The following is a 140,511-nucleotide window of genomic DNA, read 5'->3' on the forward strand; positions in this document are numbered from 1 at the left end:
AAGGAAGGGTCTTATGAAGAAGAAAGGCTGGATGGATGCGGTGGATGTAGTTTATCTGCAGGTATGAAACTAGCACAACGAAACCTGTAACTGGAGGAGGAGTGGAAGTCTCGAGAGTGATCAAGGAGGAGGAGGCTGATCCAGACAGATTGTGTGCATGGGTGGAAATGTCACAATGAAACTCTTCTGATATGCTCTAAGATATGCTAATCACCCAACCTAAACAAAACAAAACAAATGTCAGTGTAAGGAGAAAATAGCTCAGATACAGACAGGGGAGACTGGGGAATTTATGATGTGATGAAGTTGGCTCTGAGAATCAGAAGAAACTAGAAGCCTAGCTCTCGGGAGGCTGAGAACAGAGGGTTTTGGTTTGAGGCTAGCTCAGGTGGAAAAGAGCTTGAGTCCTCTTCCCCTATGGCTGGCTACAGTGAGTGACAGGTGTCTGTCATCTCAAGCTACAGGAGAGGCTGAGAGTGGGAGGCTGGAGGTGTCAAGCTAGTCAGGGTAGAAAAGTACACAAGACCCCATGAGTACGGAAGGAAGCAGGGCGAGGTGACACATGCCTGTCATTCCAGTCACAGGAGCCTAAAAGCAGCTGGATTCCTGCTCCGGTGCCTGCCAGGTGACCATCATGCCTCGACCCTAAAAAGAATCTGTGAAGTCAGGGCTGGAGGCATGGGTCAGTGATACCAAACCAGCTCCCGAGTTTGAGGCCTTGAGTTCAAACCCCAGTACTGGCTAAATGAATAAATGTAAAATACCTCACTTGACATTTCATGTTGAGATGTGTGTGTCTGTGTGTGTGTGTGTGTGTGTGTATGCGCACAAGTCTTGGGGTGTGAACACGGGGCCTGAGTGTTGTCCTTGAGCTTTGTTGTTGTTCAAGGCTGGTGCTCTACCATTTGAGCCACAGCTCTACTTCCAGCTTTTCGGTGCTTCATTGGAGATCAGAGCCTCATGGACTTTCCTGCCCAGGCTGGCTCTGAACCATGATCCACTGATCTCAGCCTCCTAGGTAGTTAGGATTGAAGGTGTGAGCTACTGGTGCCTGGCTAGAATTTTTAATTTTAATACCATTAGCACTGTTTTAGTGAATAATAAAAGTAGCTACTATTTGCTGAAGACTAATGATCAGCCAGGAAATCTTATATATACCTGCTAAGAATAGAAATTGTTTAAAAACCAAATATGGAGCTACCCTGTTCTATTCCTGGGCCCGTGTCATGAGGAGTGTAAGTCAGCATACAGTAGAACTACCTGCTCATGTTCACCACAGCATGCTTCCTGATAGCCAGGCAACAGAAACAGCATAGGTGACCAGCGATAGAAAATAGGATGTGTGTGCACTATGGAGTACTACTGAGCCACAAAGAATGAAATCACGTCCCTTGCAAGGAAAAAGAAAGAACTGAAGATAACCACGTGAAGAAAATTATCCAGACATAGACAACTATGTTTTTCCCTCAAATGCAGAATCTAGAACTATAAAGAAAGAAGAGAGAGAGAGAGAGAAAGGAAAAAGAAGGAAAAAAATGAGAGAGGAAGAAAGGAGGAAGGAAGAAGGAAGAAGGGAAGGAAGGAAACAGCATGAATATAAAAAGGGGTTTGTGGGGGGCAATTGGAGGGATGGGAGCAAAAGGAGAGAGTGGTAAGAGGTGGATGTGAACAGAGTGGATTAGATGAGATTATGAAAATACGATCATGAGAACTAGGCACTGGCGGCTCTCACCTATAACCTAACTACTCAAGATCACAGTTCAAAGCCAGGCTGATCAGGAAAGTCCATGAGATTCTTATCTCCAATTAATCACAGAAAAAAATATGCTAAAAGTGGAGCTGTTGCTCACGTGGTAGAGCAGTACCCTGGAGCACAAAATCTTAGGGACAGCACCCAGGCCCTGAGTTCAAGCCCCAGGATTGGCAAAAAAATAAATAAAAAGAGGAATCAGTCAATAAAAAATGTAATAAAGGGATGAATCTGATCACAGTACATTATAAGCATGAATGGAAATATCACAATGCAAACCTTATGTACAATTAATGTACACTAATGAAAGCACATACATTGTTATCATTTTTAGAAAGTATTTTAGAACAAATTATCAAAAAGTCTTACTTTTTCCCCCATAAATTTTTGACCCACCAGTTCCATTAGAGCAATTACAAAAAATCCTATAATTTAGGAATTATAGTCCAGTTATGATGATAATTGGGAATTAAGTACTATGGTTTAACAAGGTGGTTCTAGAAATAGTACAAAATGGTAGAGTTGTTTTTTTTTTTGGGGGGGGGGGAATGTTAGTGATAAATGTTCCCTAAGTACTTCATCACATATGTTGTTGTGATTCCAGTAGGAAACTCCTCTCACTGGAAGGGACTAAGGGCATGGCTCCTGGCTGGTGGGCTTTGGGGAAGGGCTAGAATCCCAGGGGCTCTGACATAATCAGTGGATTTGTCCCTTAGTGGACTGTTGACATGATGGCATTAGTGATGGTGATGAAAGTGTGAACTGGTGGCTCACGCCTTTAATGCTAGCTACTCAGGAGGCTGAGATGTGAGGATTGCGGTTCAAAGCCAGCTCAGACAGGAAAAGTCATGAGACTCTGATCTCCAATGAACCACCAGAAAACTGGAAGTGGAACTATGGCGTAAAGTGGTAGAGCACTAGCCTTGAGCACAAGAGCCTAGGGACAGTGCCCAAGACCCTAGGTTCAAGCCTCACTCAATCATAATAATAATAATAATGATGATGATGATGTAAGTATGTGCTGGGGTTACTGGAGGAAGGAGGCACTGTGGGTGTGTCTATGGGGGAGTACTTCCTTTTCCCACTCTGCTCTGCTTCCTGTCTGCCATGAGGTAAAGAAGTTTCTCCACCAATCCAGAGCCTTAGGCCTCCCTTAAGATCAGTCACTCCTTCCACTGGGCATGGCTAACATGGTAGATGGCCACCCTACAAAATGACAGGCCCAGTGTTCAAACCCCAGTAACCCTCTCAAAGAGAAAGAAAAAGAAACCCAGTATTTCAGCTCCTCATCTCCTGGCCCTAAGACCTTAGGGCTTTGTCACTGAGCGAGGAGTTTCAGAGGGCCTGGGGTTCCCCCCCCTCCTGTGTTCATTGCTCACATGGGCCTGTGGCAGGGATCTGGGCCTCCAGATCTCTGTCCACTAGTCAAATCACCGCCACGTGGGTGGTGGCTCCTGGATCTCAGTCCTCCCCGTTGCTCCAGGAAGCTTTTGAGGAAGAGTTTTGTCCTTCACAGGCTACAGATATGAAAGAAGCTGGTGCAGAAGGAACTTGAGCATAGTCCTGGGAGGGTCAGAGGAGAGAGTCATGGAAATCACCTGGCTGGAGCCTGGCTTTCCCAGGTGCTCATCCTTGTCTTCTGCCTGTGGTAAACATCTCACTGCAAGCTTCTCCTCCGCACTGCTTTCACCAACACGTTTCCCTAGAGGCACAGGTGTGTGCGCTTTCTAGAACAGTTTTCTAATTCTCTTGGCTTCTTCCACTTTCGCTCCCCTCCTTCCAACAGTTCCCACCCGAGTCATCTTAAAAAAGGAAAACCTAAGTGTGTTATCTATGATTGCCTTCCTTCTCAGAGAATCCTGATCTCTCCCAAACTTTTAGACATACCCTGCCTCTCTCTTTTCTTCCTCTCTTTCACACACACACACACACACACACACACACACACATTGAATATACATTTACAAGTGGTTTTGTTAATCTTGTCTTTTGGGGGGACAGGACTGGAGTTTGAACTCAGTTGATAGTCTGGTACTCTTAACACCTAAGCCATACCTCCATTCTGGCATTTTTGATGGCTAAATCTCACGGATTTTTCTTCCTAGGTTGCTTTTGAACCATGATTCTTCAGATCTCAGACTCCTGACTAGCTAAGATTACAGATGTGAGCCACTAGCACCCAGCTAATTCTTTCATTTTTATTATTATTATTTTTTTTTTTTTTGGTGCTGGTCCTGGGGCTTGAACTCCAGAGCTGGGTGCTGTCCTTGAGCTCTTTTGCACAAGGCTCTACCTTGAGTCATAACTCCATGTCCAGGTTTTTTTAGTATTTGATTGGAGATAAGTCTCATGGAATTTCCTGCCCAGGCTGGCTTAGAACTCTGATCCTCAGACCTGAGCCTCCTGAGTAGCTGGGATTATAGGCGTGAGCCATGGGCATCCAGTGTTCATTGTATTTTTATTCTTTCCGTAGTTGTACAAAGGACAAACAATGTCTTCCTCCCCTTCCATGCAGTCACCCCTGGGGCTCTGAGTTCCACAGCTGCTCTCTCCTGACCTTCCTGATTATTCTGAGCCCACTTGGTAATCCAGGAAAATCCCCCTTCCGTGATCCTTAGGTTCCATCTCATTGTGAAATCCTCTGTGTCAGGTAAGATGCATTCCCAGGCTCTAGGAATTCCGATGGGGCAATCGTTGGGGGAGGATGGTTACTCAGCCTCCTCCCAACACAAATCAGAGAAAGGATTGTCCCCCACCTGGCCAGTCCCACCCTCCCCTATCTCCCATTTCTGCTGTGTTCTCGTCTTAAAAAAAAAAAAAAAAAAAAAAGCCAAGCATGATGGCTTTTGCCTGTAATCCTAGCCATTCAAGAGGCTGAGTTCTAAGGATCACCATTCGAAGCCAGCCCAGGCTGTAAGACTCTCATCTCTAATTAACTACACACACACACACACACACACACACACACACACACACACACAAGCCAGAAGTGGAGCTGTGGCTCAAGTGGTAGAGTGCTAACCTAGAGCAAAAACAGTTCAGGGACAGCGCCCAGGTCCTGAGTTTGAGCCCCAGGACTGGCGCACACACCCATACACACAGAACAAGAGGAGGCCCAGCGGTGGGCCTGGAACATCCACATGGGAGGCGCAGGCTCGGGCACAGCGGGCAGCGTCGGGGATTATAACAGGTGTGTCAGGCCCAGGCCCAGGAGCCCAGCCGTATTAGGAATGTCGGGAGGCAGATCAGCTGCCGAACTGGTTCGCAGGCAGGACCTGGGTACAGGAGGAGAGGGCTGGCAAGAGGTAGGAGGAATTCTGTCCTGGGCAGGTTCCCAAAGCAGGCACTCACAAACAGAGTTCACTGACCACAGACACAATTCCACAAATATTGACTTAGTGGCTGCCCCAGACCAGGTGTGAGCTGAGTGCTGGCTTCCACCTGGGGCAGGGCAGGCCGGGCCAGATCCTCCCACCACCCCAGAGTGGGGTGCAGAGGCAGACAGCGAGGCCATGGCCTGGGGCCACCATGAGCAGCCGGGTGGGGGAGGGGAGAGCGAATGATCCACACCCATCAATCAGGATCAGCCAACTGCCATGACACCCCAGTCTCATGACTTAATGCAATTATACTTTATATATGTGAGTGTAAGAGAGAGAGAGAGAGAGAGAGAGAGAGAGAGAGAGAGAGCACACATTTGGCTCATACCTATAATCCTAGCTATTCAGGTGGTTAAGGTCTGAGGCTCAAGGTTCAAAGCCAGCCTGAGCAGGAAAGTCTGTGAGACTCTTACCTCCCATCTACCAACAAGAAGCTGGAAGTGGACCTGTGACTTAAGTGACAGAGCACCAGCTTTGAGTGAAAAGGCTAAGGGACAGCGCCCAGGCCCTGATCTAGCCAAAAAGCAAACAACAAAACAAAAAGAAACCTCAGCTGGGTGGCACCAATGGCTCACGCCTGTAATCCCAGCTACTCGGGAGGCTGAAATCTAAAAATCACAGCTCGAAGCCAGCCCAGGCAGAAAAGTCCATTTTACCACTAAAAAGCCAGAAGTAGAGCTATGGCTCCAGTGGTAGAGCCGCAGTCTTGAGTGAAAGAGCTAAGAGGCAGCATCATGTCCCTGAGTTCAAGCCTCAGTGCTAACACAAAAATAAAGACATAGATTAATGAATTCAATTTTGAAAACCCTGGTGGTTTGGGGGAGCAGTGACCTTCACTGTGGACTTGTGGGACACCCAGAGAGTTGGAAGGCGAGAAGAGCAGAAGAATTGGAGCCAAACGCAGTGGAGGCCAACATGGAAGATAGACAGCGGACGGAGACCTCACACGCACGTCCAGCCCTGTGCGTAAGGGTGTGACACAACAGTGAATGTCAGACAGAATGTCACAGAAGTGTGTGTCTTCATCCATGTGATGCTGCTATCACAAATTTCCTGAGACTGGGTGATGGATAGAGAACAAAGGTTGGTTTGGCTGGCAGAACTGGAGTGGGCCGCCCGGGGGCCTGGTGCTGGGTGGGGCTGGAGGAGGGTGTGACAGCAGACAGCAGAGGAGCCAGCTCCGTCCCACCCTCTTCTTCCGAAGCCACTAATGCTGAGCTGGGGGCCCACCCTCATGACCTCACCTAACCCCAATCGACCCTGGGCCCTACCCTCAACACCCCTGCGAGGGATACTCGCCCAGCCCCTGGCAGCATGAGGGCAGCACCGCCAGCGGGCAGAGAGCAAGGCTCCGGAGGCACACATGAGCTCAACGACCAAAAGCCATCATCTATACACAATACATGTTATACAGAAATATATACCACACAATATATGCCATATACACCATAACACAACATGGACCAGAATATCTAAAAGCTACTAAATCTAACATCTAACAGAGTGTATGTATTATGTAATATATACTACATATATTTTATTACATATTTTATATATAAGATACAATATATCTATTACATATATTGATTACATATTTGTTCTATAATACATTGTTAGCATTTCCCTAGCCTCAGGTCCTCAGCTCCTCCCATTAGCCCCCAGATCCACCCATACCTAATGAGGCACTCCTACTCACTACCTAACTACTTCCCCTTTACCCCCAGAGAGAGAAGCTGCCACCTGGATAAGGTGCAGACGCCATGTAGCTCCCTCTCCCGTGGGAACCCACTAATAAACCTCCTTATGAATCTTCTTCTCCTGCCTGTGATTATCTCCGCATGGTCCTCTGGGATGGCGGAGACCTATGCTTTCATATATAATGGGATGTTATAATATATTAGATAATATAGGATACATGTGATATATAGCATATATTATATGTATATATACTTATATATACATATATGTACATATTATATGTATTATGTACATATATTACATATTATACTATGAAATATAGTATATATTATACTATATGACACAGTATAATATAATGTATATTACATAATATATACTATATTGTATACTATATTATGTATTATAGAATATATTATGTATTGTATATATTATATATTACATATTATAATATATACTATTATATAGTATATTACAGTGTATATTAGAATATATATCACTATATATTGTATATCATAGTATATGTTATAATGTATAATATACTATATTTTATTATATATTACAATATATGTTATATATTACATGTTAGATATATGATGCATAATGTATTATACATTATATACTATATAGTATGATGTATATTATTTAATATGTTATATATCATAATATATTGTACATATTTACTATTACCTATGGTATATATTATAATGTATATTACTATAATATTTCTATAGTGTAAGATGTATTATATCAGGTACTAGTATAGGTGGTGCAATCTGCGGCAGGATCTCTCTCTGAATGTCCTAGGTGTGGGCTTGGAGGGAGTCAGTGGGGTGGCGTGGGTGGCAGAGGAGGCCGAGGCGAACGGAGCAGAGGCACAGCACCCTGGGGTAGTCCAGTCACGTGGCGCTGGCTGTGACAGGAGGAACAGGACTGAGCTGCAGGGGAGATCTGAAGTGTCCAGTTAAAGTAGGTGTTTTTGTTGGGGGGCGTGGGGTGTCTGTTTGGGGCTTTATTGTTTTGGCTTTTGAAACAAAGCCTCCTGTAGCCTGCATTGGTCTTGAACTCTGGGACTGCAGGCATGCACCACCAGGCGAGGACATGAAGGCGTTTGACACCTTCTCTAACACCTGGGTGTGGAGCAAGGCCTTCGGAAGTCAGTGTCTCTGGAGTGGAGAGCCCCAGGTCCACTGGGCTAATGTATACTGACAAAGGGCTTCCCAGGCAGGCCTCCTCCGCCCTCTCTCACCCTCCTCCTGACCAGCCTCTCGGGGTGGCGGGGAAACACACCTAACAAGGCTCATTAGATGGTGACAGACCTGAAGGGAACAAAGCACACTATTGAGCTATAGCTGGGGAGGAATAGTCCAGAAAGAACACAGGCATAAAGAATGTGAGGTAGGACAGACAGGGCCATGTGACAGCAGTGATGCCAGGAGATGATGGCAGAGATGAGGCTGGTGAGGGACAGGCGGCCAGAGGGGTACACCTCAACACCCCCTCTCTGACTGGGGGTGAGATGGGATAGGGCCCTGAGGAGACACCCAGAGTCCCTCCAGAGCCACTGTGCACTCCATGCAGAGGCCAGACTGGCACAGAGGGGCCAAGGTGCAACACACAACCTTCGAGGTGACAGGAGGTGGGGTGGGCCAGGTGACAGCAGGGGATGGGAAGCAGGGAATCCATTCTAGGAAGAATGGTGCAAGCTGAGAGCCCATGGCTCACGCTTGTCATCCCAGGTACTCAGGAGGCTGAGATCTGAGGATCGGGGTCCAAAGGCAGCCTGGGCGGGAAAGTCCAAGAGACCACCAGGAAACTGGAAGTGGCGCTGTGGCTCAACGTGGCAGAGCACCAGCCTTGAGTAAGAAAAGCTCAGGGGCAGCGCCCAGGCCCTGAGTTCAGGCCCCACCACAAGGAAAGATAAAGGAAAGAGGGGGCTGGAGAGGGGTGGAAGGGAAGGAGGGAGGGAGGGAGGGAGGGAAGGAGGGAGGGAGGGAGGGAGGGAGGGAGGGAGGGAGGGAGGGAGGGAGGGAGGGAGGGAGGGAGGGAGGGAGGGAGGGAGGACCGAGCTGCAGGCAGAGCCGGCTGGGTCAGTGGCGGTGGTCATGCGTGGGGCAGGCATGGCAGGTGTGGGAGGAGGCGAGGTGGAGCAGGTCCCAGCACGCCCGAACCTCAGCGTCCTGCCAGGCCGGAGAAGGCAGGAGACCACGGGCTGCAGGGTGGAAGAGAGGGCTGCCCGGGGCAGGAGAGGGCAGCCCGGGGCAGGAGAGGGCCCTGTGCCAGGGCTTCCCTGGAGGGAGGCGAGAGGGAGCCCCGCAGGCCATGCCACTCTGCAGGGGTTCCCTGCGCCTTCCATGTGTGCGTGTGTGTGTGTGTGTGTGTGTGTGCGTGTGTGTGACGGCCCTGGGTGCTGTCCCCTGGCTCGTTGCTCAAGCCTGGTGCTAGACCACCTGAGCCACACTTTCACTCCAGCTTTTGGCATCGGACACAGGGAATGGGTTCCACTCAGGAGGTCACTTAGGAAGACAAACCTGAGGCGGTGCAGCAAGCCAGGGCTCGGCCGCCGCCGCAGGATGAAGCAGGAGGAAGCAGCCGGGCCGGAGGGCGCGGGGAGGAGGTGGAGCCGCGGAGGCCCGGGCCCCCGGCCACACAGAAAGAATTTGAGGAGCTCAACCAGGTGCTGGGAGAGGCGGCTGGGACTGGCGGGTGCCTGGCTCCTCCTACTCCTCCATCATCCAATCGCCTCTAAGGGCAGACGGCAGCTCGAAGCCTATTGGTCAGCTGCAATGCAGCCTGGGAAATGTAGTTTGCAGAGCAAGAAACTCTGTGTGTGCGCGTGTGTGTCTGTGTCTGTGTATGTGAGTGTGTGTGTGAGAGACACACAGACAGACACAGACACAGACACACAGACACAGAGACAGAGACAGAGAGATACTGGGGCTTAAGCTCAGGGGCCTCAGACTCTCCCTTAGGTCTCTCTTGCTCAAGGCTGGCCCTCCACCACTTGAGCCACGGCTCCACTTCTGGTTTTTTTGGTGGTTCATTGGAGATCAGAGTCTCACAGACTTTCCTTTGAACCTCGATCCTCAGATCTCAGCCTCCTGTGCAGCTGGGATTACAGGCGTGAGCATCTGGTCTCAAATCTAGTTTTAAAGGTGAAGGGGTTCACCAAGATATTAGGAAAAGAAAGCATGACTTCGTGGGCCTCGAAGGAGCGACTTCAGTAAGCGGGGAGGCTCGGGGGTGCCGCCCTCCAGCCGCCCCAGCTCACCAGGGCTGGGGTTTTGCAAGCGGGGACGCGGGCTCTGAGTCAGGCCAGAGTCTGGGCGTTTATTGAGCCGCAGGTGAAAGGTTCAGGGGCGCCTGGAGCCTCACCTTTGGCACAGCCTCTGCCCGCAGAGAAAGTCCTGCACAATGGATGGCTCCGGCTGTCACCTCGGAGCCACCAATCCATCTTGGCTGTGTTCAGGAGGGGTGGGAGGCAGGCCCTGGCCTGCCCCGGGCCAGCAGCAGACCACAGGCGTAAGATTCCAGGCCACTCAGTATGAGGAAGTAATCAGAGAAACTGAGGACCCCCCAGCAAAAAAAAGCAGTTGACCTGCTTGCTTCAAGGGGACCTGGGACGGGAGATGGGTGGCTGAGGTTACAGCAAAGGCAGTTTGAACACACAAATTGGGGGCCCACTTTCAACCAATTTGGGGTGTTCAGGGGAGTGAGACTATGGGAGAATTAGACATGAACAAATACTGGAGACTTTTAACTGTTAGGAGCGTGGCTCAAACACCTGCCTAGCAAGTGTAAAATTCTGAGTTCAAATCTCAGTACTGCAAAACAAGAACTATATAAATGGTAGGTATTGTGATTTACTTGAGATATTCAGGGAGGATTCTCTAAAGGAGTGATATTTGAGTGGATTTAAAATATGAGAGGCATTGGAATGGCTGGTAGAGGAACATTCAGATTCAAGGTGGTGGGGTAACAGGACCCTGGGGTAGGAGCACCAATCAAGGAAACCCAATCACCACAAAGCCTTGAGTTCAAATTCTGATACACACACACACACACACACACACACACACACACACACACACACACACACCCTACCAATTCAAATACTCAGTTTTTTCAAAACAGTGTTCTGTACTTGAAAGTTTAAGAGCTTTATCTTTCAGCAGACCAAAGGAAGGTCTCTTGTTTTCCTGCCCAGTACACACCAGTGATTTCAGGTCGCTTACTTAGTAATTAAGTAGCTTCAAAAGCCAGTCTGAGTCATTACATGCTCATTGTCTCCATGGATTTGGTCTTAACTTCAGTCACACCCCTCCTGTTATTTTTAAAAGCATGAACACCATTTGTCAGGGTGGTTAGTTCCTTTCTTTCTTTTTCTTTTTCTTTTTTGCCAGTTTTAGGGCTTGAACTCTGGGCCTGGGCGCTGTCCCTGAGCTCTTTTTGCTCAAGGCTAGCGCCCTACCACTTGAGCCACAGCACCACTTCCGGCTTTTTCTGTGATTCATTGGCGATAAGAGTCTCACGGCCTTTCCTGCCCAGGCTGGCTTTGAACCATGACCCTCAGATCTCAGCCACAGGGACCTGGTATCCCTCCCCACCCTACTGCTTCTTTCCAGAGGTAAACCCCTGTAACAATGTAGCTCCATCTCTGCATTGATATAAACATGTCCATGCAGAGAGCTACTTGCGTAAAATTATATATTCCATGTTCTGCAGATTGGTTTTGTTTTTTAATAATAAAGAGCATTATATTATAGACATTGTTCTGCACCTTGTATTCCCTCTCCTAGCCCACATCTCATTTGTATTCCCCTTCTGGGAATGTGGCAAAACCCTTGAGACCGGGTGGTGATGTAAAAACAAGAGGTGTTCTGGACTCTCAGCTCTGGAATTTCAAGGGCATGACACAGGTCAGCTTGGCTCCAGGGAGGACCTCATGGAGAATGGAAGGGCAGCAACCACACTGGGAGAGGGACCACTTTAATCATGGCCCCAGGTCAGTCCCCAGCAACCTCTATCTGGGCTCCATCTCTTTTTTTTTTTTTTTTTTTTTTTTTGGCCAGTCCTGGGCCTTGAACTCAGGGCCTGAGCACTGTCCCTGGCTTCTTTTTGCTCAAGGCTAGCACTCTGCCACTTGAGCCACAGCGCCACTTCTGGCCATTTTCTGTATATGTGGTGCTGGGGAATCGAACCCAGGGCCTCGTGTACATGAGGCAAGCACTCTTGCCACTAGGCCATATCCCCAGCCCTGGGCTCCATCTCTTAAAGGTTCCCTCACCTGCACCACATTGAGGCCCAAGTTTCCACCACAGGACCCTCTCACTGACTCAAGCCACAGCCAAGACAAAGCCCAATCGCCCAGCAAGCATATCAGCTGTTCCTGAAACCACTTCTCACCAACCCCATGGCACCCACCTGGGCCTGCCCCATGGCCACGCTGTCCCCACAGAGTGAGTCTTTCAAACTCTTGGTGGGACACACCCCAAAGAATGGAAAGCAGAGAATCCACAGTCACACCCATGTTCGCCATGCAAGAAGGACAAACAACACAACCGCCTTAAGTCCCCCCAGAGCAGGAAAAGGACAAGCATGGTGCTCACCCCTGTAATCCAAGCAGCATTCTGGAGGCTGAGGCCATGAGACCCTAACTCAAAAAAACAACCACAAGAAGGAGGGATACAGCTCTGGATTGAGCACGGTGGCTCACTTCTGCAATCCCAGCCACTCAGAAGGTAGAGATGGAGAGGAATACTGTTCTTGGCAACATGTTAGACCCCATTGGGGAAAGCGAGGGCTTGCCTATGGTCCCAGCTGTACTAGCTGGCTAGAGATGACCAGTGTGGGGCTTCACCGAGCAACCTCTTTTCCTGGGCCTTAGCCCGGGAGCCAGGCCAGGGGGAAGAGGACAATGGGAAGTTCCCTGCTCCGTGGGCCAGGTGAGCACCGGGCGCTGGCCTGGCAGCATCCTGTGCCATCTGGAGCTGTGGCTGGAGTTCTGGGAACTGGGGGATGGGGTGGGTGAGTGGAGAGTACACTAGAGTGGCTGAGGCCCGGGCAGGCTGGCTGGCCAGATGGAGGGAGAAGTTGGAGGCCTGACTTGAGTGTACACAGGGCAGAGGCCTCACACTGGAGTCCACAGGGCAGAGACAGACACCAGCTGGGGCAGGGGTGGAGGGGGGGGGGCATGGGACCTGAGATCCTGTCCAGATACCTCGGCACAAGGCCACACAAGCCATGCTGGAGGCAGAACGCTGTACAGCTCTACTTCTTTCATAAAGATTGCTTATTTGAACAGAATCAGAAGTCTGCTTTTCTATCCCCTGATCTTTCAACATGGGTTCAAATCTGTAAGGAACAAGGTGGCTCACACCTGTAATCCCAGCTACTAAGAGGGCTGAGATCTGAGGGTGGCAGTTTGAAGCCAGCCCAGGCAGGAAAACCAGTGAGACTCTTTTCTCCAATTAACCACCAAAAAGCCAAAGGGGATCTGTGGTTCAAGTGGTAGAGCATAAGCTTTGAAGGAATAAGCTAAGGAACAGCATCCAGGCCCTGAGTTCAAGCCTCAGAACTGGCACAAAAGAAGGAGAAAGAGAAGTGGAAGGAGGAGGAGGAGGAGGAGGAGGAGGAGGAGGAGGAGGAGGAGGAGGAGGAGGAGGAGGAGGAGGAGGAGGAGGAGGAGAAAAATTGGGAGAGGGTGAGGGAAGGAGTGGCATTGTCCAAAGAGAAACTTACTATTTACCTGAATTAGGTAACTGTCACTCCTCTGTACATCACCTTTACAATAACAATTAAAACAATTTAATGTCAAAAAGAAGAAGGAAGAAATAGCCTAAAAGCCAGTGGGTTAGACCTATAATCCTAGCTACTCAGAAAGCTGAGATCTGGAGGATCACAATTTGAGGCCAAGCCAGGCAGAAAAGTCCATGATCCCCCATCTCCAAAATAGCCAGCAAAAAAGCCAGGCTGGAGGCATGGCTCAAGTAGTAGAGTACCAGCTGTGAACAAGAAGAAAACTGAGTAAGCATGGGGCTCTGAGATCAAACCCCAGTGCCGGCAGACAGACAGACAGATAGACAGCATTTATTTGAATGAGTTCTTGATCCTTCAAGTCTGTGTCTTTATCTATAACATGGAGCAACCGCCCCCCCCCCAAAAATGGTTCCTTCCATATAAAATGTCCTGGAGATTTGGCAAATGGAAGTAGATATAATGGGGGAGCCACCCCCAAGGAGTCCTGAAGGAGGAAGGGGGATATGAGTAGTCCTGCATTGCATCAACAGATGAGATATGCGGGCGGGGGGAGGATGACGGGGGGGGGGGAATGATGGGGTGGGGAGGAGGGGACCCACCATGCATCAGCCAGCTATGGGAGACAAACATTCCTCAGCCAAGCTGGGACCTCCAGGCCTGCAGGTGGCGCTGCAGCCCCAGGACTGCCACCACTCACCCAAGACGCAGGCACAGCTCCTAAGCAGGAGAGGCCTCTCCCTGTGCCCACACACTGGTGGGTTTGAGTCCAGCCTCTTGTATTGTCAGTCTCTCTTCTTTTCTCAGGGCTAGACATTCCAGTCTGCCAAGATTCTCAGAGTAGATGCTCAAGCTACTTGGGGTAGCTTTCCTCTTTTGCCATGTCCATACAACTGCCAGTGGCAGTGTGTACAAAATCAGGAGACATTTGTCCCATCCTTTCACATATCCTCATAGGAATCCTGAGGATTTCAGGGCCTGGGCCACATCAGCCCTGGGGGAAGTGGAGGTGAGATGCATACCTTCAAGATGGGACACATAGGATAGAGCTCAGTCAGGAACCATTTCCTCAACTTGAACAGGTGGACACTTGATTTCTCCTGCAAAGGGACACTTGTCCTGCCTCTGCGCCAAGCACTATGCAATGCAAGCTAGTGGGGAACTTCAACATCCAACACCCTATCCATTACGAGGCTGGCATGGTCCAGCATGTGCCTCCTTCCCTTTTCTCAGTCATCTATAAAAATTGCAACTTTCAGGGCTGGGTTCCATTCCTCAGTACCACATACACAGAAAAAGCTGGAAGTGACCCAAGCGGTAGAGTGCTAGCCTTGAACAAAAAAGAAGCCAAGGGACAGTAGCCAGGCCCTGAGTTCAAGCCCCAGGACTGGCAAAAAAAAAAAAAAAAGAATTGCAACTTTCAGCTGGATACCAATGGCTCACGCCTGTAATCCTAGCTATTTAGGAGGTTGAGATCTGAGCATTGTGGTTCAAGGCTAGCCTGGGTAGGCAAGTCCATGGGACTCTTATCTCCAATGGATTATTCAGAAAAAGCTAGAAGTGGCGCTGCGGCTCAAGCGGTTACAGCACTAGCTTTGATCAAAAAGACGCTCAGGGACAGCACCCAAGCCCTGAGCTCCAAGCCCAGTACTGTCCCCCCCACACACACCCAAAAAAAGGAAAGACTTGCAATCTTTACACCTGTAATCCTAGCTACTCAGAAGGTTAAGATCTGAGGATTGTGGTTTGAAGCCAGCTGGGACAGGAAAGGCTGTGAAACTCTTATCCAATTAACCACCAGAAAACTGGAAGTGACACTGTGGTAGAGCCCCAGCTTTGATCTGAAGAGCTCAGGGACAGTGCCCAGGCCCTGCGATCAAACTCCACAACTGACAAAAATAAATAAATAGTTGTGCTTTTGTTGTTGTTTTTTAAAGATGTTGTTGGGGAGAAGGAGAGAAGGGGTGAAATTGACTTGGTGCATGCTGTTTATAAACTGAATTTTAAAAAGAAATTAAAACATTATTTGTCTTTTTCACTTGGTTGCAGTTTGCAGGCAAAGTTAAGAAAGGACAACTGTGATCTTAGTGCATGTTTCTGTGACTGTGCCACAGACTGTGGTAAGTTATACAGAAAAGAGGCCTTATTCAGGTCCACATTAGGTGATGGCCTTCTCGATGGTGGGGGTCCCAAGGTGATTTGGGGGTGTCGCATACTGAGTCAGAGGAAGTGTGTGTGTGTGTGTGTTCTGGCCTCTCTCCTTCTTACAAAGCCACCAGATCTGTGGTGGGGGCTCCGCCCTGGTGACTTTATCTGATCCTAATCACCTGGCAGGGCCCCACCTGTCAGCACCACAGACGGATTAGCAGGGTGGGACAGCACCCTAGTAAAGCGACAATAGGGATTAAACTCCACGAGGGGACAAATGGTACTCAACTCTCCACTGTGAGTCAAGATCTATAAACTTGGGGCAACTTCACTAACTTGGGCTAAACAGCATATTGCAACAGAGTGGGAGCAGTAGCGCCCTTTCTTTCTTTCTTTCTTTCTTTCTTTCTTTCTTTCTTTCTTTCTTTCTTTCTTTCTTTCCTTCTTTCTTTCTTTCTTTCTTTTGGTCAGTCCTGGGTGCTGTCCCTGAGCTTTTGTGCTCAAGGCTAGTGCTCTACCACTTTGAGCCACAGGGCTACTGCCGGTTTCTGGTGGTTCATTAGCGATAAGAGTCTCACAGACTTTCCTGCCTCGGCTGCCTTTGAACTGGGATCCTCAGATCTCAGCCTCCTGAATGGCTAGACTTACAGGCATGAGCCACCGGTGCCTAGCGAGTAGCACCTTTTAAACCAGGAGTTCAAGACATTTTTTACAAGGATACTAAACAGCGCTTTCATTGGGTGTTTGATTTTGTTCTGGGAAATACTATTCATAAAAGTATTTTTCTTGGAAGTGGAGAGCATTAGCCTGGAGAAAAAAGCTCAAGGAAAGTGCCCAGGTCCTGAGTTCAAGCCCCAGGACCAGCACAAAAACAATAAATAAATAATAAAATAAAACTTTTTTTTTACATCAACATGTATGGGTTTGTTATTATTTATTCAGAAATACTTTTAAATGATCAGAGTTCGCCTGTTTTTTTAGAGGGAGGATCTCATAGCTTAGGCTGGCTTTGAACTTGCTATGTAACCCAGGCTGGCCTCCAGCTCTCCATCCTTGTCCCTCAGCCTTCTGAGTGCTGGGCTTGCAGGTTGTACCACCACACTTAGCCGTGGATTAATCTCTTATACTGAAAAATAGCAGTAAATATAACCCCCCCCCCTCAACAAAATCTAGGCTCTTCCCTAATTGCTTTTTGTTTTCTTTTGCTTGCTTTTTCAGGACTGGAAATCAAGGCTTTGAACTCTTGTTCTGCTGATACTCTACTACAGCCACACCTCTAGTACAGCTTTTTTCTTGTTATTTGGGAGATGTAGTGTGTGTGTGTGTGTGTGTGTGTGTGTGTGTTGTGTATGTGTGTTTGGTCCTGGGGCTTGAGCTCAGGGCCTGGGTGCTGTCCCTGAGCTTTTCTGCTCAAGGCGAGCAGCCTACCATTTCAGCTATAGCTCCACTTCTGGCTTTTTTGGAAGTAAGAGTCTCATGGACTTTCCTGCTTGTACTGGCTTTGAACTGCCATCCTCAGATCTCAGCCTCCTGAGTAGCTAGGATTACAGGTGTGAGCCACCAGTGTCTGGCTCTTTGTGATTTTTTTTTTTAAGTATTATTCTTCAGTTCTCTGTTTGGTGATGCTGAAGTTTGAGCTCATGGTCTTACTCATCTTTGATCATTTTTCAAAGTACAAAAGATTCCTGAGATCAGACACTTCAGTGAATTTCTGTGTTAGGACCACACATGGAGAACTCTCCATGAAGTGTTTAAGACCCCTGAAATGAAGGCAGGAGAGCCAGGTGCTGGTGGCTGTAATCCTAGCATCCCAGGAGGCAGAGATCTGAAGATTCTGTTCGAAGCCAGCCTGGGAAAGGAAAGTCTGTGAGACTCTTCTTTCCAATTAACCACTCAAAAAGCCAGAAGTGGAGCTGTGACTCAAGTGTAAAACACAGGACTTGAGCAAAAGTGCTCAGGGAGCACACAGGTCCTAAGTTCAAGCCCCCAGAATGGCACAGGCACACACAGACAGACCAGACACACGCACACACACACACGGAAAAGAAGGGGTAAAGGAAGCAGGAGAAATCCTACTGTGAGCTTGGGGTGCTGGGGAGCGACAGGGGAGGAGGGAGAGGAAGCCTGGGTCTGCGTCTGAGGGTACACCCCACAGACTGAAGCCCAGAGTGTTGGGCTCCCTCTGCTCCGGGCCAAGGTCAACACCCTGACTCCATGGCTGCCTCTTGCTGGCAGCGTCCCCGAGGCGCTGGCCAGGGCCCCCGCACAGGCAGCTCCTGCCCCGCCCGGCCCAGCTCCCTTTGACAGCAGACTCAGTAGTGGTGACCCCTGAAACCCACCAATCCACCCCACAACGGGGATGACAGCATCCCAGCCGAGTCCCGGTCGCCGCTTTCAGGTGGCGCCGCCCCTGCTCTGAACTCCCGCTCCCAGTCCCCCAAAGCCCCGGCCTTGCCCAGGGCCCCGGGCGCCTGCTGGAGCGGCTGCGCGGCGCGGCTGTGGGCGCTTCGCCCGGGCCGGTGCAGGCTGGGGTGGAGGGGAGGCCAGCAGAGCGGCGTGGGCGCCTGGGACACACGTGTGGGGCCGGCCTGCCCGCAGCGGCCTCCGTGGGGGATATTTCGGGGCCACGTGCACTGTGAGTTCTCCGTGCTCACAGTTGGGGGTCTCTGGGAAGTGTCTTGGGGGCCTTGTGCTCGCTGGGAACCTGTGTATATATTTGGGTCTGCGAGGACACGTGTGTCTGTGTGCTGGGGCGGGGCGGTTCAGGGGGCGGGGCGGTTCAGGGGGCGGGGCGGTTCAGGGGGCGGGGCGGTTCAGAGGGCGGGAGACCCGGGGGCGGGGCTAGGCAGGGGCGGGACGATGTGGGCGGGATCACGGGCGGGCGAGCCCGGGGTGAGCGGGGAGCGAGCGTGCCGCGAGGCGGAACGACCTAGGGGCGGGCTGGAGGGGGCGGGGCGATCTAGGTGGCGGGGAGGAGCCAGGGCGGGACCAGTCAGGAGACAGAACGGGAGGGGGCGGGGCGAGAGGGGCGGGGCTATCCCGGGACGGGCAAGATAGGGGCGTGGTATATTCAGGCCCCGCCCCTTTCCCGTTCCCGCCCTCCTCCCCGCCGGGCCTCCCCGGTGTCGCAGTGATTCTGGCCGCTGTCAGCCGTGCCGCCGCTGGAGCAGGTAGGACAGCGCCCGGATCTTCGCGGAGTTCCCGCGCCGCGCGCTTCCGGAGCCCAGCCTCAGTTGCTCCCGAGGCCTGTGGCCGCACTCGGCGGGGCGGGGACCCGGACTGGGAGGAGGCGCTGGGGACGAGCTGGGGCCGGGGGGGGGGGGGGGAAACTGAGGCTGGGGCGGGATATGGGGAGGGAACCGCGTCCTCGCGGAAGGGACGGGGCGACCCCCGCGAAGCCTGGGAGTGGAGGTGCGGGCGGAATGCGGCGTCCTCTCAATGCTTTACAGAGAGGGAAACTGAGGCTAGGGTAGGGGGTAGTGACGGCTGCGGAGCGCAGCCCGGATCCGGGCCCTCAGCGCCGTCGGGGAAGCGGCTCCGTCCTCAGGGTCGGTGTCAGGGTCCGGGTCGGCTTCAGAGCGCCGCTGAGAGACGGCCCCCACCACTGTCCTCTGCCGCCTGGTGCCGCGGGGGAAACTGAGGCAGGGGGCATCGGGAGGAAGCAGCCAAGCCTGCACCAGCACCAGAGAAAAAAATCACTGCACTAAGGAAAAATAGAGACAGACAGACCGACAGAGACCGAGGGACAGGCATGGTAGCTCATGCCTGCAATCCCAGCCCTATGGAGGCTGAAGTCCTGAGGTGGTGTGTGTGTGTGTGTGTGTGTGTGTGTGTGTGTGTGTGTGTTTGGTGGTGGTTGTGCTTTTCGTTTTCTATTTTCTTGGCTTATACATGGAACCGGCTGGGTGAGGCTCAGCATCCAGTTTTTTGTCGTAAGCTCCGTTCATGGGATCCAAATTTGGGAGTGAGGTCCCTGTGTGTGTGCACTTGTGTACGTGCAGACAGGTGTGTTCACAAGTGTGTGGGGCATGAACACGCGTGTCTATGCCTCTGTTTCCATCTGTGGCTAAAGACAAGCGCCCACCACACCTCCGGTGCCTGCAGCCGCTGTGAGGGCCAAGTCCCCACTGGCAGAGACCCCAACACCGGCCCACCCAGCCTCAATCCATAACTGCCCTGCCACGGGGACCAAAGGCGACAGGGCTAGGCGGTGGCGGCCGGGGGTATTGGCCAGGAATGTGGACTACAACCAACAAAAATTGCCTGGAACGCTTGGAAAAGCCAGCTAGCCGCGGCCCGAGGCTCGGAGCCAAGCGGGCGTGGCTCACCCCGGAACTCCTAGCTCCGCTGGAGACTGAGATCCACGGAGTTACAGCTCAAGGCCTGCTCAGGCAGAAAAGTTCATGAGACTCCAGCTCCAATTGATCAGAAAGCAAAAGCCTGGGCTGGAAGCATGGTATAAATGGCATAGTGCCTGCTGTCAACAAGGAAGCCAACAGAGCAGGTCCCGAGTTCAAATTCCAGTACTGCCGGACAAGAAAGAAAAGAACTAGAGACACCTTATGGTCATCTCGCTTTCCAGGTGATAGGCAGGATGCCACCACTAAGCACAGTGTTGTCCTGCACAAGGGGACCCCCCAGACAGCCCTGCAGGGGACACGGTACCCCCGTGCAGCCAGAGCCCTGGGCCAGGCCAGGATGGGGTTCTGGTTGCTGGTACCCAAGCTGGGTTCACAGTGGAGTCTCACTGTTGCCCTGGCACTTACAAAGAGCCTAAAGAGTGCCTGCCCAGCCCTGAGGTGCAGAAATGAATTGGGATAAGGTGCCACCCACCTTTAGAAAAAACATATTTGTTGCCGGGCACTAGTGGCTCACACCTATAATCCTGGCAGCTCAAGAGGCTGAGATCTAAGGATTGAGGTTCAAAGCCAGCCAGGGCAGAAAAGTCCATGAGACTCCATTAAACGATTGAGAAATGGGGCTGTGGTTTCAAGTAGTAGAGCACTAGCCTTGAGCACAAAAAGCTCAGGGACAGAGCCCAGGCCCTGAGTTCAAGCCCTAACGTTGGCTCAGAGAATAAACAACAACAAAAAGCTTTGTTGTATAGTAATATCATTTATTTAGCATTTTTGTGTCCGTTTTCTTAGGTGTAGAGCAAGGAGGATAAATAGCACTGGCCTGTAAAGGGTTATGTAAATGAGTTGATCTATACACGCTTTGAACAAATACTATCTAAATATATAAATGGCAAATACTACCTAAAGATCACTGCTAATACTGACATTAGCTGCCTATTCCCTAAAACAAGACCCTTCTGCTCGCACCTGCACTAAATGTAAAAGGTTGTGACCTTCAAATAAGATGCTGCAACCCCACTAAGAACAGGAGGAAGGGACCACAATTCTAGGAAAACAACAGAGGAGGAAAGTTCCAGGTGGGTTTTGAAGGATGAATGGGAGTTCTTCCGAGGCAGAAGGTGGGGGGAGACCCCCACCCAGTGAGGTGGGACAGGAAGATACGGAGGAGGCAGGCTTCAGGGTGGTGGTGGGGGGCATATTTTCTGAGCACCTACTGTGTGCTCCTGCTCTTGCCATCAGGGCCCTAAAAGCCTCACAGCATCGCCTGGGGGAACAGGTTTGGGGGGCAGGGTCCGGGAAGAGAGGGAAGCTGTGTGCAGCAGCCCAGAGGCCTCCCCTTAGCCTTAGCGTGCGGGCCACAGAGGCCCAGGTGTGAGCTGGAAGGGATGGAGTCCTGGGCTGCCATTGGCCTGTCTGCTGACCCCCGCGCGAATTGGAGGAAAGCAGGAAGGCCCCGCCCCTGGGCGTGGCCTCCATAGCATCACCAGAACTTCTTAGTGCTGAGGACCATGCACACGTCCTGCATGGCAGGAGTGATGGACAAGCACAGAGGAGCATTAGGAGAGGCCCAGGCCGGGCGCTGGTGGTGCACGCCTGTAATCCTAGCTGCTCGAGAGACATAGATCTGGAGGTTCAATATTTGAGGCCAACCTAGACCCCCCCCCCAAAAAATGTTCATGAGATCTCATCTCAAATCAAAGGAAATTAGCATGGTGGTGTACCCCTGTCATCCCAGCGACTAGGAAAGTGTAGATAGGAGATTCACAGTCCAGGCCAATAACAGGAACAAAAAGGACTGGAGGCGGCCTCTGGAGCAGCCCCTGGAGGACCCCACGCGCTCCACGCTTCCCCGGCCTGGCCTGGCGCCCAGCTGCGGTCCCGGACAGCAGGAGGCCGCGCCTAGTCCCGGTGCGGGGAGGGGCAGCGTCCCCACGTGGGCCCCGATCTGTGTCCCCCCTCCCCCCCGCAGGCCCCGGAGTGGCCCTGTGTAACTCCCCGCAGGACCGGCCCTCCCGCCCCCGCTGTGGCTGAGCGCTGAGGAACCAGGTTCGAAGCCAGGCTGCGCAGGAAAGGCCCCGGAGACGCCCGTGTCCAGTGAATCAGCGAGAAGCCAGGGTGGGGCTGCGGCTCCCGGGGAGGAGCCGGCCTGGATGGGACAGCGCAGGGCAGCGCCCGGCTGCCTCTGCAGACAGCTCCGGCCGGGCCGGGGCCTGCCATGCTGAGCCTGGAGGCCGGAGTCCGAGGTCAAGGAACCGGCGGGTTCCTCGGCCAGGCCGCCTCCCTCCGGCCTTCTCCAGCGGGAGCCCCCCCGGGGCCCCTCTGTGTGCCTCCGTTTCTTTCTTGTGAGGACTCCACTCAGTACCTCGTGGCCTACTGAGCCATGGCCTCAGGACCCAGGGGTCAGAGCGGGGTTCAGTACAGCACCGCTGCAGGGTGTGTGTGGGTGTGTGTGTGTGTGTGTGTCACACGGGGTGGGTGTACGGAGAACCCACTCCCTCCTGCTGGAAGGGCTCAGTCCAGAACAGCCCCGAAGCTAGACACATGGATTGAGCGCCTACTGTTTGCGAGGCTCCAAGCTCAAGAAAGACGGGCTCTTCCCGAGGAAGGGTGAGTGAGGAAGCAGGAAGCTACAAGCCGGGCACCCTGGCTCACGCCTGTCACCCTAGTTTCTCAGGAGGCTGAGATCTGAGGAGCATGGTTCAAAGCCAGCCTGGACAGGAAAGTCCATGGGACTTTTATCTCCAATGAACCACCAGAAAACTGGAAGTGGAGCTGTGGCTCAGGTGGTAGAGCACCAGCCTTGAGCGATGCGCTCAGGGACGGCAGACCCTAGCGGAAGGGCCACACCTAATCCGGTGAGGGGACCGTGCCGGAGGGGTTGTGTCCAGTGCCTGTGGCCTACGCTGAGTTCACAATCAAACGTGGCTAGAAGCGTCCACGGGGTCATCTCCCATTGCCTTCTCAGCTGGGGCTGCGGGTGAAGCTGGTGTTTGGGTGAACACAGGAGTGAGTCACAGGTCACACACACGTGGGTGCTTGGTACCCAGAGGCAGGTCACACCAGGGTGCGGGGCTCTGCAGCCCTCCTGGGACACCACTGCTGCGCTCTGGTCTCCAGAGCTTCCCAGAGCTCATCTGCACTCCAGAACCTTCTGCTCTATGCAGGTGTCACAAGGGATTCTTGGAACCTTGAAATGGGTGGGGTTGAATTGGAACCCAGAACTCCAGTCCCGCCACTCATGGCGGATGCTTGATGGGACACTGAGGGGAAGCTTTCCCCCACTAGCTCCAGGGCTTCTTCATTTGTTTCTTTTCCATTTCTTTTCTTTTTTCCCGGTATTTTTCATTGTGACAGGCACAGTTTCCTGCTTTGTGCATTTCAGATTTCTCATACTGGATTTTTCCACACCGGCTCTTGTACTGCGCTCGCGCCCACAACCCCCCAATCCCACAGCTCTGAGAACCTGGCACGCACGTCTGACTCATTCAGTTTTGTTTGCCAGTAGTCAGGCTTGAGCTCAAGGCCTCAGGCTCACTCATCTGCTGAGGTGGCCCTCCACCACTTGGGCCATGCCTCCAGTCTAGCATTTTGCTGGTTATGTGAACATGGAGTCTCATGGACTTTTTTGCTCCAGCAACCAGTGCTGGATCCTCTGGATTGCAGCCTCCTGAGTAGCTAGGATTCTAGACAGGAGCTTCCATCACCTAGCTCTTCTTTCCTCCTCCTCCTCCTCCTCCTCCTCCTCCTCCTCCTCCTCCTCCTCCTCCTCCTCCTCCTCCTCCCCCTACCTCCTCCTCCTCCTACTACTACTCCTCCTCCTTCTCTTCCTTCTCCTCCTTCTCCTTCTCCTCCTCCTTCTCCTTCTCCTTCTCCTTCTTCTGTTTTTAAGCTCTCAACTCAGAAAGCAGGTGATACAATGCCCCTAGAGTGAATCTAGCTTCCTGTGTCCCAGCACCCCCATGATGCCCTAAGGTTCCTTGTATGGGGTCATTTTATGACCTTCACTATTAAGAAAAGGAGTTTCGGGCCAGGCATTGGTGGCTCACACCTGTGATACTAGCTACCCAGGAGGCTGAGATCTGAGAATCACAGTTCAAAACCAGAGACTCATCTCCAAAGAAAACACTAGAAAACCAGAAGTGGCACTGTGACTCTTAAGTGGTAGAGCACTAGCCTTGAGCCAAAAAAAAATCAGGGACAGAGCCCCAACTCTGAGCCCAAGCCCCATGACTGGCAAAAGAAAGAGAGAGAGAGAGAGAGAGAGAGACAGACAGACAGACAGACAGACAGACAGACAGACAGAGAGACAGAGAGAGACAGGGAGACAGAGAGAAACAGAGACAGAGAGACAGAGAGACAGAGAGAGAGAGGAAGCTAGAGCTTCTTAAGCATTATTCTTGAGCATTGTCTGGTGCTCTGGTGTGGAGGTAAACCAGGAAGGCCTGCCCTTCGCTTTCAGCTACCTATAGATGAACACCGTGAATTAACGTGACGAGATGCAAGGAAATAGCTTTGGAGGGAGAGGGGGAGGGAAGAGGTGGGAGGAGGAAAACAGGGAAAGAAAGAAGGAGAAGATGGCTGGGGAAATGTAGATGGGAGTGGTGACGGGAGATGCGTAGATGTTAATATATGCCAGGCTGGGAATACTTGTACAATAAAAGATTACCTTTTTTTTAAGTTTCCCATTATTCACCATTGGCCATGGATGAAAAGTGTGTAAAATGTGTGTATGTGTGTGTGTGTGTGTGTGTGCTGGTACTGGGGCTTGAACTCAGGACCCAGACACTGTCCTTTAGCTTTGTTGATCAAAGCTGGTACTCTACCACTTGAGCCACAGCTCCACTTCCAGCTTTTTGGTGGTTCATTGAGGAGGCTCATGGACTTTCCTGCCCGGGGTGGCTTCGAACTATGATTGTCAGATCTCAGCTTCCTGAGTAGCTAGTATGACAGGCATGAGCCACCTGCACCCCGCCCGTCATCTCCATTTGCACAGGGAAAACAGGAGAGGAGTAACTCATCCATGGGGGACAGAAAGTAAATTGTGACTCCTCATGGAGCCCCACAGGGCCGACTCAGTGCTGGGTAAGCAGTGGACCTCAGGAATTTTTAACCATCAGAGTAACCATTCAATATTTATGGAAAAAGATAGATGCCCCCCACCCTGAGTAGACGGTAGGGAGGGCAGGAACCAGCTCTGTTCAGCGCAGTTCCCCGGTGCCTAGAACAGTGTCCAGCACCTAGCAGGTCCTCAAGGCACATAACAGGTCCACAGGGAACACAATAGGTTTTAGGAGCACATGGTAGGTATTTGGGGGCACATAGCAGGTGTTTGGGGTCACTTGGTAGGTTTGGGGGCACAAAGTAGGTTTTCAGAGCACATAGTAAGTCCTCAGGACAAACAGTGGGTATTTGGGCATTTAGTAGGTCTTTGGGGCACATAGTAGGTCCTCAGGGCACACAGCAAGTTTGGGAAGCACACAGCAGGTCCTCGGCACACAGCAAGTTTGGGGGCACACAGTAGGTCCTCAGGACACATAGTGGGTAGTTGTGGCAATTAGTGGGTTTGGGGGCACATAGTAGGTCCTCGGGGTATGTAGTAGGTAGTTGGGCACACAGTAGGCCCTTGGTGCACACAGTAAATTTGGGGGCACACAGTAGGTCCTCAGGGAACACAGCAAGTTTGGGGGCACAAAGCGGGTCCTCAGCACACACAGTAGGCCCTTGGTGCACACAGTAAATTTGGGGGCACACAGTAGGACCTCAGGGAACACAGCAAGTTTCGGGGCACACAGCAGGTCCTCAGCATACACAGTAGGCCCTTGGTGCACACAGTAGGCCCTCCGGGCACAGGGTAGACACACGCTTGGGCTGACACGCAATCCCGCAGGTGCAGCATGCGGGTGAGGAAGTTCCTGCGCAAGGGCCTGCACCGGCTGCAGAAGGGCCCGGGCTACACGTACAAGGAGCTGCTGGTATGGTACTGCAGCAACACCAACACACACGGCCCCAAGCGCATCATCTGCGAGGGGCCCAAGAAGAAGGCCATGTGGTTCCTCATCACCCTGCTCTTCGCCTGCCTGGTGTGCTGGCAGTGGGGCGTCTTCATCAACACCTACCTCAGCTGGGACGTCAGCGTCTCGCTCTCCATGGGCTTCAAGACCATGGACTTCCCAGCCGTCACCGTGTGCAACGCCAGCCCCTTCCGGTGCGTGACTATGCGGAGCTGCCTGCTCCTCCCTTCCCCACTCCCTTCCTACCTTGTCCTGCCCCACTCAGCCTCTCCCCTCCTGCCTCCTTCTCTTCCTCTTCCTTTTCTCTTCCTCCTCCTTTTTGGTGCCAGGACTGGGACTTGAACTCAGGACCTCACCTGAGACTCTCACTTGACTTTCTCTCTACTATTTTAAGCCACAGCTCTACTTGTTGGCTGGCTCACTGGAGCTAAGAATCCCACTGATTGCTTTTCCACCCAGGCTGGCTTTGAACCTTCCTCCTCAGATCCCAGCCTCCTGAGCAACTGGGGTTACCGATATGAGTCACCAGAAGCTAGCTCCCCCCCCCCCATCTTTGCTTCTTTCTCCTTTGATCCTTTTGCAATGCAATTAAAAAACTGCAAGTTCCTTAAGCTTTCTAAAGAGAACCTCAAAAAATATAAAAGCCTAGCACAGCAAGTGGTTCTCACCTGCAATCCTGGCACGCAGGAGATTGAGGCAGGAGGATCTGAGTTCCAGGCCAGCCTGGGCCTGTATATGGTACCCTGTCTTCTTCAGCAGGGCCTGTGCCTTATCTGTGGGCCTTCCAGGTTTAGTGAGCAACTACTAGGTCCCCTGAAGCCTTGCTAGGCTCTGGACACTGTTCTAGGCACCAGAAACAGAGCAGCCAACAGAACCAAATTCCTTCCCTCTGTACCAAAGGGAAGAGGGAAAGACATCCATATTTTTCCATAAATAATGAATTCATTGTTACTCTGATGATTAAAAATATACCATGTGGCTGGGCACCAGCACCTCACGCCTGGAATCCTAGTTACTCAGGAGGCCGAGATCTGAGGATTGTAGATCAAAGCCAGCCAGGGCAGCAAAAAAGTTGGGGAGAATTTTATATCCAATTAACCAGCCAAGAGCCAGAAGTGGAGCTATGGCTTAAGTGGTAGAACACTAGGCTTGACCATCAAAGCTCAGGAACAGTGTCCAGGTCCTGAGTTCAAGACCCAGGAACAGAAAAAAAAAAGCCCACCTCATTATGGTGGATTCTGTCTGCACATCCTCAGAACTGGTAGCATTCTGCCTCGCTTGTGGGTGGGCATGGAGAGAGGAAGTTGTGCAAGGCGAGAGGAAGTTGTGCAAGGAGTGGGCCAGGGGTCTGTGGGTCCCGTATGCTAGGTCCAGGTCTGCAGGGACCCGCGTCCTGGGCCTGCTTCCTGTGCCCGGAGCCTGAGCCTAGACCTCCTCCCCACGCTCTGGGCCTCCTCCATGCGCAGGTACTCCAAGGTCAAGGCACTCCTGGGGGACCTGGACAAGCTGATGGAGGCCGTCCTGCAGCGCATCCTGGCGCCCGACCCCAGCCGCCTCAACATCTCCCAGACCCTGAACTTCACCATCTGGAACCACACGCCCCTCGTCTTCATTGATGAGCGGGATCCCCAACACCCCGTGACCCTTGACCTCCTGGGGAGCAGCCCCAACAGCTCCGCCAGCTCCTGCAACGCCCAGGAGTGCAAGGTGGCCATGAGATTCGTAAGTGATGCCCCATACAGCCTGGGGCCTTTCCTTTTCTTACTCCATTTGTGCTAGGAGGTTGCAAACCTGCTTTACAAATAGAAATAGCAAAGCCAGGCACTGGTGGCTCATGCCTGTAATCCTAGCTACTCAGGAGGCTGAGATCTCAGGATCATGGTTCAAAGCCAGCCAGGGTAGGAAAGTCTTTGAGACTGATCTCCTATTAAGTACTTTTTTTTTTTTTTGCCAGTCCTGGGCCTTGAACTCAGGGCCTGAGCACTGTCCCTGGCTTCTCTTTGCTCAAGGCTAGCACTCTGTCACTTGAGCCACAGCGCCACTTCTGGCTTCTTCTATATATGTGGTGCTGGGGAATCGAACCCAGGGCTTCATGTATATGAGGCAAGCACTCTACCACTAGGCCATATTCCCAGCTCCTCCTATTAACTACTTAAACACACACACACACACACACACACACACACACACACACACACCCCTGGAATTGGGGCTGTGGCCCAAGTAGTAGAGGACTAGCCTTGAGCACAAAAGCTCAGGGACTGCACCGAGACCTCAAATTCGGGCCCCATGATTGGCACACACACACACACACACACACACGGAAATAGCTGGCATGTTACTGAGACTCGGATGCAACTAACCCACTTCAGAGTAACGTATGCCAAACAGGAGATCTACCAGGGCACAAAATTGAGAAGTCCCAGGGTTCTTTGGCATTCAGGTGTGGTTGGCTCCAGGGGCTCAGAGGTGGCTCGGCTTTTCCTGAGGCTAACTGCCCTGTCCTCTGCGGGAGGCCCGGTCAGTGCTGGTTTACCCCCTCTAGCTCAGCCAAAGGAGCCCCTTTGCCTTTCCCAAGACCGTAGCACAAGGCCTGGACAGACTGGCCAGGTCACGTGCACATCTTTAAGCCAATCGCTGCGGGTCGTTCACCATCCTGGGTCACCCTGTGCTTGTCGGTGCGCTCCCGGGACCCCGTGTGCGGATCTGGCCCTGAGGGGTGGGGCTGGCGGTGGGCGCATGGCTCCTGGGAGGCAGGTCAGCCCCCAACACTGAGGAAGACTGTGGGCCCCGCAGTGCAGTCTCAACAGGACGGTGTGCACGCTCCGAAACTTCACCAGCGCCACGCGGGCGGTGACCGAATGGTACGCGCTGCAGGCCACCAACATCTTCGCCCGGGTGCCGCGGCCCGAGCTGGTGGCCATGGGCTACCCGGCCGAGAGCCTGGTGCTGGCCTGCCTGTTTGGGACCCAGCCCTGCAGCCACCGGTGAGCGTGGGGCGCTGGGCGTGGCCCGGGAGAGTGGGCGTGGTCGTTGAATGGGCGTGGTCTGAGGAGTGGGCGTGGCCCTTGGAAGTGGGTAGGGTGATCCGGAGGAAGGGGCGGAGCCTTGGGGGATGTGAGAGCCCTAGGGGAGTGGGCGTGGCCCTGTGGTGATGGGAGGGGCTGGGGACGTGGGCAGTGCCTTCGTTAATTGGGTGTGGGCTGGGGGAATGGGCGTGACCCTGTGGTGAGCAGGGCTGCGGGTGGGTTGGCCCTGGAAAGTGGGCGGGGCTTGTTGGAGATTGGGACTGGAAAGCAAGGATGCCATCTCAGGTGAGGCCTGTAGGGATCCGACCTTCCTCCTCTTCCCCTCCCTCCCTCACCCCTCCCCCCATCCCCGTCTCCCTCGGTCTCTGTCTCTGTCTCTCAGGCGGGCCTGGCCATGCTGTCTGGGCTACCTCTCCAGGCCCGAGCCCGTGTCCTGCTTCCTCCCGGCTGTGCCCGGCCGCTGCTGAGGGCCTGGAGGGAACCATGGCTGTGGGGCAGCATTGCTGATGCGGCCACAAGTTGGCATGGGAGATAAAACTGAGAAAGTCGGGGACTGGGGATCCTGCGTTCCACAGCTGGGCGGGCGGCTCTCTTCCCCCTCCACAGCGCGGCCTCAGCCCTGATCTCAGGCTCCGCTCGCGCCAGCTCCCTCCCCGGCCCTGCTCATCTGCTTCTCTTTTTTATTTTCTTGTGTGCCAATCCTGGGGCTTGACCTCAGGGCCTGGGCTCTGTGCTTGACCTTTTCCACTCAAGGCTAATGCTCTACTACTTGAAACACAGCTCCACTCGTGGCTTTTTGCTGGTTCCAAGTCTCTTAGGGACTTGCTGCCGGAACTGGCTTTGAATTGGGATCCTCAGATCTCAGCCTCCTGAGCAGCAAGGACACTGGGCCCATCCCTCATCCTCTCTCTCCACTCAGACCTCTCACCCAGCCTGACACCTCCCCTGAGCCATTCCCAGTCCCTCTGGGACTTCAGTGTCACCCGGGCTTATCTCAGCCCAAGGCTTTATCACAAATGACAGTTAATTCAACAAATATTTACCAAGTGTCTTGGCCTGGCACCAGGTCTGTGCCTGGAGGGCAAGTGGCGATATGTCTGAGTGTTACAGTGCACTGGGCATCAGGCCCTCACCTGTCCTGCAGAGTAGGGTAGCTGCCCGAGAAGGAGAGACAGACAGAGACAGAGACCAGTGAGTGAGCACTTCCAGAACAGATAGTCCTGGAGGAAGACAAGGCACAGGGGAGCTGCTTAGAGAATGTTCCAGACACAAGAGCAAGTACCAGGCTCTTGAGCCTGGAATCATCTGGAGAGTTGCAGAAATGGCTCATCAAGAGGACCAAGGCAGGGTGGTGGGGAGTTTTTCTCTGGGAGCAGTGAGTGCCTTGGGGTTTGGTGGGGGGGGGGGGAACTTAAGCATGGCTGGACCTTGTGCACCCACAGATGCAGGTGACAGCCTGGGCCCCGTGCAGCAACGTCAAAGGGAGCAAGGGTGAGGACAGGAATCCTGCAGGGACCAGGCTGATTGTTATGATTTTGGAGCATGTGAGGTACAGTCCCCCCCTTCCTGTTTCACTAAATATGAAAAAAAAAAAAGGATATGAATCCATAGAAAGATTGACTGCCTCTGAGCTGCTGAGGTAAGCTGCCATGGCCAGGTGATGTCAGCACAGGAGCCTTGTTTACAAGTGTAAGGGTCCTTTGTCCAAATGAGGTTATAGCCATGGGTCCTTGGCTGTTTCTTTGGGGAGCTATGGGTGAGACAGGTAAACTTCTAAGAAAGTTCTTTCCCAGCCTGGCACTGGTGGCTCACACTTGTAATCCTGCGTACTAGAGAAGCTGAGATCTGAGGATCAAGGATCAAAGCCAGCCTAGTCAGCCTAGTAAGACTCTCATCTCCAATGACTAACCAAAAAGCCAGAAGTAGAGTTTTGGCTTAAGTGGTAAACTGCCAGCCTTGAGTGGAAAAGCTAAGTGATAGCACTCAGGCCCTGAGTTCAAGCCCCACTACCAGCAAAAATGCTAAACTCTGAGGATCTAAATTCAAAGACAGCCTAGGCAGAAAAATTCATGAGACTCTTATCTTCAATTAACCAGCAAAAACCCAGAGGTGGAGCTGTGGCTCAAGTGGTAGAGTGCCAGCCTTGAGTGAAATATCTTTCTTGGGACTCATGGCTAGAGCAGAGAGACTGGGCCCCAAGGGGTCTGGGATCCCCTCTGTGGCTTCTGAAGAGGGACCCTGGGTGGCCTGTGGTTTCTCTCTCTCCCTCTGCTTCTAAGCAGTGGCTGGAGAGCTGGCAGCAGTTACCTCTGTTCTGTAACCAGCCAGGACGGCAGACACTCATGGGAGGCCTGGCTGGGGTGTGCCTACCCTCTAGCCCATGATTTTTAAATTTTTTTTAGGAACTTCACATCCATCTTCTACCCATATTATGGCAACTGCTACATCTTTAACTGGGGCATGACGGAGCAGGCCCTTCCTTCTGCCAACCCTGGAACTGAGTTTGGTGAGTATTATTCATGGACGCCCACACCTGTAATTCCAGCTACTCAGGAGACCAAGATCAAGAGAATCACAATTCAAAGAGGCCAGCCTGGGCACTAAGTTAGCAAGAGCCCATCTCAGTAGATAAACTGGGTATAGTGGTGCAGTCTGTGATCCGAGCTATGCAGGAAGCACAGGAAAAGAGGATCGAGATCCCAGGACAGCCAGGTGCTGCACGTCTGTAATCCTAGCACTTCAGCAGGCTGAGATCTGAGGGTGGAGGTTCGAAGCTAGCCTGGGCAGGAAAGTCTGTGAGACTGTTATCTCCAATTAACCACCAAAAAGTGGAAGTGGAGCTATGGCTTAAGTAGCAGAGTGCTAGCCTTGCAAGTGTGATGCCCTGAGTTCAAACCCTGGTGTTGAGAGAAAAATAAACAAGAACAACAACAACAAAAAAAAACCCGTAAGTATATTGGATATTCTTCAAAGTTTTAAAATAACCTATCCCACAATTTCCAATTACTATGTGGCATTTGCTAAGCCTCTCTGCTACCCATTTTATTTATTTTTTATTGTGATTAAGTAACTAGATAAATTTCACAGCCCACATTTTAACCTTCACAATGACAAGCACCACCATTTTAATCTACAAACCTTATGAACTCTACGAACATTAACAATGAAACTATTTCTTCCAGATGGGGTGATATGTACATTTTCCTTTTGTTTAGTATCATCCGTTCCCTATTTCTCTCCCATTCCCTCCCACCCATCACCGCCCTTGAGATGCTTAGTTCCTGCGACACATTTTTTTTAATTTTGTTTTTTTGAGCAGGGGTCTTCTACTTAGCATAGGCTGGCCTGGAAGTCTCCATCCTCATTCCTTCTCCAGAGTGGGGATTATAGGCGTGGGCCACCACACTCACCTTGCTTATACAGTTCTTGAAGAGGGAACATCCCAGAGACAGAGGATGACGGATCAGGAAACAGTGGGGGGTGGTTGGTGGCCCAAGACCCTTCTTTTCAGGCGAAAGTTTTCATCTGTCCCCTGGGGAAGGGCTGGCAAGAGCCTGGTGTGCACACCTGTAATCCCAGCAGTGGAGAGGCCGAGGCAGAAGTGCAAGTTTGAGGCCAGCCTGTCTTAAAATAAACACACACAGGGGCTGGGGATGTGGCCTAGTGGCAAGAGTGCTTGCCTCATATACATGAGGCCCTGGGTTCAATTCCCCAGCACATATACAGAAAACGGCCAGAAGTGGCGCTGTGGCTCAAGTGGCAAAGTGCTAACCTTGAGCAAAAAGAAGCCAGGGACAGTGCTCAGGCCCTGAGTCCAAGCCCCAGGACTGGCCAATCAATCAATAAACACACAGTTCAAGGCAGCACTCCGCATGTATGGGGTACTCAGCGATCGCCAGCCCTGTTGCCCTAAGCACGGCCTTAGCTTCAGCGCCCGCGGCACAAGGCCCAGGGTGGGCATCTGCGCCCTGCCCTCGCCAGGGGAGGGGCTGGGGGAAAGGAGACCCCGAGAGAGAGGAAAGTGGGGAAAGTGGGGGCAAGGAAAGTTCCAGAGCTTCCAAGGAGGTGACACTGGGCTGTCATCTAAGGAAGAGCAGAAGGTCCCAGGTGAAGGATGCAGGTGGGGACCGAGTTCTGGGCGGAGGGAACAGCCCTGCACAGGCTCTCCAGGAGGAAGGCGTGGCCTGCGGAGGGGCTGGGGCTGCGTGGAGAGGGCGGCATGGTGAGCAGGCGGACTGTGTGGAGTAGGCAGGGTGATGTGATTGGGCAGAGCTGTGCGGAGTGGGCGGGGCTAAATGAGCGGTGGGGGTGCTTGGAGGGGGTAAGGGCTTGCAGGGTGGGCGGGGCTTGCTGACGGCATGGCTGTAGACTGGTCCAGGTGGTGCGGGGGGCGTGGCCTGCGAGTGGGCGGGGCTGCGGAGTGGGCAGGCCGTGCGCTGTGTGGCATGGGTCAGGTAATGAGGCCCCCTGCTATGAGGAGAAAAGGTTATGGAGCCCGGGGCCAGAAGTCCCCGGAAGGAAATCGAGGGTGCTTGGGGTCCTGGTGTTCGCCAGCTGGGCCAGCCTCCTTGGCAGACCCTAAGGGAGCCCTCGGCTGGATGAAGGATCTGGGTGAGGGCGGCGGGGGTGGGGTGGGGCGGGTCCCCCTCCACCCAGGCCCTCGAGGATTCTGCCCAGCGGCCCCAGTTCGCCCTCCCCACAGGTTTGAAGTTGATCCTGGACATCGGCCAGGAGGACTATGTCCCCTTTCTGGCATCCACGGCTGGGGCCCGGCTGATGCTGCACGAGCAGCGGGCGTTCCCCTTCATCCGGGAAGAGGGCATCTACGCCATGTCGGGGACCGAGACGTCCATCGGGGTGCTGGTGGTACGACTGGGGCCCGGAGGCCGCCCGGGGGGCCAAGGGTGGAGGTGCACCTGTCCAAGCCCAGGGCCCAACCACAGCGGGCTTCCCAGGGGTGGCCCGGAGTTCCATGAGCGCCTCTCCACCCAGGACAAGCTGCAGCGCAAGGGCGAGCCCTACAGCCCGTGCACCATGAACGGCTCCGACGTGGCCATCCAGAACCTCTACCGCAGCTTCAACACCACCTACTCCATCCAGGTAGGACTCGGGGCCCCAGGCCTCCCCAGGCCAGGGGCAGCCCTGCCCTACTGACCCTGAGAGAGTGTGTGCATGTGCGTGTGTACGCACGTGTGTCCAGGCTTGAATGCAGGGCCTGGCCATTATCCCTTAGTACCCTCCCCTCCCTTTTATTTTTTGCTGGTCCTGGGGCTTGAACTCAGGGCCTGAGCACTGACCCTGAGCTTATTTGTGTCCAAGGCTAGCACTTGGGCCACAGCGCCACTTCCAGCCTTTTCTGAGTAGTTTATTGGAGATAAGAGTCTCCCAGACTTTCCTGCCCAGGCTGGCTTTGAACCACAATCCTCAGATCTCAGTCTCCTGAGTCACTGGCTGGGATGACAGGCATGAGCCATGAGCTCCCGGTCCTGCTGGACTTTTGAAGGTGGAACAGGGCACCCTGGAACAGCACTGGCCACCGTTCTTCCCCCTGGAGACAGCTGGGATGTCACTCTGGCGTGTCCCAAGAAGGACACAGAAGAGACAATAGCTATCATCCTCATGGGTAGCACGCTGGCTAAATGCATGGGTGCATTGTGTCATCTTTGACCCCATTGCTCCCATGAGGCAACACACACTATGGGAACACTCCATGACAGCCGCTCACCTGGTGCTTGGGTGGGCGCTACTTCCATGTCAGTGCACGGATTACGTCATATAATCCTCACAACACCCAAATGATAGGCATGCTCTTTTCAGTCCCTATTTCGGAACAATGAAATAGATTGACAGTCCTCAATCTACCTGCCTCATCAGTTCCCCTTCGTATCTACCCTCAACCTCCCTTGCTGTAGCTGGGAGCGTTCTTCTTGTTCAGGTTTCTGGGGTTGGCCCAGAACTACCCATCCCCAGCCTCCGCCTGACTAGAGAGGGCAAGACTGACAAATGACCTTTTGCTGGTATTCTGTGCTCAGTCCAGCACTTGGGGAGCAGCCAGGGGAAGAAAGATGAGTACAAGCTACTCACTGGGTGTGGGTGTCACCTTTGTCACCCAGAGTAAACTGAGGCTCACAGGTTAGTAACCTGCTCCAGCACACATGGCTGGCCCCTGAAAAGACTGAAACCAGGCCACAATGACCTGGACACCCAGCAGGGGCACGCCGTTCCCCTCATGTCCTTCCCTGCCACTCAGCAAGCAAAAGTCATCCTTGGCTTTCCCACTCCCTCCAGGAGGCGGGAGCTGCTTGGGGTGGGCTGACCCTGGGTAGGCGCATGCGCAGATCAGAAGACTGGCTGTTCTCAGGAAGAGCTTAGCAGGCTCAGTGTGGGCTCAGCATGGGCTCAGTATGGGCCATAGAGGTTGGGGCAAGCCGCCCTGCCCGCAGCATCTATGGGGCCCCGGCTGCTGGGGTCAGGCCTGGGCCTCTGCTGGATGCAGGACGGTACCCAGTTCAGAAGCTCAGCCACCCAGACTGCAAGGGCCTGCATCTGACTCTAGGGTCATCTCACTCGCCAAAGGGGGCCACTTCCCACCCCTCAGCGACCCGGGCCTGACCTTTAACTCCTCTGGAGGGGGAGGGAGGTTTTTTTTTCCCTTCCTTCTGTCTTTCCTTCCCTCCTTCCTTTCTTCCAGCTTCCCCCTCCTCTCTCTGTCTCCCTCTCTCCCTTTTCCCTTAGCTTTCCCACTCAAGGCTGGCACTCTACCACTTAAGCCACACCAGATATTTTTTGGCTAATTGGAGATGATAGGCCTGCTTCAGCCTCCTGAGGAGCTAGGGCCACAGGCATGAGCTACAGTACCCACTGGGCTCCTTTCTCTGGAGTGAGGACCCCACAGACTGCCTCTGTGTTCCTCCCTTCCCCAGGCCTGCCTCCACTCCTGCTTCCAAGACCACATGGTCCACAACTGTAGCTGTGGCCACTACTTGTACCCGCTGCCGCCCGGGGAGCGGTACTGCAACGACCAGGACTTCCCGGACTGGGGTGAGCAGAGGGCCCTGGTGAGGGGGGCCGGGATCAGCGCCTGAGTCAGGCCCAGGGCAGGCCCTCCCTGACACGCAGGAAACGAGAGTTAGTGCTGTGGGCGAGTGTGTGTGTGTCCACACGTCTGCAAATGCACGAGTGGAAGTCATACTTGTGATTCAGAGGCCGGGCGCTCGGGAGGATGGGACACATGTGTGCACAATAATGACGCCTCTGTCCGCATCTGCATGCACACCCCAGCCAGGGCGCGCGCTTGTGTGTGCGCACGGGGCCTCGCATCCACGGTGATGGGATGCCGGCCTGGGGACCCGACACAGGCCTGGACCTGAGGTCATGCTGGACGGCGCCGAGCTGGAGTCTGGGCCTGGGAGCCGGGATGGCCCAGAGTGCCCGGATGTGGTCGGCGGCGAAGGGTCCCGGATTGCCCGGATGGTGTCCCAGACCACTCCAGTGCCACACTCCCCTGCTTCATGGCCCCAGAGCCCCGTGCTCTAGCGGGGATAGGGCAAGGGGAGCGGCTCTGCCGTGCAGAGCTGTGTCTAGGACGTCTGCGGGGAATGCACCCCAGCCTGGCTGCGGGGTGGGCCGGGGCCGGGGCCGGGGGCCGATGCTTCCCCATGGCAGAAGAGCTTGGACTGGGACTCGCATAGAGGCCCAGGGCAAGGAGAGTGGAGACCGGCCTGGAGGAGGCTCCTGACCCTGGCCCTTCTCCGCCCCAGCCTACTGCTACCTGGGTCTGCAGATGAGCGTGGCTCAGAGAGAGACATGCATTAGCATGTGCCAGGAGTCCTGCAAGTGAGTGTGGCTCCGGGGCGGGACACGGGCGAGTGGGCAGGGTGTGGGCGTGGCTCTGGGTGGGGCATGGACGAGTGGGCGTGGCTCCAGGGCGGGGCATGTGGAGTGGGCAGGGCTCAGGGTGGGGCACAGGCGAGTGGGCAGGGTGTGAAGTGTGAGCGGGGCTCTGAGTGGGGGCATGGCGAGTGGGTGAGGTGTGGGCAGGACTCTGGTGCAGGGCACAGGCAAGTGGGCGGGGTGTGGGAGGGGATCCGGGGTGGGGCATGCAGAGTAGGCGTGGTGCGAGGTGTGGGCGGGGCTCTGGTGGTGCATGGGGAGTGGGTAGGATGTGGGCTTGGGTTCTGGTGGTGCATGGCGAGTGGGTGGGGTGTGGGCGGGGCTCGGGTGGGGCACAGGTGAGTGGGTGTGGTGGGGTGGGGCTTTGGGGTGGGGCATGTGGAGTGGGTATGGTGGGTGTGGGCGGGGCTCTGGGCGGGGCATGATGAGTGGGCAGGGCTCCTGGGTGGGGCATGGAGAGTGGGTGAAGTGTGGGCGGGGCTTCGGGGCGGGGCACAGGTGAGTGGGAGGGGCGTAAAGTGTAGGCGGGCGGTCTGGGGTGGGGCCTGGGGGACTGGGCAGAGCTCCGGGGCGGGGCATTTGGAATAAGCGAGGTGTGAGGTGTGGGCAGGCGCTCTGGGCGGGGCATGCAGAATAGGCAGTGGACAGGGTGTATGTTGTGGGTAGGGCACTCGGAGTGGGGCATGGATGAGTGGGTGGGGTGTGGGTGGGGCAGTATGGGGGCAGGGCGGGGTCTGAGGTATGGGTGGGGCATTCCATGGGCGGGGCATGAGCAGGCGGGGCGTGAATGGGGTGGGGCTGGGTGGCACCTTGCCAGCAGAACCACAGTATCACTGGCCTCTCTCACAGTGACACCCAGTACAAGATGACCATCTCCATGGCTGACTGGCCTTCCGAGGCCTCCGAGGTGAATAAGCTCCTGGCCCCCACCTTTGAGCTGAGGATATGTATAGAAATTGGGGGTGCCATTCCTCTCTCCCACTCTTCCAGTTCCCCACTATGCAGGGATGCGTGGTGACACATAGCTCCCTCCCCATGGAGATCACAGGGAGGGAGACACATAAAAATGAGATCGCAGTGAGGACTGGTGGCTTATGTCTCTAATCCCACTACGAAGGCTGAGATCTGATGGTCACGGTTCAAAGCTAGCCCTGTCAGAAAAGACCAATTAACCAGCAGTAAGCCAGAAGTGGTGCTGTGGCTTAAGTGGTAGAGCACTAGCTAGCCTTGAGTGAAGAAAGCTAATAGACAGCACCCAGGCCCGAGTTCAAGCCCCAGTACCACACACACAAAAAGCAGGGCTAAAGCCATAAGCAAGAAAACAGACTGCGAGGCCCTGAGTTCAAATGTGTGTGTGTATGTGTGTATGTGTGTGTGTGTGTGTGTGTGTGTGTGTGTGTGTAGGGGGGTCGTGGTGCCATCAAGGTTCTGAATCCAAGACACAGACTAAGGGATAAACAAGGTCAGGGAAGACCTCTCTTTAAAATATGACATCTGAGCTGAGCCCTGGAGGCAGAGCCAGGGAGGATTCTGGGTAGAGGGAGCAGCAAATGCTAATAAAGGCCAGAGACAGAGATGGGGGGAACTCCTCCCCTCACAGCAGCCAGGCTCCCCCCCCAGTTTTGCCCCCATGGTGAGTGGTGAGGGAGTGGCGCTCTGGGGCCACGTTTTCAGCTGTGTTTTGGGTTTCCAGGACTGGATTTTTCATGTCCTGTCTCAGGAGCGGGACCAGAGCCCCAATATCACCATGAGCAGGTGAGGCGGAAGCCTGGGCAGAGCTGGGAGGGCACACAGGGAGGAGCCAGAGCCTTGGGTGGGGTTTGGACCACAGCCTCTCACACTGGTCAGACCCAGGTACAAGTGCAGGGGAGGGAGGGGGAAGGCCGCCAGGCTGCTCAGGGTCTGCCAGCCCCCAAAGCCACGGTCCGTCTACCACTGGAACATCTGCCCTCCATCCATCACCCACCCATTCATCCCCCTACTCAGCCCTGCAGGCATTCACCCATGCACCCTCCACTCAGCACAAAAGACATATACCCCTGTGGCTCACGCCTACAATCCTAGCTACTCAGAAGGCTGAGATCTGAAGATCAAGATTAAAAGCCAGCCCAGGCAGGAAACTCCTATTCAGGAGACTTTTTATCTCCAGTTAACCAGCAAAAAGCTGCCTTGCTCTGTGTGTGTGTGTGTGTGTGTGTGTGTGTGTGTGTGTGTGTGTGTGTGTGTGTGTGTGTGTGTGTGTGTGTGTGTGTGTGTGTGTGTGTGTGTGTGTGTGTGTGTGTGTGTGTGTGTGTGTGTGTGTGTGTGTGTGTGTGTGTGTGTGTGTGTGTGTGTGTGTGTGTGTGTGTGTGTGTCCTCGTATCCTCGTGTCCTCTCTTGGGAGGGACAGCCAGTCTCCACCATCTTGCTGTCTCCTGCAGGAAGGGTGTTGTCAAACTTAACATCTACTTCCAAGAGTTCAACTACCGAACCATTGAGGAAACCCCAGCAAACAACGTGAGTCTGGGGAGCTCCTTCACCTTCGCACCCCAAAGTGGGGACTAAGAAGGTCCAAAACTACCTGCATGCTGGTGGTTCACGTGTACAATTCTAGCTACTCAGGAGGCTGAGGTCTGAGGATTGAGGCTCAAAGCCAGAATGGGCAGGGAAGTCCATGAACACCAAAAAGCCAGAGTGGAGCTATGGTTCAAGTGGCAGAATGCCAGCCTTGAATGAAAAAATAGGCCCTGAGTTCAAGCCCCAGCACTGGCACAAAAAATAAAAGGTCCAAAATTGTCCCAATGCTGAGATGGCACCGGCTCCTCCCGGCTGTACCCCACCACCCAGGGAGCCCTGAGGCTGGGCTGGAGGCAGGAATGTACCCCCCACCCCCACCCCCACCCCCAGCAGACCTGAGCTCTCCCCCCCCCACAGATCGTCTGGCTGCTCTCGAACCTGGGCGGCCAGTTTGGCTTCTGGATGGGGGGCTCAGTGCTGTGCCTCATTGAGTTTGGGGAGATCATCATCGACTTCCTGTGGATCACGGTCATCAAGCTAGTGGCCTTCTTCAAGGGCCTGCGGCAGAGGCAGGCACAGGCGCCATACTCCGGCCCACCGCCCACCGTGGCCGACCTGGTGGAGGCCCACACCAACTTCGGCTTCCAGCCCGATGCAGTCGGCCCTGACCCCCACACTGCCACCTACCCCGAGGAGAGGACTCTGCCCATCCCGGGGACCCCACCCCCCAACTACGACTCCCTGCGTCTGCAGCCTCTGGACACCATCGAGTCTGACAGTGAGGGCGATGCCATCTAGACCGCCTTTCCATCTGAGTCCGTGACCCTTGCCCAGTCCTTCTCTGGCCAAGCCCAGAGCCATGTTCTTCCGAGAAGCCAGCAGCAGCCAGCCATCGCCAGGCCGGGGCGCTATGGGCCCTGATGCCAGCACCTCCACCAGTGGGCTGTCCGAAAACCAAAAAAAAAAACCCCAAACTACCAAGATGCTGCCAGGTGCCAGCAGCTCACGCCAGCCACTCAGGAGGCCATGCTCTGAGGATCACAGTTCAAAGCCAGTCTCCAATTAACCAGCAAAAAAACAGAAGTTAGTTGAGCTGTGGCTCAAGTGGTAGAATGCCAGCCTTGAGCATAAAAGATAATTGACATCACCCAGGCCCTGAGTTCAAGTCCCAGTACCAGTAAATGAGCAAACAAGAAAACCAAGATACTGGGTACAGATAAACTATATTCTCACCCGGTGCCTGCCCGCTTGTCCTGACCTTTGGCCTAGAACCCGTCCCCGAGCATATCCTCTCCTGGTGGCAGGCCTCTGTCCTCCCAGTGCCCGCTGTACCTGCACAAAGCTCCACAACTGGGCATGCTGCCTTCTCCTTAATGTCCTCTGCTGACCTCGGGGAGCAGGCTGGGTGGGAGCGGGGGGCAGTGCTGGGTCAGCATGGAGACTAAGTGGCATGAATTCATTCTAGAAAGCACCTGAATTTGCAGACCGGCATGGTCATGCAGGAGGCTGGGAGTTCCAGGCCTGCCTGGGCTACAGAGCAAGTTCTAGGCTTCACCATGAAACCGTCTCTGAAAATAAGGAAAAATAAATAGGGTGAAAGCAGGAAACACTGCACGCAGCTTTGTTCTTGCTCCACTGGCAGCGGCGGAAGGGCCAGCTTCAAAGGGAATGCGACTCTCAGCTCTTCTCAAGCTGGTCCTGACAGAGGTCCAGCTGCTAGCTTATCCTTTTTGATGGTACTGAGATTTGAACTTGGGGTCTTGAGTTTTCTAGGCAGGTGTCCTACCACTGCAGCCCCAGCCCCAACCCCAGCTTGCTTTGCTTTAGTTAATTGTTCAGGAAGAGCTCATACTTTTGCCCAGGCTTGGCCAGGACCGTGATCCACCTATACTTCATGCATAGCTGTGATAGCAGGCTTTGGAGATAGTAAGGGCAAAAAGAGAAATTCAAATGTCTTAAGCAAAGCAAACTATCCAGTGTGTCTCTCTGCTCCCAGGCCGCCTCCCCTCACACAGCTGGCTCCTAGGTCTTGGTCCCTGACCAGGTCCCATGCCTGTTTCTCAACCAATCAGTGGGCCCAGCTGGATAGGCTGCTGATTGGTCGGACCTGAAGCCATGGATCATGTAGTCAAGAAGGGGCATGGCTCCTAGGATCACCAGATAAAGTTCAGACTGCTCCCTTACATTTGAGTATCAGAAAGACAAGTACATTGCTTAGAGTAAGTATATTCTCACAGTATTTGGGCCACACACCAATAACTCATTCACTGTTTTTTCTGAAGCTGAAGTTCAAGCACCTGGATGTTTCACTGATAAGTATGGCAACCCTTAGTGCCCCCCCCCCCAGCTCCTGTGGAGGAGGGCAGTGTGGCTAGGGGCCAAACTTGGCTGAGAAGCTCTGCAAAAAAGTCCAGCTCCACTCTGGCTCTTTATGGTAAACGAGATGGTTTACAGATGTGAGCCACCAGCTCCTGGCTCACCTGTGCACATTTTAGAAGGTAAAAAACAGAAAGCCCAAGTCCTCCAGATGGCAGGACCCCACTCTTCTCCCACCTTGCTTCCCACGCCCTCCTGCTACGCTCCACCCAGCACCCTGGCAGGCCCGGGACCGGCCTCACGCACGCTGCACGGGGCCTGTGTGGACGCTCTCCGCCACCATGGCAAGCTTCCGGTCCAAGCTACCCGCCACTGGCTCCCCTGCTTCTCCTCCCTCCACATCTCCCCGCAGGCCCCCCACGCGGCCTGCCACGGTATGCAGCAGGCAACAAATGCTCACTACGAGACTCAGGAAGAAAGCAGCTGATCATTTCAGTGTTTAATTCATGTTTAAGATCATTCTTTACAAAATCATCTGGCAAGTTCTAATAAATAATATACTTCTCTCATTTGTATAATGTTTTCTGGAGATGGTCTGGCCATGCAGCCCAGGCTGTCCTGGACTCCTGCCTCTGCCTCCAGAGTGCTGGGATTACAGGAGTGTCCTGCCTCGCCCAGCTGACAACCCTTTCTTCAGTATACAAAACAGCCAAGTCATTTCAGAGCCAACCCTCCCCGTGGCCGGCAGGTGTCCCGGCCGTCTGATGTGGCTGCAGACACCATCCCTGACCTCTTCTGTGGGAGGTCTGGGCTCAGAAGCTCACTCCCCTCATGGTGGCCACCGTGGTGGCCAGGCGGCGTGGCAGGCCTTTGCTCACTTGCCTGTAGTCCTCGGGCCGGGCTTTCAGCAGGGCCCCAATGTTCTGCAGGGTGCGCGAGGGCTGCAGGCCCAGGGCGTCCATCACGTTCATCAGATAGTCTGTGGGGAGGCAGAGCGTCAGCAGCATGCAGGATGGAAGGCCTCCCGCCAGGGAACGTGGGGAGAGCTCTCGAATCCCCAAAGGCTGCCCCTGCACCCTGTGGCCTCACCTGAGTGAGGAATTCCTAACCCTCACCTCCCACTCCTGTACCGGCACCCCCATACTCCCCCCAGATGCCAAAGGGGCAAGGAACACGGGGGCTTTGTGGCAAGGACGGTGTGAGGTGGAGGCCGGCTAGAACTCAGCCTCCCTCCCACATGGCTCCTGGGGCTCCAGCTGATTGGTACAGATTTCTGGGTCCACCCACAGATCAGACATTGTGAGCACGTATGATCCAGGACTCCCAAGCTCTGTGGTCCAAAACACAACCACCTGGAGAGGCATGGGGTGGCAGGGGGGTTGGGGGACAGCCAGGGATGCCCTCCAGCCTCTGCCTCCCCTGTCAAGGCACTGTGGGGCTGGGCAGAGGGACCGGTGTCTTCACATGGAGGAAGGGCACAGTGGCGCTGGTGTGCTGATGGGGTATCAGGCTCAGGACACCTCACCTTCCTCCTCCTCGGGTGGGCTCATCACTCAGAGCCCCTGCAATGCCCCTGGTCCCCGCTTACTCTCACAGCTGCCTGGGCCTGTCTCTCACCCCTCACTGGGCCTTTAGGAGACGCAGCTCAGGCTCGACCCACGGGGATGGCTGCGCTACACATCAGCGGTGGTTGTGTTGCTGATGCTGCTTTGCTGCAGTGTCTGTCTGCAAGGAGGTGCGCGCTGCCACAGCCCTCGCACCTCCACTGTCTCTCCTGCCAGAGCCCCCTTCAGCCTGGCCTCCTCAGCCAGGTCCTGCCCCTCACAGTGGAGCTCAGTCAGAAAAGGAAGCATCAGGTGGCTACTCAGGAGGCTGAGATCTCAGAATCGTGGTTCAAAGTCAGCAAGGCAGCAAAGTCCCCACAAGACTCTTATCTCCAATGAACCACTCAAAACCAGAAGTGGAGCTGTGGCTCACAGTGGTGGAGTGCTAGCCTTGAGCGAAAAAGCTCAGGGACAGTGCCCAGGCCCTCAGTTCAAGCCCCACAACTCACCAAAACAAACAAAGGCAGCATCTAATCCTCCCAGAAGTAGCCCTGACACACAGCAGGTGCTCAATCTGTGCTGAGGGGCAGAGCACGAGGACAACTGACACCTTGGGCACTCTGCATCTCCCCACATGGACTTCCTAATCTCTCCTAATACAGCACCCCCAAACTTGCTGCTCCCAGGGAAGGGATGCAGCCCTGGGGAGCCCTGGCCACTGGGGAGCTGATCCCTTAGCAGCCCTAGAGCTGCCTGGGGCAGAAGGGGCAAGTCAACACAGATGCCAGCAGAGACCCCCGAGCCCACCCGCAGGCCGACCTGGGCAGGCCCACTTTCTGGTGGGGACTATAGAGAAACCCCAGCTATGGGGCCTCATCATTATGCAAGAGGATGACCCACCTCACTTCCTTGCATGGGATGATGGGGATCAGCCTATCAGCACCCCATGCCCTGCACAAACCACAACCAACTTCTTAAAGTCACCCTTGGGTTTGGGCTGAGGAATCTGCATTTTGTTGTTTTCGTGCTGGTACTGGGGCTTGAACTCAGGGCCTGGCCTGGCCTTTAGCTTTTTCCTCTTGGCTAGTGCTCTACTTGAGCCACAGCTCCACTTTCGCCTTTATCTCAGTCAATTGGGGATGGTAATCCCACAGACTTTCCTGCCTGGAAAGACTGAGCCTGACCCCTGATCCTCAGATCTCAGCCTCCTAAGTAGCTAGGATTACAGGTGAGCCACCAGTGCCCAGCCTCTACATTTTTAAAATCAGAATCATGGTGAAATTTTGGGGTTGAAGTTAAGAGAAGACTTGGTTAGGTTCCTGGAGGCCACAGTGATGGACAGGGTGGGTTGGCAGGTGGAATGGCAGCGCCCCCACCCCCCCAGCCTGGGCACCCACCAATGTCGGTGGCCAGCTGCTTGGTGGCGTGTGGAGTCAGCTCGGGGATCTGGAGGACCACATCGCAGTAGGTCTGCATCGTGGCTCTGGCGATGGAGCCCAGCCAATGGTCAGCCATGTTGTCCAGCTCAGGCAGCTCATCTCCTAGAAGGGACAGAAAACTGCTGAAGACCCCAGAAGCCCCTGCTCTGGTGACCTGATTGCAGGAGTGCTGGGCACGAGCCCACCATGGAGCAGGGTGTGGAGGGAAAGACACGAGCAAGAGGGCAGTGAGGCTGCGGGACAAGGCAAGGAGGAACAGAGGAACTGCTTTAGTGCACAGGCCAAGGGCTTCTGCAGAGAAGGACAGGGATGCAGAGGAGCTAGAAGGGCACCCCCAAACCAGAAGGGGGGAGAACGGCTATGCAGGAGACATAGCTTATGTCTTCACACTGTAAATCTAAATTGTACACTCTAGCCCTTAAAAATGTATTAGTAAGCCGGGCGCCAGTGGCTCACCCCTGTCATCGTAGCTACTCAGGAGGCTGAGATCTGAGGGTTGCAGTTCAAAACCAGCCTGCACAGGAAAGGTCTGAGAGACACATCTCCAATGAGCCACCAGAAAACCAGAAGTGGCGCTGTGGCTCAAAGTGGCAGAGCACTAGCCTTGAGCAAAAAGAGGGCTCTCTTTGGGGTCATCTTACCAACATAAGTGAATCACAGGTTCCACTTACCACCTTTTGACTTGAATTTGACTGCATCTAATTTTTTTGGGCAGTGTCAGTAGTGGGGCTTGAACTCAGGGCTTGGGTGCTATCCCTAAGCTTTTCCACTCAAGGGACTCTTCCACTTGAGCCACAGCTTCACTTCTGGCTTTTTGGTAGTTTACTGGAGATGAGTCTCACAGCCTTTCCTGCCCAGGCTGGCTCTGAACCTTGATCCTCAGATCTCAGCCTCCTGGGTACCTGGGATGACAGGCATGAGCCACTGATCTTCTGTGTGGTAACTGTAACAGGCCACTCAATGGGGATGGAGCCCTGGCCTTTGCAATGGCTGTTGAGCACCCTGCCACTGAGCTGTATCCCCAGCGAGCTGCTCCATCTCTCATGTTCTAAGTGCTTCTTCCTCTGCTCACCTTACAGGGAAGGCCTACACTGCCTGACATTGGATATTAAGATGCTTTGAGATCAGCAAGTATGTGGCCCCTGTGCAAGAAGAGGAAGAACGTATCGTGGCATATCTTCCTTGCCTGTGTAGATTCGGGAGTCCTGAGGGGTGAGAGGCAAGCTCCGAGCAGAGGTGACAGCCAGAACACGAAGCTGCCAGGCTGCCTAACTCACACAACCATTGCTCGTGGTGGGAAGACTACCTGTCAGGGATCAGACAGGGGAGTGCTGAGCAGGACCCTCACCCTGAGAGCTCACAGCGTGACCACCAGCCATCACCTAGTCTGGAGCCCTGGTTGCTTTGGCTTCTGCCGCCCAGCTGGGGACCACTGGCTTCTTCCCAGTCCCTGTCTACACCCAGTGTCTACACCCAGTGACATGAGGCAGGCTCACCTTGCTCAGGAGGAAATGGGAGTTTCCCAGCATGCAAGGCCAGCTCCAAGGCAGAGTCCTCTTGGGTGACAAAGGGCTCGAGATTTAGGGGCAGAGACATGATGTACTGCCCAATCTGAAACCAAAGAAAGACTTTTAGCCTAATGCCTGGGCCCCACAGACGCGAGCTAGGCAGTTCACTCATGTCAAAGATGACATCCGTAGACGTGGGTGAGCATTGGAGTGTGGTGCTGGTTACGAGGACAGTGTGAAATCCCCTGGGGCCTTGTGCCACATGGCAGATCCAGGGATACACTGGTCCACGCTACGGACCAGGTCAGTACTACTTGGGATGTTCTTTAAAACTTTAGGAAGTGGGTCCTAACTAGAGAAAGTGAGGTAACCATGCAAGCTTCCTGAAATCCTGCATTCTGTCTGTGATGAAAAATAATAACACACCTAGTTTACTTAGAAGAGACTGAATGAAAAGATGAGAGAGCCATGGTGGAGAAGCGCCCATGGGCTCTTACATTGCTGATGTACTCCAGGGGAGTGAGGCTGAAGGCGGGCAGCTCATCGGTTAGCGTTTCTCCAATGCCAGCTGTGTTCCAGCTCTAGGGAGGGAGGGAGAGGAAGGCGTCAACCACACAACCTGGCAGAACCCCAAGATGGCACATAAACGTACACAAACAGTGAGGCATGGCCCTTCTTGCAGGATGCCTGTGGTCCGTGTTTGGCCTTGGGGACTGCTGTCCAGAAGAACATCTACTCTCCAAAGCCTGACAGCCTATCGCAGCGAGAGTCATCACTTATTCTCTTTAAAAGTCTCACAGACTTTCCTGCCTAAGCTGGCTTCAAACCACAATCCTTGAGTAATGACAATTAGAGGTGTGAGCCACTGGTGCCCAGGGAATCGTTCATTCTCTCTTCCAGCCCAACTACCAGAGGGCACCCATCCACTTTGGCCGTCTGGCTAAAAGGGTCAAATGAGAGTCAGGTCTGAATTGATGTGGTGGGGTCATCAGGCAGAAGAGCTGCCGGTGTGGGGAGTCCACTAACGCTGGCCTTCAGCACCGAGAGGTGAGGGATTTCCTCCTCAGAGACCACAGGCAGCCCCTTGTCTTGGTAGGGAGGCCCAGGATGAGCCTACCCCATCCACCAAAGCCAGTCTGTTCTGACGTCCCCCTGCCTTCTGGACTCATCTCTCAAATGGTTCAGAGAACAGGAGCTCTGAACCCAACAGCTGCCCCTGCTTGCGTGAGCACGTGCCATCCGTGGACCTGGTGCCAGCCTGTGGCTCTGGACATGGGCGGTGAGAACGACTCTGAAGTCACCACCGAAGCTCCCAGGTAAACCCTCAGGACACCTCTGCTCCGGCCTGGGCCCCAAGGCCAACCAGGACAAAAAGGCCCCAGCTGGCCAGCCTCCAGCAGTGACTCACAAGGTCGCCCTGGGGCTGCCCTCAGCCGCCACCCGACGCCCCATCTAGCTGCCTGATCCCTTAAGTAGCATTCCGGGAATGGAAGGAGGACTTCCGCCCCTGGGCCTCCCCACACTCCAGCACCAACGCCACCTCTGCTGGAGATGAGGCCTTCCCCTCCCCACCCTCACCCTCACCCTTGTTTGCTGGACTCCTTGATCTCACTTGAGAATCCTCCTGCATTCCAAACGCCCTTGCTTTCCCCAGCTCCCATCTCCAGCCCTGCGTGAAGGCCCGTGGCCCACTCAGGAGAACCTCATGACACAGTGTTCCCTGCGATGCTTCGCTGACCCGACAAGAGAGACGGAGGCTTGGTTCTGGGTCTCACTGCTCCCTGAGAAACAAGGACCCCGGGCACGCCAACCATCCCAGCCCACATCCTCACCTCTCCCTCCTTTCTTCTTGTCCTGTGCACATATGTGCAAGTGTGTGCACGCATGTGCATACACACAAGAGGCTGTGAGAGTTCTGCATCAGGTGCAAGCTTTTTTACAGTAATACTCAGGGTGATTAGAGAAGGGCTTGGCAAAGGGATGCAGGCTGTGCAGGCAGAAGTAAGGCTGGAAGAGACCGGGCCCAGTGACCCACGCCAGCAATTCTTGTCACTTAGGAGGCTGAGATCTGAGCATGGCGATTTGGAGCCAGCCTGGCAGGAAAGTCTGTCAAACAGCCAGAAGTGGAACTAGAGCTCAAGTGGTGGTAGGGCACCAGCCTTGAGTATAAACACTCAAGGACAGCACCATTGGCCTTGAGTTCAAGTCCCAGGACCAGCACAGCTGGCAACTCTGAGTATGTAGGGAGCCAGGAGAGTGCAGAGGGGAGCTCAGGGAAAGGAGGACATGGATGGGCAGTGGCAGTGGAAGCAGGTGGAAACACAGCAAAGGAGGAACAGGAAGACGGGGCAGGGCGGGTGGGGCTGGCCAGGAGAGGCATGGCAGGACTGTGGGGGCACAGCAGAGGGGGGAGGACTGGTATGGGCAGCGAAGACCAGTGCCACAGTTGTCCCCTTGGGACTGGGTGCTGCAGTGAGACCCAGGAAAGGACGGGGTGGGGGGGGAGGGAGGGGCAGGGAGAGCAGGCAAGAAGGAGGCCGGGCACAGGGGCGGCAGGGAAGCAGCAGCGGGGAAAAGAAGCTGGGGACAGGGCAAGCCCTGGGAAGCAGGCAGGAGAGGGGCACTTGAAAAGGACAATGGGGACATGAGGTGATTATTTCTTCATTGTCCACGATTTATGTAAACCGCCCTTCACAGGAGCTTATTCTAGTCATCTGTCATCAGGCACTATAGGTAAATGTCAATGATCTATTCTGAAATCAAATACAGTGTTAGCTTATAGTCTTAGAATACAAAAGAGCAATAGAATTTACCAGCAAACACTAGAAACAAACATCTAATGACCAGGGTTTAATTTCCAAATCCTTCAGGCCTGGTGTTTGCCTTTAGATTGGGTGCTGGGGGCTGGCTCTAGCGGACTCTAATCTCCAAAGCTGCACAGCCTGGCACTACGGGGAGGCCTCCGTGAGAAGATGCCACCCCAGCACCACGAGCCCCAGGCGGAGGCCAAGTCGGGAGGAATGAGCTCCCCGGTCAGGAGGCCAGAGCCTGACCTGGAGGCCAGGGAGGGACAAGAGCAGCGCAAGGCAGAGTCCTAACTCTGGAGTTACTGATGAGTAAGCTCAGGAGTTCTCAGGAACTTTCTCAACCTGGCAGAGAGCTCCAGGGAGAGAACAGCTCTCACAAGGAAGAAACATGATTTCTAGCTTAACAACTCCTTTGGTTTCATTTTGTTTCTTTTTTCTTCCTAGTTACATTCAAATGTGTTGATAGTGTACACATTTAAAAAAAAAATAGCACACGTGCTGGGGCTGGAAGCTCACACCTGTAATCCTAGCTACTCAGGGGGCTGAGGTCTGTGGACTGAGGTTCAAAGCCCGCTTGGGCAGGACAGTCTACAGACTCATATCCCCAATTAACCAGCAAAAAGTTTCTGGAAGTGGAGTTCTGACTTAAGGGGTATAGAGTACCAGCCTTGAGTGAAAAAGCTAAGAGGCAGGCCCAGGTCCTGAGTTCAAGCCTCAGGACCAGCACAACAAATGAAAATTTATAAAAATAACCCCACCTCTTCCTGTGGACCTGCGTGTGGATGCCTGCTCAGTCCTCGTGTGCATGAGGAGGTCTGTACAGAAGTCAGGACTGCCTGCTAGGCACCAGTGGCTCACGCCTGTAATCCCAACTACACAGGCACCAGTGGCTCACGCCTGTAATCCCAGCTACACAGGAGGCTGAGCTCTAAGGACCACAGGTACAAGCAAGACTGGGTGGGAAAGTTGTGACGCTTATCTCTAACTAAACACAAAAAAGCTGAAGTGAAGTTGTGGTTCAAGTAGTAGAGCACTAGCCTTGAGCACAAAAGCTCAGGGACAGTGCCCACCCAAGCCCCAAGTTCTAGCCCCAGGATACTTACTGTCTGTCTGTCTGTCTGTCTGTCTGTCTCTCTCTCTCTCTGGTTCAAGTAGTAGAGCATTAGCCTTAAGCACAAAAGCTCAGGGACAGTGCCCACCCAAGCCCCAAGTTCTAGCCCCAAGATACTGTCTGTCTGTCTCACACACTCACACACACACACACACACAGAAAACCACAACGACTCCCCCACCCCCACGCAATCCCACAGGATGCAGTCAGATAGGAGCTCTCCAGATTAAGATTTCGAAGCCGATTCTCTTTCCGGGTACCCAGAGCTGTGCCGACATGACCTCCCTCTTGGCTCCCTCTGGCACTGAGCTCCCTGACTCCTCCAAAGCAAGTCATGTTCTGCAAGTGGTGGATGTGAGCCAAGCATCATTCACAGTCCAGACACTTCCAAGTGACATAGCTGTGCTGAGCTGGGAGCTGACAGGACAGGGACCTGAGGACCTAGGACCCCCTGACCCTGAGACTCTGCAGGCCTGGCAGAATGGACTGTAGACGCAGGGGACTCACGTCCATCTTGGAAACGAGCAGCAGCTGCTGTTTGATGCGCAGGAAGACAGAATCAAAGGCCAACTGGTGGGCTTGCTGGTTAAGCCGGGTCAGTGCTGCCCGACAGGAGGCCAGTGGGGTGTGATTACTGCAGCCTTTCTCCTTCAACGAGAAAACACAGGCAGACATGAGGCCTCGGATCCAATCAGATTCTCAGCTTGTCGGCTGAGAACAGAAGAGAACAGATCTGGAGCTGGCTGTGAACCCCCCTCCCCTGTCTTACTCTCCCTCCCCAACCCCCCCTACACCCCCCACCCCCCACTTCCATCTCCAGGAGAGCAAGCTGAGGGGAAGACCCAGGAGACCCAGGAGCTCCAGCCAGACCAGATTCCATAAGGGCTGGAACCCTGGACTTGTGACTTGTTATTTTCTTTTCTTTTTTTTTTTTTTTTTTGGTTGGTCATGGGACTTGAACTCAGGATTTGGGCACTATCCCTGAGCTTTTCCACTCAAGACTAGCGGTCTACCACTTTGAGCCACAGCACCACTTCGGTTTTCTGGTGGTTCATTGGAGATAAGAGTCTCTCAAGCTTTCCTGCCTAGGCTGGCTTTGAGCCATGGTCCTCAAATCTCAGTCTCCTTGAGTAGCTAGGATTACAGGTGTGAGCCACTGGTACCTAGCTCATTATATTCAATTCACTTTTCCATGTGATTCTGATCCATCTGACTCTAGTATGAACTTGAGATTGGCACTTTGGAGAAGCAGCCTGCAGTCGCCCCTCAAGGACCGAGGGGAGGGAAGAGGTCAGAAGCATCACACATGGACAAGTGTGGCTCCCAAGGAGTCAGGTCAACCCTATCTGGCTGAAAGCCAGAGCATACAGAAGCTGTGGGAGTCCCTTCCCACAGCCTGGGAAAATGCAGAGATGGAAAATGTGCCCCTATACTCACCAGCACAAAGGAACTGATTACCACAGACATACATCAGATTGGCAATAAAGATAAACAGTTGCCCAAGCTTAATCTCAAAAGCATGGATGAATAAGTTTATAGAACAGCTCCAAGAAGTATGTTGGGAAAGCTCAAATCCAACCGGTTGGTGGGCGACCTGGGAGGGCACACCAGGGCCTCACACGTGGCCCGGTGCACAGTTCACACACACCCCCAAGCTCAAAGCTGGTCAGTGAATTATAGATTGCATCTCCAATAAAGGGGGCTGGGGGGCAAGCAGTGGAACGACACCTGTTATAACCCTGTTACAATCCTGGGCCATGCCCGGGGAGCTGCTTAACTCTCCAGTGAATGGGAGGTCCTCTGGCCTTTGCACCCAGTGTGCCCAAGGCTCAAAGCCAAGGGCAGCTGTGTGGTAGACCAACTAAGGCTGCTAAGACGAAGAAGGGGGCTCATGTTTCCCCGTGGGGTTCTGGCACCCCACAACTACTCCCCTGGAGGAGGAGCAACACCTCCAACCGCTCACTTGGGGGCCCTTTATTAGTTGTTTTTGTGGAAGTCCTGGGGCTTGAACTCAGGGCCTAGGCCCTGTCCCTGAGCTTTTCTGTTTCAAGATGAACATTCTACTTCCTGGGCTGCAGCTCCACTTCTGGCTTTTTGGTGCTTAATTGGAGATAAGAATCTCACACTTTCCTGCCTTGGCTGGCTTCAAACTTTCATCCTCAGTTCTCAGCCTCCTCAGTAGATACAATTACAGGCGAGACACCGGCGTCGGATTCGGGGTCCTCTTTTTCAGAGTCAGTCTACCTGCAGCCTATACACATGGGCCCCCTTTACCATTCAGTAAAGTACACTGTCCCTTGTTTCATGGACATTTTAAATTTCAGAGCCAATTCAGCAAGGCCATGAGGTCTAATGCCACATCCTCCAATCCACTTTTGATCACCCACACAAGGTGTAATGGGGTACACCTGTAATCCCAGCACTTGGGAGGATTTGCCAACTCCAGGCCAGCCTAGGCTGCACCAGAGGCCTTGTCTCAAAAGCCCAGCGGGAGGGCTGGACACTGGTGGCTCAGGTCTGTAATCTTAGCTACTCAAGAGTCTAAGATGTGAGGATCGAAGTTCAAAGGCAGCTTGGACAAGAAAGTCTGTGAGACTGTTATCTAATTAGCCACCCACAAACCGGAAGTGGAGCTGTGGTTCAAGTGGTAGAGTGCTTGTCTTGAGCAAAAAAAAAAAAAAAGTTCAGAGGTAGTGCCCAGGCTGTGAGTTCAAGCCCCAAGATTACCACAAAAAGAAAAAAGAGGGGGTGAGAAACAGGAAACAAAGACCCAACCATCCAATTCCAACAGCTCTATCTCAGTGGGTTTCAGTGTAGTTTAATTGATTAGCTACTTAACACCTCAACATAAAGGAGACAAGTGGCAGCAGGCCAGGCCTCGGCCAAGCCAGAAAGCCTACAAACCATACCTTGAGAGTATAAAGCATCTCCATCAAGCTGGCATACTCAGCGGGGCTGTCTTTCTGGAGGTAGTTATACTCCTGCCACGGGTTCCTGGCCGGGCTCTTCTTGTCTGCCAGGATGCCCTCCTGAAGGCCAGCAAGGCTCCGAGGGCTGTAGGAGTCAGACAGATACTTCCCAGCGGTGGCCAAAATCCTGAAACGCAAGCCAAGGCCATTGTGCCCGGTGCTGTCTGCACTCCGGAGCTGTCTGCACTGAGTGCTCCTCTCTTCCCAGGAAGCAGGGCGAAGACACCCATCACCATGCAGAAGAGGGCTGGGTATTTACTCCTGAATACTCCTGCCTCCAGAGATTCCATCTTCCCAATGTGACAGCCAGCCAGCTCTGGGGAAGCTCTGTCACCATGCCTATCACTATGAGCTTGCTTTGTAGACTTTTTGCTACCTAAGCCACACTAGCTGGAACTGTCCAGTGCCAGCGTCAGCCACCTGCAGACCACTGCCCCGAGAACAACAGTGACTCGCTGCCCTGCATGGCACTGGTGTTCCATGGCATTGCTAAGTTGACTTTTGTGCCAGGCACTGGTGGCTCACACCTGTAATCCTAGTTACTCAGGAGGCTGAGATCTGAGGATCACAACTCCAAACCAGCTTGGGCAGGAAAGTCTGTGAGACTCTTATTTCCAATAAACTGCTGGGGAAAAAAAAGGGAGGAGTAATAAGTTTGACAAGAAATGTATTCACTACCTTATGTATGTACCTGTAACTCCTCTGTACATCACCTTGACAATAAAATTCTTTTTAAAAAGCTTGGAGTGGAGATGTGGTTCAAGTGGCAGAACACTAGCCTTGATCACAAAGCTCAGGGACAGTGGCCAGGCCCTGAGTTCAAGCCAACAACTGACAACAAAACAAAAGACAGAACTAAGTTGACTTTTGTGGCTTGAGTGCTTTCTACTTAGAAGACCACCTGGTGGGGCTGTGCGTGCGAGACCTCTCCCCTGGACTGCTGGGGACCAGGGCCTCAATCCTGTGAGCATGTGCACCCTGCTGTTGAAAGTGCTCTGGCTTCCCATATCCTCCCTTGCCATCCAGCCTCTGCACTGTGAGGACAGTGTTACAAGAAAAGGGTGCCACCACAGGCAGTCTCAGGACCGTCGGGGCTGTGCCCAGCCCAGCCCCCCACCACTTTGCCATCACAGTTAGTTTACCTCTGGCTTTCATGGCACTCATCCAACTGCACCCCAGCCCCAAGGCTTCCCAGAGCTGTGCACCTCGCACGCAGATCTATTTGCCAAGCTCTCTCCACCCATGTGTGCCAGGGAGGTCCCGCTTCTCTGCCAAGGTCTGGTCATCGAGTTCCTCCGTCAACACCTGCCCCTCATATCCCCAGTCCCGATGCCCCTCTGGTCCAGGTGCCCCCATGGGGCCATGCATGTGCCACGTTTCCTCAGTTCTCTCACATGACACAACACACAGAGGGATCTTCATCGCTGAAGTCCTGGTGCCTAGCAAAGCGCCTGGCACAGGGCAGGCACTCAACAGCTATTTGTGAAGCCAGGTATGGGTGGTCACACCTATAATCCCAGCTACTTGGGAAGCTGAGATTGGGAGGATTGTGGTTCTAGGCCAGCCGAGCAGGAAAGTCAAGACTCCATCTTAATGGAAGAGGCTGGGTGTAGTTCCATGATCCTATCATTCCAGCCCTGAGGGGAAGCCTAGAGTAGGCAAACTGTGGTCCAGGCGTACACTGGGGAGACGGCGAGACCCTGTCTCAAAAATAATCAGTGCAAAAAAGGTCTGGAGGCAAGACTCAGTGGTAGATCACCTGCCTTGCTAGTGTGAGGCTTTGAGTTCAAACACTAGAGTGCCCAAATAACGACACTGTGGAGTAACATGGGGTCTGGGGACCGAGAAGGCGGGCCCTCGGGCATCAGCTCTCCCTGGCAGGGCAGGGTGATCATGCCTCAGTCTCAGGCAGCCCAGGGAACTGTGAATTTACTGCCCCGGCCTGCCACCACGCCCCAGAATACCAGGCCACACTGGCATGTTCTCAGCAGCACAACTAGCTTCACCTGGCAGAAGTACAACCCCAGCCTGAAAGAACTGACACCATCTTTCCCTCCCATCCAGACGGCATCCCCGTGGCGATCCAGGCTAGGACGGGAGGAGCAGATGGCAGTCAGGCCTTGTTGCCAAGGAGCTCAGAGATCAGTGGTGGATTCCACATGTGCCCACATGTGCACTGCGGTGCCAGGAGTGCAGCCTGTGCACGAGGAGGCCCCAGCACATCAGCCCCCAGCCCCTCCCCTTCATCATGCCAACATGTGCACTTACACTGCATCCCCAAACCGGCAGTCCATTTCACCACCATTTCCTGAAGTGCAGATCATCCCTGACTGACAAAGGAGGATGTCCCAACAAGGCTGACAATCTCCTCTGATAGACCTGGCTTTCGGCCCACCGCAGCTCAGGCCTGTAGCTCACCATGGAGCAAGGGCTGTTGCCAGGTAACGGCGTAAGGGTGGGGCTGTGGCCCTCTGCAAATGCCCAGCATCACGGGACTGCAGTCTACAGACAGCTGACCCAAGAAAGACCCAAATTCCAACTTGTTTTTTTTGGCCAGTCCTAGGCTGTTGGGGTCAGCTGCACCTTTAAGGGGCCACAGCTGACCTCGGCCTGTCCCTCCCCTTCCTGTCTTTAACAGGAAGAGAAGCCCATGTCCCTGGGGCTAGCACGTGTGCTACGGCGGAGGGGTACCCCAGGGGCCCATCCATAGGGGGCTGGGGATATGGCCTAGTGGCAAGAGTGCCTGCCTCATATACATAAGGCCCTGGGTTCAATTCCCCAGCACCACATATACAGAAAATGGCCAGTCCTGGGGCTTGGACTCAGGGCCTGAGCACTGTCCCTGGCTTCTTTTTGCTCAAGGCTAGCACTCTGCCACTTGAGCCACAGCGCCACTTCTGGCCATTTTCTGTATATGCGGTGCTGAGGAATCGAACCCAGGGCCTCATGTATACGAGGCAAGCATTCTTGCCACTAGGCCATATTGCCAGTTAGCATGGTTTCTCCCCAGTGTGTACCCTTTCTGTACTACCACAGAGGGTAATAAGAAGAATCATAGGGAAAACGCCAGGCGTCGGTGGCTCACACCTGTAATCCTAGCTACTCATAAGGCTTAGATGTGAGGAACAAGACTCAAAAGCAGCCAGAGCTGGAAAATCTGACTCTTATTTCCAATTAACCATCAAAAAGTTGGAAGCAGAGCTGTGGCTCAAGTGGTAAAGTGACAGCTTTAAATGGAAAAGGCTGAAGGACAGCACCCAGTCCAAGCCCCAGGACAAGTGCATGTGTGTGTACAGACACACAGAGAAAGCCGTCACGAGGCGGCCTTGTGTGTAAGGGCTCCAGCAGAGACCAGAGAAGCTATGGCTAGCTCCCTGCATGGCACTAAAACTGCCCAGGACACGGGAAATCTGTGCTGATGCCCAGCCCACCCCTTCTGCAGGGGTGACCTGAGGAGGCAGGGAGCTGTTGCCACCTGAAGGCCGAAGGCATCTGCAGTGCTGAGCACTGCCACCGCCCAGCAGCCTGGGGAGTGGTCCCAGCAGAGGCCTAGGTTTTGCAGGTCCATTGATGGGGAGATAAGATAAGCTTTACAGGCGGCTGCCACACACACTCCGTGCACCCCAGGCGGAAACACAGATGGTGGCTGTCCCTTTCCAGGCTCAGGGCTCCCAGGATGACATCACCCCTGTCATGGGCTGCCTTGGCCCCACCCAGGCTGCCCCAGTCACACCAAGCAGGCCTGGGCTTTCAGCTTTGCTCCAGGAATACTCAGTGCAGCACCCGTCCCCAGCCCCCCACCCCCATCCCACTGCGGCCTGATGAGGAAGCCACTGGAGCAATGCCAGCCTGACAGGACCACACTCACCCACTCCCATGACTCAGGGGGCACGAAGGTGCCAGTAAGGGCCTCTCAGACACAGCCATGGTCCTGGGACTTGAACTCAAGGCCTGACCGCCATTCCTTTGCTTTTTTCCACAGCTCTTTCTTTTAACCTAAGAAGCTGTTGCTAGGCTCAGTGGCCTCTGTCAGTAAAGGTGGGATGGGAAGAGGGCCTAGCTCTGGGCACTGGGCGGGAGGGGAGATTAGTGAGTTGACTCACATCTAGTCCCACATGTCAGCTCAGCAAGTGACAAGAGAGTGGGAGGGAGACCGGAAGTGACACAGCCTGTGGCAGAGGCTGGGTGAGCAGATTTCCAGGTCTCATTTTACTTTTCTCTGTGTGTGTGCCTGCAGTGAGACTTGAACCCAGGGCCTCACACTCCTGCTTAGCTTTTTTTTTTAATTAAACTTTTTTCTTTATCGTCAAAGTGTGATACAGAGGGGTTACACATTCATATGTAAGGCAGTGAGTACATTTCTTGTTCAACTTGTTACCTCCTCCCTTATTTTTCCCTCTCTCCCTCCCCCTCTGCTTAGCTTTTTCCATCCAAGGTTCGCGCTCTTACTACTTGAATCACAGCTCTACGTCCAGCTTTTGCTGGTTGACTAGAGATAAGAGTCTTTTGGACATATCTGCCTAGGCTGGCTTCAAACCTCACTCCTCAGATCTTAGCCACCTGAACAGGCAGGATTGCAGGTGTGAGCCTTCAATGCTTAGCTTCAGGTTTTATTTTGAATACTTGTGAATTGTTTTTCCCTCTTTTTGTTTTCTCTCTCCCCTATCCTACCTCCAGTGCTGGTGATTGAATCCAGGGCCTTGCCTATGTTGGCAAGCTACAGCTATGTTGGCTGAGCTACAGCCCATTTTGATTCTTGCAATGGACAAATGCTATTATTTAAGAAAATGTGATAACGCATTTCTTTTCTCCCTCCCCCCCACCCTTTTTTTTGGCCAGTCCTAGGCCGTGAACTCAAGGCCTGAGCATTGTCCCTGGCTTCTTTTTGCTCAAGGCTAGCACTCTGCCACTTGAGCCACAGCGCCACTTCTGGCCGTTTTCTGTATATGTGGTGATGAGGAATCGAGCCCAGGGCCTCATGTATACGAGGCAAGCACTCTTGCCACTAGGCCATATTCCCAGCCCCCCCCCCCCCACCCTGCTTTATAAAAAGACTGTCTCACCACACATGTCTTTTAATTAGGTAAGAAATTAGCCAGGTGCTGGTGACTCATACTTGTAATCCTGGCTACTCAGGAGGCTGAGACCTGAGGACTGAGGTTCAAAGCCAGCCCCGGCAGGTAAGTCTGTAAGACTCTTAGCTCCAATTAACTCCCAAAAGCCAGAAGTGGAGCTATGGCTCAGGTGGTAGAGCACTAGCCTTGAGCGAAAAGCTAGGGACGACGCCCCAAGTCCTGAGTTCAAGCCCCAGGACCGACCAACACACAAACAAACACACACACACACACACACCCTCCATCTCCTCCTAAGCATCCTTTAAGGCAGACACACACACACACACACACACACACACACACCCTCCATCTCCTCCTAAGCATCCTTTGCGCACACACACACACACACACACACACACACACACACACACACCCTCCATCTCCTCCTAAGCATCCTTTGCAGCTAACCCAGAACCCCACCCCTTACCCCCACCCAGGGCAGCTCCTTATAGCACAGCTGTGTGTGCTAGGGAGAGTGGGTGGCTGATGCACTGCAGGGCTGCCCTGCACTGGTTTTAGTCACTGCCTAGTTTCTGAGTGGGGCTGCTTAGGAGTCTCGGCAGTGATGGCCACCTCCACTCTGCCCTGGCACAGGACTTCACGTACGTGAAAACAGACAGTCATGACCAGACACCGCCAAGAGAGTGTGTGCAAAAGCTGTTCCCGCAGCCCATTCCACTGCTCCCCACAATCCCACCACCAAGATGTTACTCTGCAACACAGGGAGGAGGTTCAACAACTATTAGTGCCTCAAAGAAAATGTCTGGGGCTGGGGATATGCCTAGTGGCAAGAGCACTTGCCTCGTATACATGAAGCCCTCGGTTCGATTCCCCAGCACCACATATACAGAAAATGGCCAGAAGTGGCGCTGCGGCTCAAGTGGCAGAGTGCTAGCCTTGAGCAAAAAGAAGCCAGGAACAGTGCTCAGGCCCTGAGTCCAAGGCCCAGGACTGACAAAAGAAAAAAACAAAGAAAATGTCTGTAGGACCCAGGCACAGAGTACATGCCAGTAATCCCAGCACTCAGGAGGCTGAGACACATATATTGAAACCCAGTCTTTAAAAACAAAACAAGGCAAGCCTATAATCCTAGCTGCTCAGCAGGTTGAAATCTGAGAACCACACTTTGAAGCCAATGCTGGGCAGGAAAGTCCATGAGACTCTTATCTCCAGTTCTCCAATAACCCACACAGAAAAAGCCGGAAGTGGTGCTGTGGCTCAAGTGGTAGAGTGCTAGCCTTGAGCAAAAGAAGCTCAGGGACAGTGCCCAGGCCCTAAGTTCAAGCCCCAGAACTGGCAAAAAAAAAAAAAAAAAAAAGGAAGGAAGAAGAGGAGAGGAGGGGAGGAGGTGGGGGAGGAGGTGGAGGAGGTGGTGGAGGAGGATGTGGAGAAGGAGAAGAAGGAGAAGGAGAAGAAGAAAAGGAAGGCAGGAAGGAAACAGACAAACCTGGAACTGGTGGCTCATGCCTGTAATCCCAGCTACTCAGGAGGCTGAGATCTGAGGATCAAGGTTCAAAGCCAGCCTGGGCAGGAAAGTTCATGAGACTCTTATCTCCAATGAACCACCAGAAAATTGGAAGTGGTGCTGTGGCTCAAGTGGTAGAGTGATAGATAGCCTTGAGCTAAAGAGCTCAGGGACAGCACCTAGGCCCACAGTTCAAGCCCCACAATGGATGGGGAAAAAAAGAAAAGGAAGCAGAAAGAGGAGAAGAAAAATAATGTGCATGGAACTTCTAGACTAGAGAAATCAGCTGAACTAAGGGAAGGTGTGGAGCCTTTGCTAAGCTGTCTGGATGGGCCTTCCTGGGCAGCTTAAGCACAGCGAGGAGGGACAACGCACCCCTTGGCACCCCAGAGTTCTGCTTCCGGCGGAAGGCAGCTGCCTGGAGCCTGAATCACCACTTGCAGCACTTTATTTCTCCAGGAACATTTATTTGGAGCCCAATAACTGCCTTACAAGCAATCAATAGGAGCCCAGCCCATGTATCATTTGGAAACATCGTGTACTGTTTCCTCATTTAGACTGAGACCTCCATACCTAACCAAATCTACGTGAGCTATGCCAAGGAGGATGGAGCCATGCCCTTCTCCCATGGCTCAATAAATGTTTAATGATGACAATAATGACACCTCATGCCTAGGGACAGGCAGTTCTGGGGCCCCATGGCTTCCAGACCATATGCTGCCCTTGGGGTACTGTGTACTGGATCCAGTTCCTCCCAACCCAGAACCCCGGGCGCAAGGCGGAGGGCAGGGAGGATGCCCCTCTCCTACCTGTTAGCGAGCTGCTGCTCAAAGTCCCCACACTGCCGCAGGAGCTCTCCACAGGTGGCTATTATCCTAAACAAACCAGAAAAGGCACTTGAGGTTCAAGTGCCTGGAATGCCAACATTTACAGGACAAACATTGTCTCATTCATAACAATTCTGGGTATTCACTCCTCACGCCTGGCTCTGGGAACCTGTTAACCGCTTGCTGGCCACTGCTAAGGTGCACATAGTTGGTGATTAGTGAATGGGAAAGGCAAATGTTGGTCCCTCGTAATATCTTCCAGGTAGGGTGGCTTCAAATAATTGACATTCCCAACACACAGAACTCTGCCTTTGAGACAAAAGGTTAGGAATACTTTGTATTTAAATGTTTACATCAAAAGGTATCGACTTATTATCTTTGGATGTCTGTTACCTGCAACACTAGACCTGTGACTTGGTACCCCATGGATCTTCTCTGCTCCCCTAAAAGGCAGATAAAGACTAGGCCAGCCATTTGTGCCTCAGAGATCAATCAGCCAGTGTGCGCCATTCCTAGTCCTTTAATTCTCGAGTAACTCTGTGCCAGACTCTGTGCCAGGTCTCAAGTTATAGTGGCTACCGAGTCCTTCAACGCTGAGCTCATAATAATGTCAGGACAAATCCGAGGATTAAAAAAAAAATATCTCGGGTCTAGTTAACGTTTAACTTCCTCTAAAAGGGCCTGTCATCACCAGGATATCTGAGCATTCCATCATAAGAAAGGTTTATGAGAAAGTAAAATATTCCATTTGCCTTTGGCACAACAAAGCCAATTTATTCAGAATATTTCCCGATACTCCAAGTCACTAACAGGCAATGGGGGTTACAGTTAGCATCTGGAACATTAAAAGTTTATTAAAATAAATAAACAAAGGTCCAGTACAGAGTCCATAAAGCGATGGTTTGAAATGGTCCTTAGGTCTTCTCTGAGTCTCAGCAGGTGATTATCACCGGAAAAGTACATGTGATACCCCACAACTGGAAGCCAGGTGAAAAAATGCAAGTGGGTAAAGTGGGCCATGTGAAGAGCAGCTTGTCTGCTTGGAATGGTTTGTAAGAAACGTCGAGATTCCTTTGTGTATCAGCTGAAGAATGTGGCTGTTAGGCCACTTGGGAGGAGAGAAGCAGAGAGGACAGGCTGCCTGCCAGGCCTAGTAGAGCTCTGGGACAAACTGATGATGCGGCCCACTTAGACCGTGGCTTCCAGTTTTGAAGGAAATGTCAGAATTACGTGAGCAGGCATCTGTGGCTTACACCTATCATCCTAACTAATCAGGAAGCAGCCAAGATCTGAGAATTCCAGTTTGAGGCTAGCTCTGGCAAGAAAGTCCATGAGATTCTTATCTCCAATTAACTACCAAAAAGCCAGAAGTGGGGGTATGGCTCAAGTAACTGAGTGCTAGCCATGAGTGGAAAAGCTAAGGGACAGTGCCTAGGCCCTGGAGTTCAAGCACCAGGACTGGCACAAAAACAAACCAACAAAAGAAATCTGGATTGGGCTAAATCTGGTTTTAAAATGTTGGCAACTAAACCCCATTTTTTCCAAATGCTATGATCACAAAGCATGATGGTGAGCCAAACCTGCTAACCTGCCTTCTCTGGCTGGACGTGTTCAAGGGCCAAACCTCCCCAGGCCACGGCTGGCCACATGTTCAGCAGACCTCAGGCCTAGGGCAGCAGGGGGTCTACGATGGGCCCATGAGGGCAAGGACTGAGTCAGAAGCTGGCCAGTGTCATTCGTGCCTTTCAGAGAGACACACAGCACTGCCTCACTGCTGAGCCCGTTGTTCTCAGGCCACTGGAGCCTTCTCTAAGCACAGCCTTGATATTCTTGTCTGTAAAAACTGCAGGCAAAGTGGGAGAATCCCACACCACACGAGGCATTTTGAAAGAACTTTTTAAAAATAGCTCAAGTGTAAGCCAGGCACTGGTGGCTCACATCTATCACCCTAGCAACTCAGGAGGCTGAGTTCTGAGGATCACAGTTCAAAGGCAGCCCAGGCAGGAAAGTCCATGAAACTCATCTCAAATGAACTATCAGAAAAGCAGAAATGGAGCTATGGCTCAAAGTTAGAGCCGACAGTCTTGGGCACAGTTCAGAGATAGCACCCAGGCCCTAAGTTCAAGCTCTATGACTGACCAAAAAAAAAACCCCCAAAACAAAAAAAGTTCACAAGAGAGGACTATTTTGGTTTTGCTGATGGTGGTTTGTTTGGATTTTGTTAATTACCTTTTCAGAACAGAGTATTAGTATTATTTTAAAAAGGGCAATGGAAGAGAAACACAAATGCCTTCTAAGGCCCCTTGCTTCCTGCACACACTATGCAGCACAGTGGTGTTTATCACATCAGCCCCGTTACCTGACGGAGTTCTGAAAAGCCGTCCAGTCCTCCTGGAACAGGGAGTTGGGAGGGATGTCGTCCAGTTTACACTTCTTCCGGATTGACTGGAGCGCATTGGTAAAATCTGACACATACCTAGGAGAAGGGAGGAAGGACAGATCTGGGCACACCCACAATTCCACAGCTGTGCACAAATTGCTAAGGACCTGGAGGATTTTCAAGACTCCCAATCCCTAGTAACATGACTGCAAAATGTGTCTGTGAGCCAGACCAACTCAATCACATGGAAGGGCAATGCAAGAGGCGCTCAATTCTGGGTGCTGATGGCTCACAACTGTCATCCTAGATACTCAGGAGGCTGAGATCTGAGGATCACAGTTCAGAGCCAGCTCTGGCAGGAGTCTGTGAGACTTTTATCTCCAATGAACCACCAGAAAACCCGAAGTGGAGCTGTGGGTCAAGTGGTAAGGTGCCAGCCTTAAATGAAAAAGCTAAGGAACAGGACCCAGCCAAGGCACTGAATTCAAATCCCAGTACTGGCTCAAAACAAAATAAAACAAAGGCAGAGTACTGAAAAGTTGTTCTCTGCTGTAGAATCCACCCTCTCAAAGATCTGCTATCCTTCCCTTTGCAGAAAAAGCTTTAGAAAAATCCATTCCCTTCTTTTTGGTTCTTTCTTACATGTTGTCTAGTAGCCTCTGTATCCCGCTACAGCTGCCTTTCATGCAGGAGTGTTTCTGAGCTCTACCTGTGTCATCATGTGTGGGGTTCCTCCATGAGTATTTAGTTTGCTGAGGCACTGCTGAGCCCTAGCAGAGAAACACCGTTGCTTCAAATCTGTCTTTGTCATCTGTGCTGCAGTGGACATCGGTAAGAATGTCCTGGGGCTCAGGAGCAGGAATATAGACCATATACAACATACACTCAACTGGCTCAGGTGTCACCCTACAGAAGTGCCAGCCCCAACCCGTGCCCTGGCCTTACTTGGCAAAGAGGGACTTCAGGGCTGTCAGCAGGCCGCAGGTTCCCAGGCCATTGGTGAACTGGGCACATCTGTCAACAGCTGCAGACGCCAAGCCAAAGAGTTTGTTCACCGAGTGGCTCAGCTCCTGCACGCAGTCGATCACTTCCCCATGCTCCTGCAGTGAGGCCGACCAGGGGGAGCCACGTCAGACTCCAGAAGACAGGGGCGACTACCCAGCCCTGTTGTCTAGGGGGAAACATTTTTGTTTTGTTGTGCTGGTCATGGGGCTTGAACTCAGGGCCTGGGAGCTGTCCCTAAGAATCTTTTTTTGCACAAGGCTTTTTTTCCCCCTCCACCACTTGAGCCACAGCTCTACCTCTGGCTTTTTCTGAGTAGTTCATTAGAGATAAGAATCTCACAGACTTCCCTGCCAGGGATGGCTTCAAACTGCAATCCTCAGATCTCAGCCTGCAGAGTAGCTAGGATTACAGGTGTGAGCTACTGGCACCCAGCCACCTTAAATTTTTAATCCTTCCCTCTTCCTTCTGTGCTAGAGACTAAACTTGTTACTGAAGCTCTCATGCTATGATTCAAATTCTCCACGCAGACATTCCAGAATGGAGCAGGAAAATACTTCCTTCCCAGGCAAGAATGTAACCAGAGTGAAACAGACTTTCTAGGTTTGTCCCTAGAAAATGGGAGACATGGCAAGAGGTAGTGGACCTTCACCAGCTTGGATCAAAGCTTCTGCGGCCACTCCCCTCCTGCTCCACAACCTTAAATGGCTTGAGCGCAACATACAACATGTGAGGCGCGGAGGGTCTGTCCCTCACATCCTGGGCCCACACAGCGCACCAGACCCACAGCATGGTCCTTGACCACAAAGCTCCTTTGTACTATTTCTATGCTTCAAGTTTTCCATAAAATAAAGGCCTCTAGGCAGAAACTGCTGAACCAGAGGGAGATAACAAATTCTTTTTCTTATAAATCTTTAGCAGAGATTTCTGTATGTGTGTCCATCCTGGGGCTTGAACTCAGGACCTGAGCACTGTCCCTGAGCTTTTGTTTTGCTTAAGGCTACCATTTGAGCCACACCTCCACTTCCAGCTTTTTGCTGGTTAATTGGAGATAAGAGTTTCATGGACTTGTCTACCCAGGGTGGCTTCAAACCATAATCCTCAGATCTCAGTAGCTAGGAATACAGATATGAGCCACCAGTGCCAGGGATTTTTAGTGGGGATTTTGAATGATCACTTGCCGGTGTGTATCCACACTCTCATTTCACATTTATCGTGAAGAGCCACAAAGCATCATAGCACCCCCATGCTCCGGGGCACACAGAAGGCTTCCTGATGGCCCGGCCAGTGGTCATACCAAGGGCACGGCACTGATCTGGATGAGGAGGTTGTTCTCTTCCAGGCTGCCATACTTCAGCTGGTAGGGTTTGTAAGGCCCATACACGGCATCCACCAGCTCCACCACTTTCACCAGGTTGTGCTCATCTGTAAGGAATCAGACATGAAAAACAAGCAGCAGAGGCAAAGGCAGGAGGGATCTGCTAGAACTTGTCCTAGTCTGTCTTCGGGGTGACTGTGTTTGTTAAATCTGCTTTTATCGCTCATGGAAGCTTCTTTGATCGTCACTGCAGAAAGCACCTCCAGGATCTGGCTTTGTGTGTTATCTGCTGAAAGCACTTTATTATAAAGACTCCAGCCTTACAGTCTCCCAACCGGTCCCTTCCCACGCAAACTCTTGTCAGGGCCACACGCCAAACTGCTACAGAAAGCTGAGCACTGTGGCTCATGCTTAGAGTCAGTGGCTCAGGAAGCTGAGGTCTGAGGATGAAGCCAGCCTAAGCAAAGAAAGTTTATCTCTAATTTACCAGCCAAAGCCAAAAGTAAGGCTGTGGCTCAAGTGGAAGAGTGCCAGCCTTGACTGAAAAAACAAAAACCTAAGGGACAGAACCTAGGTCTCGAGTTCAAGCTCCAATACCTGCATTTAAAAAAAAAAAAAAAGGACACTTCTGGCTTTTGGCTAGTTAATAATCTCTCTGCCTGGGGCTGGGAATATGGCCTAGTGGCAAGAGTGCTTGCCTCCTACACATGAAGCTCTCGGTTCAATTCACATATATGGAAAACGGCCAGAAGGGGCGCTGTGGCTCAGGTGGCAGAGTGCTAGCCTTGAGCGGGAAGAAGCCAGGGAAGATGCTCAGGCCCTGAGTCCTAGGCCTAGGACTGGCAAAAAAAAAAAAAAAAAAAAAAAAATCTGTCTGCCTGGGATAGCTTTGAGGTGAGATCTTCAGATCTCAGGCTTCTGAGCAGCTAGGATTATATGTGTGTAGGTGTAAGCTACCAGCACCTGGCCCAGAGCCTACTTATAGCTAAATAAATATATGTTCATCACCCAGAATGCATCCATGGAAAATTATATATGACATGCATATATTCTTTCTCTCCCTCTCTCTCTCTCTCTCTCTCTCTCTCTCTCTCTCACACACACACACACACACACACACACAATTAATTGAAATTCAAGATTCTCACTGCAGGCCATAGAAGAAGGTAGTACTCTTCTATTGATATACATGGCAGCCGTGCATGAAGATGGCACAAGGAAACTCACTGAATGCTAGTATACATTAAGGGTGGGGGTAGAGAAAGAGAGAGACACAGAGGGGATTATTCTGATTAAAATATAATATATGAACGTGTAAAATACCATGGCAAATCTCCTTGGTATGATTAACATACACTAGAAATATGAATGGCAGGACAGCAAAGCAGGCTGTTGGGGGCTGGGAGAGTTAATATGATCCAATACTTTCAATGTAGATATGGAAAGAAAAAAAAAAAACAACCCAGAACAGTGACATCTATTGCAATGGCTTTAAGGGGAGGGAAAGGAGCACAAGGGAGAGTGAGAGAGCGCATGCGTGTGGTGGGTAGACTGCATGTACATACAGAAATGCCACAATGAGCCCCCACTGTGCAATTAATGTACGCTAAAACAAAATTCTTTAAAAAAAAAAGTGGTAAAACGAATTAGTGGTATTAAATTTGATTCAGAAGTAAACTAGCAATTTTTGTTTCTAAATCAAAACCAAGATTTTGTTCGGGGGTTTTTTATAGAGATAGGGCTTTTCTAGCCCTAAAGTCACTATGTACTCCAGTTGGCCTTGAAATAAAAAAAATCCTCCTGCACGGGGCTGGGAATATGGCCTAGTGGTAGAGTGCTTGCCTCATATACATGAAGCCCTGGGTTCGATTCCTCAGCACCACATATATAGAGAAAGCCAGAAGTGGCACTTGTGGCTCAAGTGCTAGAGTGCTAGCCTTGAGAAAAAGAAGCCATGGACAGTGCTCAGGTCCTGAGTCCAAGCCCAGGACTGGCAAAAAACAAAACAAAACAACAACAACAACAACAAGAAGAAGTCATGTTTGTAGTGATAATAAAGAGAAAACGGGATATAGTAACACACTTAAAATTCTAGCGCTCAGAAGGCTGATACAGGAGGGTCTTATGTTTGAGGATAGCCTTATGGTTGAGACAGCAAGACTTTCTCTCAAAAATAAACCAAAAGGAAGGAAAAAAGAAATGAGACAGCTGGAAATGTGGCCTAGTGGCAGAGTGCTTGCCTAGCATGCATGAAGCCCTGGGTTTGATTCCTCAGCACCACATACACAGAAAAAGCTGGAAGTGGCACTGTGGCTCAAGTGGTAGAGTGCTAGGCTTAAGCAAAAGCAGCTCAGGGACAGTGCCCAAGCCCTGAGTTCAAGCCCCAGGACTGGCAAAAGAAAAAAGAAAAGAAGAGCTGGGAATATGGCCTAGTGGCAAGAAAGCTTGGGTTGTATATATGAAGCCCTGGGTTTGATTCCCCAGTACCACATATATAGAAAACGGCCAGAAGTGGTGCCTATGGCTCAAGTGACAGAGTGCTAGCCTTGAGCAAAAGGAAGCCAAGGATAGTGCTCAGGCCCTGAGTTCAAGGCCCAGGACTGGCAAAAAAAAAAAAAAAAGAAGAAGACAGGGAAGAAAAGAAGGAAGGAGGTGTTCCCTTTACAAAAGAATGCCACAGGATGACAGAGTGAGGAAATCACTGTTTCATAATCAACAATGTTCATTTATTCCACCAATGGAAGCTCAAGTAAGTGCGGCTTAGGGAATGATAGTCCTGTGAGCTCAGTATCAGACCCCACACTTAATCATGCCCAAAGTCAGACACATGTTCCACATGGTTAATCTAACCTGTCACCAACAGTTGGACAGGCCTGGGCCTCCTGAGGTCACGCAACCTATGCACTGGCATCATCACAAGACTTTTGCCAAAAATGTCTGATATGAATCTAGTAATGAGGAAGAAATGGACAACTGAAAACGAGCCATTCTGTGGGAAAACGACCCTGTCTTCTTCACACATGTCAATGAAATGTCTGTTGGAGATGAAAAGAAATCGAAGAGACAGGCAATCCAGCACCACCATACACGAACTGAATCTCAGCTGCAAGGGCATCTACCAAACTCGGAGAGTAAGAGCACTGACTATGTAGCCAACAATACGGAATCAATATGAAAGTTCTCATTGTGATAGTGGCCACAAAACGTTCTTCTACAAACACAAAATCCCAGCACTGGTGGCTGAGTCAGAAGGATCATGAGTTCAACTACATAATGAGAACTTGGCTGAAAAAATTCATGTACAAATTCTACTGGGATAGCACGAGAGAGAGAGAGAGAAAGAAAGAGAGAGAGTGAGAGTACCTGGGGCTTGAATTCAGGGCCTGAATGCTGTCCCTGAGCTTTTCTTTGCTCAAGGCTAGCACTCTGCCATTTGAAGAAGCAGGACAAGCATAACATGTCCCCTGCTGTCCCTGGCCCCCTGGCCCGCTCTGCTTCAGCAGGACTCAGGGCTCCACATTCCTGAGCCACTTGCACCCAGGCAGCTCCCAGCATCCACTGTGCCTCTCCCACCACTGAGGCCTGGCCAGGGAGTGTGCCAAAAATACCTGTGAATCATCAGGAGCCCGAACAATAAACACACTCCCTAGAATGTCCAGGCAATTAAACGCAAGGTAATTAAGGAGAGTAACTATTAAATAAACGGAGTCAGTGACACACGGCAGCCACATGGCAGAACGGGGTCTTCCTGAAGCCATTTCTTGATTTGACAACAGCGTGCGTCAGGAAGGGAACACTGACACTTGACCAGGCTTCAACATGATGGGGACAGCTGGGGAGAAGCAAGGACAGATGTGCTGACCCAGAGGGGAAGGACAAGTGCTTTACTCCAAGCTGGCCCTGGAGAACCTCCGTGCCTTACAGCCTGGCCATCCAGCCCGGCTCCCCTGTCCTGCAAAACCTGCTGATTTCCTTCCAGAAACTGCCCTGTGTGCCCAGCACCTGGGCAATGTTCCCACGGAAGAGCCTTCCATATGTGTGTGGGGAAGGACATCACTACAACGGCACTTCCACTGTGTGTGTGTGGTGTGTATGTGTGTGTACGTGCATGAATGCACACACGTGCGCTGGCTCTAGGGCTTGAACTCAAGGCCTGGGTGCTGCCCCTGAGCTTCCCTTCTCCACCATTTGAGCCACAGCTCTACTTCCAGCTTTTTGCTAATTCATCAGAGGTATGGGACTCATGGGCTTTCCTGCCTGGGCTGGCTTCAAACTGTGACCCTCCTATTTCAGCGTTCTGAGGTAACTAGGATTACAGACATGAGCCACCAGCACCCAATCCAAGTCACCTCCGTGTATTTTGCAAACTAACCCAGGCCCCAGCAGCTTCCGCCCGAGCAGGCAGGTGAAGACAAGCCAGGAAGGCGGGGAGGGTGACTCGTCACTCACGTGAGTGGGGAAGGAGAGCCACCTCCAGCGCCTTGGCGAAGTGGGCAGTGGTATCATAGAACTCCAGCAGCTTGCTGAGCTCCAGCTCAGGCCCTGCCCGCTCCACCCCGGCACTGAGGCACACAGGCAGAGAGGGCACCAGGGCCCCTAGCGTCTGAATCAGCAGCACCGTCACCACCTCATGGGGATTCTTGAAAACCTGCAGAGGGAGAGAAGAGAGAGATGCCTGCCTTAGCACTCAAATACACATGCCTCAAAGAACGAATGGCCCTTGAGCGCCAACACTCAGTAGTCTGGAGCCACGAGCTCAGAGGGCCCAGGAAGGAAGGGGCAAGGACACCGGCCCACAGCTGGCCACTTCCCAGCTGCCACGGATGTATGGACTATTCCTGGTAGCATTTACCTGACTAGAGAGAACTGGGGGTGGGGGGGGGGAACGGGACTGCAGAGGGCTGGCGGAGAAGCAGGGAAAGGAGAGGCAATAAAAGGAGCAATGCACCGAGGGAGAGCTGGAGGAGACCTCTGTCCACACATCTACCCTCAGGCCTGTACCATGGTCATCCACACAAACCATCTGTCTAGATGGTCTCTCTAGCACCAGCAGGAAAGATTTCTCTAGAGCCTTCTATTCGGAACTCACTCACTGGCAGCCGCGCTTCCCACTCCATGTATGTTAGTCTGTTGGACTGATGCAAATCATGTCTGCCCATTCAGAATCGGCCTCATACATACCCCGGGGTGAGTAACTTAATGTAATGCACCGCAAACACGGATGAACATGTTTTAGGCAAATCTAAGTCCAAAAAAAGTATAAATTTACTACCAATAAAATTCATTATGGGGCTGGGAATATGGCCTAGTGGCAAGAGTGCTTGCCTTGTATACATGAAGCCCTGGGTTCGATTCCTCAGCAACCACATATATAAAAAAAAAGCCAGAAAAAAAAAAAGCCAGAAGTGGTGCTGTGGCTCAAGAGGTACAGTGCTAACCTTGAGCAAAAAGAAGCCAGGGGGCTGGGATGCAGCTCAGTGGCAAAGCGCTTGCCTAGCAAGTGCAACGTTCTGGGTTCGATCCCCAGTACCAAAAAAGAAAAACACACACACAAAAAAAAATACAGTTAAAAAAAAAAACCCAACTGGGCTGGGGATATGGCCTAGTGGCAAGAGTGCTTGCCTCGTATACATGAGGCCCTGGGTTCGATTCCCCAGCACCACATATACAGAAAACGGCCAGAAGTGGCGCTGTGGCTCAAGTGGCAGAGTGCTAGCCTTGAGCAAGAAGAAGCCAGGGACAGTGCTCAGGCCCTGAGTCTAAGCCCCAGGACTGGCCAAAAAAAAAACCCAACCAAAAAGAAGCCAGGGACAGTACTCAGGCCCTGAGTTCAAGTCCTCAGACTGACAAAAAAAACTTCAGTATGAGGCCAGGCGCTGGTGGCTTACACCTGTAATCCTAGCTACGCGGGAGGCTGAGATCTGAGGATTGAGGTTCAAAGCCAGCCCCAGAAAGACCAAAGTCTGTGACTGTTATTTCCAACTAACCACTAAAAAGGCAGAAATGGAGATATAACTCAAGTGGTAGAGTGCTAGCTTTGAACAAAAACCAAAGCTAAGCAAGAGCATGAGGCCCTGAGTTCAAGGCCCTGAATCAGCACAAAAAAAGAAAAAGAGAGATCTCAAGTTAATGACCTAGTTATACACATTAATGACCTAGAAAACAAACTAAGCTCAAAGCAAAGAGAGAAACACAAAGAATCCCTTTTTAACATTAGAAATGACCACTTCTTATCCCAGGCAAAGCAAGAACAACTGTGTTTAATAAATCACCTGCACTGAATAATATTCAAAGCATGGTAACTTCGACATGTAAGACACATTACTTCCAGCCAGGCACCGGTGGCACACACCTGTAATCCTAGCTGTTTGGGGGTTGGGAATGTGGCTTAGCGGTATTGTGCTTGCCTAGCATGCATGAAGCCCTGGGTTTGATTCCTCAGCACCACATATACAGAATAAGTCAGAAGTGGTGCTGTGGCTCAAGAGGTAGAGTGCTAGCCTTGAGCAAAAAGAAGCCAGGGACAGTGTTCAGGCACTGAGTTCAAGCCCCAGGACTGGCAGAGAGAGAAAAAAAAGCAGCTCAAGGACAGTACCCAGGCCCTTAGTTCAAGTCCCAGGACTTGAGTTTTGTCCCAGGACTGGCACAAAAATAAAAGTAAAAGTAATCCTAGCTGTTTGTTGTTTGAAGCCAGCCCAAGCAGGAAAGTCCATGAGACTCTTATCTCCAATTAACCATTAAGAAGTTGGAAGTGAATCTATGGTTCAAGTGGGAGAGCACAGCCTTGAGCACAAAAGTTCAGGGACACTGCCCAGGCCGAATTCAAGCCCCAAAATGGCACAAAAAAAAGAAAGAAATGTCACTGGGCTGGGAATGTGGTTTAGCAGTAGAGTGCTCAAGTAGCTCAATACCATATAAAAAGCAAAAGCTGGAAATGGTGCTGTGGCTCAAGTGGTAGAGCATTAGCCTTGAGCAAAGGAAGCTCAGAGACAGAGCCCAGACCCTGAGTTCAAGCCCTAGGACTGGCAAAAATTTTTAAAAAGAAAGAAAGAAAGGTCACCGGCAGCCCTATTTGCTGTGCTGCATATAGATTCCCCCAGGGAAATGTTTCCAATGTTGAGCAGCGGAACAGCGCCAAGCACCAGATATTACACAAAGCATCTTTCTCTTGAGACGGCTGAGAGCCAGGAGAAGTAACCGCTTCTGTGGGGATCTTGGCCCCAGGCATCTGGAGAGACTGTGAGCAGGGCTCCACAGAAGAAGAGAGTATGTGATCTACTTACTCTTCAGATGCCAGGGCAAGCACTGCACACTGCAGTCTTCCTGCTGTTCTTGGCAGCAAAGCCTAAAAGCCTAAACATAATTAATAAAGAGAGCTGCCCCTCATTGTGCTGAAAATGAACTGCACAACTTGTGGGTGGAGACAGGAGGGGAAAACTGGGAGAGTGAGAGGGAATGGGTGATGATGTCCACAAAGAAATGTATTCACTATCTGACTATGAAACAGTAACCCTCTATACATCACCTTTATAATTAAAAAAAAAAAGAGCTATTCTAACATCATGGTGAATATTAACTGAGAGCCAGGCATGGAGCTGCACACTTGTAATCCCAGCACTCAGAAAGATGAGGCAGGAGAACTGAGAGTTCAAGCCTAGTCTGGACTACACAGAGAGACTCTCTCTAAAACAAAACAAAACAAAACAATAAATAAAATATGCAGGCGACCAGTGGGTACTTGGGAAACTGAGAACAGAAGGACTGAAGCTGGAGGCCTGTCTGGGCAGAAAAACCACAAGACTCCTTCTCAACTCACAGGTAGGGCCAGTGGCACACACCTGTCCTATGACTGTGGGAGGCTGAGAGTACGAGAAGAATCCACAAGACCCCATCTCCATGGACAGAGGCTGAATGTGGTGGCACACACTTGTAATCCCAGTGACAATGGGAAGCCAAAATCAGGTGGATCACTGACAGCCTGAGCAGGAGGTGAGACTCTACCCCCAAAACAACCAGTGAAAGAAAGTGTGCCCCAGTGGTATTAGGTTCATCTACCAAGCACAAGGTCCTCAATTCAGTCCTCATCCCAATGCTGCCAAAACTAAAAATTAAAATTTAAAACAGAAATAGAGAAAAGAAAAATGACTGAAGCAAGAGTACCTACTATTGGTCCTTTAGAAAGATCAATAAAATTGGTGTTTACCAAGACTAAGAAGAAAAATAACTCAAATAACTAAAACCAGGTATGAAAACAGACAATGCACCACCTATATAGAAATAAACAGGGCTACAAAGGAATGCTACGAACTGTATGCCAACACATGGAAAGAAATGGACACAACCTCAAAACAACCTACCAGAACAGACTCAGAAAGAAATAGAAACATGAAAAGACTTCCAACTAGTAAGAAAACTGAATCTGTAATCACTACTCTCCTACAAAAAACAGTAGGCTCTAAAAAAGTTACAAGGTGGGCTGGGAGTGTAGCTCAGTGGCAGAATGCTTGTCTAGCAAGTTGCAAGGTGCTGGGTTCAATCCTCAGAACCACAAAACCAGAAAAGCTAAGGAAGTTACTTGTGGGGGAAAAAAAAAATCTGGGTGCCTGTGGCTCACACCTATAATCCTAGATACTCAGGAGGCAGAGATCTGAGAACTGTGGTTTGAAGCTATCCCTGGCAGGAAAAGTCCATGAGACTTTTATCTCCAAAGAACCACCAGAAAACTGGAAGTGGTGCTGTGTCTCAAGTGGCAGAGCGCTAGCCTTGACCCAAAGGAGCCCAGGACAGCACCCAGGCCCAGAGTTCAAGCCCCAAGACCAGAAAAGAAAAGAAAGGAAGGGAGGGGAGGGGAGGGGAAGGGAAGGGAGGGGATGGGAGGAGAGGGGAGAGAAGGAGAAAGAGAAAGAGAAAGAGAGAAGAGCAAATAAAAGAATTAACCCTTGTGAAACTCTGAAGAAAACAGGAGAACAAGGAGCATGCTCTAATGTGCAGTGTGTCTGATGTCAGAGCTTAACACTCCCAGTATCCTGATGTGACTTATTTGAAGACAGAGCTTTAAAGAGGCAATGAAGCCTAGCTACTCAGGAGGTTGAGATCTGAATATCACAGTTCAAAGCCAGCCTGGGCAGGAAAGTCCCCATGAGACTTCCTATCAAAAACCTAAATATGGCTTAGTGGTAGAGTGCTTGCTGAGCATGCATGAAGCCTTAGGTTTGATTCCTCAGTACCCCATAAACAGAAAAGGCCAGAAGTGGCACAGTGGCTCAAGTGGTAGAGTGCTAGCCTTGAGCAAAAGAAGCTCAGGGACAGTGCCCAGGTCCAGAGTTCACGCCCCAAGACCAACAACAACAAGAAGAGGCAATGAAGGCACTATAATGCCATATGGGTAGCTGTACTCCAAGAGGACTGGTGCCCTAGAAGAGACATACTTGGAGGGAAGACACAGAGAGAAGGTGGACAGGAGAAACGAGCCCTGCAAACACCTTTATCTTGGACTTGTAGCCTTGTTGTTGTTACAAACTACCCAGTCTTAGGTACTTTGCCTACTACAGAATAATTCCAAATTCATTCTACAGTCAGCATTGCCCCATATCAAAACCAAAGACCCTGAAAGAACAGAAGTACACATCAATACCCCTTACAAATGCTCATTCGTGTGAGAGCTAAGCATCACGGTTCACATCTGTAATCCTACTACTCAGGAGGCTGAGATCAACATTCCTGTACGGTTGTTCTTTTTTAACTCTTTGCCATTCTGGTAGGTGTGTGATAGCACCTCACTAAGCTTTCCATTTGCATTTCCCTGATGACTAAGCACTGAGCACCCACTCTTGTGCTTACTGGGCCTTGCAACATCTTCCTTTGTGATGTGCCTACTCAAGTCTTTGTCCACTTAAAGAAACCCTGGAGCTGGTGGCAGTGACTCATACCTGTAATCCTACCTACTCAGGAGGCTCAACATCTGAGGATCATGGTTCAAGCAGCCTAAGCAGAAAAGTTGGTGAGACTCCATCTCCAATTAAGCAGAAAAAAAATCTAGAGTGAAGGTGTGGCTCAAGTGGTATAGCACCAACCACAAACAATAGAGCAGAGCAAGAGCAGGAGGACAAGCTCAGGCCCCATTATCAGCACAAGTGTGTGCATGCACATGTATACACATACACACAACTTGGGTTATTTTCCTTATTATGCAGTTGTAGGAGCTCTTTATTCTGGATGAAATCCTTTATCAGACATTTTTAGGACACTGCCTCCCAGCCTGTGGCTTAAGCAAAGGTTTTGGTATTGATCAGTCATTCTTTATCAGTTTTTCTCTTTATGATTACAGAAAATGCCAGAAGTGGCGCAGTGGCTCAAGTGGTAGAGTGCTAGCCTTGAGTAAAAAAGTTCAGGGACAGTGCCCAGGCCCTGAGTTCAGAGCAGGACTGGCAAAATAAAAATAAATAAATAAATAAAAATAAACAAAGAAAGAAGTTGAGCTGTAAGGCAGAGACCTGGAGGATCCCAGTGTGAGGCCAGCCAGGGCAAGAAAAATGAGTCCCTATTCGAAACATTCCCAAAGCAAAGGGGCTGGGTGCTGGCATGTGGCTCAAGTGGTGCTGTTTAACAAGGTTTGTTAGTCCTGAGTTCAAGCCCTAGTACTGTCTAAAAGACAAAAAACATGCAACAGATAAAGAGCTCTTATAACTACATAACAAAAGGAAAAATAACCCAGTTTTTTTTTTTTAATTGAGCAATAGACTTGAGTAAGCTCTTCACAAAGGAAGGTAATGCAGGGCCAGGCAGCACATGAATGAGTGCTCAGTGCTTAGGCATCAGGGAAATGCAAATAAAAAGCCCAAGGAGATGCTACCACCCACCCAAAAAAGGAAAAGGAAGGACACGATAGCTTCTTTTCACAATCAGAACTCTCACAGGCCAGTACAGGAGGGGAAAAGGTCCAACCACCTGGAAAAAAAAAAAGCATGGCTGCTTCTCCTAAATTGGGAACACACACCTGCCCCAAGGCCCCATAATTCCACTCGGAGGTATTTACCCAAGAGACAGGAACACATACATCTACAAAAGGCCTCAGGGAACAAGATCCAGAGAGGCTTTCCTCATAATAGACCTCGCTGGAATCAGACCAACTGTCCATCAAAAAGAGAATGGGTACGCAAGCAAGTGTGTATTCATGCCATGTCCAACAACGCAGCAACACAGAAGAACAGTGTGGTAGTCATACTACCTGATGGATACGCCCCAAGCCCCACTGAATGACAGTCCATGAGGGGTTTATGAGTCCACCCCATGAAATCCTACAGCAGAATGGACTGACTCATGTGCAAAGCAATCTGTGCAGCAGGAAGGAGAACGAAGGAGCTTCCCAGGGCTATGGGAATGTCACATCTCCAAAGGGGATTAGCAGCCGGGCACCAGTGGCTCCCATTCATAATCCAGGAAATGCAAGTAGTCTAATATTGTAATAACTGAGTCTATAATATTTAGGAGGCTGAGATCTGAGGAGAGTGGTTCAAAGTCAGCCAGGGCAGGGGCTGGGAATATGGCCTAGTGGCAAGAGTGCTTGCCTCGTATACATGAAGCCCTGGGTTTGAATCCTCAGCACCACATATACAGAAAATGGCCAGAAGTGGCGCTGTGGCTCAAGTGGCAGAGTGCTAGCCTTGAGCAAAAAGAAGCCAGGGACAGTGCTCAGGCCCTGAGTCCAAGCTCCAGGACTGGCAAAAAAAAAAAAAAATCAGCCAGGGCAGGAAAATCTGACACTTATTGCCAATTAACTCCAAAGTGGAGCTACGGCTCAAGTTATAGAGTACCAGCCTTGAACAAAAAGCTAAGGGACAGTGCCCAGGTTCCTAGTTCAAGCCCCAGGACCAGTACACACACGTACACGTACACACACGTACACACACACACGAAGGTATTAGCATACACAAGTTATTTTCATTTTTCCAATTAAATGGCATACTTCAAATCACTATATTTCACAGTTTCACTTAAACTCATTTATTTAAAGAAACAGAAATGTGGAACTCTAGTTAATAAAAACATGTATGATCTACAGGGAATGATGCTTGTGACTTACTCTGAAATGAATCAAGAAGTCAGAAGGCTCAATGAGCAGATGGAGATGTGGATAGGGGGTAGATTGGTGATAAAGCACACACACACGAAGCTCACTGTGCAACAAGGAAGTGGCACTATGTGGCTATTCACTGTACAATTCTTTCCACCTCTTATGAGTATAGAAATGTTCAAATTAAGATATTGAAGAAGGAGTATGGCTCAGTGATACAGTGGCTGCTTAGTATGCAGAGGGCCCAGGTTTGAAAACACACACACACACACACACACACACACACACACACACACACACACACACTTGAAATACTGGGGGGTAGCTGGGCATTGGTGGTTCTTATCTGTCATCCTAGATACTCAGGAAGCTGAGATCTGAGGATCACAGTTCAAAGGCAGTCCAGGCAGGAAAATCCCTGAGACTCTTATCTCCATTGTACTACCAAAAAGGCAAAAATGGAGCTGTGGCTCAAGTGGTAGAGCCACAGCCTTGGACACAAAAGCTCAGGACAGTGCCCATGCCTATAATTCAAGCTCTAGGACTGGCACAAAAAATAATAAAGAAACAAATAAATAAAGCAAGCTAAGGGAAAACGCCCAGGTCCTGCACTGGCATTAAATAAATAAAACTGGCAGTTTGAAAATAAACAAACAGGGGCTGGGGATATGGCCTAGTGGCAAGAGTGCCTGCCTCATATACATGAGGCCCTGGGTTCGATTCCCCAGCACCACATATACAGAAAATGGCCAGAAGTGGCGCTGTGGCTCAAGTGGCAGAGTGCTAGCCTTGAGCAAAAAGAAGCCAGGGACAGTGCTCAGGCCCTGAGTCCAAGCCCCAGGACTGGCAAAAAAAAAAAAAAAAAAAAAAAATGAAAATAAACAAACAAACCTGAAGCAAACCACTGCCCTCAGTAGCTTTGGCTTTACTCTGCACTGCTCTGAACTTTGGGAGATGAAAGCTGATCTATCATGCCTACATCCTGTAAAGAGCAAGTGCTGAGGTATGAAATGAGCATCAACTCCTGCCTTAGAACACGGGAGGCCGAGGATTCGCAGGATGGGCATAAACTATTTTTCCGTGATGCAGAACTCAAACTTTTTTTTTTTTTTGGCCAGTCCTGGGGCTTGGCACTGTTCCTGTGGTTTCTTTTTGCTCCAGGCTAGCACTCTACCACTTGTACCACAGTACCACTTCTGACTCTTTCTGTTTATGTGGTACTGAGGAATCGAACCCAGGGCTTCATGCATGCAAGGCAAGCCCTTTACCACTAAGCCATAGAACTTGAACTTTGAAAGGACCAGAGAGTACCCACTTGGTACTGAAAAAAAGCTAATTACATAAAAATGGCAACCCAACAGGACGCTAACACCTAAGTGAGAATAAGGTCAGTTCAAGGATAAACAGGTAGGGATGGAGAAGAGTGCTTTAACCCATGTGAGTGGCACAGCCTAGGCAGGAACTCCTCCCAACTTCAGTCCAGCTCACCCCAGACAAGGACGGACAACCTTCTGAGGAGAGAGTCACTGCTAATCATGAATGACTGAACAAGCTGGCAGGGGCCAGCTCCAGAATCATCACTTCCCAGCAAGATGGCTTCCCCTGTGCACAAGAGGGTGTGCGTGGCCCAGCACTGGGACAATGTCGTGGGTCACTTCCCATGTATGCAAATGGCTACAGACATTGTTGGGTGGAAAATTTCTCCTTGAGACACCTGTGTCCCCTCCACCTCACCCCAGTCACCTTTAAGGCTTCTCCAGCTCACGGGAGAAAGAGCAAGGCAGGCCAAGTGAGGCTTTAAAAACAGCAGCCAGCCTTGCTCAGTGCCACCTGACTGGGACCTCGCTTCTAGATGTGAAGATAGCCACTCAGGAATTCCAGAGCCTGTCACATTAGACCCTGGGAACAACTCAGATAAGCGTGATAGCGAGGCTTTTTGTGGTGGCCTAAAGGGTTCACTGAGTTCTAAGCCTATCGTTTAACCCCAGGGGTGAGGGGCACTGATGGAGAGGTTTCTCGGGGTGGTTTTCATGTGGATCTATAGTTGCCAGCGGCTGGTCCCGAGGCAGTGGCCCCTTATGGCTTGGCTGAGCTGTTACCTGTGAGGCCCACTGGATCTGCGTATGCCACGCACCAAGCAAGGCGTCGTAGAGGCTGGTGAGCTGCCGGTCCAGTGGAAGGTCGCTCTGACACAGCTCCTGCCAGGTTGTGAGAAGTGGGGCCTGCAGAGGGAGGAGAGGGGCCTGAATCCACCCAGAAAGGGCTGCCTGCTGGCGCTGCCCTGCCCCCATCAAGACAGACAGCTCGGTACCCAGGGCCCCCCAAGCCCAGCACCCACAGTGCTCCGCTCCCTGAACACAAAGAGAGAACAAACAAGCAGAGCACTTACAAGACCTGTTCTGTTTCACCTGCAGCTGGACTGTTCCCTCCACGTGACCCTGGGTTCTTTCCACTGGGCGTCCTGGCCTCATCTAACTGACCTCAGTGGAGGGCGGGGTGTGTCCTGAACCTTCCTCACCTCACAGCTTAGAAGACACCTGAGCAATGGGCTTGCTGGCACTCAGGCTAGCCCAGGGAGCTGCCAGGGACTTTTTGGACATCTAATTTGGGCACTGTTAGAAAGTGTAATATTCTTCTAAGTGGTTGAGAGCACAATAAAGCTTAAGACACGAGAAGTGATAAAGCTGAAGCCAACTCTTAAACGCTGTACATGAATCCAGCTGTAAATGTAAAAAGATGAAAACCAGTAACTTTTCCCAGTTGGCATTGAAATGCAACCGCAGGCTGTGCCAGGAGCACCCCCTAGTGGCTAAGTGGAAGAACAGCAGCAAGAGGACAGGAGGTCGAAGCCAGGGCTCATCTCACCTTGTGGCACTTGTAGTAGTAGGCCAGGAGCTGAGGCATCCGGTCAATTTCACTGAAGACCTTCACGAATGCTTTGGACTGATCTAAAGGACACAACGTGGGGATACCGTCAGCAGGCTTCCTGACTAAGCCAAGAGAAAGAATTCATGAGAACAAATGAGGGTTAGGAGCAGCTGGGACCTCCACATTCCTGGACAGTGGGCGGCGGGGATCACAAGTGTGAGGAACAAGTGAAGGGTGGGACTCTCGACCAGACCCTGCGAGCCAGGGCCAGTTATGCCATGTCTCCATCACTTGCGGCTAGGATGCCACAGTGGCAAAGGGACAGGCACACAAGCACGGTAATAGGAATCATGCTGGAGTTGAGGACTGAGCCTGGGATGGTTTTTTTTGTGTTTTTTTTTTTTTTGCTGGTCCTGGGGCTTGAACTCAGGGCCTGCACACTGTCCCTGAGCTTCTTTTGCTCAAGGCTAGCACTTTATCACCTGATCCACAGCACCACTTCCGGCTTTTTCTGTTTATGTGGTACTGAAGGATGGAAGCACTCTACTGCTAAAGACACATTCCCAGCCCCTGAGGTGTTTTTTGTTTTTAACTGTATTATTTATCTTTTCTTTTTTGGTACCGAGGATTGAACCCACAATGTTGCACTTGCTAGGTGGGTGCTTTGCCACTGAGCTACATCTCAGCCCCTGGGATGTAAATTTTAAGGAGGCTTTTCCCCTCAGGGACCTACCAGGGCACTATCAGGCCTGGCCTTGGTCCTAATCGGGAGCCTCAGCCAAGAGAACTGAGAGTTCTAGGTTAGCCTGGGCTACTCAGTTAGACCCTCTCAAAACAAAATAAAACAGGCACGCATAGCTCACACCTACAGTCCTAGCTACTTGGAAGCTGAGTTCAAGAGGACTGTGGCTGAAGCCAGCCTGTACCTACCTGTGAGACCCTTTTCAACCCAACAGCTGAGCTCGGTGGCACATGCCTATAATCCCAGCCACAAGGGAGGTTGAGATTGGGAGAACTGTGGTTCCAGGCCAGCCTGGGTGGCAAAGTCCACAAGACTCCATCACAATAGGAGAAATTGAGCATGCTACTCTATGTCTGTGACAGGAAAAATAAAAATAGGAGGTTCATAGCCCAGGCACATTCCTGGGCAGACAGCAAGACCTTGCTCAAAAAATAATTGGCGTAAGACAGAGCTAGAGGCATATGGCTAGCAAGCACGGGGGCCTGGAGTTCAAACCCCAGTACCATCAAAACAACCTCATAAAAATGAACTATGAACTGTCAGGGACAAGTATCCAAAGTAACTTCCTATCAAGCTCCTTTTAGCAACTGCAAGCCAGGAGTCAGACATGCAGAGCACAGGACTGGGAATGCACAGCGAACATGGCGCAATGGGGACCGCTGCAGCTCAGCCGCCCTAACCTGGACATGCAGCAATCTCCTCTCACCCCATCTACTTGCATGAGCTAAACAGAAGACTGAGAGCTTGGCAGTGGGGGTTCACACCTGTAATCCTGGCTACTCAGGAAGCTGAGATCTGAGGACTGTAATTCAGAGTCAGCCCGGGCAGCAAAGTCTCTGAGACGCTTAGCTCCAATTAACCACCAAAAAGCTAGAAGCAGAGATGTGGCTTTAGCAGAAGCGTGCCAGCATTAAATGCAAAAGCTCAGGGGCTGGGGATATAGCCTAGTGGCAAGAGTGCCTGCCTCGGATACACGAGGCCCTAGGTTCGATTCCCCAGCACCACATATACAGAAAACGGCCAGAAGCGGCGCTGTGGCTCAAGTGGCAGAGTGCTATAGCCTTGAGCGGGAAGAAGCCAGGGACAGTGCTCAGGCCCTGAGTCCAAGGCCCAGGACTGGCCAAAAAAAAAAAAAAAAAGCAAAAGCTCAGAGACAGTGCCTAGGTCCTGAATTCAAGCCCCAGAACTACCACCAAAAAAAAAAAAAAAAAAAAAGACAGAGAGAGAAGAGTAGAGACATGACAAGATGGTGGATTAGAAGTATCTGATATTTTCATTCCCTAAATATGAAGACTCTTCTGTTAGAGAAGAGACAAGATGCTGAACAAAGAAAGGAAGACAACCAGAAACCATGAAGGAGGAGGTGGGGAGGCAGAGGACCACAGAGCAAGTATCCCAGCAGAAGATTAAAAGCAAGGAGTTCCGAGCCCCACACTGGCTCCCCTCAACTGAGGGAGGAGAAACAAGAATGGAACATGAGTCAAAACAGACAGTCCTGCTGTGGGCCCACCAACACTAGCCATGGAAAAGCCTTAGCTCCAGAACAGCCATCGGGACAGCCACTACTGCAATGTAGGAGGCCAGGCGTGGCGGAGAGAGGCACCCTGTGGCCTTGGCCACAGGTGCACAGTGGTCACTAGACAGAGGTACTCTAGGGCCTGGGGAGGGAGCTGGTTGAGGAGAGGAGAGAGGCCCCCCTGTCAGCTCACACACCAGAGGCCTGGCAAGCCTGGCTGTACCTGCAGTCCCTGCCAATCACACAGCAGTGGCACTGGTCCCATAGCTGTTGTTTTCATCTATGGAGGACCAGTAGGGCGACCTTTAGAGGCAGCTGCTCAGGTACCTGGCAGTGAAGGACCCTTTGCAGGTTACACAGAGATGCCATTAAAGGTAACTGGGACCGGTGCCAGTGGCTCACGCCTGTAATCCTAGCTACTCAGCAGGCTGAGCTCTGAGGATAGTCCAGGCAGGTCTGTGAGACTCTTAGCTCCAATTAATCACAGTAAAAGCCACAAGTGGTGCAGTGGCTCAGAGTTGGTAGAGTACCAGCCTTGAGCTGAAGAGCTCAGGGACAGAGCCAAGGCCCAGAGTTCAAGCCCCATGGCCCACAAAAAAAAGAGGTAACTGGGATTCTGAAGACCTGGGCCTGGCTCCGCCTTACCCTGGCTCCACTCTCCCCCATGACCCCAGCCTGGTCTCCACCCTCCTCCATTGCTCCACTCTGCCACAGCCCCGCCCTCTCCCATGGCTCCACCCTCTCCTGTGGCCCCACCCTCTCCTGTGGCTACACCCTCTCCATGGCTCCACCTTCTCCCATGGCTCCACCCTCTCCATGGCTCCACCTTCTCCCATGGGTCCACCCTCTCCTGTGGCTCCACCCACCCAGCTAGAAGATTTAAGGAGATTTTTTTTCTACTTACCTCACCCCACTTTGTCATCAGCCTCTCCTATTTAGCTTACTTCTACCTCTTCCTTCCTTATAGAACCAAGTACCTGGTCCTCATTAATGGATGCTCTATCCTTTCTGTTACTTCTCTGGTGGTCTTCACAGATCATGAAGACACATTCTTCCCTCCTGTATGAATCTACAATCACTGAAGACTGACACAAGCACAGGTTATGCTTTACCAAATGCAACAGGTAGGTGTGTGTGTGTGTGCATGCGCGCGTGGCCAGACGTGGGGCTTGAACTTGGGGCCTGGGCACTGTCCCTGAGCTTTTCTGCTCAAAGCTAGCACTCTACCACTTGAGCCACAGCTCCCCTTCTGGCTTTTTTTGGAGGGTAGCTAACTGGACTTTCCTGCCCAGGCTGGTTTTGAACCCTCAGCCTCCTGAGTAGATAGGATTACAGGCATGAGCCACCAGTGCCTGGCTGTGCAACGGGTTTTATAACCAAGTCTCCTTACCCTGAGTGAAGAAGAGGGCCTCATGTAGTGTCTTGGACATTGACAATGAGTATCTGACAACTGAGAATCACCCTTCCAATCTTGCAACAGGAAAATATACTGCAACCCAGCCATTACCGAGTCTTAGGTAATCTCAGAGAAATTGCTAACTGCAAAGACAGAGGTGAAATCTCCAACAAAACTTGGCCCCAGGGGCTGAGAATATGGTCTAGTGGTAGAGTGCTTGCCTCACATATGTGAAGCCTTGGGTTTGATTCTTCAGCACCACATACATAGAAAAGCCAGAAGTGGTGCTGTGGCTCAAGAGGTAGAGTGCTAGCCTTGAGCAAAAAGAAGCAGGGACAGTGCTCAGGCCCTGAGTTGAAGCCCCAGGACTGGCAAAAAATAAAAATAAATAAAAAACTTGGCCCCAGACGGAGAAAGATCACTAAACTCATGAATCAACAAAAACCAAACCACTCCACAATAAAGTACTTAAGTAACAGTGAATAGGAAGAAAGTTCAAACAAATCCAAAACAACAATGATCAATGAAATAAAAGAGATAATGCATAAACAAATTCAAAGAGGACACAACCAGAGATTCAACAAACAGCCGAATTAATTAAATAAGATAATGCAGGATATAAAAGAGAACATATAGAAATCTTGAAAAATAAAACTCAAATTGAAATCCTGGAAATGAAGAGCTCAATTGCCCAAACTAAAAACTCAAGTGAAAGCCTAGCAAAAAGAACAGAACAAGCTGAAAACAGGCTATCAAGGAATGCACATAAAGCAAGGGATTAGATCAAACAATTAAAGACATGTAAAAAGACACTACAAAGATACAAATGCAATTTAAGAGCTCTATTGGACTCCATTAAAAGATCAAACCTATGAGTCATAGAAGGAGGCATAGAAGGAGAAGAGATGCAAACTAAAGGCATTGAGAACCTATTCAATAATATAATAGCAGATTAATTTCCCCAACCTCGAGAGAGCCATCTATGTGGAAGAGGTTTACAAACACTAAATGGGAAAGATCAGAGAGGAAACACTCCTTGACACATTGTAGTTAAAACACTAAGCAAACAGAATAAGGAAAAATACTGAAAGCTGCAGAGGAGACAGGGTACATACCATGACAAGTTTATAAGAACAGATTTCTAAAAACATAACATATTTCAAACTCTGAAATACAGCAATTGCCAACGTAGACTAATGGACCCAGCAAAGCATAGTTGAGTTAGAAATAAAAATCTTCCACGATAAACAAAGCCAAAAGGAATCCCTGATGACTAAACCAGCACTGAAACATAAAAGAATTCTAGTCACAGAAGGAAATAATAAACTAGGAAAATACTGGAAAGAAGTATTAGCACAGGAAACTAGCAGAATAAGAAATTAGCAAAATAATAAGCAAGAATCATTATAATAATAACAATTATGATAAATAACAATAAAGTCAGGTGCTGGTGGCTCCTGGCTCATGCCTTGGTTTGAAGCCAGCTAGGGTATGAAAGTCTGTGAGAGTCTTATCTCTAATTAACTACTCAGAAAAAGCTAGAAGTGGCACTGTGGCTCATGTGGTAGAGAGCTAGCCTTGAGCTCAAGCCCCAGGGGACACACACACACACACACACACACACACACACACACACACACGCATACACACACACACACACACACACACACACACACGCATACACACACGGCACCAGAGGCTCATGTTTATAATCTTAAGTCATTCAGGAGGCTGGTATCTGAGGATCACAGTTTGAAGGCAGCATGGGCAGGAAAGTCTATGAGACTCTTAACTGCAATTAATAAGCAAAAAGCTGGAAGTATGGGGCTTGGAAAATGACTCAGTGGTAGTGTGTTCGCCTAGTATGCATGAAGCCCAGGGTTTGATTCCTCAGTACCACATAAACAGAAAAGGCTGGAAATGGTGCTGTGGCTCAAGTAGTAGAGTGCTAGCTTTGAGCAAAAGCAGCTCAGGGACAGTGCTCAGGCCCTGAGTTCAAATTCCAGGCCAAAAAAAGCCAGAAGTGTGGTTCAAGTAGTAGAGCACCAGCCTTGAGCAAAAAAGCTAAACAAGAGCATGGGGTAAGCCAGATACTGGTGGCTCACGCCTGTACTGTGTTCCTAGCTACTCAGATGGCTAAGATCTGAGGATTGCAGTTTGAAGCCAGCTCAGGCAGCAAATGCTGTGAGGTTTTTTTGTTTTGTTTTGTTTTGCTAGTCCTGGGACTTGAACTCAGGGCCTGGGCACTGTCCCTGGCTTCTTTTTGCTCAAGGCTAACACTCTGCCACTTGAGCCACAGCACCACTTCTAGCTTTTTCTATGTATGTGGTGCTGAGGAATCAAGCCCAGAGCTTCATGTATACGAGGTGAGCACTCTACCACTAGGCCATATTCCCAGCCTGCTGGGAGACTCTTATCCCCAGTTAACCACCAGAAAACTGGAAGTGGCCCTGGGGCTCAAGTGGTAAAGGGGTTAGCCTTGGGCAAAAGAGTTCAGGGACAGCACCTAGGCCCTGGGTTCAAGCCCCACAACCAACAAAACAACAAAAAAAGAGCATAAGGTACTGAGTATTGTCAAACAAACAAAAAAAAACCAAAAAGTGCTAATGCTGGAATCCAACCTGGAGGATATATTTACAGTGCCTGTTTCAATTTTTTTATATGCTAAGAGACTTCATACAGTGTTGAAGACAGGTAAGCACCATACAGAGACAGGATTCTTTGCAATCTTCATAATTAATCCCCGTTGGAGTGCTGGACAGTAGGCTGCTAAGATGACACTCACCAACAGACTGGGAGGTGAATGCCGTCACGATCTGGGGGCTGGCCAGGGCCTCCAGCCTGTTCTTCAACGCCTCCAAGTGCACACACTTCTCTGAGTAGTCCGGAGTATCCACAAGCATCATCAAGCTGTTCTGCATGCCAATGAGCTTGGCGGAAATCACAGCCGTGTCCTATACAAAGACCAGGACAGGGACAGGTATTTTAAGGACCCTTACTACCTCTATCCATGAAAAGGCCTAAAATTAAATGGCCCAAAGACATTACATTCCACCATACTGGCACTAAATTAAAACAAGGAAGTGCCATTTTCCTGAGCCAATTTGGAAAACCTCTGAAAAATCACAATGTCTATTACTGGTGAAGAACAAAAGGAAAGTGACCATCTGCTGCTATCGTTAATATGCCACTGACTTACTGTAAGGCAGCTCAGCAATGTGTGCAGAATTTTAAAAAATATTTAAATAAGCCAGGCACCGGTAGCTCAGGCCATAATCGTAGCTACTCAGGAGGCTGAGAGCTGAGGATCGAAGTTCAAAATCAGACTGGGCAGGAAAATATATAAGATGCTTATCTCCAATTAACCACCAAAAATCCAGAAGTGGTGCTGTGGCTCAAAGTGGTAGAGTGCTAGCTAGCCTTGAGCAAAAAAGCTCAGGAACAGCATCCAAGAACCTAGTTCAAGCCCCATGACTGGCACCAAAATACAGTTATACATTTTAAATAAAATAGAATTCATAGGTAGATATTTGAAAGCTGAATTGGAATGTTTTATGTTCATTTTATGAAGTCAATTAAGTAAAAATATTTAAATTAATTTTTCTTTAAAGAAGGAGAGCATGGGGCTGGGAATATGGCCTAGTGGTAGAGTGCTTGCCTTGCATACATGAAGCCCTGGGTTTGATTCCCCAGCACCACATATACAGAAAAAGCCAGAAGTGGTGCTGTGTCTTAATAGCTAGAGTGCTAGCCTTGAGCAAGAAGAAGCCAGGGACAGTGCTCAGGCCCTGAGTTGAAGCCCCAGGGCTGGCAAAAAAAAAAAAAAAAAAAAAAAAAAGAGCTTGTTGGGGAGGGAAATGGGAGAAAAATGAAGGGGTAACAAGTTTGATAAGAAATATTCTCACTACCTTATGTATGTAACTGTAACCTCTCTGTACATCACCTTGACAATAAAATTAAATTAAATTAAAATAACACACACACATACAAAGGAGAGCTGGAGGTGGTGGTTCATACTTGTAATACTTGTAATCCTAGCACTTGAGGTGAGGCAGAAAGATCAGAAGTTCTAGGCCAGCTTGGGCTACATAATGTGGCCCTGCTGAGAAAACCCAAATAGAGACCATACTTAGTTCACGTGCCCCTTTCCACAGGATCCAGGACAATATAAGACCTGAGCTTACTCTGATGAGGCAGGCATTAGTTAAACCCATGAAGCACCTGAGGGCTACAAAGGGGAGGGGACAAATAGGGCTTCCCTTACTTAAGACCCTGGTAACTGACAGGGGAGCAAGAGGTGTGCTGGTGAGTGATGCCTGGACAGCCAGTGTAAAGCTGCTAAGAGTTTAAAAGCCAGAGTCAAAAGCCAGGTGCTGGTGACTCATGTCTGTAATCCAAGCTACGCAGGAGGCTGAGAACTGAAGATTGTGGTTCAAAGGCAGCCTGGGCAAGAAAGTCCATGACACTCATATCTCCAATTAACCACTAACAAACTGGAAGTGTAGCTCAAGTGAAAGGGCGCTAGCCTAGAAGAAAGGAGAAGGAGAAGGGAGGAGAAGGGAGGAGGGAGAAGAGGGGGGGGAGGAAGGAGGGGGAGGAGAGGGAGGAGGGGGAGGGGGGGAGGAGGAGGAGGAGGCAGCGGCAAGTGCCTATGGCTTCTACCTGCAATCCTAGGTATTCAGGAGGCTGAGATCTGAGATCTGAGGATAATTTTAAGCCAGCTCAGGCAGGAAAGTCCATGAGACTCTCATCTCCAATTAACTACCTCCAATTAACTACCGAAATGCCAGAATTAGAGCTGTGGCTCAAAGCTTAGCTTTGAGCAAAAAGCTAAGAGACAGCACTCAGGCCCTGAGTTCAAGCCCCAGTTACCAGCACACACAAAAAAAGTCTGTCAGTGGGAGTGGGATGCTCAGTCTGATCATTACTTTGCTTCACATTGGGGAAGGCGTCCTTGCAGGCAGCATCGCATTCCAGCCTTGCAGCCAGTCTCAGGAACTTCCACTGCATGTACACGGCTGCCTCAGACAGCTGGCTCCCCAAGGTCCCACAGTGTGGCAGGCCCATCCATCCAGCTTCCACTCCACGCTCCCATTCCCTATCTCCTCTGCCTCTGCATGCCTACTGAGGCCCCTGAACTCCCCTTGGTGGCCCCAGGCTTCAATCAGGTAGAGGGTGCCAACCAAGGAGGGTGGAGAAGCTCAGGGCAGTTCTAAAACTCCACACACATACAACACACTGAGGTCTGAATGTCTCTGCATGCCACCACCGACTTCCTTGTGGTTTTGATGGGTAGGATTTCATCTAGCCCAAGTTCATGCGTAAATGATCCCCACCCCCCACCCCCCACCCCCAGACAGGACGCCTACTTGAGTCTTAAATGTCTCCTCGATGTCAGCACTCAGCGTGCTCCACTTGTCTGCTTCCTGAAGAGACTCAGCAGCAAGCTGCATCCTGGATTTCACCTGGTCAATTTCCACCAGCACCTGAGAGCAATGAGGACAAAGAATGAAGAAGTGGCCAGGTGCCGGCAGCTCATGTCTGTTATCCTACCTACTCAGGAGGCTGAGTCTGAGGATCGTGGTGCAAAGCTAGCCCAGGCAGCAAAGTCCAATGAGACTCTTTATCTCATGAGACTCTTTAGCCCCTCATGAGAACCAGTACCTGCCACAACAAGACAGAGCAAGTACCTGCATGGACTGTGACGTATCCTGCTCAAATTTCTTAATGTCCTCCTTGACAAGAATCATTTGTTCTTTCAGAAATGATGCTTCCTGTTTCAGGGCTTCGACGTCACGGAGCACTTTGGGCATGCTCTGAAGAGCCTGGTGACTTGTTTCTGTCTCAGAAATCAAGAACAACAAAATGAGCAAAGCATTGGTGATTCACATCTGTAATCCTAGCTACTCAGGAAGCTGAGATTTGAGGATTGAGGTTCAAAGCCAGCCCAGGCAGGAGAGGTCATGAGATTCTTTATCTCCAATTATCCACCAAAACACTGTAAGTGGAGATGTGGCTCAAATGGTAGAGCACCAGCCTTGATCAAAAAGCTAATAACAGCATCCCCAGTACTGGCACGCGTACACACCACACAGAGCAATATGCACACAAGGTGAAAATTGGTCCATCCTTAGTTACAAATGCAGCACAGAAGAGAGGTTTTGAAGCCTGGGAGGACATATGGGGCAGGACAGGGAATTGGGGGGAGGGAGGAAGGTAATCAGGTGGCCTCAGTCAGGACTGAGATGAGCCCAGACTGATGAGATGCTTGGCTGTGTGCTTGACCAAGGAAGCAGCCATCAACCTGGCCAACTCCCCTTGCCACCATGAAAGGGAGGACAGAGACTGACAGTTAACAAGATCCAATTACCGCCAGGACTCTATGTGTGTGTTATTATGTGATACTGCTGGTGGCCATTAGTAGCCACCTCTTTTCCTTTTTTTTGCCAGTCCTGGCGCTTGAACTCAGGGCCTGAGCACTGTCCCTGGCTTCCTTTTGTTCAAGGCTAGCACTCTACCACGTGAGCCACAGTGCCACTTCTGGCTTTTTTTGTTTGTTTGTTTGTTTATGTGGTACTGAGGAATCCAACTCGGGGCTTCATGTATACAAGGCAAGCACTCTTGCCATCAGGCCATATTCCCAGCCCCCAGCCACCTCTTAACTGATAAGAAAACTGGGGCTTGGTAGGACATAGTGGTAGGTACCTGTAATCCCAGCACTCAGGAAAGGATTTTGAGTTCCAAACTAGCCAGTAATTCACAGCAAGACCCTACCCCTATACCCCCCGCCTCCGGAAAAAAGTTGGTGGGGTTTTTTTGTTTGTTTGTTTGTTTGTTTTTAAAGCTGGGGATGTAGCTTGGTGGCAAATTACAGGCATGAGCCTGTAAAAACTTAGCTGCTGCTAACTTTTTAAAGATGGGGGCGTGGCTCTAGTGGTGGTGGGCCGACCCCGCCAGCGCCAAGCCCAGTTCAACTCCAGCACTAACAACAACAATAATAATAACATCTTCAAAGGACACATGGGCACTAGCCAGCACGCAGCCGAGACGCTCCGGGATGCGGTCGGCCGAGCGCGGGGGTGGGGGGGGGGAGTGGGGAGGGCTGAAGGTCCACACAGGTGCGGACGCCCGCGCCGCGCACCCAGGGCTGGGCCCCCCTCCCGCGCACCTCGGCGGCCCCCGCGCGGCTCACCCTCCACGGCGTGGTTCACCTCCTGGATGAACAGCTGCAGCTTCATGACCAGCGTGGCCGCGTGGCTGTCCGCCGTCCCCGCGGCCGCCTCTTTGGGCCCGGCCCTGAAGGCCGCGTTGATCCAGTCCTTCACGTCGAAGTCGTCCGCCAGGAACCGGGAGAAGTCCATGGCGGCTCTGCTCGGGCCTGACGCGGCGGGCCACAAGAGCTAGCGCCGGCCTCAGCGACGCCCGCCCAAGGCCGAACCCGAACCGCGCTGCCACCTCCGCGCAGCCCGCGCCCCGCCGGCCAGCGAACCGAGACGCCCGCTTGCGTGGCCCTCGCCGCGCGCCGTCCCTTCCCGGAAGTGGGGCCGTCACCACGGAGACGGCCGACGCCGCGCCTGCGCGGTGGATCCGAGTGGACCGGAAACGCCGGGGGCGGAGCGCTCATCTCGCTTAGCAGTAAATGATGTGCTTACTGTAAAGTCATCACATGGCCACCACCGTCTTTACAGTACTTTTAGTCTTCCCTACGGGGCAAGAAAAAATGGGTTGAAAGTCACCGAGCTAGAAAGCGGCGCTGCCGGGATTCGAACGCAGGCTGACCGGGCACCTGCACCGCTGTTCTTCACACCTAGGTGGGCGTGATCAGGCCTGGCGTGAGGCTCACAAGTGCTCCTGGACACTGCTGTCCTCTCAGACCTCCTTCGCACGTAGTTTCCTCTGGCCTGAAACTGAGCCTAAAACCGATCGCGTGGCACCCCAGGAAGGAGGGACTGGCCAGCGGCTTCTTGTGGGAAATGCAATCTTGCCGTTCCTTTTGGTGTGGTTGAGAATAACTACTTTGCTATTTTTCTGTTCTCATGTTTGCAGTGATTCGAGTACTCTAAACCTAAACATGTGAGTCCCAAGTCAGGAAAGCTAGCATACTAGCTTAGTGGGGGCAAACTGAATCAGAACTTGGAGGCCTCTACAATAGGCCCCTTTCCCACCTAACAGGTTTAGGTTTTTTTTGTTTTGTTTTGTATTTATTTTGCCAGTCTTGGGTCTTGAGGCACTGTCCCTGAGCTTTTTTTCTCAAGGCTAGCACTCAACTTGAGCCACAGCTCCACTTCCAACTTTTTTTTTTCTTGTTTATATGGTACTGAGGAATTGAACCCAGGGCTTTATGCATGCTAAACAAGCACTCTACTGCTAACCCATATTCCTAGCCCTGATGTTTTTAAGTGTCAGTACTGGGGTTTGACCTTTTCCACATAAGGCTAGTGCTGTATGACTTCAGCCACCCCTCCATTACCATTTGGGAGAGAGGAGTGTCAATCGTGGAGCCTGAACTCAGGGCCTAAACACTGTTCCTGAGCTTTTTTTTGCTCAAAGCTAACACTTTGAGCCACAGGTTCCACTTCTGGTCTGCTGATGGAGTTATCTCATAGAACCTCAATCCTCAGATCTCAGCCTCCTGGGTAGCTAGGCTTACAGGTGTGAGCCACGGCGCCTGACCATTTCCAGCTTTTTGCTAGTAAACTGGAAACAAGCCTTTGGGTTTGTCTTCCCAAGCTGCTTCAAACCTGGACCCTCAGACTTCAGTCTTGTAGGCAGCTAGGATTATAGGCGTGAGCCACTGGACCCACTTGACTTAGTGCATTTTGCTCACTACTAATATATCCATCTGTTTTCTTATGGTTCCCACTCACATGTCCAACCTTTTATCTTCTAGTTCCAACACCTTCGGGAACTTAAGGGTGTCTCCTGCAGGTAACATATAGTCCTCCATGTTACGTTATTCCAAACATCAAACTTTTTTTTTTCCATCTTCTAACTTTTGATTGGGATAATTATTGACATACGCACTTCCACCTGCTTTTTTTAGTTTCTTTCTTGCTGCCTTTATATCATTGTTATATTGTTATATATTGTTATATTTGTGGCAGTACTAGGGATTGAACTCAAGGCTTTACACTTGCTAGATAGATCTTCCACCTGAGCCATGTCCCTGGCCTTTTTTTATTTTTCATGTTAGGGGTTGAGCTCAGAGCTTCATGCATACTACTCATGCACTCTACCACTGAGCCACAACCAGTCCTTAAATGAACATGGGTCCTTGCATTTGCTAAACAGGTACCCAACCACTTTAAGCCCCATCCCTCTTTTGCTTTCTTTTGTGGATAGTCTTGGCATTATTTTTTAGGACCAACCTCAGACCATGACCTTTACCTGCATAGTGTGTCACCGTCCTAATTCTCAACCTCACAAAAACAAGGAAAGAGAGAAGAACTTGGCTCACATGAGGAAACACATGAACTACATTTCACTCAGCAACAGTTCAGAGCAGCCTGTGCCCCAACAGATTGCCAAATCTCTGGGCAGTCTGCTAAAGTACTACTATAGCTTCTTATTTTTCCTTCCTTAATAACCAAAACCAACTTTTTAGTATAGAATTGTGTACAAACTCAAACCTTTCTTGGTCTCCAGTACAGAAGTGTGGCCATATAGCTCACAAGGACAAGACATGAATATAAACGTCCCATGGGACTTTCAGATCTTTTATTAGGAAGAATGGCAACCTTTTCCTCTCCTTTGTCCTCCTCTTCCTTCTTGACTTACTGATGCAACCGTCTGGAGGTGAAGGCATCATCTGGGCAGACTTCAAGGAGTTGGGGAGGGGGTGTCTTAGGCTAGAAAGTGTCAATAGCAGGCTGCAGCCAGCATTGGTCCCTAGTGACTTGTAAAGCCTACACTAGTTCTGGCTTGCTTTCATACTATACTATACTGTTTCTTCTTCAATTTGTGCCAGTACTGGGGCTTGAACTCAGGGCCTCTTGCTCTTGCTTGGCTATTTCACTCAAGGCTAGTGACTACTTGGGTCATACTTCTACTTCTGGCTTTTTGCTGGTTAATTGGAGATGTGTCTTACAGACTTTTCCTGCCCAGGCTGGCTTCAAACCGTGACCCTCAGATTACAGGTGTGAGCCACTAGGACCTGCCTCATACTGTACTATTTTCTTATGAAGCATGGGGCTGGGTATTTGATTAGAAATGTAACAAAATGCCATTTCTACACATATCAACATGACAAAAAGTTTCTGAGCTATGAATAGTTAACTACATAACGACATAGTTAACTACAGAAAACATGCTCTAACAAATGTAGTATGTTGGGGTTTTCTCTTGTGCCAGTCCTGAGGCTTGAACTCAGGACCTGTTTAGTCCCTGACCTTTTTTACTCAAGGCTAACACTATTCCTTGAGCCACAGCTCCACTTTTGGCTTTTAGGTGGTTAATTGGAGATAAGAATCTCCCAGAATGCTGGGCACCGGTGGCTCATTCCTGTAATCCTAGCTACTCAGGAGGCTGAGATCTGAGGATTGTGGCTCAAAGCCATCCCAGGCAGCAAAGTCCATGAGACATTTTTTGTGGTTTTTTTGTTTTTTTTTGCCAGTCCTGGGGCTTGAACTCACAACCTAAGTACTGTCCCTGGCTTCTCTTTGCTCAAGGCTAGCACTCTACGACTTGAGCCACAGCGCCACTTCTGGCTTTTTCTATATATGTGGTGCTGAGGAATCGAACCCAGGGCTTCATGTATATGAGGCAAGTACTCTACTGCTAGGCCATATTCCCAGCCCCATGAGACTCATCTCCAAATTAGCCACCAAAAACCAGAAGTGGTGCTGTGGCTCAAATGGTAGAGCACTAGCCTTGAGCTGAAGATCTCAGGGACGGAGTTCAAGCCCCACAACTGACCCCCCCCCCCCAAAAAAAAGAGCATAAAAGCCAAGGGTGGTGGTGCACTATGAGCTCTTTTCTCTGAAAAACAGATTCAGGAAGCCAGGGACTACTATCAGAATTGTATCTGCAATGGACAGACTTAGAACAAATCTTATTAAGGGAGGCAAGCCAATCTCAGAGAGACAAACGGCACGTTTTCTCTCATGCGGAAGCTAGATCTAAAATACACTGGGACATGATAATTTATACAGGATTCTACACACACACATACACACACAGGAGACCAGGACACTCGTAGGGGAGGAACACAAAGGCACAATGCTTGTGCCTCTGATCATGCAAAATGAACTTTAAAAAAAAAAAATTGTATCTGCAGTCTCCACCAGCACCTGGCCCCGGGGGTCTGGCTGTATGAAGATATAAGCACTGGGCTTGATGTGGTTACTCAATCTGCCAATGAGAAGGCACTGCTGACATAAACCAAGGACACTTCCAGGGTGGCTGCCATCTTGTCCCCTCCCAGCCCTATTCTGTCTTACTCCACTTAGAGCATACCCAAGTTCACCTTTGAACACAGGATAAAATAAAAAGTGTCTCTCTTCATATGCCCATGGCTACAGACAGAAGCTACAAGAACACTCAGTCTTACATGAATCATGTTATCTGCTTTATCACTTTTCACAATGGCTTCAAAATCAGCATGCCTTGATCATCTTTACCACTTCTACCCCCATCGACGGCTGTGAGATTTCCAGCTTCATTTAGAGGTAATAAGTGTGGGATCTCATCAGTAAGAACTCCAAACAGCCTTGCTGTTTCTGAGGTAGAAACCTTCCCCGCCTCCCAGCTCAGCATCCCCCTCCCACTGAGGCCCACGGTGGACTTGTTAAACATGCACATCGTGTTCACATCGCATAGTAGGTATGTGAGCACAATCAGATTGGTATGCCTGAGTTTGCCCTTCCGATTCTAAAGCTCTCCTCTCCAGCCTGCTTCAGGGCTCCAGGGCTCTGCTTCTGGCTGGGACAGTTGCAAGTTTTCATCACTTCTCACCAGAAGGCTGCTTCCTGTGGCCGGTCACCTTGCTGTGGCCAGTCACCTCTCAGTGCCTTGGCTCCACACCCACTGGACACCAAGAGGCTGATTTGCTATGTGGTATTTATTCAGTGACACTCTGGGTTTAGTGACCACCTACATTATAGCAAAGCTCTTCTGGCCACTTGCACACTTCAGCTCATCTGGGATTGGGAGGTCAACAAGCCAGGGCTGACTGGCCAGCGGGGGTCTCCAGTGACTAAATGGGATTCACATTAAAGAGCTTGAAGGGAGCTTGTGAAAGAGGAGGGTGAGGATAGACACGGGGGTCCTGAGTCAGGGCCCGGAGGCCTGAGCAAGGCCTAGGGTCAGCTTAGCCCTCTGTCCAGAGGCTCCAACTAAGGGCAATTCTAAGGCACAGTGGTGAAGGACAGGACTGACCAACCAAGTGTGGTTTTCTGGTCTGGCAAGCAGCCCCCCGCCTGCAGACAGCGCCACAGGCCAAGTGTTCCACCTAAATTGTTCTAAACACACACAAGCGGCATTCTCGAATGATGGAGACAAGGTCTTCCTTGGAAGAGAGTGCCCATAGGCCCCTCTACCCCAAGACCAACCAGGTCCCTCGGAAGGTCCCTGAGAACAGCAGCCTGGGAGCAGCCAAGACTTTCAAAGGCTGACAAGGCACAGAGTGGTGGATGAGAAGGTAACCATCCAGGAAGAAAGATTTTCGCAGAGACAGCAGTGCCCACCAACATGCGGAGACAAGACAGCAGTCAGCCCAGATGGTCATGTGAAATGCTTCTCTCTCTCTCTCTCTCTTTCTCTCTCTCACACACACACACACATACAGAGTCTGCAGAACAGGCCAGAGGTTGGCATGCAGAGCCTGACATCAGGAGAGAACACTTGGCACTCTGCACTAAAGCCCTGGGATGAGACCGGACAGTGAAAGAAACGGTGGCCCGAGTTTAAGTCAAAGGCCCGTCTAGAAGTTAGGCCACCCCCAAGATGGCCAGGTCTGGAAAGTCTTTCACTTCTCCCACTTCACTGAAGGGCTGTCCACCCTGGTTGAAGGTGAGCTTATACCGTAACCGGATGGGTTCCTGCAACAGAAAGAAAGGAAGGTGTTAGATTCCAGGGGAGAAGGCCGAAGGTGTAAGATCCCAGCTATCACAACTGTCCGTGAACAGGAGCACACTGGTCTTGCCTCTTTGGGGCCATCTAAAATTCTGGGACCCACTAGGAAGACAGGTGTCAGGCCATTCCAGGGTCCCTCCCACAGTTCGAATCTATGATAATCCACCATATATCTGTCCCACTCCCAGCACAGGACCAGGTGAGACCTTAGAGCCAGACCTCGAGGTGCTTCTCTCCACCCAGTCACCCTTCCCCGCTAAGGCTGCCAAGAGCACATACTTTGTGTGGATTGTCGAGCAGCAGCATCTGGGAGATCACAGCTGGAGGCATCAAAGGACTGAATGCAGGCAGCTTGGAGCTGGAGGCGGGCTGCAGCTTTACCCGCATGGACTGCCGGGGAGGGGGGAGACATAATCCACCACCATGTACCTCACCCCAGCAAGTCACCTCAGTGACAGAGCTCAGGCAGGCTCCTGCCTGACTCCACCCTCCCACCCCCACCCAAGGAGGGATCTCAAGACCCAGGGAAGCAGGGAAGCCCTCCAGTGGTGGAGCCCCATGGTGGTTCCTCCAAAGGAGTCCTAAAGGCGCCTTTCCTCCATTCACACATCTCAACCAGTGGTCAACAGGTGGCACCTGACAGGCTGCATGGAAAGAACAGCAGCCCATAGTGGGCTAAAATGTCTGTCTCTTACTAGCTCTTAGGATCCTGAGCAAATATTTAATTTTTGAACCTTGTGTAGAAAACATTTAATAACAGCTGTTAGTAACTGCCCAATACTGCATGTCTTTCCTCTAGAATCTCTTCCCTTCAGGACACACTCCTTGCAGTGTTAGTGGCATGGCTGACTTCCTTTGAAAAAGGGTGGACACAATGGCCAAGTCCCTCTACGCCCCAGGTCCCAAGGTATGCAAGTGACATCAACAAGGCCAACCACAGCCTTGGCCCGGGAAGTCCTATGCACAGCTCAGGACACGTGACAGTTTTTAGCTTGTTTTCTTAAGAGATAGACTGTCACACTACGTTGAGCTCCTGAACTCAGGGGCTCAAGTGATCCTCCTGTCTCAGCCTCCCAAGGAGCTAGGACTATAGGTGTGTGCCACCAACTTGACTCTGAGTTTCAGTGATGGAATGGGCCATGGACCCTGAAGGCCTAGACCTGTGGGCACTTTCCTGCGCTGTGTAGACTGTGTGAGAACAGTGCCAAGGAGGAGTCAAGAGATGGAAAGAGCCTCCAGGAATCATTGAGAAGCCTGCCTATATCCGCTCACAGCTGAGGCCAGAGAGCCAATACCATTCCCACCTAACATTCCACAAGTTTGGGCGAATATTCTCACTCCTCGCAGTGGACTCGGAAGTGATGGAGCTGGCCGGCAGAGGACTCACCTTGGGCACAGCCACCTGAAACATGATGTCCCAGACAGGCTGTGTGGCAGTGCTCATCATGGTCAACAGTAAAACCTGCACCTCTGGATGGCCGGGGGCCGCGGTCTGGGAGAAGTGCAGCAGGATTCGGAAGCCGTTGCGGTCATACACAATAAGTGGGGGCAGGCTGCCTGGAGGGAAGGACCCAAACAGAAGGCTTGGTGCAGCTGCAGGGGCCCACAGGGACATACTGTCATAGGCCTTCCCAACTCACCTCACTCCACCATCAACTTTTTTTTTAAGAGATAAGATTAGGGGGCTGGGGATATGGCCTAGTGGCAAGAGTGCCTGCCTCATATACATGAGGCCCTGGGTTCGATTCCTCAGCACCACATATACAGAAAATGGCCAGAAGTGGCACTGTGGCTCAAGTGGCAGAGTGCTAGCCTTGAGCAAAAAAGAAGCCAGGGACAGTGCTCAGGCCCTGAGTCCAAGCCCCAGGACTGGCCAAAAAAAAAAAAAAAAAGAGATAAGATTATGGTTACAACAATGCAGAAACACTTTAGAAAAGAGACAATATTATAAATAATTAAAAAACACACTTTACAAACAGACTTTGTTTCATTCTTTCATACCACCACATAGCCACATCCACCTTTATATTTAATTTTATAAAACTGTAAAGGTCAGGCGATGGTGGCTCAAGCCTGTTTTCAGGAGGCTGAGATCTGAGAATTGCTGTTCAAAGCCAGCTCCAGTTAGAAAAGTCTGTGAGATTCTTATCTCCAATGAACCACCAGAAAACTGGAAGTAGAGCTGTGGATCAAAATGGTAGAGCACTAGCCTTGAGCAAAAGCACTCAGGGACAGTGTCTAGGCCCTGAGTTCAAGTCTCACAGCTGACCAAAACAAACTGTAAAGAAAGTCTTAAATCAACAGGCTTAATGAAATTCCAATGGAAATTGTAAAAAGATTGTTTTAATTTACCTGAGAAGTGACTCTAACATTAATTTTGGGGGGAACCACAGGGTATTTAAATGAAAATATTACAAGAAGACCCTTATTTTATTTTCTAGAATATAGGCTTTTTTTTTTAATTGTTTAGTCCTGGGGCTTGAACTCAGGGCTTGAGCACTGTCCTTGAGCCTATTTTGCTCAAGGCTAGTGTTTTATCACTTGAGCCACAGATCCACTTCTGACTTTTTTTTTTTGGGGGGGGGGTGCTTAATTGGAGTTAAGAATTTCATGGACTTACCTGCCTGGGCTGACTTTGAACCTCAATCCTCAGATCTCAGCCTCTGGACTAGCTAAGATTACAGGTGTAAGCCGTGACGCCAAGCTAATATGCTAATTTTTTTTTTTTTTTGGCCAGTCCTGGGGCTTGGACTCAGGGCCTGAGCACTGTCCCTGGCTTCTTTTTACTCAAGGCAAGCACTCTGCCACTTGAGCCACAGTGCCACTTCTGGTCGTTTTCTGTATATGTGGTGCTGGGGAATTGAACCCAGGGCCTCATGTATACGAGGCAAGCACTCTTGCCACTAGGCCATATCCCCAGCCCCTAATATGCTAATTTTTAATAAGACCAACAAGAGAAGAGCAGGCACATTTGTATTAGCAAATGCTCGAAGATAAAATTGCAATTCAGATAAAGTGGCATAAAACAGCATGCAGGCAATGGAATAGATTTGAAGACCCAGAAATAAAACCACATACTTACAGTCAGCTGATATTTGACAAAGGAGCCAAAGACATACAATGGAAAAAACATAGCCTTTTCAACTATTGGTGCTGGGAAAACTGGGCAACCACATTCAGAAAACTCAAAGTAGATCCCAGACTGTCACCATGTACTAATATCAACTCAAAATGGATCAAAGACCTCAACATCCAACCCAAAACTCTGAAAGTACTTTAGGACAGAGTAGGAGAGACATCAGAACTTATAGACACAGGTAGGAACTCCCTGAGCAAAATTCCGGGGGCATAACAGATTGGAGAGAGACTTGCCAAATGGAACTACATTAGTTTCTGCACAGCTAAAGGCATAGCCACTGAGCTAGAAAGACAGACAACCATATGGGAAAAGATCTTTACCAGCAAGGCAACAGACAAAGGCCTGATATCCATCATATACAGAGAGCTCAAGAAACAGATCCCTCCCAAACCTAATAAACCAATCACTAAATGGGCAAGGGAGCTAAAGTGAGACTTCACAAAAGAAAAAATAAAAATGGCAAAGAAACACATGATGGGCAGGGAATATGGCCTAGTGGTAGAGTGCTTGCCTCGTATACATGAAGCCCTGGGTTCGATTCCTCAGCACCACATATACAGAAAAGGCAAGAAGGGGTGCTGTGGCTCAAGTGACAGAGTGAGAAGCTAGGTAAAGTGCTCAGGCCCTGAGTTCAAGACCCAGGACTGGCAAAAGAAAGAAAGAAAGAAACACATGAGGAAATTTTCAGCATCCCTGGCAGTAAAGGAAATGCAAACAAAATCAACCCTGAGATACCACCTTACCCCAGTCAGAACAGCCTATACTCTGATCTCAGGCAACAACAAATGCTGGAGGGGATGCAGAGAAAGAGGACCCTACCGCATTGCTGGTAGGAATGCAAACTAGTACAACCACTCTGGAGGTCTGGAAATGTGGCTTAGTGGTAGAGTGCTTGCTTAGCATGCATGAAGCCCTAGGTTCGATTTCTCAGTCCCACATAAACAGAAAAAGCCAAAAGTGGTGCTGTGACTCAACTGGTAGAATGCTAGCCTTAAGCAAAAGCAGCTCAGAGACGGTGCCCAGGCCTTGAGTGCAAGCCCCTGGACTGGCAAAACAATACAAAATCACTCTGGAAAGCAGTCTGGAGGTTCCTCAAAAACACCAACATAGACATGCCCTATGACCCAGCCATACCACTCCTAGACATATACCCTGAGCTACAGAATCCAGGATATGACAAGGACACCTGCACCTCCATGGTGCTTCTATGTTCATTGCTGCACTGTTCACAATAGCCAAGATAGGGAAACAACCCAGATGCTCCACTACAGATGAATAGATCCAAAAACTGTGGTACCTATATACAATGGAATTCTACACAATCATTAGAAATGATAAAATAGGGGCTGGGGATATAGCCTAGTGGCAAGAGTGCCTGCCTCGGATACACGAGGCCCTAGGTTCGATTCCCCAGCACCACATATACAGAAAACGGCCAGAAGCGGCGCTGTGGCTCAAGTGGCAGAGTGCTAGCCTTGAGCGGGAAGAAGCCAGGGACAGTGCTCAGGCCCTGAGTCCAAGGCCCAGGACTGGCAAAAAAAAAAAAAAAAAAAAAAAAAAGAAATGATAAAATAATGGCATTCGCAAGGAAATGGACAGGACTAGAACAAATCAGGTTGAACAAGACAAGACAAGAACAGAGAGACAAATAGTGCATGATTTCCCTGATATGTGGGTGTTAGAATTAAACTGTAAAGAGACATGACAAAGAAAACAGGACCCAAGAAACCAATACACAGCAAGACCAAATAAGGACAGTCTTGGAAGAAATGCACCGAAAAGTAAGACCCAAGCACTACTTCATATGTACCTAAAATAATATCCAGACTGAAAAGAACTCCAAAGATAAGGAAGTAAAGGACCTCTTCTTAATGAGTCTTATCGTATTTAGAGGACCCTATACTCTTTACCTTACATATGGTGTATACACGTGCATATCTGAGGGAAGCTGGGGGGAAGGCACAGAATGAGTGGAAAGCGAGTGGAAAAAAATACAGTAGAGGGGGCCCAACAGCTGCAATGGACATTGATGAAAGTGAACTAAGCAACTCAAGGACAGTGGGGGAAGGGAAGAAATGAGGAAAAAAAAAAGAAGGAACAGGGGCTGGGGATATGGCCTAGTGGCAAGAGTATTTGCCTCGTATACATGAGGCCCTGGGTTCAATTCCCCAGCACCACATATATAGAAAACGGCCAGAAGTGGCACTGTGGCTCAAGTGGTAGAGTGCTAGCCTTGAGCAAAAAGAAGCCAGGGACAGTGCTCAGGCCCTGAGTCCAAGCCCCAGGACTGGCCAAAAAAAAAAAAAAAAAAAGGAACAGATTACACTAAGCAAAAGGAAATAAATGTATATATCACCTAACCTGGAATTGTTTCATTTTTAATGTTCATAGAGTTCATAAACATTGAAGATTAGAATGACGATGTCCATTAGCAGGAAGGTTTAAAAAAATGATAAAAGCGGGGTGGGGGTAGGTTGGGGGAAAGGTGGGAGAAAAATGAGGAAGGGGGTAATAAGTATGACAAGAAATATAGTCACTACTTGGAATATGTAACTGTAACTACTCTGTACATCATCTTTTTGTTTTGTTTTGTTTTTGCTGCCAGTCCTGGGGCATGGACTCAGGGCCTGAGTACTGTCCCTGGCTTCTTTTTGCTCAAGGCTAGCACTCTACCTCTTGAGCCACAGCACCACTTCCAGCTTTTTTTCTATATATGTGGTGCTGAGGAATCGAACCCAGGGCTTCAGGTATACAAGGCAAGCACTTTACCACTAGGCCATATTCCCAGCCCTCTGTACATCATCTTGACAATAATGTTTTTTTTAGTTTTTATTATAAAACTGATGTACAGAGAGGTTACAGTTTCATACGTTAGGCATTGACAATATTTTTTTTTTTTAAAGCATGCAGGAGGGGCTGGGAATATGGCCTAGTGGCAAGAGTGCTTGCCTCCCATACATGAAGCCCTAGGTTCGATTCCTCAGCACCACATATATAGAAAATGGCCAGAAGTGGCGCTGTGGCTCAAGTGGTAGAGTGCTAGCCTTAAGCAAAAAGAAGCCAGGGACGGTGCTCAGGCCCTGAGTTCAAGCCCCAAGACTGGCCAAAAAAAAAAGCATGCAGGAGGTATGACTGTGCATATCTGCAATCCTAGCTACTTGAAAGTCTTGAGGCAGGAAGACTGGGAGCACGAGGCTAGCATAGGCTGTAGAACTTGCCCTGCCACCCCCTCCCCAAATGCATAGAGCATGAGAAATAGACCCAAATATGGAACTTAATGTGAGGACAAATACTTGATCAATCTGTGCAGACTCCACACATAGCTCAGAGATGACTGCCAAACCATATGGAAAAATCCACAAGCCAAACATTACTTATCAAAATATATCATATAGGGCTGGGAATATGGCCTAGTGGCAAGAGTGCTTGCCTAATATACATGAAGCCCTGGGTTTGATTCCTCAGCACCACATATATAGAAAGAGCCAGAAGGGGTGCTGTGGCTTAAGAGGTAGAGTGCTAGCCTTGAGCAAAAAGAAGCCAGGAACCAGTTGCTCAGAACCAAGAGCCAGTTGCTCAGGCCCTGAGTCCAAGCACAACGACTGGCAAAAAAAAAAAAAAAAAAAGATCATATAGTCAGGTGCCAGTGGCTCACTGGCTGAGCCATTCATTTTTCCTCTGTATTAGAGGTAATAACCACTTTTATGAGTATCTGGTTGAATCCCTCTTCCTTCTTTTGCCAGTCTAGGGTTTGAACTCAGGGCATGGGTGCTGTCTGAGCCTTTTTGCTCAAGGCCAGCACTCCTACCACTTGAGCCACAGCTTCACTTTTGGCTTTTTAATGGCTAATTGGAGATAAGAGTTTTGCGGACTTTCTTGTCTGAGCTAGCTTTGAACTGTGCTCCTCAGATCTCAGCCTCCAGAGATTGTAGAACTCTCCAGTATTACAGATGTGAGACAGCTTCCTACTCTTCTTTGCTGGCCACATGAAACATCCCTTCTTGAATCCCAAAGAGTGAATACCACGCTCGTAAGCACACTTCATCAGAGCTGGACCCAGTGGGCACACAGAGTTCAAGGCCAACCTAGGCAAAAAGTTCAAGAGGCCTCAACTCAACCAGGAGCATACCTTTTATCCTAGCTATGCTCACAACATAAAGAGGGGGACAGCAGCCCAGACTGGCCTGAGAAAGAACAAGACCCTATCTGAAAAATAAGGAAAGGAAAAGGTCTGGAGAGATGGCTCAAGTGATAAGAGTACCTGCCTCATAAGCACAAGACCTGGGTCCTAACCCTAGTACTGCAAAATACATACTTATATACATGCATACACAGACATATAGATATGTATATACCTATATCTATTACATATCTATATCTATGAATGTGTGTGTGAGAGAGGAAGAGAAAGAGAGAGGGGTGGGGGGAAGCCTCCATTTACCCTCTTCCCCAAGCAAGCTGACTGCCCCACTTTCCCAAGGATGATGGGGAAGGCCAGGAGTCCACTAGCAAGAAGAAAAGCAGGAACAACCGTACTTACTGGGCTTCACAGACTCCAAAGGGACAAACACCTGAGCCAGAGGAGTGTTCTGTAAAGCTGGGGAAGAGGACAGAGAGCCAGCCTCCCATGACCAGCCTGGAGAGGACTTGGTACCTGGAGGCACTTCCTTTGGAATACTCTTCTGTGGCACGTAATTCCTACAAAGAGACAAACAAATAAAACAAACAGAACTCAAGATTTGTCAAATCTTCAAAGAATCCCAGGAAACCATGATTCAGCTTTCTGAAGAACAGAGTGAGGAAGGGAAATACATACACACAGAAGGAATGATGGACCACTACACATAGCCAATGACTTGCAGCCAGTAAGGAGGACAAGGCAAATGGAGGCCCAAAGACAACCCATAACATGATATGAAAAGACAGACTGGATGGAACACATTTTGTAAAAGCCAGCTACAATAATGAACTAACTTCTATATTTTACACACACGCGTGCGCGTGCGCGTGCGAAGACAAAGTTCTACATAGTTTTCATGAACTAGTAGTACTTGAGACCTCCTGTTATACATTTTTATGCTAGTCCTTATAAAACTCCTTCTGGACATTCTGGCTGGAGCACAGTAGGCTGGGATGAGGTCAGGAAATGGGGAAGTGGCACCATGAGCCTGAATGGCAAGAGGATGGCGCTCTGTGGCTGCTGGCTTCCAGGGTCGCAAGTGGCCCTATGGCTCATGCAGAAGCCCAAGTCCTCTACGTCCCATGCCCACTCACTCACAGGGACCCTGGAGAGAGCTGTGGTGAGAGGAGATCCAGCAAGTTCCTGCCTCCACAAGGGCTCTGCATGCTGCCTTCTTGGAGATTCCTTTCCTTGCAGCAACTCTGATCGGCAACCTATCAAACAGAAGTAGCATGACAAGTAGAAGCAGAAGGATCGCTAGCCATGGCAATGCAGGCACTGCAGTCTTAGTTTAGTGTATGCCCAGAGTGGGAGGAGGGCGGGCAGAGCAGAGCAGAGCACTTCCCAGCACATCTCCAGGAAGGGGGCAGAAGAAGTTTGCTGCAGACTGAGTGGCTAGTCTGGACCACCAAAGCCACCAGCTGCTTCTGCAGGTCCCTTAGGATCCAGCAAACACCACTCCCCATGAGGCAAGTGGTTGGAGACCCTCCATCCCCCTCACGCCACTAGCAAGAGCTTCCTTCCCTACCTTGCTTGGAACAGGAGCATCACTGATCCCTGTAAAAGAAACAAAAGTGAGGGGAGTGCTGCTAACCACTGGACATGAGACCAATGGCACAGCTGCCCTCCCTGGACATTGAGAAAGCCTAGACAAACCCAGTGTATGCATGGTCACTGGACCTAGAAAATTTGAGGGGACTTTTCTGAACTGCATACTGAAGCAAGCCTGTGCTCTCTACTCTCAGCACTTCTCTCTGTCTGCTCTCCCTAAATGGCTCTCTCACCTAAGGCTGCCAGGTCCTGATGAAGCAAAGATGGCACCACCGGTCCAGCCTGCCCAGACGCACTGTTCATCTCCAGGTCGATCAGGGGGCAGTTCTTGCTGCAGCCTGTGGGATTCTGAAAGACTAGAAATAAAAACAGAGTAAGTGAGAAGACTCCACCAGAAGCGAGAGTCAAGGCTCTGCTTAAATCCAACCAGCATTCTGCAACATCCCCTGAACCTGAAAACATCAGACCCCACCCTCAGCCCTCAAACACCTCCCACTGCAGCGGGGCATCTGGACAGAGCTAGGATTGGAGCTGGGACCAGAGGACAGCATTCCTGGCCAGATGACATTGTCCTCCCAGGACCCATGAGCCTGGGCCTCAGCAGGTTCAGGTTTCTTCTACAACTTGAAGGCCTTCAGCGGTTTATGACCAGATATGATCGGGTCACCTGCACAGACCCCAGGTCTAGCTCCGCAGGGGCTACAAAGATAGCAGGCCAGGCTCAATGGAGGCTACAAGGCTGAGCTCCAAGCAGGTTTCCCCCCGCCACTCTGGTAGTTCTGGGGCTTCAGCTCAGGGTCTCACACTTCCTAGGCAGGCATTTTACCAGTTGAAGCCATGCTCACAGCCCTTTTTTGGCTTAGTCATTTTTCAAGTGCAGTCTTGAACTTTTGCCTGGTTCTAGTCTTAAGGGTCCTAATCCGCCTACTCCTACCTCACACATACCTGGGATTACAGGTATGACCCATCATGCTTGGCCTGCCAAACAGCCCTGGCCCAGAAATACTGCAATGCCTTTTATTTCTTTATTGATCGCATTACTGGGATAAAACCTAAGGCCTTATGCTAGTTAGGCACATGCTGAGCCACCAACCTATTAACAAAAACTATTTCTGGGATCTATAGCTCTTGTGAGTGCTTAGGAGAAGATTCAAATCCACGCACAGCACAGCCTCTGTCCAGCCAGGCAGTGGGCAAGTGAGTGGCTGCTCTTGTGGTACAGGAGAGGGGAGAGAGGAAAGGGGACAGAGACAGGTCCCTTTTCTGTGCCATACCCTCAACACAAACACACGTGTGTGCGCGCGCGCACACACACACACACACACACTTCTCTCCTGGGACTTGCAGGCAGTGACAGGCAGAAGGCCTTAGAAGCTCCTGGAACATACCTCTGGAGACAGGAATGTCTCCCACTGAGCTAGTCACTGTGTTCCCAAAGGTGACTCGGCCCTCCATCACCTGTTTGTACAGCAGAACTCCCTGGGTGAGGAGGTCGTTGGCCTGAAGAATCTCCGCTGAAGGAATGAGAGAATGAAAACCCTGGATGAACAGCCCTACCTCCATGTTTCCCAGCCAGTGTACAAAGCAGCCCTCATGAGCCAAGTGCCAGTGGCTCACACCTGTGACCCTAGCTACTCAAGAAGCTGAGATCTGAGCATCCTAGGTTGAAGCTAGTCCAAGCAGGAAAGTCTGTGAGACTCTTTATCTCCAGTTATCCACTAAAAAGCTGGAAGTAGAGCTGTGGCTCGAGCATCTGTGCAACAGCCTTTGGCAAGAAAGCTCAAGAACAGCCTGAGTAAGAGCTGTAGGATGAAGGGCTGGTAATATAGCCTAGTGGTAAAGTGCTTGTCTCATATACATGAAGCCCTGGGTTCGATTCCTCAGCACCACATATATAGAAAAAGCCGGAAGTGGTGCTGTGGCTCAAGCACTTCAGTGCTAACCTTGAACAAAAAATCTCAGGGACAGTGCCCAAGCCCTGATTTCAAGCCACCCAGTATGGACACACACATAAACAAAGCAGTCCTCACACACCAGGCTGAGCACACTCAAACTCCAGCAAATGAGAGGGCCCTGCCATACCTCATCACTCAACCCTAAGTCACTCTTTGCTCTCAGTAGAGGAATCAAATTCTCCACCATCCTCGCACCAGCAACATATTGCTGACATGAGCACTCAAAATGCTGCTCTTGACTGAGGAGCCAAAAGGAACACTTAAGTTGTAGTCTAAAACTAAAATCTAATACTAGCATGCATGAGGCCGAAGCAGCAGAATTGTTTCAGCCTATATAAGAACCTGTTTTAAAAATAAACAAACCAACTTAAAAGGCAACCAGAAAAATATTAGGGGATTCCACTAAAGTTGGTTAAGCTTCTTTAACCAGTCTATGCAGAAAATTGCAGGCAACCAAGCAGAAGGTGTGACATTCTATTGGAGCCACTGGGAGACACTGCTGCCTGCTGCTGCCACATCCCCTGCTGATCCTATTTGGGTTAAGATCAAGGATAGCCTGACAGTCATCTGGAAGAATCTACATCTTCACCCTGAGCACCCCTACTGTGGTAAAAGCAAATGGGGCTCCATCACACGCAGCTGATTCCTGCTGGCAGGATGCTTTGGATCTGTTCAAACTAAGATTTTGGGGAGACATTCTTCCTGTGGTAACATTCCCACTCCTCTGAGTTGACTGGAGTTGATTAGCTCTATTAAGAAAATTGGAAAACATGTGTGGCAGGCTAGAGAGTCACTCCCAGGAGCTGCCTGGGGTGGGAGGTGTGTCCAAGTGTATTAGAGTGTGTCCAGATGGATTAGGGTGTGACCTCAGAGAAAGGAGGGAAGTAACTGCCTCCAAGTGTGCCAGTTACCTAGGTAACTGGATGGAGACTTAAACAGGTGAGAATACCTGCAGCCCTCCTGGGGGTGGACCTCACAGATAACCTGTTTCTTTCTGGGTGCAAGCTTAAGAGCAGCAGTCCTATCGGACTGGCTCCTGTCTCATCCTTGCTCTCCCCAGCAACCTGTGAGTGGAGTCACTACAGTCCTGGCAAGATTAACCTCTCCAAAAGAGAAATCAATGATTTGATTTTTATGTACAAGAAAAAAAGGGGGAAATGTAATATGGAGGTCAGATCTGGCCAGTGACATCATTGGCTATTGAGGGGTGTCACATTGACTCATCTCAGATTAGTTAAAGAGAGCAGAAGCTGACTCCATCTTCACTAAGATCTCCCCCGCCCCATCCAGGGAAGTTCCCTTTCGCTGGGTTAAGACTGTGTAAACTGCTTGACCACCTGAGTAGTGGAACATTCAAGGTTAAACCTGTGCCCTCCCATGAGTAGGCATATCCGCCTGCATCAAGTGAGCCCTGCCAAATCCGTGTGCCAAGTCTAACTAAAATGATAGGTTGGTTCAATCAGTTGCTATGAGGCAGATTGTAACCTGTGTGTGACCTGGCATGCTCTGTAAGTGTTGTAACCTCATTGGCCACCTGTGTGTGGCAAGCTTGACCATATGGTGTTTGCCTTTATAACCCGACCCCAAGCATGGCCTGGGACCTTGGTCCCAGCTCCTGAATCTGGGCTGCGGCCCTGGCCCACCAGCCTGCTTTTTACGGTTGCAGTCCCAGCTCCTGAGTCTGGGCCGTGACCCTAGCTGGTCAGTATACTTTTTACTTCCCCAATAAATCTATCTTTTCACTTGAAAAAAAATTTTTTTAAATAAACAAACCAGGCTGGGAATGTGGCTTAATGGTAGAGTGTTTGCCTAGGCATGCATGAAGCCCTGGGTTTGATTCCTCAGCACCACATAAACAGAAAAGGCCAGAAGTGGCACTGTGGCTCAAGTGGTAGAGTGCCAGCCTAGAGCAAAAGAAGCTCAGGGACAGTGCCTAGGCCCAGAGTTCAAGCCCCAGGACTAGCAAAAAAAAAAAAAAAGAGCCATCTTGTCAATGTGGATGAAAATACAAAGATTCTGAGCATAATTTGGAACACTAATCAGCTTCTGAACCTATCAATTCTATAGGAATGTAAGTATAAAACCAGTTTTTCCCATGAAAACTTGGCATCCAAACTGAAATGTGCTTAAATAGAACCTACACACTTGGATTCCAAAACTGCCCAAGCATTAATGACATCGTCCAGCAACCTACAGTGGAGTCTTTCCTGGGAGACAGACAGAAGATCACTCATAGACCAAAGCATCATACACTGCTCCTGAGATGTGGTCTAGTGCTGACTCTTAACTTTCGTATCCCTCAAGTGTTCAACTGCCAAAAGAGGCTGCAAACTGCCAATGAGGCAGAATCGAGCAGCAAGTGATTTTATGTGGCAATGTTTCTGCTTACTTAGGCTTAACCTTTGAACTCACTGCAATCACAAGAAAATAAGGGATTACACAAGAATTACATCACAAAAGCAGACAATCTCCTATGTACAACAGATCTCCTGAACATCATTTGTCTTTGATATGGTTTGTTGTTCATTTGTTTTTCTTTTCTATATATATATATTTTTTTTTGACCAGTCATTGAGTCCTGAACTCAGGACCTGGGCACTGCCCCTGAGCTCCTTTTTTATTTTTTTTCCCAGTCCTGGGCTTTGGACTCATGGCCTGAGCACTGTCCCTGGCTTCTTTTTGCTCAAGGCTAGCACTCTGCCACTTGAGCCACAGCGCCACTTCTGGCCTTTTCCATATATGTGGTGCTGAGGAATTGAACCTAGGGCTTCATGTATACAAGGCAAGCACTTGTGCCACTAGGCCATATTCCCAGCCCTGTTTTTCTTTGTGTATGTATGTGTGTGTATGTGTGTGTGTGTGTGTGTTCCAGAGCTTGAACTCAAGACCTCAAGCCTTAGCCTGGTTTTCTTGCTCACAGCTGGTGCTCAACCACTTGAGCCATGCTTCCAGTCTGGCATTTTGCTGCTTGGTTGGAGATGGGAGTCTTTCTGCTTTTCTCCATGGCTGACTTTAAACCATGACTCTCCCAAGTTTCAGCTGAGTTGCTAGGAGTACAGGTGGGAGCCATAGGCATCTAGGGCTTTCTTTTCTTTCTTTCTTTTTTTTTTTTTTCCAGTCCTGGGGCTTGAACTCAGGGCCTGAGCACTGTCCCTGGCTTCTTTTTGCTCAAAGCTAGCACCCTACCAACTTGAGCCACAGTGCCACTTCTGGCCTTTTCTATATATGTGGTGCTGAGGAATTGAACCTAGGGTTTCATGTATTATGAGGCAAGCACTCTTGCCACTAGGCCATATTCCCAGCCACCCCCCCCCCCCGCTTTTTTTTTTTCTAGGTCTCACTATGTAACTAACTTAGGCCTTAACTCTCAGTCCTCTTGCCTCTACCTCTTTTTTTTTTTTTTTTTTTGGCCAGTCCTGGGGCTTGAACTCAGGGCCTAAGCACTGTCCCTGGCTTCTTTTTTTTTTTTCTCAAGGCTAGCACTCTTCCACTTGAGCCACAGCGCCACTTCTGGCTGTTTTCTGAATATGTGGTGCTAGGGAATTGAACCCAGGGCTTCATGTATATGAGGCCTCTACCTCTTGAGTGCTAGGATTACAGACCTGGGACAACACACCTGCTAAATATATTCCCTTCTTTTTTTTTTTGTCATTTGTAGCAGTAGTACACACTAGACACTGTGTTGAAAATGGGCTTTACAACTTGTGGGTGGGGCAGGAGGGAAAAACTTGGAGAGAGCAAGAGAAGAGGTGACATTGTACAAAAATAAATGTATTTTTCACATGATTTATGTAATTATAACCCCTCTGTACATCATCTTTACAATAGCAATAAATAAAAACACAAACATTCAACAGGTTTGGGAAAAGCAAAACTGAATGAGGGGAGGGGTGAATGAGGGAGGAGGTAACAAACAGTACAAGAAATGTATCCAATGCCTAACGTATGAAAATGTATCCTCTCTGTACATCAGTTTGACAATAAAAATTAAAAAAAAATAAATGCTGGGACAACTCACAAAACACACACACACACACACACACACACAAAAAAAAAAAAAAAAAAAAAAAAACCCAAAAAACTGAATGAGATCCACAGAACTTTCCTGGGGACCTGTTTGTCTTGGACTGCTTCTCAATGCTCTGAGGCTGCTCACACACTTAATTCCAGATGAGCTAGCTCCTGTTTCTAACCTTTCAGATCTGTTCTTTGTTCAAGCCTGGATTCCTCTGGAAACCACACCTTCCCAGCCCAACCCGCTGCCATAGGCCCCAGAAGCTCCTCATCATGCTGGCAGCCCCAAAGCTGTTCAGCACTCGGGGAAACAGAGCCCTTACCAAGCGCATCATCATCATCCGTGGTGTCGCTCGCCAGCCGGAATAGGGTGGGCCGCAGCTTCTCACACCTTTCGTACACCACCTGGGAAAACAGCCTGATTCGCACAGTCCCAGACCCCCACATAAGGTCCCAGACCCCAGCATTCAAGCAAGCAGCAGTCTGGCTGCAAGGCAGACTCTTCCGGCTGTCCCAGACTCATGACAACAGGTCTGAAGTAACAAAGTCTAGGCTTGCTGTATATATGTATGAGGTGTGTGTGTGTATGTGTGTGTGTAAGTATGGGGGCTTGAACTCAGGACTTCACAATTTCTCTTGGCTTTGTCACTCAAGCCTGGCACTCTACCACTTGAGCTACACCTCCACTTCCAGCTTTTTGGTGCTTGATTGGAGATAAATGTCTCATGGATTTTTCTGCCTGAGCTGGCTTTGAATTAAGACAGTCAGATCTCAGTTTCCTGCTGATTTTTTAATAAGTGTATATGCTAAACACTGATGGCTCACACATGTAATCCTAGCTGCTCAGGAAGCTAAGATCAAAGGATTGAGATCAAAGGACTGTAAGGCTCAGCCTGGGCAGTAGAGTCAGGTCTGAGAGATTCCATCTCTATAACTTATCAGCCAACTGTCAGACTGGCGGTGTGGCTCAAGGGGTAGGATACCAGCTGTGACTGGAAAATGCCACACAAGAACTTAAAGCCCCGAGTAAAAGCCCTAGTACTAGTGTAAGATGTTTAAATCAGAAAATACTCTATGTCTGCCTGAGGCCCTAGGCTGGAACAGCTTTAACAGTAGATGAATACTCTCTTTACCACTGCTGTGAGAACTTCCCTTTCCAAGAGTCTCCTGACCATCTCAATCCCTGAACAACATACGCCATTTCATGGCCTCCTGCTGAGGAGTAAAAGCTCTGCTTGGCTCTGCTCCCCTCCTTCAAGCTCAGAGCAATAAGGCACCCTGCCAGGCCTCCCCTGCCTGCGGCCTCTCTCACTGCCCTCTGCTGTGAGGGGAACTGCCCTGCACTGACCTTCCTGATGTGACCTCAACATGGGAGGAGATGGGTCCTGCAATGTCTGCTGGATGGAGCTCAGAAACCTGCCCCTTTCCCTGCCACCCAGACCAAGGCCAGTGTGAATTCCTCCCACTGAGTCCACTCCAGTCATGGCTAGAAACTGGGGCATATGCACGAATTGAGCTGGTCACACTGAATTCCCCTCAGGAGTTCATAATTGGGAGACTGTAGTTCACATCTGCCAATATTGTAAAATGGAAGGGCAGGCAAACAAAGGGGCTAGAAGGCCATCTCTCCTGGAATGGAGAGAAGACCAAGGCTGGCTTGCAGAAGGCACTGTAGAGCTCTAAAAACCAGAAGAATGGTCACCTCAGCACCACGTGACTCTGATACCAGATGCTGGCTTCTACCACAGGACAGTGCATCAGTAAGAAAAGGAGAAAAAAAAGCTAAAATTCACTAAAATGTGTGTGTGCGCGCACAAGCACGCATGAGCACACATACTTCAAAACATAGTATTGCCAGGCACCAGTGGCTCATGGTGATAATAATCCTTTCTACTCAGGAGCCTGAGATCTGAGGATCATGGTTCAAAGCCAGCCTTGGCAGGAAAGTCTGAGACTTATCTCCAGTTAGCCACTGAAAAGCCAGAAATGGAACTGTAGTTCAAGTGGTACATGACGCCTAGGCCCTGAATTCAAACCCAAGGACCAGCATAAAAAATAAATAGGTAGGCAGATAGATAGATAGATAGATAGATAAAACCCATGTCAGCTCTGGTGACTCACACTACAATTCCAGCTATTTGGAGGGCAGAGATCAGAAGGATTGCAGTTTGAGGCTAGAATGGCAAGACCTCATCTTAACCAACAAGCTGGGTGTGGTGGTACATGCTGGTGGTCCAGCCTATTGGGTGGCACAGGTAGGGAGACTGCAGTCTAAAGGTGGTCCCAAGTAAAAACTCAAGACTATCTGAAAAATAAGCCAGAAAAGGTTGGGGATGTAGTAGTTCAAATGTGCCTAGCAAACAAGAGACCCTGGACAAACCTCATTGCTGCAAAAACTAAACAAAAACTCTTACAATGCAAAAATGAAGAGCAAAGAATCTGTGCAGAAAAGATATCCAAGTGGCTAAAACTGTCCGGGCATGAGTCAGTGACTGCGTCTGTGATCCTAGCTACGCCAGAGGCCAAGACCAAGGCTTTGAAGCCAGACCACAGGGAACAGAATGCAAGACTTCCATTTCCAATGAACCATAAAAAGATCACACTCAATGGCTCAAGTGGTAGAGTGTAATACCTTGAGTTCAAGCCTTAGTACTAAACCCAAATTACATAAATAAATAAAATTAAAAATAAAGGATGCTTGGTATAGACATCAGGGAGGCACCAAAAGCCACCACTTCACACTAGGGTAAGCCATAACAAAAAGGCAGGTTTGGTTAATGGTGGCTCATGCCTGTAATCCTAGCGACTCAAGAAATTTAGATCACAGTTCAAAGCCAGCAGGGAAAAAAAGCTCACAAGATTCCATTTACAACGAACAAGCAAAATGCCTGACTGGTGATGTGGCTCAAGGGGTAGAGTGGCAGTCATGAGCAAAAAAACTGAGCAAAAGTGGGAAGTCCTGAGTTCAAACCTCAGTATACACACCAAAAAAAAAAAAAAAAAAAGTTAAATCTTGGCTTTGAATACGGCAATCACACAGGTCGGTGCTACCCAGAACCACAAGATGGTTCTCAGGGCATCCCACACATCACTGCTGAGGTCCACTTAATCCACACTCACCCAAAGCTGGAAACCACCAGTGATAACAAGCAGATGCACACATGTGCATGCACACACACACACAAACAGACACACAGGAAAAAGCAAGGATATACTCTATCTACATGTACAGGGCCAAATGCCTGCATGGCACCTCTAGGAGAGGCATGGCCTCCAGGGCTGGGGTCCTGCCAGGGTACCTGCAGTGCCTCCTGGTCGGGTGGGGGCTGGCCTGGCCTGCGGTATGTGCTCAGCATCTCCCGTAGCACCTTCACGTGACTTCGCACCTCCTCCACCGCACTCACCCTCTTGGACACCTTCTCTGATTTTTCTTGCTCCTTTAGGGAAAGAGAAGAGGATGTAAGTGAGAGCCAAGCCACAGATGATGCCTGAATATGACATGGGAAGGGAGCTCAGTAAGTCTTTAGAGCACGATGTGAACAGGGCTCACTGTGTGGTAAGGAAGATACCCCTGAACTCTGTAAGGGGGGTGGGGGAGGGAACTGCAGCATGTAGGCCTTGAGATCTAGTCCTTTCTATCACAGACTTCTATAAGAACCAATCCCGCCAGGCACTGGGGGCTCACGCCTGTAATCCTAGCTACTCGGGGCTGAGATGAGGATCATGATTCAAAGCCAGCTGGGGCAGCAAAGTCTGTGAGATTTGGTGCTTATGTGGCCTAGTGGTAGAGTGCTTGCCTCATATACATGAAGCCTTGGGTTCCATTCCTCAGCACCACATATACAGAAAAAGCTGGAAGTGGTGCTGTGGCTCAAGTGGCAGAGTGCTAGCCTTGAGCAAAAAGAAGCCAGGGACAGTGCCCAGGCCCTGAGTTCAAGCCCCAGGACTGGCAAAAAAAAAAAGGAAAAAGAAACAGAGTGAGTGCCCACCTCCTTGACCAGGTGCTTGATGAGCCGATTTGCAGCCTGGAGATCCTCTGGGTGGCTGCTCTTGAGAAGTCTTGTCAACAGCTGAAGAGGAAGAGAGGGAGTGAAGTGTGGAGGTGCAGTGGAGTTGGCACCAACACTGCCCCAACAATCTGTGTGTGCTAAGGCACAAAGCTGCCACAGTGACATGGGAATGGACAGGGCACAGAGCCAACCCCGAATGACTGCTAGTTATCTTGGGGTGGGACATAGGAGGACAATATGCCCTAGAAACATCTGGGCACATTTCCAGATTGCAAGAGCTGATAGGGAGGTTCTACTGGCTGGTAGTGGTAGACGCCAGGGCAGCTGGTTTGGGACACTCTGAAGGCCAAGCGTGGGGCTGGGCAGGAACTCAGCCGCAGAGGGCATGCCTGATATGCACAAGGCCCATGATCTATGATGGGATAGATCTGATGGTCCTCTTTGTCACTGTGTCCCAAGGCCTGTCGAGAAGTGTGGCACATAGGGCCCTCAACATGAGCTGGAAGGATTAGGGGCAGAACCGCAGGGACACAGCTTCTACCATTCTTTGAGATCATGCCACACTGTCTGCAAATGTCACATCCCAGCAGAAGAGGAGCCGGCATGGAAGATAACGCAGACCCCAGACCAGCCTTGCTCACTCTGCACACAGTGGACTGAGGGCACACTGAGGTGTCCCTGGAAGGAGATGTGTTCTCACAGAGCCCCTGGTTGCAGTCACCAAAACACAGTGACTGTGGGAGGCAAAGGACTATGCCTGGGTCCTGGCCTAGGATGTAAGCACATTCTCTTGCCAATGGCTGAGGACCAGCCATCCTGGGAGGCCATGGAGGAGAGGACAGGGGTGGGTCAGGACTACAGCAACACACTGCCCTTTCCCTTCTAGCCCCACACCCCACACTCCTGTTGTGCTGTCCGCTGGAGCCTTCCTTCCCCAGGAGAAGGAAGCCTTCTTTCAAACAAGGAGAGGGAAAGAGAGGGGCATTTCCATCTGGCCCATCCACGGACACACCAGACACCAGACCTTAAGGCACCAAAGCCAGGGAGGAGTTTCTTACCTTGGACTTTTCCTCATCAGCATCAAAGATGGAGCTCTTGGGCCAGGGGGAAGGTGGAGGCAAGATGGTATCCATAGGTAGTTTAGGGTCTTGCTTTATGATTCCTAAAATATGCAATGCACGAAGTCCAGATAGACACAGTGCCTCCTGACTTGGGTGTGATCCAGAACTAAGTCCAAGAAGCCCTGATTCCCGACACACTAGGAAAACATCAACGGCCTGCTTAGGCAAGGAGCTCAGTGGTAGTGCTTTGCCAAGTCTGCTCTAGGCTTGAGCGCCATCCCTAGCACCTACCCAGAATAAAATAGTACTAGCAAGGAAAAAAATCATTCCCCAGGCAGGAACCATGCATGTGCTGACTGGGGCAGGATTGATAACAGACCAAACAAGCCCCTGGAACCCATGGCTTGCCGTGGATGGAGACTGAATCAGAACAGACTGTCCTCAGCCTCCTGATGCTAATACTGGAGGGGAAGAGCAGGGAGAAAAAGCACCTCTCCTGGGCACAAGGCAGCGAGAAGGGGAGCAGGGACTCAGAAAAACTCTAGCAAGTCAGTCCCTCACCTAAACACCAGCGATCACTAGAGAAATCTGAAGGCTGTTGGCACAATGGAGGTCACCAGGGCAACAGCATCTATAAGATCCTACCCTCTGTCCATCAGAAGGAAGCAGGGCCTATGTCCAGGGTTACAGGCCTGTTACAGCAGTCCTGACTGTCCTATACAAAATGGCCTTTTTCCACATACGAGGCCTACAAAGAGAAGGCAGAAAGCCTTAGGGACGCAGCCCAACCTTGCTTCTTCAGCATCTGATAGGCATCTCGGATCTTGATGTCCTCAGGAAACCAGACAGTCCAACTGAAGAGGATCTCAATGACACGACCTTTCACTTTCTCGGTGGCCCAGGCTCCCAGATACTGAGAAGGAAGGAGACAGACTGAACGAGCGAAAGACCCTGAGATCACCTGGCCATTGCCTCCAGCCCAGAGGTGCTGCCGAGGCCCAGAGTGTGAGCTGCTCCAGGTTCAAGCCAGGCTAAAGGCACTGGAATAGTCACTTTTTTACTAAGTGTAGAATTGGGGGAAAAAAACAAAAACCTTTCAGATCTTTGTCTCACTTCTGGCACAGACTCTAAAATAAACCTGTAGAATTTCCTGATAGTGATGTTTAGTTATTTCAAAAATGTCTCCTTGGGCTGCAGCTGAGTTTATAGTAATGACTATTGATGAGGTGCTTCAATAGTCCTAGAGCCTGGTTACCCACCAAAGACCAGTCACATAGAGAAGTGGAATCTTTCAGCCTGGTTCCTTGGTCATGTGAGTGCATGTATGCGCGTGTGTGCATGCGCGTGTGCAATTGGGACAGCGTTCCAGCAGGCAGCCAGGGACTTCCTCAGTCCTGTTTCACAACACAGTGTGAGAGAAACACAAAGCCAGCATGTCTGGAGAGCTCGCTGGTGGGTGAGCTACTGCCACCCAGGAGGGCACAGGCAGGGTCTATAAGTGGGCTCAGGGTGTCCTCTGCCCATACCAAGCCCAGCTCAAGGGTTACTTCCATTCATACACTTCATGATGAAACACAAAGAAAAGCAGAGTGCCACAGAGTGAGGGTAGCTCACACCTGTAATCCCAGCTACTCGGGAGGCTGAAGTCTGAGGATCTTGGTTTGAAGCCAACATGGGCAGGAAAATCTATGCAATTCTGATCTCCAATTAACCACCAGAAAAAGAAAGAAGTGGTGCTCTGTTTCATGTGGTATAGTGCTAGCCTTGAGCAAAAGAGCTCAAAGATAGAGCCCATGCCCTAAGTTCAAGCCCTAGGACTTGCACACACAAAAAAAAAAAAAAAAAGGAAAAAGAAAAAGCAAGTGCCTTCCTGTGAGCTTTCTAGGGAGTTGCACACCCTAGGAGGAGGGGGGTAATAGTGAGCAGTGCACAAGTGCCTGCTGACTTGATGCCAAAGCTCAGGCTGGCACACAAAGCACAGGAAGGTAGGAGTAAGCTCTTAATGTGCAGGGTATACGAACAACATGCAACCCCACCCAGGGCTGGAAGGTGACTGAAATGGACCAGAGAGAAAGGGCTCAGAGGATGGGCATGTAGGAGTGGGCGTGGCCGGACTGACAGGTGAAGGAGGAATTGTGTAGAGGCCCAGGCTGGAGGCAATGGGACACTCAATCACACAGGACCTCTTCCGGGAACTCTGGGCCTCCAGGCTACAGCACCTCACCTCCTACAGGCCACACGACCCCAAAACAGGTGGCCATTTTCAAAGGAGAAATGTGGAAATGCTAATGAGGGGCAGGGTCGGCTGACAAGCAGGACCTTCTCCCCATACCTTGCAGAAGAGGCAGTGCAACCACGCTGGACCTCCTCCTGCAGCAGGAGAGAGGCACTGCGCATTCTCTGAGAGTCAATAGGATCTTGGAAGGTGGGGGGCAAGGCCAAGCCCTAAGTACTCACCTTTGGGGACAACACTTTGATCAGCTCATTCAGGAAGCGGAACTTGGCCACCTCATTGTGGAACTTCTCCCCACAGTGGTTCATGCATGTCTCCAGCACCTGCAGACATGGGACTCCAATGAGGGAAACCAGCGGCACCAGCACTGAGCTGAGAGGTACTGGGCAGCATCTGGTGCAGGTCACTCCTCTGAAAGCCCACCACAGCTCTCCCATCCCCTGCAAGCCCACCACCAATACTGGGGCTTTGGAGAAAGGAAACACTTTCAGATCAAGAGGGAAATGGCACCTATTTGAGTCCAGGAAGCAGCTTAGTGGGGAGGGGAAGGAGGCATCCTGAGGCCATCTCTCTGTAAAGAGGACTTTCCAGCAGGTGACCATGGTCTGAGAATCATGCTCTGACCTAGAGGTGGACACCCAGGCATTCTTACAGAGGTCACTCCACACACTCAAAAGCAAGCTGATCCTGGAACTGGCCTCTCTGCTTCTTCAAATGTCCAGTTTGCGGTGTTCTCTTTTTTCTTTTTGCCAGTCTTGGGCCTTGGACTCAGGGCCTGAGCACTGTCCCTGGCTTCTCTTTGCTCAAGGCTAGCACTCTGCCACTTGAGCCACAGCGCCACTTCAGGCCATTTTCTATATATGTGGTGCTGGGGAATCGAACCCAGGGCTTCATGTATACGAATCAAGCACTCTTGCCACTAGGCCAAATTCCCAGCCCCTCTTTTTTATTTTTTGGACATGGGTCTTGAACTCTGGGCCTGGGCGCTGTCCCTGAACTCTTCAGCTCAAGGCTGTGCTCTACCACTTTGAGCCACAACACCACTTCTGGTTTTCTGGTGGTTAATTGGAGATAACCGTCTCACCGACTTTCCTGTTAGGGCTGGCTTTGAATCACAGTCCTCACATCTCAAGTCTCCTGAGTAGCTAAGATTACAGGCATGAGCCACCAGTACCTGGCTTTTTTTTTTTTTTCTATGTACATCACCAGGGCTTGAACTCAGAGCCTGGTCACTGTTTCTTAACTTTTTTAGCTCAAAGCCGATGCTCTGCCATTTGTGCTATACTTCCACTTCAAGCCTTTTGGTGGTTTATTGGAGATAAGAGCCTCTCAAGTTTGTCAGCCCAGGCTGGCTTCAAGCCTTGATCCTCAAACCTCAGCTTCTTAAATAGCTAGGATTACAGATGTGAGCCACCAGTGTCCAGCTTTTTTCCCCCTTTTTGACACAGGGTCTCACTTTGTAATCCAATCTATCCTCAGCCACCACATCTCCAACTTTTCTTTTCTTTTTTTGGTACTGGGGATTGAACCCAGTATGTTGCACTTGCTAGGCAAGTGCTTTGCTGAGCTACATCCCAGCCCCCCCCCTTTTTTTAAGGATATTAATTGGGCCAGATGCTGGTGGCTCATGCCTAATCTTAGCTATTCACGAGGCTGAGATCTAATAGTGGTTCAAAGCCAGTCGAAGTGATAGAGCACTAACCTTGAGCAAAAAAAAAAAAGCTCAAGGACAGTGCCTTAGGTGGGCTGGGGATATGGCCTAGTGGCAAGAGTGCTCAGCTCATATACATGAAGCCCTGGGTTCAATTCCCCAACACCACATATACAGAAAATGGCCAGAAGTGGTGCTGTGGCTCAAGTGGCAGAGTGCTAGCCTTGAGCAAAAAGAAGCCAGGGACAGTGCTCAGACCCTGAGACCAAGCCCCAGGACTGGCCAAAAAAAAAAAAAGGACAGTGCCTAGACCTTGAGTTCAAACCCCATGATGACCAAAAACAAACAAACAAACAAAAAACCCAAAGATATTAATTGGCTTTGTTTCTAATTCTAGAATTGGACAGCATCTTATTTCATGAATCAAAATAACTGTTCCTATGTGCAACACTGGGCCCAAGCCAGGCTTGGTAATGTAGATGCTGACCTCTGCAGGCAGGACGAAGCCCCCACCCAGCTGCTCTGTTCATTCCTGTTACGTTACCTGCCAGCCCCCACAGAAGTAGGACAGGCAGAAATGAAACTCAGTGCCGCTTGCTAGAAACCGATCTAAGAGGGCCACTCTGGCCCAGAGCTCCCTCCTGCCTGCTGTTGGAGGCCTACGAAGCAGAAGGCACTCAGGTGCCACACCGAGATGGCACATAGAGACCTGGGATAGAAGCAAAGACCCCTAGCCCTTTCTGACCCTGGGATAGGAAAGCCTGAGGCTGAGAACCATGCCAACTCACCGTCAAGGCATAAAGAGCTTCCTTCTCTTGTGGAGACTGGATCTTGTGGGCCAGCAGCCAGGGTGCATGGGTTGGCCTAAGGGGAAGAAAAGGCACGTGGAGGAGAGCACTAACCGGTCTGGCTACAGGTGGATAAAGTCACCTCTTTTACAGGAGCTGTTATCCCAAAGCAGAGGTTCAACAGTGCATATAACATGTTTGTGTGCCACCCCCACTGCTCCCAAAATCAGGGACCAACTCTCACCCACTTGTGCTGAGACTTCCAGGGCCCCTTCTGCCAGGCCCACCCTCCTCTTGGTCAGCCCACATGAGAACTCTAGGCCACAGTTGGGCCCACAACCACCACAGTACCCTCTGCTCCACCATAACTGTTACGTAAACAGTGGAACAGAAAGTATCATTAGAGGGAGGGCACATTCCTGGACAGCCGGGCACCTGCGTGACAACTCCTCAGTCCACCCAGGAGTTTTGGGAACAAACTCAAGAAAACCTCACCCTGGGCTGGGCTGGGGTGGGCTGAGTGGTGGAGTGAATGTTTAGCATGTGTGAGACCCTGTTCAATAAATAAATACTAATAGTTGAAAACAACTACTTTAAAAAAAAAAAAAACCAAAATGAAGCCAGACACCAGTAGCTCATCCCTGTAATCTTAGCTACTCAAAAGGCTGAGATATGAAGATCACAGATCAAAGCCAGCTGAGACAAGAAAGTCCTGTGACACTTTTATCTCCAATGAACCACAAAAAAAAAAAAAAAAAAAAAAACCTATGTGGCTTAAGTGCTCATCGCTGTGCTCATGAGTGACCTTACCCATTGGGGTCGGTGTTCACTTGTTCACAGAAATTCTGGATAGCTGACCAGTCCTGTTCCGGTGTGCTTGGGTCTGTGGCTTTGTCTACCAAGGAAATAAATAATAAATGTGAACAACATAACCATAAACCTGGGGGTCAAGGGCTGTGAGGGGCCTGCAGTGGGCAGAGGCCAATAAGGGCAGAAGCAGGCTGTGGTGCTCACCACCATCAGACACTGTCTGGCACATGGCATGTCTTTACTGAAGACAGCCAAGTGTGTGCATAAGCAAACTAGCCCACAGGCAGTGGCCCCAAAGTGGCTCCATTTCCAGTATGGAGGCCAGAACTACTGTGTGGCCAATTAGAGCCAGCAACGGGGAGGTTGTCCTAAGTCCCCTAGCTGCATCACAAAAAGAAAAGCACCTGTCACAGGAAGGCTATGACAGTCCTGCCCTTTCCTACAACTTCATCCACAGCTCCCCAGCCAGCCTCTCCAATGAACTTTCTGCTGGTCCCAACAGAAAGGCTCTTTCAGGTTATAAATACCAGGGTAACTCTCAGGGATTTTTGTTTTGTTTCGTTCTTTTTCTTGATCTCAGGACCAACACTGTCCCTCAGGGCTAACTAGCACTCTGCCACTTAAGCCACACCTTCACTCTTGGGGTTTTGGTGGCTAATTGGAGATAAGAACCCCTCAGATTTGTCTACCCAGGCTGGCTTTAAACCTCAATCCTCAGATGGAGGATTATAGGTGTGGCCAAGGAAGCCTGGCAGGTTGCATGTTTTATTTTATTATCACTCTTGCCTAAAAGTGCACTCCTCTCAAAAATTCTCCATTCTGGGCTGGGAATATGGCCTAGTGGTAGAGTGCTTGCCTCATATACATGAAGCCCTAGATTTGATTCCTCAAGCACCACATCTATAGAAAAAAAAAAAAAAAGTGGTGCTGTGGCTCAAGTGGTAGAATGCTAGCTAGCCTTGAGCAAAAAGAAGCCAAGGACAGTACCCAGGCCCTGAGTTCAAGCCCCAGAACTGGCAAAAAAAAATTAAAATTTAAAAAATTCTCCATCCATGGGGCTGGGAATATGGCCTAGTGGCAAGAGTGCTTGCCTCGTATACATGAAGCCCTGGGTTCAATTCCCCAGCACCACATATATAGAAAACAGCCAGAAGTGGCGCTATGGCTCAAGTAGTAGAGTGCTAGCCTTGAGCAAAAAGAAGCCAGGGATAGTGCTCAGGCCCTGAGGCAAGCTCCAGGGCTGGCTAAAAAAAATTTTTTAAAAATTCTCCATCCTGCAAGACTTGTGTGAATTCCCTTCTCCTGCAGAAAATCTCCTCCAGACTCACAGAGGGCCCCACCTGCAACCCAGAGCCCCATCCTCCCAACAGTGGCACACTCAGGGCATGGGCAAGTCAAGTGTCTCATGCCTGGATAGCCAGTCAAAGGACACACCCACTGACTCCATTCCAAAGGGGAGGAAGGACACCCCACAGGCACCCCCTCCACCCTGGTCCACCTCTCAAAACCCTCTCCCAAAATCCAGGTCCCAATTCAAATGTCCCACTTTCAAAAACACCTCCTCCACTTTAAAAAAAAAATCTCCTACCCCATAAAACAGAAGCTATTTTTAACTCCTCAGAATTTTCTTTTTTTTTGAGACAGTCTACATGTTGCCAGCTTGGTCTAAAATTCCTGGCTCAAATGATCCTTGCCTCAGTCTCAGTCTCCCAAGTCTCTAGGACTAAAGGCATGTGTCAGGATGCCTAGTTAAAACTGCTATTTTACCTGCCCCTCCCCCCCTATGGCGGGCGGGGGGGGGGGGCGGGCCTTGAGCTCCACCCCTCTAGGTCACAATGTCCCTGGACTCTTCCTCATGGGACAGTTATGGGATTAAAGCAGATAGTGTCTCAAGTATCCAGCACAGTCACACAGAGGAGAGAAGTACTCAATGAAGAGAGATCTGGGCTGGGGGTGTAGCTCTGTGGCTTGCATATGCATGTGTGAGGCCAAAAGTAGCACCTCCAAAACAGCAGGAAAAAGAAAAAGTAAAAAAAAGGCTCACACTCAGGAGGTTAAGATCTAAGGATCTCGGTTCAAAGCCAGCCTTGTGACAAATTCAAGACTTACCTTCAACTAACCAGCAAAAAGCCAGAGGTAGACGTGTGACTCAAGTAGAGCTCTAGCTTTGAGTGAAAAAGCCAAGCAAGAGTGCCAGGCCCTGAGTTCAAGCCTCAATATCACCATAGCTCATGTAATTTATTACAATACCGAGAGTCTCCGTGATTTATGCCTGTAACCCTAGCTACTCAGAAGGCTGAGATCTGAAGATCAAGGTTTGAAACCAGCCTAGACAGTCAAATATGAGAGACTTATCTCCAACTAACCAGCAAACATCCTAAGTAGAAGTGTGGCTCAAGTGGAATAGGGCAGCCTGGAGAGTAAAAAGCCAAATGAGATCTCCAAGCCCTGAGTTCAAACTCCAATACCAACACCAAAAACAAACAAAAACAAAGCAAAACAGGTATACATGCCTTATGAGACTGAAGAAACAGCCCTCAAAAACAGAGGCACAGATTTCTTCCAGTGCTTACTTAGTACAAGGCCTTGCTTCCTCATAGATACAAAATACACACTGCCTCCACTCTATAAGAGCTTACATGCCAACAAGTCAAAAACCTCTAAATCAGGGACTATCAGTAACTTCAAATAAATGATTCAAAGCAGTGATTCAGATCGGCATCTGCTTTACTTAAAAGTAATTCTACACCATCTCAGCTTCAGTTTCAGTTCATGACAAGGTCAGGGTTGACACCTGAAAGGAATTCCAACTACTGCTTGTGATTGGTCCTGGCAGTAAAAACAAAGCAGGCAGGGCCAGCTCCCAGGCACAGCCTCCCCCTCCTCCTGGCTGCCCAGGACCAGGGCAGGAAGGACAGGCATCTGCCTTTACAAAGAAAGGGGAGAAACCTCTGGGAGAGTAAGTCAATTTCCAAACCTTGAGCCAAGGTGAAGCAGAAGCAGCAGCTACATAACAAGATGTAGTTTCTTTTCTTTTTTTCCTTTTAAATTTGCTAGATCTTGTATCAAAAGGATCTGATCAGGACACACTGGCACTGTAGAGGCTTACGCCTATAAATCCCAGCTACTCAAGAGACTGAGACCTGGGAGGATGATGGTTCAAGGCCAGCCCAGGCAGTAAAGTCCTTGAGATTCTTATATCTAATTAACAAATAAACAAAGCCAGAAGGAGTCAGGCTCCCGAGGCTCAAGCCTCAAATCCTACCTATTCAGGAGGCTGAGATCAGAGGATCACCATTTGAAGCCAGCCCAGGCAGAAATGTCCCTTGTGAGAGTTTTATCTCAAATTAGCCATTCAAAAACCAGTACTAGAAGGCTGGGAATGTGGCTTAGTGGTATGGTAGAGTGCTTGCCTAGCATGCATGAAGCCCTGGGTTCGATTTCTCAGTACCACATAAAAAAAAAAAAAAAAGCCAGAAGTGGTGCTGTGGCACCCAGGCCCTGAGTTCAAGCCCCCACAACCACCACCACCCCCCCCCCAAAAAAAAGCCAGAAATGGAACTGTGGCTCAAGGGATAAAGTGGTAACCTGGAGCAAAGAAGCTCAGCTGACAGGCACTGGGGGTTCATGGCTGTCATCCTAGCTATACAGGAGGATGAGATCTAAAGATCATGGCTCAAAGCCAGCTGTGCAGGAAAGTCCACGAGACTCAGCTCCAATTAACCACCAGAAAACTGCAAGTGGAACTGTGGCTCAAAGTAGTAGAGTACTAGTGCCCAGGCCCTGAGTTCAAGCCCCATGACCAGCGCGCGCACATGCGCGCGCGCACACACACACACACACACACACACACACACACGAGGAATCTCACGGCCTTTCCTGTCTGGGCTGGCTTTGGACCGAGATCCTTAGATCTCAGCCTCCTGAATAGCTAGGATTATAGGCATGAGCTGCTGGTGCCCAGCTGCTATTTCAGTTTTGAATAACCATGTATCCAAATACATCATCCTGGCTGCCCAGACTTGTTCAGAGGCCTCAGGAAGCTCCAGAGAAAATGATCCCTAGAGGGCTAGCAACTGGCTAGGCTGCATGACACAGACCTGCTCTGAGGAGGGGCCAGGAAGAAACTCAAAAGATACCTTCTGGCTAGGAATGTGGCTCAGTGGCAGTGTGCTTGACGAGCATGTAAGAGGCCCTGGGTTCAATTCCTCAGCACCACATAAACAGAAAAGGCCAGAAGTAGCACTATGGCTCAAGTGATAGAGCCCTAGCTTGGAGCAAAAGAAGTGCAGGGACAGTGCCCAGACCCTGAGTTCAAGCCCCAGGACTAGCCAACAACAACAACAAAAAAAAAAAACACCTTCTTTCTCTGTGACTCTAAAGTCTCCAGGTCCAAGACCTGGCTGAGCTGGCACTTGAGCAGGACATGGAGTGCCCAGAAACCACACTACAGCCACAGATTTACTTCATAAAAGCAATGTTTTGTAGGGTTCACTTCAAGTCTGCTCCTGGGTCATCCATATTAAGAAAACAGCTGAGACTCTGGCTGGGAGTGGAATAGCTCACCCAAGAGTGACTAATTCAGGAGCTGAATCCTTGCACAGAGCACAGCAGCTGCCAAGCACTGGCCACAGTCATGACCCTGGCACCAGTAAGTAGCAGTAAGTGCTGGCAGGGGGAACCCTGAGGTTGCAGGGACCAGTCAGTCACCTTGAGGGGGCCCTTCCCCAAGAGTGCTCAGCCGGCAATAATTCAGCACACATGAAACTCCAACAGGACTCATAGGAATGTCCTCTGCTGGATTCCAAGACAGGGCTCAGCCTCAGAGAAGCTCAGAGTATAAATGGACAGCAATCTAGACTGCCATGGAGCCCAAGGGAGGAGGAAGAGCTAGAAGAAGATGGGATCTACCACCTGGAAGAAGGTCCAGATGGAAGGAAGACAGGATCTACTTTGAGCTCAATTTCTACTAAGCTACTCCACTGGCAGCACCACTAGAGCCAGGACCCACATTCAGAAACCAAAGAGACCAAGTCTCTTAAAAAATAGCACCCAAGGCTGGGAATATGGCCTAGTGACAAGAGTGCTTGCCTTGTATACATAAAGCCCTGGGTTCGATTCCCAAGCACCACATATATAGAAAACAGCCAGAAGTGGCACTGTGGCTCAAGTGGCAGAGTGCTAGCCTTGAGCAAAAGGAAGCCAGGGACAGGGGCTGGGGATATGGCCTAGTGGCAAGAGTGCTTGCCTTGTATACATGAGGCCCTGGGTTCCATTCCCCAGCACCACATATACAGAAAACGGCCAGAAGTGGCGCTGTGGCTCAAGTGGCAGTGTGCTAGCCTTGAGCAAAAAGAAGCCAGGGACAGTGCTCCAGTCCAAGGCCCAAGGCCCAGGACTGGCAAAATAAATAAATAAATAGCACCCAAAGCTCATACCAGTGACACACACCCAATATCAATCCTAGCTACTCAGGATGCTGAGGTGAGATCTAGAGGTTTGAAACCAGCCAAGGCAGAAAAGATTCCCATCTCTATTTAACCAGCAAAATGCTGGACTAGAAGCATGGCTCAAGTGGTAGAGTGCCAGTTATGAGCTGAGAGAACAAGGCCCTGACCTAAAGTCCCATACCAGTGAGCCAGTAGCACACACACACACACACACACACACACACACCTGACAGGCATAGTGAAATGTCTCATATCTTTAATCTTAACTACTCAGGAGGCTGAAACTAAGAGCATCTGTTTGAGGCCAGCCAGTGTTGCGAATCTCCGGCACCTAGTCCCACCGCGGCCGGGAGCAGGCCAGGAGTAAAGCAATGAGGACCGTGGAACTGGTTTTGGGGTACCAGGGGACCTGCTGCCTCATGCCAGCAACAAATCCAGAGAGCCCCATGAACAGGGCTTTTATTAACCATCAAATAGAGGACTGCTTGCAGAAAGCAAGGTAGCAGTCTCTTAGAAGTTATGAACACCAGAATGGGGGGAAACAATCCTAGGATTGGTGACTTCCTGAAAACAGGAGGTGAAGATGAGCAGCAAACAAACACAATTTGGATAGGCTCTTGCCAGGCTCCAAGGTCCCAGCAAAGCTCTGAAGCTGAAGAGTTTACACCTAGGGTGGAAATCTGTGGCCTTTGTCATGCTAAGAGCAACAGGTCTTTCTCAGACCACACTCAGCCTTCGAGAGTAAGAGAATAGCATTCCAATTCTCTTTGGCAGACCTCATGGCTCCACTTATGGGTTCCCACAAGCCAGGGCAAATACTTCTCAAGATCCCCAAGACAACCAACAAAAGTCTGGGTCTGATGGCCCAGGTCTGTCATCCTAGTTACACAGGGAGCAAAAGGAAAGAGTTGAAGTCGTGGGGGCTGGGAATATGGCCTAGTGGCAAGAGAGCTCACCTCATATACCTGAAGCCCTGGGTTCTCCAGCACCACATATCTAGAAAACGGCCAGAAGTGGCACTGTGGCTCAAGTGGCAGAGTGCTAGCCTTGAGCAAAAAGAAGCCAGGGACAGTGCTCAGTCCCTGAGTCCAAGCCCCAGGACTGGCCAAAAAAAAAAAAAAAGAGTTGAAGTCCTGGGTAAAAAGTGAGAGCCTAGCAAGAGCCTAGCACTGAGGGCTCAAGTGGTAGAGAGCTAGCCTTGCGCAAAAATAAGCCAGGGATAGTGCTCAGGCCCTGAGTTCAAGCCCCCAGGACTGGCAAAAACAAAAGTGAGAGCCTATTCAAAAACAGTAGGGCTGGTAGTATGGCTCAAGTGGTAGAGCACCTGCCTAGCAAGCATAAGGCAACAACTAAGACTCCTCCAGCAGGGAGCTTCCAAAATGAAATATAGCACATCCACACAAAAAGCACACAAGGTTTTCCATTAACAGAAGTCAGGCAGGCATACGTAAAACCACACGGGTCAGTGATCAAATACACCGTGTGCGGAAGGAAGCTGTAGAGCAGAATGTACAAAAGCTGCCGTTTGTATTCTGAAAGCATTCTCTTTGGGGAATTTTCCCTCCCTACCTCCCATTCTAGATTGCTGCCTCCATCCCACTCTTGGGTCCGCAAATCTTCGTAATTCATCTTCCAAGTCATCAGATTCCAAGATGGACCTGCAACCCAAGCTGGATCCATAAGCCAGAGAGCCACAACTCTCCCAAATCCGCTGGCAGTATAGCAAGGGACAGAGCAAAGTAGAGAAAATCAAGAGAAGAATCTTGGCACCAACAAGGAGCTCCTGGATTGAATTTAGCCCTAATGTTGGGCCTTTCTTTTGGCTTACTAAATGTACTGTCTTGTACTGGTACCACTTTAAGTGGCAGCACTTTAAGTGCTTCACATGTATTAACTTTGATCTTCCCAACAACTCTAAGGGAAGGCATCAGTCTCCACCTTTACCTTAAAGACACAGTCTAAGCCAGAAGTTGGTGGCTCACTCCTGTAATCCTTGTTACTCAGGAGACAGAGATCTGAAGGATGTGGTTTGAAGCTAGCCTGGGCAGTTAAATCTTCAAGGCTTATTTCCAATTTAGCCAGCAAAAAGACAGAAATAGAAGTATGGCTCCAGTACTAGAGCATCAGCCTTTACTGAAAAACCTAAGTAAGAGTGTGAGGCCCTGCGCTCAAGTTCCAGAACCAGTACATTAAAAAAAAAAATTCAGGGGCTGGGAATATGGCCTAGTGGTAGAATGCTTGCCTCCTCCCTGGGTTTGATTTCCTCAGCACCATATATATAGAAAAAGCCAGAAGTAGCACTGTGGTTCAAGTGGTAGAGTACTAGCCTTGAGCAAAAAGAGCCAGGGACAGTGCTCAGGCCCAGAGTTCAGGCCCCAGGACTGGCAAAGAAAAAAAAAATCAGTCTAGCAGGATGCTGATGGCTCACGCCTATAACCCTAGCTACAAAGGAAAGCTGAGATCTGAGAATCAAAGCCAGCCTGGGCAGCAAAGTCCAGTATACTCTTATCTCCAATTAACCACCAAAAAGCCAGAAGTGAAGGTGTGGCTCAAATGGTAGAGCACTCAGGGACAGCGCCCAGACCCTCAGCAAGGGGGAAGTGTCAACAGAGATGCTCCAATCCCTTCCCCCTGGAAATCTGTCAATACCAAAGATGTAAGCTGGTTATCATGACTGGGCAGGGAAAGGGTACTGTTGGGGTCAAGGCCAGGGATGTGGCTAAACACTGTACAGTGCTGGGAACAACCCACCACCACAGGCTATTATCAATCCAGCATATCAAGAGCAGGGAAACTGAGCCCCCTTCTCAGCTGTCAGGTGGGTTCCCTTTTGCTTCTCTTACCAGCCACTCCTGGTGGAGTGACAGAGTAGCTTGCATGAGCAGTCACGTTTATCTCCCTCCCCAGAAATTCAGAGACAAAAGCTGCCCTTCCTTTCTGCCAGACTGTCAGGCTTCCTGCTTTGGCTGTGACATCCCCCAAGAGAGCCAGTTCCCCTATTGAAGGTCCACCAGTACAAAGTGGAGACCACCTCTCTCCTCTTCTGCTCCTAGATTTTCACTAGCTGCCCTCTCCTTCTCCTTCCCTGTAAGCATGTGGCTCACATTTGTAATCCTAGCTTTTCAGGAGGCTGAGATCTAGAAGAATACAGTTTGAAGCTAGCCCAGGGAGACATGTTCAGAAGACTTCCTCTCCAGTTAACCAGCAAAAAAGCCAGGCTGAAGGCATAGTTCAAGTGGTAGAGCACCAGCTATAAGTAAGAAACCCAATCAAGCATGAAAGCCCCAGTACCCCCCACACACACAATGTTTAAATAATTTTTAGGGGTCGGTTGTGGGGCTTGAACTCAGGGCCTAGGTGCTGTCCCGGAGCCTCTTTGTGCTCAAGTCTAGTGTTCTATCCCTGGAGCCACAGCGCCACTTCCTTAAATAAATTTTAAAGCCATCTACCACATCCTCTTGCAGATTTATTCTGCTTGACCTTCAATGAGAAGAAAACCTCTAAAGTACTAAGTTATGATTCAAAGTAGTTGCCAACTTTTGAAAAATTCACATGAAATAAAAGGTTCTAGCCCTCCCTGACTATCTGGAAGATAGCCCGGACTAGACCTTATCTGAAAAACTAAAAATAAGAAGGCTGGGGGTACATACAGCTCAAGCTCTCACTTGCCCAGCAAACTCAAAGCTGAGTCCAATCACCAAAAACATGAAGAAGTAGTAGAAGTAGAAGTAGGAAAAGGAGGAGGGGGAAAAGGAGAGGAGGAGGAGGAGGAGGAGGAGGAGGAGGAGGAGGAGGAGGAGGAGGAGGAGGAGGAGGAAGAGGAGCAGGAGGAAGAGGAGGAGAAGGAGGAGGAGGGAAGAAGAAGAAGAAGAAGAAGAAGAAGAAGAAGAAGAAGAAGAAGAAGAAGAAGAAGAAGAAGAAGAAGAAGAGGAAGCAGCAGCAGCAGCAGCAGCAGCAGCAAGCTAGCTAGAAAACCAAACAGCTTTGGAATACCCTACCCCAAACACTGGGGCTCTCCATGGGCAGCCAGGGCTCCAGGCCCTCTCCTCAGGGCCTCCTCAGGGCCTGCTGTGCTATACCAACCAGCAGACTTGGTTGTTATTCCATTCTGCACAGCCTCTAGGATCCCCTTGCCTCTACTGGTTAACTCAAACAATATCTCTCATTAGTAACCTTTTACCTGCTGAATTCAAAATTTCCTCTTTTCCATTTTTAAGCAATCTACCCCCCACACACACACACAAATTACCCACAATAGCCCTCCTTTGGGAGCTGTGTGATTTGCCACTCCTCAATCTTCCCCTGGGCTCTTCTGCCTCCTTTTAGTTTCCATGCTATTCTTCCTATCTGTGGCCTTACATGCTGGGGTTCTTGGGGATGCACCTCCAAGATCTTAGCTCTTCTTCACAGGCAACATTCTTCCTGAGCAAACTGGTTGGCAGACACAACTCCCACTCTCTGTCTCTCTCCCTGGAAGTAACCCCATGCCTGCAGCAGTCCTTTCTGACCCACTCAACTGTCTTCTTATAAATCACCTCCTCCTCATTATCCGTGAGCCCCCAAACTTGGGATCCACCCTACACTCCTTCACCGGAGAGAGCCCCTGGGTTCTTGATAGTGTCTGCAAATCCTTTCTACTCTCCTTCCCATTGCCTCCTGGTGCAGCCCCACGACTACTGAGTACTCCAAATCTCCGAGCCAGCAAGGCAAAGCAACTGTGGATATGTGCCTGTCAAGCTTACAAGATGAGATTCTCCAGGTAAAAACTCCCAACAGCTTCTCCCCACTGGTAAATATAACCCTTCCGTGGCTCACCAGATCCTACCTATCCCACCCAATTAGCAAATTAGCACACAGCAGCAGTCCTCCCCAGATTCGGTGGGAGGCTTTGCACACGCCAGGCCACTGATCAACTTGTTCCCCAGGCCAGGTTGTTCCCTATTTTCTGGTCCCTTGCTAGAATAGGGGGGCGGGGGAAGCTCCGGGTTCTACTGGCCACTCAAACACCGCTCTATCCACCCGGACAATCCCCAGGTAAACAGGCCCGGACCAGCTCCGGCCGCGCCGACACGCGCCCCTCCCCCAGCACGTTAAACCAGCGCTGTCCCCAGCGGGGCCCCGGACCACATGCCGCAGCGCCCCAGCATCTTGCAGTCTTGACTCCCCTCGCTCCCCTAATCCTTGGTGGTGGATGGGTGCAGGAAGAGCCCCACGGCCGGGAGCACCGTAAAGCGCCCCCAGAGAACACGGACGAGACTGACTGAGCAAAGGGTAAGCACGCGCAGAGAGGCACGGCGGCTGCACGGGCTCGTAAACCCCGGCGGGTGGATAAAGCCCTCGGCCTCCCGCGGACGGCCCCAGGCCGGGTCCGCTCACAGGCCCGCGTCACCCCACGTTCCGACATCCCCGCTGCACCCCGTGCCTGGGGTCGCAGTCAGGACTAACAATGGCTGGAGCGCGTTCTGCACAGCGCGGGACACAAAAGCAGCCCCTGGGCGCTCGGCCTTGCACGGAAGGGTGGGGTGACGGGGGAGAAGCCCCCTCAGGCTGGGGACACCAGGGTGAGGCCTTTCCGCGCCGTCGCCGCCTCCCCCCGCCCCGCACCCCGCGGCCACCGCCGAAGCAACAAGGCCCGGGGAGGCGGCGGGAAGCGACGCCTCGCGTGGGGCCTGGCCCCGCCACTCACTGAGCCACAGCTCCAGCGCCGCCGCTGGTCCCGGGGGGCCCTCCGTGGACTCGGCCCCCGCCGCCGGCCCATTCCCCGCCGCCACAGCTGTCGCCGCCATCACCCAGTCCCGTTACGGTCCCGCCGCGGTCACGGCCCCGTAGCTGCTGCAGCTGTGACCGCCTGGAGGGCTCCAGAGCTGCCGACGCGGCGGCACGTGACCGGGGCGGGGCCTCTCGGGGCCACGCCCTCGCCTGAGCTCACTGCAACCACGCCCCCTGTGGCCCCGCCCCGCGCTGCCTCGGGCCTGAGACCCAGCTATGCTGGTCTCCTCCAGGAACTCCATCTAGCAAGGTCGGAGCCCACCGACTAGCCTCACAGGCTTGAACCCATATTCCACTTTGGTTTTTCTTTTTTTTTTTTTTGGCCATTCCTGGGCCTTGGACTCTGGGCCTGAGCACTGTCCCTGGCTTCTTCCCGCTCAAGGCTAGCACTCTGCCACCTGAGCCACAGCGCCCCTTCTGGCTGTTTTCCATATATGTGGTGCTGGGGAATCGAACTGAGAGCTTCACAGGAGGCAAGCACTCTTGCCACTAGGCCATATTCCCAGCCCCCACTTTGGTTTTTCTGCCAGTCCTGGGGCTTGAACTCAGAGCCTGAGCACTGTTCCTGGCTTCTTTATGCTCAAGGCTAGCACTGCTAAGCCACATCATTCCTAGCCTCTGTACCCCATATTTGAATTATTCCCTCAGAGAGTGTGTGTGTGAGTGCGCGCACGCGCGCGCACATATGTCGGTCTTGGAGCTTAAACTCAGAGCCTGGGTACTGCCTGGGAAGTTTTTTAGCTCCAAACTGGAGCTCTACCAAGTGAGCCACAGATCTACTTCTGGTTTTTGGTGGTTAACTGAAGATAAGCATCTCATGGACTTTCCTTTGAACTGGTATCCGAAGACCTTAGATTCTTGAATAGCTAGGATTACAGGCGAGTCACCCAAACTTGGCCTTCCCTTAGCATTTTTATCTTGGATAGTCTTCCTAGATTTTCAGACCACCATTTCTAAAGTAATGCCCAGCTTCCCTATATATTCCTTTTATTTTGGGACCAGTCCTGGGGCTTGAACTCAGGGCGTTGACACTGTCCCTGAGATTTTTCTTTTTTTTTTTTTAATGAAAATTTAGAATATTGGGCTGGGGATATGGCCTAGTGGCAAAGAGTGCTTGTCTCGTATACATGAGGCCCTGGGTTCAATTCCCCAGCACCACATACACAGAAAATGGCCAGAAGTGGCGCTGTGGCTCAAGTGGCAGAGTGCTAGCCTTGAGCAAAAAAAAAAAAAAAGAAGAAGAAGAAGAAGCCAGGGACAGTGCTCAGGCCCTGAGTCCAAGCCCCAGGACTGGCCAAAAAAAAAAAAAAAAAAGGAAATTTAGAATATAACATTTATTCTGTGGACAGAAATAAAGGGAAAGATACAGAAATCAATTTTTCCCATTACAATTTATAAAATCAGACACAAGGAATCTATAAGCAGTGATTTTTTTAAATAAAAGCAGTAATTTAACTTCAAATAAATATATTACCTTTCTATTCTTTATTCTGGTGTTTATGCATGTACTTGGCAGAACCTACTAGCTTACTGAAATCAACAACAATCCAATCCATGATACTTCATTTGCCTGAGACAACAAACGACTTACATTTGAAATTTTTTTTCTTATAGTAAAGGTGTGAACCTTAAGTCATTATAAAAATGCTCCCTCCACTCCTGGGCCTAGTGTTTTCATTCAAGGCTAGTACTCTTATCATTTGAGCCACAGCTCCACTTCTATCTTTTTGGCTGTTAATTGGAGATAAGCAATCTCATGGACTTTCCTGCCTGGGCAGGCTTTGAACCATGAACCTCAGATCTCAGCCTCCTGAGTAGCTAGGATTGCAGACATAAGCCACCAGCTTTCCCCTTTCTCTATAACACTTTAAACCATCATCAACTCAATACATAATTATTTTGTGAAAGAATACTTCCTGCTTGTCCCAAAAACATCAGTTATGATTCTCCAACACTGAAATGGGCTCATTAAACATAATTCCTAGGTGAGTGCTGGTGGCTCACTCCTATAATCAAGGCTCAAAGACAGCCCCAGGCAGAAAAGTTTTTGACACTCTTATCTCCAAAAAGCAGGAAACATGCTGCACTAAAGTGACAGTGCTCTAGCCTTTAGCCCAAAAGCTCTGGGACATTACCCAGGCCCTGAATTCCAGCCCCAGGAATTCAAGCACGCGCGTGTGCGCACACACACACATTTTATAACTCTTAAGCCAAGCACCTCCCATCTGTAATCCTACTCAGGAGGCTGAGATCTGAGGATCGCTGTTCAAAGCCAGCCTGGCAAGAAAAATCTTGAGACTCATCTCCAATTAACTACCAAAAGCCAGCTGGAAGTGGAGCTGTGGCTTAAGTGGTAAAGCACTAACCTTGAATGAAAAAAACTCAGAGACAGTGCCTAGGCTCTGAGTTCCCAACACAAAAAATAAACTAAAATAAAAAAATACATATTTTAATTTGTGAATTGAATGAGGGAGCCAAACAGATGTTTATCATCTGTCCACAAGAGAAGTCAGAGACAGATAAATTTCTGTGGAATAAAGTACTGTTGAAACAAATATAAAAAATATGCAAATAGGGCTGGGGATATGGCCTAGTGGCAAGAGTGCCTGCCTCGTATACATGAGGCCCTGGGTTCGATTCCCCAGCACCACATATACAGAAAATGGCCAGAAGGGGCGCTGTGGCTCAAGTGGCAGAGTGCTAGCCTTAAGCAAGAAGAAGCCAGGGACAGTGCTCAGGCCCTGAGTCCAAAGCCCCAGGACTGGCCAAATAAATAAATAAATAAATAAAATGCAAATAAGCACACAACTAGCTTCTTACCAGCAGAGAGAGTTGTTCTTGCTGTGGACAGAATTAATTTGCAAGCCCACAAGCTGGAATTATTTTGCATAGCTAGGGGTGATCTGCTGACAGAAGCAGGAGTTGTGAAGTGAAAGGCCAGAACCTGGAAGAGTGTTAGACAGGCACCTCTTCCCAGACTCCACCAATACTTTCCTACAGTCCCTTCCCTGTTGCACGCCACTGAGATATTTCCAGCACCTCTGTATCTCCCTCATGCGGGGCAGTGCTAGGCACACCAGTGAAACAAATCTTTGTTGGACACATGAACAATGGAGGCAGTAAAAGGAGACTACGGAGCCCAACAGTGGCTCACACCTGATCCTCACTCTTCTGGAGGCTGAGATCTGAGGATTGAGGTTCAAAGTCATTCGGGGCAGAAAAGCTCACCAGACTCTCATCTCCAATTAACCATTAAAAAGCCAGACTGGAAGGGTGGCTCAAGTGGTAGAGCACACAGCCATGAGCAAAAAAGCTGAATGATAGCTTGTGGCCATGAGTGGAAGTCCTGGTACGCACACACAGTGACTATGGGACCATAGTAAACATTTGGTGTTACCATTATTGTAATTTGCCTTAGTCAGCTAAAGCTGCTGTAACAAAATATTACAAGTAACAGAAATGCATTTCTCAATTCCGGAGGTGGAGAGGTCTGAGATGAAGATGCTAGCTCACTGGGCTCTTGGTGAGGACTCCCTCCCTGCCTTCACACCTACTGGGCCTTCACACTTCCTGCTGTTCCTCAGGGTGAAGAGGAAGGAAGCATAGGGGTCTCTCTTCTTCTTTTTTGCCAGTCTTAGGGCTTGAACCCAGGGCCTGGGCACTGTCCCAGAGTTTCTTTTGCTCAAGGCCAGCACTCTACCACTTGAGCCACAGCACCATTTCTGGCTTTTTCTGTTAATGTGGCACTGAGAAATCAAACCCAGGGCTTCATGCATGTTAGACAAGCACTCTACCACTAAGCCACATTCCCAGCCTGGACATTAATTCTTATAAGGACATTTTTTCAAGTGCTGGTGGCTCATGACTGTAATCCTAGCTATGCAGGAGGCTGAGATCTGAATAAAATCCAGATTCAAAGCCAGACTGAGCAAGAAAAGTCCATGAGACCCTCATCCTCAATTATACCCAAAAAGCTAGCAGCTAGAGCTGCTAGGCTCAAGTGGCAGAGCAAAAAAAGTTAAGCAAGAGCTCCAGGCCTTGAGTTCAAGCCCTAGTACCAGCATAAAAAATAAAACAACACAGTATCAAAAAAAAAAATCAAAACGAAACAAAACCTTCTGTTATAGAAAGGGAAACAAAGAATTTTCTGGTTTCACTTCCCTCCATGGTCTCCATCTGTCACTTTACCTTGATCTCTGCACACTGGTATTACTGCAATTGTTCATGTCCCTTGGCACTAGGATTTTGTGTGAATGTGTGTGTGTGTAAGTCTTGAGGCTTGAACTCAGGGCCTAGGTGCTGCTCCTGAGCTTTTGTGCTCAAAGCTAGTGCTCTACCAATTGAGCCACAGCTCCACTTCTGGGTTTTTTGTTTGTTTGTTTGTTTGCCAGTCCTGGGGCTTGAACTCAGGGTCTGAGCACTGTCCCTGGCTTCTTTATGCTCAATGCTACCATTCTGCCACTTGAACCACAGTGCCACTTCTGGCCATTTTCTGTATATGTGGTGCTGAGGAATCGAACCCAGGGCTTCATGTATACGAGGTAAGCACTCTTGCCACTAGGCCATATCCCCAGCCCCACTTCTGGTTTTTTGGTGCTCACTTGAAGATATGAGTCTCATAGACTTTCCTGCCCAGGCTGGCTTCAAACCCTGATCCTCAGATCTCAGCCTCCTAAAAAGCTAGGATTACAGGTGAGAGCCACCAGTGCCCAGTAACACTGGGCTATTTTTTAAGGCAGGGACTGTACCTTTCATTCATTTGTGTTGGGGTGGAGACTTGGGCTGTGTGGGGGGGGGGGGGCACTAGGGACTGAAAGCAGAGCCTCACCTCTGTTGCTGTTTTGAGACAGTCTTGCCATGTCCCTAGGCTGCCCTGGACTCACCATCCTCCTGCTTCATTCTCCCCAGTGCTGGAATTAGAGTACTGTGGGATTACAGCCCACCTTTGGCTTAGTAAGGGCAACATGAAGTGGAGGGGTGACTCAAGTAATAGAATGCCAGTCTTGAGCAAAAACAAAACAAAACAAAAAAAACAAGTGAGAGCCATGGCCCTGACATCAAGAACTAGTACAGGGGGCTGGGGATATGGCCTAGTGGCAACAGTGCTTGCCTCATATACATGAGGTCCTGGGTTCAATTCCCCAGCACCACATATACAGAAAATGGCCAGAAGTGGCGCTGTGGCTCAAGTGGCAGAGTGCTAGCCTTGAGCAAAAAGAAGCCAGGGACAGCAGTTGGCTCAGGCCCTGAGTCCAAAGCCCAGGACTGGCCAAAAACAAAACAAAACAAAGAACTAGTACAGGTAAAGGGAAAAAAATAGAGGAGTAACATCTTGGGTGATTACTGTGTTATGTCTGTGCACATCTCCAGATCTAAAAGGACCTGGCTCATAGTGTGAGGACCATAAACGAATGGAGATGAGATCGGATGGACTCCAGCAAGAGGGGCTCTGTGGACTCTTTGAGATGGGCTTTCCTGCCGAAGCCAGGATTGCGAGTGGTCAGGGGCCCGGCTCACTTCCTTGGCTGGGACCTCAATGTGTTGCCCAGGTTTGAATGTAAGCTGGAAATGCCCAGGGCATCATAAAGACCTTAGTGAGAGCCAAGCCAAACTTGTTCCTATTCATACCATGTGGATTACCAACAAAAACAGCAACCATAGCTGAACACTGGTGGCTTGAGCCTGTCACTGTAGTTAACCGGAGGCTGAGATGCAAAGATCATGGTTCAAAGCCAGGCTGGGTAGGAAAGTTCATGAAACTCTTATCTTCAATTAACCACCAAAAAGCTAGAGGTTAAGATGAGGCTTAAGTGATAGAGCACCAGCCTTGGGAGAAAAAGAAAATGGGCAGCACCAGGTTCTGAGTTCAAGCTCAATACCAGCAAACACACACACAAAGCACAAATGTGAAGTTCTGCTGGATGCTGGTGGTTCATGCCTATAATCCTAGCTACTCAGGAGGCTGAGATCTGAGGACCACAGTTTGAGAAGCCAGGCCCATCAGAGAAGTCCCCCCAAAACTCTTATTTCCAATTAACACTCAAAAACTGGAAGTGGGGGGCTAGGAATATGGCCTACTGGTAAAGTGCTCGCCTCATATACACGAAGCCCTGAGTTCGATTCCTCAGTACCACATATATAGAAAAAGCCAGAAGTGGCGCTGTGGTTCAAGTGGTAGAGTGCTAGCCTTGGCCAAAAAGAAGCCAGGGACAATGCTCAGGCCCTGAGTTCAAGCCCCAGGACTGGCAAAAAACAAAGCAGAACAAAAACTGGAAGTGGAGCTGTACTATAGCTCAAATGGGAGAGTGCTAGCCTAGAGCAAAGAGCTCAGGGGCAGCACCCAGGCCCCCCAAGACAAAAAAAAAAAAGCCAAGCCAGACACTTGGCTCAAGTGGGGGAGCACTAGCTGAGCAAGCTAGTGAGGACGAGAGGCCCTGAATTCAAACCCCAGAACTAAAAACAAACAACAACAACAACAACAACAACAAAAAACAGGGAACAGGTAAAGGGGAAAAAGCCTATAATTGGAGATTTCTAGAAAGAATAACATGAGCAAAGACAGGAACGGGTTCTGGGCCCTAAGGGAAGCCAGGGTGAGGGTGGCTATAAATGAGAACAAGTTTAAGGCTTAATACTGGCACATGCATGGCCACACACAAATCCTCACACATGCAATCATGTCACTTCACTGTACAGAAAGAGCATTGCAAGGCTCCTCATCTGTCATGTACACATCACTCCATGATCCAGCCAATCAGATTGAGTCCAGCTCTGAGTCCCTCACTTCCCCGGCAGGGAAGGGCTCACCAAGGCAAAGCAAGGGGATAGTGCTCAGAGGCAAAGACCCTCAGCAGACAACCTCAGGAAGTACAGACACCAAGCAGTCAGTCCACTGGGAGCAGAACCACCCCAGGCTGT

At 50.4% G+C, this 140,511-nt stretch overlaps 3 protein-coding genes and 1 long non-coding RNA gene across 4 annotated transcripts; 1 reads left to right on the forward strand and 3 right to left on the reverse strand.

Moving 5' to 3' along the window:
• The first annotated feature begins 18,853 nt into the window (after positions 1-18,853).
• On the forward strand, positions 18,854-40,548 carry Scnn1b (sodium channel epithelial 1 subunit beta). Its single transcript, XM_048333038.1, has 13 exons — positions 18,854-18,899; positions 25,975-26,292; positions 27,565-27,820; positions 28,895-29,085; positions 31,530-31,633; positions 33,830-33,993; positions 34,120-34,227; positions 36,051-36,168; positions 36,888-36,963; positions 37,870-37,927; positions 38,714-38,775; positions 39,441-39,516; positions 39,934-40,548. The coding sequence occupies exons 2-13, from the start codon at positions 25,982-25,984 to the stop codon at positions 40,312-40,314; spliced, it is 1,905 nt and encodes a 634-aa protein (XP_048188995.1). The 5' UTR covers positions 18,854-18,899; positions 25,975-25,981; the 3' UTR covers positions 40,315-40,548.
• LOC125341039 lies at positions 20,020-42,183 on the reverse strand. The gene is made up of 3 exons (XR_007208867.1): positions 42,054-42,183; positions 28,295-28,298; positions 20,020-20,031 (listed from the first exon to the last, which is right to left on the reverse strand). It is a non-coding gene; the product is annotated as an uncharacterized LOC125341039 (long non-coding RNA).
• A 117-nt stretch (positions 42,184-42,300) lies between these two features.
• Cog7 (component of oligomeric golgi complex 7) lies at positions 42,301-91,385 on the reverse strand. The gene is made up of 17 exons (XM_048333034.1): positions 91,104-91,385; positions 89,602-89,750; positions 89,281-89,397; positions 86,697-86,865; positions 80,255-80,337; positions 79,489-79,611; positions 69,766-69,964; positions 65,296-65,423; positions 63,942-64,096; positions 62,976-63,092; positions 60,599-60,664; positions 53,151-53,337; positions 50,749-50,889; positions 46,821-46,904; positions 46,312-46,426; positions 44,774-44,917; positions 42,301-42,811 (listed from the first exon to the last, which is right to left on the reverse strand). The coding sequence occupies exons 1-17, from the start codon at positions 91,270-91,272 to the stop codon at positions 42,645-42,647; spliced, it is 2,313 nt and encodes a 770-aa protein (XP_048188991.1). The 5' UTR covers positions 91,273-91,385; the 3' UTR covers positions 42,301-42,644.
• Positions 91,386-95,950: 4,565 nt separating this feature from the next.
• Gga2 (golgi associated, gamma adaptin ear containing, ARF binding protein 2) lies at positions 95,951-133,674 on the reverse strand. The gene is made up of 17 exons (XM_048333039.1): positions 133,511-133,674; positions 122,375-122,459; positions 121,565-121,640; positions 119,350-119,448; positions 117,682-117,805; positions 116,890-116,993; positions 115,811-115,891; positions 115,121-115,258; positions 112,145-112,226; positions 107,241-107,366; positions 106,086-106,208; positions 105,830-105,858; positions 105,400-105,515; positions 104,662-104,819; positions 98,370-98,539; positions 97,262-97,372; positions 95,951-96,948 (listed from the first exon to the last, which is right to left on the reverse strand). The coding sequence occupies exons 1-17, from the start codon at positions 133,608-133,610 to the stop codon at positions 96,838-96,840; spliced, it is 1,833 nt and encodes a 610-aa protein (XP_048188996.1). The 5' UTR covers positions 133,611-133,674; the 3' UTR covers positions 95,951-96,837.
• Between the last annotated feature and the right edge of the window lie 6,837 nt (positions 133,675-140,511).

This window comes from Perognathus longimembris, chromosome 23 (genome assembly GCF_023159225.1).
Source record: "Perognathus longimembris pacificus isolate PPM17 chromosome 23, ASM2315922v1, whole genome shotgun sequence".
In the NCBI taxonomy this organism is placed as follows: domain Eukaryota; kingdom Metazoa; phylum Chordata; class Mammalia; order Rodentia; family Heteromyidae; genus Perognathus; species Perognathus longimembris.

Coding starts and splice junctions, on each gene's coding strand:
- Scnn1b (XM_048333038.1), top strand. CDS start 25,982: ATGCGGGTGAGGAAGTTCCTGCGCAAGGGCCTGCACCGGCTGCAGAAG. Junction 33,994..34,119: donor CGTCCATCGGGGTGCTGGTG/GTACGACTGGGG, acceptor CTCTCCACCCAG/GACAAGCTGCAGCGCAAGGG. Junction 36,169..36,887: donor CCAGGACTTCCCGGACTGGG/GTGAGCAGAGGG, acceptor TCTCCGCCCCAG/CCTACTGCTACCTGGGTCTG.
- Cog7 (XM_048333034.1), bottom strand. CDS start 91,272: ATGGACTTCTCCCGGTTCCTGGCGGACGACTTCGACGTGAAGGACTGG. Junction 79,612..80,254: donor ACTACTACAAGTGCCACAAG/GTGAGATGAGCC, acceptor CTCCCTCTGCAG/GCCCCACTTCTCACAACCTG. Junction 65,424..69,765: donor GGCTCTCCTTCCCCACTCAC/GTGAGTGACGAG, acceptor GATTCCTTACAG/ATGAGCACAACCTGGTGAAA.
- Gga2 (XM_048333039.1), bottom strand. CDS start 133,610: ATGGCGGCGACAGCTGTGGCGGCGGGGAATGGGCCGGCGGCGGGGGCC. Junction 121,641..122,374: donor GTGAACACCGACCCCAATGG/GTAAGGTCACTC, acceptor TCTTCCCCTTAG/GCCAACCCATGCACCCTGGC. Junction 107,367..112,144: donor GGATGATGATGATGCGCTTG/GTAAGGGCTCTG, acceptor TCATTCCTTCAG/CGGAGATTCTTCAGGCCAAC.